This window comes from Rana temporaria, chromosome 5 (genome assembly GCF_905171775.1).
Source record: "Rana temporaria chromosome 5, aRanTem1.1, whole genome shotgun sequence".
In the NCBI taxonomy this organism is placed as follows: Eukaryota; Metazoa; Chordata; class Amphibia; order Anura; family Ranidae; genus Rana; species Rana temporaria.
In genome coordinates this window covers 256747477-256891655 of record NC_053493.1, presented here as the reverse complement: position 1 = coordinate 256891655, position 144179 = coordinate 256747477, and the positions used below count along the sequence as shown (strand labels likewise).

General features: G+C 42.0%; 2 protein-coding genes across 7 annotated transcripts in view; one reads left to right on the top strand and one right to left on the bottom strand.

Moving 5' to 3' along the window:
* ATXN1 (ataxin 1) overlaps positions 1 to 3823 on the top strand; it is a 403695-nt gene extending 399872 nt beyond the window's left edge. For all 6 annotated transcript variants that reach the window (XM_040353759.1, XM_040353760.1, XM_040353756.1 and 3 more), the window contains one exon: positions 1750 to 3823. In XM_040353759.1, the coding sequence (XP_040209693.1) occupies positions 1750 to 2274 (525 nt within the window). In that variant the 3' untranslated portion in view covers positions 2275 to 3823. The remainder of the gene's footprint in view (positions 1 to 1749) is intronic.
* A 30305-nt stretch (positions 3824 to 34128) lies between these two features.
* GMPR (guanosine monophosphate reductase) lies at positions 34129 to 135366 on the bottom strand. The gene is made up of 9 exons (XM_040353755.1): positions 134928 to 135366; positions 122596 to 122715; positions 117789 to 117872; positions 110703 to 110876; positions 86433 to 86514; positions 58730 to 58836; positions 55692 to 55734; positions 48627 to 48786; positions 34129 to 34999 (listed from the first exon to the last, which is right to left on the bottom strand). The coding sequence occupies exons 1-9, from the start codon at positions 135012 to 135014 to the stop codon at positions 34819 to 34821; spliced, it is 1038 nt and encodes a 345-aa protein (XP_040209689.1). The 5' UTR covers positions 135015 to 135366; the 3' UTR covers positions 34129 to 34818.
* Between the last annotated feature and the right edge of the window lie 8813 nt (positions 135367 to 144179).

The following is a 144179-nucleotide window of genomic DNA, read 5'->3' as shown; positions in this document are numbered from 1 at the left end:
CCAGACTGAAGCCCAGTTTATGGATTTCCCATGGGGGAGTTAATGCACACCAGTGTAGCCACCGCTCCCTCTACATTTGAGCTGGATCCTATATATTGTATGTGTACCCTTACTGAGCCCACACTGCACCAGCAGCAGCCAACACATCCTGTATATTGTATGTTGACCCCCCTCCCTGAGCCCACCCAGCACCAGCAACAGCATGTACATTCTTTTATAAAGTATGTGTATCATAAATTGACCATTTCTTGTAGTATCTCTTCTAATAACATGTCTTTGTTTTCTTCAAGCCCTTGTACACCAGAGGACAGACAACTGAGTCTAGACTTGCATGCCTGCTATTCTGGGGAAAGAGGCTTGAATACAAACTGGCAGCTTGTGTTGTGAATGTTGGTGTTCTGGAGACGAACAGTGCCATTCACAACAACACACGCCAGCTAGTAATCTAGTCTCTCCCAGACAACTGATCCCAGACCAGCCTGCTTATTATTCATGGGAGAGTGACCAGGGTACTGGCTGGTATGTTGTGTTGTGGGTTTGTGTTGTTGTAATGGTCTTCAGCCTACCATCATTCACAGCAACAAAAGCTGCCAACTAGTACTCTAGTCTTTCGCCCAGAATAGGAGGCAGGAGTGTCTGGGCTCAGCTGTCTGTTATCTAGTATACAAAAGCTGGAAGATGCAAAGTTGCACAAGGTAGAGATGCACAGGGCTGGAAAATTGCACTAAGTAGAGATGCACAGGGCTGGAAGATTGCACAAGGTAGAGATGCACAGGGCTGGAAGATTTCACAATGTAGAGATGCACAGGGTTGGAAGATTGCGCAAGGTAGAGATGCACAGGGCTGGAAAATTGGACTAAGTAGAGATGCACAGGGCTGGAAAATTGCACAAGGTAGAGATGCACAGGGCTGAAAGATTTCACAATGTAGAGATGCACAGGGCTGAAAGATTTCACAATGTAGAGATGCACAGGGCTGGAAGATTTCACAATGTAGAGATGCACAGGGCTGGAAGATTTCACAATGTAGACATGCACAGGGCTGGAAGATTGCACAAGGTAGAGATGCACAGGGCTGGAAGATTGCACAAGGTAGAGATGCACAGGGCTGGAAGATTTCAGAGCTGATCATGTTGTTAGTCCCCTCTCCTCTGTGTGCCGCATTCATCACCACCCCACTCCTCCGTGTGTGCTGTTACTCAGACCTAATTAATAAATTGTCTTCTTGTAAGTAGCACGGTCAAACAGCAATGTGAGGGGGGACCAGGGGCGGACTGACAACTCATGGGGCCCCCGGGCAATAGGAGATTATGGGGCCCTCGGTTAATAGGAGATTATGGGTCCCCTGGGCAATAGGAGATTATGGGGCCCCCAGGCAATAGATTATGGGGCCACACAGTATACACACATACGGTATACATACACAGTATACACACACAGACACGCAATATACACACACAGTATACATACACACACACACTGAAAAGGTAATGGAGATTTTTGAGATTTAAAAAAAAAAAGACTTTTACTGATGCTGGCAACCCTGATGGGGCCCCCTAGTGGCACGGGGCCCTCGGGCAGTGCCACTAGCAGAGAAATTAGGTGCCTCGGCTTATATTCGGGTCGGCTTGTACTCAAGTATATACGGTATATGTTCTTTTATGTATTTTAAATCATTCCTAAAATCAGGAAAAGCTGGTATTTGGAGTCACACTTTTTAAACTCAATATATTTTTTTGTGTTTCTTTAGGTCAGTGTGGAAGTCTTGATAGAATATCCATTTTTTGTGTTTGGTCAAGGCTGGTCATCATGCAGTCCTGAGAGAACAAGCCAGCTCTTTGATTTGCCATGTTCCAAGTTGTCGGTAGGAGATGTCTGCATATCGCTTACACTCAAAAATTTAAAAAACGGCTCTATAAAGAAGGGGCAACCCATGGATCCAGCTGGCATCTTGCTGAAGCACCCAAAGAATGACAGTCTGTCTGGAAATAGACATAGGTATGCAGAACACGAGAATGGGATTAATCAGGGAAGTGTACAGGTTTCATCTGAGAATGGAGAACTAAGGTGTCCTGCTGGATTGAATGCCGTGTCCTTTGAAGCCAAAACAGAACCTGGTAAGCCCACGACAACAAGGAAGAGGAGGTGGTCTGCCCCAGAATCACGAAAATTAGAGAAATCTGAAGATGAACCACCATTGACTCTTCCCAAGCCCTCTTTTATTCCTCAGGAGGTTAAGATTTCCATTGAGGGTCGATCTAATGTAGGGAAGTGAAACCTGTTCAGAAAGGAGAAATTAGGCTTACCCTTGTCATTTTATTCAGATTACTGTACTGTAGAATAAATAACCCAGTATTTACATGTTATCATCTTATTTTAGGTTTATAACATTGTTATAGTTGTGGCTGGTATCCTTCAGAAGGCTGTTGGTGCATATGTTCTTTTCACAAGTGTTCACTAGTATGCTAGCTAGGATGTGGGGGAGCTACTTATGAGGCAGTCAAATCTTTCCGCAGTCTTGATAGAGAGGGTTGTATAAGTGTGGCTTCTGTGATTTAGTTTCAGGGTGCCAATTTCAAATTTCAACCACATTCTATTTTGAAATCTTTCAGAGAGGATTACAAGGGAAATGAAGAAAGAAATAAGTGCACATGTGGAGTCTGTGCTTGCATGCATGCTGATATTTGAGCTTTTCCCATGGAGGGTATAGCTTTATGACTGTGTTTATGTTGTGGGTCACTGGCACAAAAAGATAAGGAGAGTGAAGGGTCATTGTCATGGTGACAATGCTAAAATACCAATTTACATATTTTGGTGTAATTGTCCAGTGTTCCCATTTTCTTCAACTGGTCTCATCATAGGGTATTGACTTGTGCTTGTGTGTCATACTGGTGTGGTTAGCTGTAAGCTTTTGATGGCAACGTATGCTTTTAAAGTAGATATATGATTCCACACCACCTTGGCCAATGGCACTAGTTCTATAAGTACCTTAAATTCATCCTATGAAAGCCTAGCTGTACAAGTCAACTTTAGAGGGACAGACATCCCTCCATGCTCTAAAAAGTCTTTCATGTGCTGTGAAGAAAAAAATATTTCTGTATGTCCTTTTAATTATTTGTGTCATTAATATTTTTTTAACTTCCAATTGTGTAACTGCTGGAATGACATCTCTAGTCTGGCTGTCAAACAAGCACAGTTTGACAGGACCCAGAGGCAAATACTAATAGAAAACTCTCTAGCGGATTCCTGTTTGGACATATATTCATAATAGTAAAACTTGCAAATGTTTTGGAAAGATGGCTTGTGCTTCCCAGGGTCAAAGCACACTGCCGATTACAAGCACTAACATCATTTGCTGACATCCTGGGCACAACCATTTTATGTTTAATTTTTGTTCTCTGGTGTCAGTTGGTGCCACTTTTTTTTTATTTTCAAAGTTTAGTGTGACATGTTAAGGATCAAGAACTGGAGGAGTAATAAGATTTTTTTTTTCTTTTCGCACTTAAAATGCTGTTCACACTTTATTGACAAGCATCTTGGTCTAATGTTTGCTAAGTACTGTATTTCATTTTTAATCTGTGTATTTCAAAAAAATATTTTTCTTCTTTTTTTTTTTTTCCAACACTGAAACCATGTAGAGCTTCTTAGAGCAAGATGTTGAAAGTTTTAATGTGGTTTCAAAGGGATGAATGTAAAACTTGACCTAGGATGTGACCGATTATTGTCCCAAAGGACTACTTTACAGAAGGCACTTTCAGAAAAGAAAACTTTGAAGTCATATGTGAGCTGACATGATTACAGAGAATCAATAGGGAAATATTAAGCTAAAAAGAAAAATTATACAAAAAAATTATTACTTTTTTTTTTGTCCAGTGTTTGTACAAGATGGACTTCAAACAGAAAAAAAAAAAAAACAGAAAACCACAAAAAAATTCTTGCAGTTTGCACATACTGAGTTTTGCATCTGAATGATATTTCTGCAATTGTAATGTAATAATGTTGTAGAGAGAGGAATGAACAGCTGAAAGAACATGGATACATGTAGCAATTACTTACTATTAACTTGCCTAATCTATTAGGGTAGTGTTTCTTTCACAGTTTCAAACTTTCTGTCACACTGAACCAAGTCTGAGAAGTAAAACTTTGAGAGATCAGAGTGTAGTAGAGCATTGTGTCTGCACGTATGTGTTTTTATTATTATTATTTTTTTCTTTTTTTATGTTTTTATTAACCTTTATAAAAAAGAAACAAGCACCTATAGTCATGAGTACAAGAAATGTTATGTAGATTTGCATATTTTCCATTTTTATGTTAATATAAATTTAAAAATGGAATTCATAAACAAAGAATAGGCAGAACAGGAATACTGCAAGCTTGAAAGTGTAAAATCACTGTGCTGTCGCACTTGGCTAGTACAAAAAAGTATTGTGTAAAACACGTACTGCATAACTTTAAAAACGTATTGCCTTTTATTTTATCTTGTCTATTCAGTCTACTTAATGGTATGGTAGCTTGATCCAGTTGAGGAATATTGGTCGATTTCTTTTTGTCCTTGCTTTGGTTGAGAATTTTGACATATTTCCTGATCATGTCATCACTGTTGTTTTTCTAGTAACATATTTATCCTTTGAGACTAGAAATTGTGTATTTTTGTGAAATTTGTTACTTGAGCATTGCACATACTGGCTTAATGGCCCCAAATTCCAAAGCTAGTACCACATAACTCACTATATTGTTTTCTTTCTAACACAACTCCAATATCCATCTCCTAATTTGTATGTAGCTTTGAGACCATTTATATGGATTCTTCTAGAGAAAGAAAATATTCACAGTTATTTAGTGATTTTTAAATTCTGTAGCATTTTAGTCCATTTATAATTTACCAGTGGTTTTTAAAAGAAATGTGTTTACTTTCAATTATTTTATTTAGTGTCATCAAATAACAAACTGTCTTTCGGACCTCTGTTTTTATTGATCTGCGATGCTCTGCTTGACCTTAATGTCATAGCACCAAATTTCATAATTGGCAAATTCTCAGGTACAGATCTCTTAATGTTTACTGGTGTGACATGGATAGGCAATAGAGAAAAGAGGTGAAATTCTTTTAGGTGAAATATATGTGAGTGTCCACACATTTCTGTAAACATTTGTTAAAGTATATTAAAAATATACACATATGTATACAATAAATATTAATAAACGTATATATATGTAGGATTTTTTGTAAATCCTATATCCAAAAAGTTTCAAAGTATTGAAAATATACACATATGTATACATTAAATATTAATAAATGTATATATATATATATATATATATATATATATATATATATATATATATATATATATATATATATATATATATATATATATAATTTTTTGTAAATCCTATATCCAAAAAGTTTCAAACTATATGAGAAAAAAAAAGTATTTATTTCCTGTAAATACCCAAACATATGATGGCTTTTTATTTTCTCCTCCACAAGAATATATATTGGTTGCTTTGGCCTGGAAAGGAAAGTGGGGGGGTTAATGTCATCATGTGTTTAGATTCATGATGTCATGTGCCAAAGCTAGAGCAAAATAAATTGAGCGTAAAAGTGGAATGTAGTAAAAGAAAAATGGAAAGAAGAACTGCTTTCATTTTATTTCCAATAATGCTGTGAAGTACTAGGTGTGTTAACCCCATGCTTGCTCCAGTATCCCTAAATCTGCCCAGGTGTTATACAATAGTACATGAGAGGTTCCTCTATACAGGGAGGCTTCCCATGACCCCCCACTAACTGCCTCCATAAGCACAGGGATTAAAGAGGAGGCCACTGGTTCCTTAATATGGGTGTATGGAGGAGTCATTTGGACCTGATAAAGCCTCACAGCAGTACTACCACTTTTACTAACATCCTTCTGTGGTGCATGACAACACTGTAATGATGTTAGGAATGTATGTAGCAACATAAGGAATTCAAATTAAATATAATTCTATATATTTTAGACATTGCGCTCACGATTACCCCTTATCTGGAAGACTCCAGATCTTAGGCATTTTAGATTAATTAAATTAGAAAAAGATGAATATTTTGTGCAATAATTTTCAAAATAACATTAACAATCATAACTGAAACTACTCAGTCTACCCAGGAAGCAATAACAAATCATAACCATTAAAAAGGAAGGCAAGCACATCCTGTAGCACTTAACCAGTATCATAGTATAACCTTCTCAATCAGTATCTTTTTTTGGGGGGGGGGGGGGAATCCACAGACAACTCTAGAGAGCATGCAGATTCAATTCCCATGTTTATTTCCAATAAACAGATATGTAAGCAGTGATGCACTCTTCTAAACTCTGTATCACCTGGCCCCCTCATTGGGCCGGACATGTATTGCAGCACATTACTGACCTCTTTGGTTGTGGAAGGATTATTATTGTACTTGTTCTCCTCAGGGCACTTTGTATGTTTAATTTGGTATAGAAGGAGAGATTGGAGTGTGCAAGGAACTAGCCGCATACACATACCACTATCCTGCATAGAGAGGAAACAGAAATATTCCTGAAAAAATCACCTAAAAAATCAGGCAAGGCCGTGAATGAGAGCACTTCTAATAAGGCTTTTCATACACTAACAAGTATACACGAATTTCATGTTTTGAGAAGTGGAAGAAGGTCTGCCACTAAACATGACTCTTGGGCTCCATGCACACTGGCATATAGCTGAACTTTACCCATAACAACCAATAACAACTTGATAAAAAATAATGTTCTTTAGTAAGGAACATACATTCTACATGAATAATTATGCAACCACAATTAGTGTGTGCTGTAAATTGCTTCTAGCATTGCTCCTGTTTCTTCTTGCTGAAGGCTGCCATTTTTCTGAAGCCCAAAGCCCCAGCAGTAAATCATAAAGCAAGACTAAACCCATCAATTAACCAGTTTTAAAAAACTGTTTGATTTGATTGTGTCCTCGACCAAATTGTCAAACCATCAAATGGCTGGTGTTATAAGTGATCAGTTATGCAGCATGTGCAGCACCATGGCAGTTGCAGTTCAAACAGATGCAGCTTCCTTGGCTGTATTGTAAAGGATAAGCGGGTTTAATTCCTCTTTCAGCAGAATGGCCTCTACAAACTCAGCAGTACCTAAAAATGCCTAAAAATGGTGAGCAACTGAGCATGTGCAGAGCAGGGTGGGGCCATGTATTACTGGATTTTAAACAGTATATGGACTTATTTTTAAGGTTTTACATAGCTATACATGCAAAAGGGGCCAACCTGAAGTGATTTTGTAGGACTTAATTTTTTTGACTAAAGTTCCACTTTAAAAATGCTGCTTCTACAGGAGTTGTGCATTTTGCCTGAAGAAGCAGCTCAGTGTGTTCATGCACATTAGGATGATTACAGGCATATGTTGAGCTCAGTCTTTAGAGATAGGAAAACAACCCTTCTAGTTTGTATTTCTGATTGGAGCTTTCTGGCATAAAAAAGGCTAAACTTGCCTAAACTGTGTACAAAAACGCTCTATATGAGCGTTTTTTTTCTGCCAAGGGAACTGTTTTTTTTTTTAAGCCCAGTGTGCATGGAAAAAAGACAAAAGGAGCTTTCCAGTTCTTAAGTGAACATGGGACTCCCCTTCAAGAGACTTTTTTGTTATTGAGAAGTCATGAAACCATTCGGCAGAAATTGCCGAATGGTTGTACGAGGGGGTCCAAATTTTGGATTTATCATTTGTTTTTTTATTTTGAAGCATGCAGCAAGAGGGAATAAACCTATGGTATAAAAAGCAGTAAAACTCTTAGTTCAGCACTACGGCATAGAAATCTTAATGGAGGCCTTAAGATATTTATGATGGTAACTGGATAGACAGGGCCTTGAAATGATTGTAGAAAGCATCAGTTCACTTTGGCTGTGAAGGGTTTAGTTACTCATACACATCCTATATTATCTCCCATAATTAGAAAGGACATATTTCACAAAAGCAGAGAGAAAAAAAACGAAGAGAACAAATGAGTACATCACCATGTAATTTTTTTAAAAGCCGATGCAGTTAAAATGAGATCTGACAGAATCTCATTGTTTCGTCTTATACCTGTGACTGTTATTTAATTTACACTAAAATACAGGGGAGTAGAAAGAGAGGGATGACTTATTTTTGTAAATAATAGTAAATAAATCAATTAATGTTAAGTTGTTCAGGGCCATACCAGATGCACCCTATAAAACAGGTATCTCATTGTCCATGTCCCATTGTGGCACTCAGCTGTTTCATGTACATGTATGCATGTACATGCATAAATATCTGTATACAGTATGCACACGCACACACATTAGAGTGTCTCACCTCTGTGTGCACAGTTGACAGCAGCAGTAAAGAGAAAAAAATATAGCAGCTGCATGGAGACAAGGCAAAAATAACTTGGTTGCTATGCAACATCTCTATTATCTCATCCTCAGATGCAATATACTCTCCATACATAATGGCATCACATTTCTATTATGAATGAGAACTTTGTATCCTGGTTTAGGAATTTATATGATCAGGTTTAGAAATATCCTAGTTTTAGGTTCCATGTTTGTGACATAGGAACGCTTGTTGAGAGTCCCCCATGTTTTCAAGGGAACCAGTTGTGTCTGTGGAATGTCCAAGAAGCTTCATGTCATCGTCATTCTCATCAGAGAGCGATCATTCACTTACATGGCCACGTGAAAATAAAAATGAATGTAATATGAGCAATTTATTATACTTGTTACAGAATTTTAATATCGCTAACTCATGGCTCTGCCATTCGTTACTAAATGTAATTCCAGGGTCAGGTATGCATAGTTGTATGTATAGTGAGACAAAATAGAGAAAAAAAACATAGAGATCTATGTGTATATAGACATCATATATATTTTTTACATTTCAAAGTATACATACAGGTGAAGTGTTATTTTTCTACCCCTCACTCTCAGTAAAACACAAAAGAAATATTGGCACCCATCAATACGGTGCAACATGGATTAGTAATAGATATTTTTTTAAGATGCTATAAACTATAGAAGCAACGTAAAAAGAAGCAGTCCATTGACTTGTTTGTTACAGAGAAAGAAATTAATATTTTATTGCATGCTCGGAAGATTTGACGGGTCTTTTAAGAAAATCAAAATGGGGGTTGAACTTGCTTTCTGTTCACTATGACTTTAAAATGAATCTTGACCTTTCGCCTACTGTGTGTTTATGGGGTTTCACTGCTGAGTAGTGTTTTTTTTTTTTTTTATTGAACCAAATATATTATGTGCTGGCCACTAACTGGGGGAAGACTGATTAGGAAGGGAGCAAATGGACTGCTGCTTTTACAACTTTTGACTATGTTGGTTGGTAAGGTGTTTTTTCTGTTAATGTTCAGTTGTGGAATTTAACAAAACTGTGGGATGAGCAATCCTTTCAATATATATCTCCCTAGATCTTAATCTATTATATTCATGACTGGCGCACTTGCTTGATAAGTCTGACGCAACTTGTGATTGTGAACCAATAGGCGCTGCTTTTCTGTTTGTCCTTATTTTGTTCTGGCATAGTCTGGATTCTTGCATAGAACTTCATGGTACTCATATTCTTGTCTTTGTTTCTTGAGCTGGGTGGATTAAGAGGTGTAACGATTGTAGGTGTGGATCTGTACAAATGAAAATTAGCCAGGCTTTTGCTGTTCCCCATTTTCCTCCAAACAGTAGTCTCTGACAACAGTCATTTTTTAATCTTATTTTAGTTTGTTATCGTTTTAGTGCCAGACGTTGAGTTTACAATGGAAAACAATCATTAATAAATTAGTCAGGGAGGCAACTAAGAACCTTTTTTGCTTACTAGGGATTTCAATACATAATATGACTGTTGCTTATAGATTTTCATAGGGTAAATTTGCCCTTATGTGTGGGTTACATTAGGGTAGGGACTTTTATTTGAAAATGTTTTTTGCCTTATGTCTTTTAAATTCATTATGAAATACTTGTCCAGTTGTGTATGTAATCTCTTAACATCCTTTAGTAATTGTGTTTATCTATACCAACCTGGAGACTTTTAATTTTATCATGTCCGTCTGTAACGTCACCACTTCAAATGTAGTGACATCATTACTGTTTGCTATCAAATACCTTTTAGAAAAAAACTTTCACACCTCTTACTCAGGGATGGGGCTGGTGTATGTTTGGTACACTGATGTGACCAGAAGCAGCACTTTCACTACTCCGGAGCACTGCTGTTGTACACTTTAAGGTTTGTTTTTCTTTCTTTTGAATTGGAACTTTACCATATCACCATGGTACATAAAATTCAGTACTTTTACAGATGAATTGCAGATTGCATCAACATTTACAATATACATGTATTTGAACAGATTATTGTAAAAGCAATACATTTCATACCTTTAAGGAAAAGTTGGATTTCTCAGACTGTCAGGATAAACAATGCACTTTTTTAATATTATGGCCAAAATTTCTGACACTCCATTTTTGTCCACTTTGAAAATTTTATCTGTGGTATAAAAAAAGTTGCTGGGGAAATATCAGAATGTTTGCTTAGGTTCACTGATATTTGGCCTTTTTTTTATAATAAGTAGATAATCTGACAATAGCAGAGAGCACAAAATACCTACATTGTCGGGTGATTTACCTGGCACTGCATTAAACCAAAAGATAGAGAAAAAAACAAACCATTTGTATAGTTCAACTCCGGAGTAAACTTTTGTTTTCTTTTTAATTTTTACGCAGATGACCTCGCTTCAGATGTGTTACCTTACTGATAGAACCTTTTCTCGTAGCACTATACTGTATGTTGTGGGAATATATTTTTTTTAATGTATACCTAATCTGAGAAGCTTTTTTTTTTTTTTTTTTTTTCTGAAGCACTCACATTTAGGAGTACATGACAAGCTTAAAAGAAATTGCACAAACAAAATGAATGTTGGAATGAGTTATTCAGTGTTTGAAAAGACATAGGTTCTGTTGAAACAATGGTGGGTTTCATACTTTGTAAAGTAAATAAATATATATATGTGCGTGTATGCGTGTGAGGGTGTGCTTGTGTGTGTCTGTCTGTGTGTAAACACACGCGTGTTTATATATGTGCGTGCACACACAAATATTCACGTTTGTATACAAAATAAAGTAGAACGGTAAAAACATTGCTATTTTTTCTTATTGTAAATAGAAATCTGTCAAGTTTAGATGATCAGGTGTATATCAAGTTTAGATGATCAGGTGTATACGGCATCAGCCAGAGACAATTTCTACTTTATTAGCGGCTGGTAGAGAGCAAGTATACTTAATTTTAATTATTGAAGTATATATGTAGGATATATCTATTGTGACAATTGAACTGAAGAAAGAGTTGGCAGTGGGAGGGGGCCATGGAATAAAAGTTTCAGTCTATGGGGGTAATTTACTAAAGTGAAGTGAATTAAACTTGTGTTTGCTTCGCACACCAAATTGTGGTCTGGTGAAGTTTCAATGTTTTTTTTAATTCCTTTGCACATGATTGTAGATTTGAAGTCAACACAGTTTCACTTCACTTAGTGTGTCTGTTTTCAGAGTAATGACTGTGGGTTCAATATAAAGTGATATGTTGTAATAATATTCCAATAGATTGTTGTGGGCTGTAAACCCAACAAATGAAAAGGTTCAGCTTTTATGTTATCGCTGACTTTAAAGTCATAAATTATGAGCAGCGGTGTTAGGTTTTTATGTCTGATGTTTGCCCTGCTGGCATAATTATGTGTTAGCCTTTTTTGGTGCTGAGGGAAAAGTGGAGGTGTTACCCACAGCGACTAGTCAGAGGGTGTGTTCCCAGTGGCGAAAAAGTTAATGCTATCGCCTGATTACAAGCTGTTGGATGCCTCCCACCCTTCAGTTTGTAGATATTAGCCCTGTCATTCTCTATATGAACCTGGAACTGCTAGAGGCAAGCAGCAGATGATCTAAACTATTGCAGCTTATTTTCATACATCTGAATTCTTACATATGCTTTGGTATTCTACAATGTCTACGTGATAACTGTCCTCATAGTAAAAACGTACAATCAGGTTAAACGGATATATTTGGGTTTCTATGAAAAGGAAAAAGCGGGTAATTTGCACACAGTTCTAATCTACTATATGTTTGTTAGTTGCACTATACGTTTATCATTTGATAAACATGACTGCCCATGCCCAGCACTTTCAGGGTTTTTTCTCCATTCAGATGATCCTTTTCATTTTTGGAGTTAACAGTCCTTTGTCTCACATTGTCATTGCGTCCCACACAAAAATTATGCCTTGTTTGAATACATATATAGATATATATATATATAGAGAGAGAGAGAGATATAGCTATTGCTTGAACACTGAGAACGATGAGTATATTGAAATATAATACACAAGTGCCATAAATATAGGTCAGATATCCTGTATGTCTCTGTAGATGCTAATCAATACATTGGAGGGGAAGGGTGGTAGTGATGACATAATACATATGTCAGTTATTTAAAATGACCCTTTCAGAGATAATTTTATGGGGGAACTGCTGACAGTGGAGGTAAAATAGATCTGGTTATAGCAACCACTACAAACAAAAAGATCTTTGCCCTCCTTCAAATTTACACTTGTGTATTATATACAATGTCATGTTCCCTTATGTAAAATGTAACAGAAGTTGTTTGGGAGTTCCTAGACCCGCACCAAAGCCATTTTGGTTTTACAATATATGGTCACATAGCTCCTCCATGACTTCTTTTATACTCTCTTATGTATTACAGAAGATATATATTATGCTTTTCCAATGCAATAGCTTTTTGGTTTAACATAAGTGTCAGAAATGGCATGCAAAATAAAAAAACAAGCTCTAAAATCATCGGTACTTATCCAAATGAATTTGTCACCAATGTAACTATGAAAAGAATATATAGTTACATTTAGATATTTGAAAATAGACCTTTGTAATGTAACACCATTTCATGTATCTGTTATTTCTTGAGTGGTGATGGTATTAAAATTAAGTATATTTGTTTGTGATGTAACCACCTGAGGTAGTTATTGTGATATAATCTCTTATTTGTATTGTTTTATTGTCATTATGTGAAAAGACTAGAGTCTTCCATTTAATTTAATTGGAGACTTCACCCATGTTATTTCTTTGCCCATTTCTATTATGGCTGGTCAAAGCTGCAATTCCCTTCTCTTGCTTGTGCTTCTGTCATACTTTGGAAGTGTTTTACAATGAATGCATACTAGTCCACAGTGTCCAACAGGATGCTGAGGCACTGATTTGCCGACTTGGAAGACATTGATCCGTTACCTCTTTCATAGTACAATAAACCACATGCAGAATATTTATTGGAAAACAGAACGTTCCATAATTTAGCACAGCTCTATGGAATAAGTAGATTTTAGTGGTGAGGAAATGTGAGTGTATAGAATTTACATAAAACATAGAGAAAATGGAGTGTAAAAGAGTTAAATAAACAATACATAAAAAACAGTATGTGTTACTACATGCCTCCAAACAGGCAGTGGCTTTGTTGGAACAAACATTTTATGTTTTATGGGACATCACTTAAAAAGCTGGAGCCATTTGGGAGACAGAATGTAAAAAACTTTTATTCTTGACCAACCCCATGGTTTCTTCTCACTCACCAACATCTACCTTCTTTCCCACAAATAAAAATGTCTATAGAAATCAGTAATTAAAAAGCACTTAATAAACTGTATTTTATAATTCACTACAGTTTGTGGTTCTTCATTTACTTTTGCCATATTTTGGGGATTTGAGCACTACTCTCAGAATAAGAAAAAAATGCACTAAATACATAGTCATATGAACATTAGCAGAAAGAATAAATCAAACAAACTTGAAGTTTTTGCCCATGGCAGATAATTATATTTCCAATGTAATTTTCCAGTGTAGGTAGTAAATTAACTTTGTCACTGAATTGGTTGTTATACCATGCCTACATTTTGTATCATATCCCCTTGGGCTCTAGGTCTAGTACCGTATACTATACTGACAATTTGATATTGGCATTTATCATTATGATGAATCATTAGAGTGTTTTCTCCTTTAACTACCCTGAGAAGACAAGTACAGGTGTCCTCATGCAGATTTTTCTGTAATAGGTATCACTGAAAAGTGTATCCAGTGTTAGTGTTAGGCCACCACCAACCATACAGCCTACATGGTTTGCCACTACTGCCCGTACTACTACACATCTTAGTTATGCGTGTAAGCAGCACCGACTGTGCTTTGGCATGTGTAGTGCTGCTGACCTATCCCCTGTCCTATATGAGCTGCCCACAAATCTGCCCACAAATTTTCCCTTAGGCCCCGTACACACGACCGGATCTATCCGCTGGGATTGATCCGCGGATCAGTTCCAGCCGATAGATCCGGTCGTGTGTACGGCCTAGCGGACATTTCCCAGCGGATAAAAATCCAGCCGACGGATTCCCAGCGGATAAAAATTTCTTAGCATGCTAAGAAATCTATCCGCTGGAATCCAGTCCAGCGGACTGATCCGGTCGTCTGTACAGACTCACCGGATCAGTCCGTCCGCTCCCATCCCTCGCATGCGTCGTAATGATTCGACGCATGCGTGGAAGTATTTACCTTCCAGGGTCACGCACGTCGCCGCGTCATCGTCGCGGGGACGGCGCGGCCACGTCACCGCGGATGTATTCCACGGGGATTTCGATCTGATGGTGTGTACAGCCATCAGATCCAAATCCGCCAGAGGATTTATCCGCTGGAAACGGTCCGGCGGATATCCTCTCGTGTGTACAAGGCCTTACATTAACATTTTCAAAATAAACTTTCATATAATAAATCAAATTATTGTCCCCATGTTACTTAAATATTCTGCATTAGAAATTACTTTGTATTACATTTATATGTGAACGTCTCCTTTTTTTTTTTTTACAGATGTTAAGTAATAGAAACTTGCCCAAACCTTATAGTGTTATTTAAAAAAAATACAATTCTGATTTCCCAGTTGCCTATGGGAACTAATGATGTGTTCTCATGTTTGCGGTAATGCACACTTCTGTGATACGCCAAATGAAAAGTCATTTGCAGCTTTGTAATGGGATGCAACTGGGCTGATCCAGCCAAAACCAAGAGGGAAGATGGAGGAAATAATGTTTAGCACCTTATTGAGCAGAGGAAAATGTTTCAGTGCATACAGACATAGTTCAGAACTTTTTATTGTGACAGAATTTTTTTTTTTCCATATGCGTGCATACTCTCTGTAATTCCAGTGTAAAATATTGTACTTGCACTAGCTTTTATAAAAACAAATATTAAAAAAAAAATGGAAGAAAATTCATATTCTATTTTCTAATTGTGGTGTGTCTATTTGTAGGATACACTCAAGTCTGTTTATTGAATTTTATGGTCCCTTTCTTTGATGGTGCTTGCAGGTTTTCTAGGTAGAAATTATTTCATTATAATAAAACAATGTTTGATTCAAAATTTGAACAAAATTGTTTTAAAGAATTTGTCTGTATACCAGTACAAGTTTATTGTTTCAGTATACTCGTACTAATAAAATAACAGTGCCAATTGCAACCCTGTGTCTTTCCATTTGTCTTCATCAAAATAAAAACACAAATATCATTCTTGCACACAGTTATTACTTTATTTGTCTGGTTAATGAAACACCTTTTCGTGATACACACACGGGCCAGGTAAGTAAGGGACATCACATACTTTTAGTAAAAAGGTGGAAAACAAAACGGTCTTCAAAAATGTTAAGATAATAATGCTGAAACCTACTTTGCATTTCTTAAAGCTGCACTCTGTTCGTGTTTATTTTAAACAACTTATTTCTACATAGAACTAGCATAAGTACCTAAATTTGTCATGCATTAATGTGTTGCTTGCTCCAGTGGTATATATAGAAATTTCAGGCAAGAGCTCATTAGACCTGTGCCTGTGCATAATTTTTCTGAGTGTGCAGAGGTATGGGCAGATTGGGAAGGATATGCCAACACTTCTCATTTGGGAAACTGCTCATTCTAGTTTTTTCAAACAGGTGGTAGGAATGTCAGTTCATACTGTACATGAGCTCTACCTATCTTATATAATGGTGTCATAGAAGAATAGGAGCTATTGCAGATTGCTCATTGTAGAAACTTCCAATAATCCTACTTATAAACACAACAACAAATGGGCATTGGATTCATACATTCTTAGGGCTCATTTAGACAGCAGATTAGTGTGATATGGATGCAAATCTGCCAGCAGCTTTTCACAGAGGACGACACTAATCTGCTGTCTCAACGAGCCCATAGGGTCACTGAAATTTTCTCTGGATACACTAGCTCTGGTTTGAAAATTAGGACTTCCCCCAGGAACAGGGAAACACCCAGAGTTGAGAATCCTTAAACATGTAACCCAATGAGAATGCCAAACACACATCCAAGAGTCCAAGGTTTATAATATCAGAAAGTAAGTTCTTTTTCTCCATTCACTAACACTGGCCTAACCTGCCCTCCTGAAACTGTTCCAAGTAAATCACAGTGCATTTAAACTAATTTCAGCACACACACATTTGTAAGCCCTGGTGAAGGGAGCCAAAACAGTTTGTATCACATATAGCATTAAAAATGTGGAATTTTAAGCCTAGTACACACGGGTCGAATATCCACCACCATTGGCCGGTTCAATAGAAACCGGCCAAAATTCAGCCCGTGTGTATGGCAGCCGGTCCGACAGAAGCTGGCCAAACTTCAGCCAGCTTCTGTCAAAGGCTCATGACCAGCTCCCGATCATCGCTCTCGGTCAATGGCTGAGAGCGCTGACCGGAGTGTTCTGGCGAGGGGGGGGGGGGTCTTCCCCCTGTCACAACATAATAGCTCAGCAGGGGTAATTGCCACACTACCATCGGATTGTTTGTACAGCGGTTAGCGACCTGAGCCATCAGTGTTTTAGAAAAACTAGTAGTGTGTACGAGGCTTAAGAAGATGTTTGGCGCTCTTATTGCATTGTACATAAAAAATCATACTTATAGCAAGGATAACCTGAAGTCTCTGAAAGCACAGAATCCACTTGCTGAAGCTCATACATTTCCTTTAGTGATACAGTAGTGCTCAGCTTGGCCCTATCCTTGTTGTATCCACTATCCTGGCAAAACTTTGGTGAACATGGTACTTAGAGAAAAACAGAACTGTAGGGGTTTTCCTACATCGACTAATCAGAAGCTTGTTCTCATTTTATTGCCTTTACTTGCTGTGGATAACACCTCTTTGGTTCCTTTTTTTTCTTGATGTTTTGGTTAAAAGAAAGGCACAATGGACACTATATAACAGAGTATGACACTATAGTATAATACAAATGCAGCTTTTAGACCTTAACACTCGTATCATACTAGAGATTGCGACAATGAATGGTTTTTGATTCAGCTGTGCTATTTCTGGAGTACTCCATCCTGCATGCCTACAGCACTCCCACACATGCAGTAAGGCTTCATCCCTCACTAGCACAGGCAGCTACAGACAGTCAAGAGAAATGCCGCTGAACATTTAATTAAATATACATCATGCTAGATTATTTGGTGCTCTAAAAAAAGAGGCAAAGCAGCCACATTGTAATTAAAACTGTACTGCGAAGATAAAGTCATTTTAAGGTTGTAATAGACTCAAAACAAGTGGTAAATTCTCTAACCCTCTATCTGTTAAACAGGCTGTGCAATACTGTACTAATTAGCTATGAGTAAGGAGCTACTCAGGCAGCAAAGGTCTTGACGGATTATCTGAAATATGAGCTGGTAATAGCACTTCTTCAAAGAATGGATATTCTTAAGCTTGGCTATAAAATATGTACCATATCCTTTATCTATGAATAATGTAAGGTTTGTTAGATGGATTAAAGCTGAATTCCAGGCAGATATATAAGAACACAATTTAGGCCAGTTATTTATTCAAAAAAATGTAAAGTATTTTTAATACAGGGAGCCCAAATACCCAAATCTGTTTAATATTAAAATTACACTAAACAATATTCTTATTCTCCAAATATAATATATACACACACTATTTAATGGCCCTGTAATCTATTTGAATTAGTTTTTTTACTGTATTGTTTTGCTTCTTTGTTCTGTCCCCAAATGAGATCCTCATGCTCTCCTTTTCCCACCTTGCTTTGGCTTGTTTGGATTCAGCAGTAAGCATTAGTTGCGGTCATGTGTACTACTCTATGCACACTGCACATCCCATGGTCCATAGTCAATTACGGGAGCAAGCAAAAGAGGGTGGTTATGTACAGTGGGACTATGGAGAATTACATTAACGTACTCTCATGCCCCGTACACACTAGACATGTGCACAGAATTTTTTTTCGTTTTTTTTTGTTCTGTTTCGTATCGTTCCGTAGGTTCGTTCCCGTTCGTTTTTCGTAAGACGCCCGTTTTCCTGTTCGTTCCCGTTCGTTATTCGTACGATGCGATTTTTTCGTATTCCGATCGTTTCGTATTTTGGTTACCGTTTTATTTTCGTACATGCGGGATGGTTCGTTATTGTGTTTAATTCATGTTCGTTACTTGTTAGACAATAATTTTCGTGACTTTTCGTCATTTTGTACTTTCGTAAATATATCGCGGGATTCGCGGCACTTTTAACACGCAGCTCATCCATATTAACTATTGTTAAGCCCCATACACTTGGTCAGACTTTTTTAACAACAAACATAAAAACGATCGTTTTACCGAACGTTCGTTCGTTTTTAAACTCCATCAGAAAGCCATTTTTGGGTTCCAGGTTCAAAAGTCTAGCCAACTGATCTCTCCCTTCAGACGAAAATCCACAGAAAAGTTTATTTGGCTTTACTGTACTACTGTACTCAGCACAAAAAAGAAGCTGCTTCACTAACTACACTGACTGTCCATTCAAAAAAACGAAAATGACATCTTATAACAAAAGATTTGCATTCTGTATTTTTTTTTAATCCTTTTTCTGTTCGTATGTTCATATGACATCTTATAATAAAAGATTTGCATTCTGTATTTTGAAACCAAATTACGAACAGAAAAAAGGAATTCAGAATACAGAATACAAATCTTTTGTTATAAGATGTCATATGAACATACAAACAGAAAAAGGATTCAAATAAAATACAGAATGAAAATCTTTTGTTAGATGTCATATGAACATACGACTGAAAATCAAAATACGAACAGAACAAGGATTCAAACAAAATAAAGAATGCAAGTCTTTTGTTATAGATGTCATATTCGTTCTTTTGCCGTTTTCGTTTTGTCGTCGGATCGTTCGTTCGTATTTGCGGTTGTTCATTATGCGACTCATTCGTAATCCCGTCGTTTTCGTATTTTGGTGCTTAAATTTTTTCGTATGTACACATTATTCTGCGGGTACGAAAATGAACATTTTCGTACGAAAATAACATTCGTACGAACGGGAATGCACATATCTAGTACACACTGTTGGACTTTTGACCAGCCAAAATCACATCGGAATTCCGACGGAATTCCATCGGGTAAAAGAGAACATGTTCTTTATCTAAATTCCGACGTAATTTCTCAGAATTTCCAAAAAAAAGTCCGATGGGGCATACACACGGTCAGAATTTCCGATGGAAAAAGTCAGTCAGACTTTTTCCATTGGAAATTCCGATCGTTTGTACAAGGCATCAGGCTCGGTTCACATTTGAGCCGCATGATGCTCACAGCAGTGGTCCGATGCGTGTTGGTTCACTGTTTCAGGTCCGATTTCAGCCCGAACTTTCAGCAGAATTCAGACCTGAAATGGACCAAAAGACATACCATACCCGCTGCAGAGATATGTAAACCGGCTCCATAGAGTATATCTCGCATCCAATTTGCAATGATGTGAACCCAGCCTTAAAAAAAGTCAGGTCACGGCACCAACAAAAGGAATTTGGAGATTTGGTGGAGGCTGAGAGCAATAGAAGGTACTTGTATTGGATTAAGAATATATACTGGAATAGATTTTTTAAAACAAGAGTTTAGGGTCACTTTATTTCTAATCTCCTGTACAGCAAGAGTGGAAGAAGAAGGACCATCACTCAAATCAAGTCTTTACTTTTCTATGTACTATCTGTATAAAACTATAAAGCCACAGGGATGATCTCATCGGTGTCCTGCTGCTCCCTCACAGTCCATCATCAGGCTGGAAGAAGGTTCTAGACCAGGGGTGGGCAATCTCGGCCCTCCAGCTGTGGTGAAACTGCAAATCCCATCATGCCTCTGCCTCTAGGAGTCATGCCTGTGATTATCAGGGTCTTGCAATGTCTCATGGGACTTGTAGTTTCAAAACAGCTGGAGGGCCGAGTTTGCCCCGGCCTGTTCTAGACCAAGCTGTACTGCTTAACCGCAAGACAGGGCACAGGTTTGGCAGGATTGCCTGGAGAAATATGGAAGCAGCCATTGCTGACCTTAAAAAATACTAGCTGCCTTGCTGTCTCTGAATAATTTCCAAGCTCCTAGAATGAGCATGCAGATTAACAAATTTGAGAAAAGTCAGAATTGTTGCATACTTGGTCCAGATGATTGCCTCAGAAAATAATAAAGCCATGGCAGCCAGGCAATTGTATTTCTAGAGGGATTGATTAATAACGGCAACCTCCATATACTCTCAATACAATTTTATGGTATTCACCTTTACAATATATTACTGTAAATGTTAAAAACATTTTTTAATACATTGTGTACAGTGCCTATATGACACAACACATTTACTAGCTGTGTGCACAACACGGGTCCCTAAGAATATTATGTACAATAAGTTTATTTAAAAACCTATTGTGGTATGTGAACTATATAGGCATTTTAACATTGAAATTTAATAGACTCAAACCAAGAAGAGGCCATCCTGCTGGGAAATTGTTTGCTGGAGAAGACTCTTATTAGCTCATAAGCATAGGCATATCTAGGAACTTTCAAAATTCACAGTATGAAATTGAGGGTGGGATTCATGCACTGTGCCATAAGGTATATAATGGTTGTAGAATGTACAAAATAAGAGGCAGTGGTTGTGGAATACCACAGGGAGTGGCAGGATTTAATAATGGTGTAAAATGGGGTTAACACTGGCAACAGGAGAAAGAAGCAAAACTGCCCAGCGCTTGTGGTGCCACTTGAAGGAGCAAATGCCACTGCATTGGCATTCGTGGGAGGAAATGGGATTAAAAAAATGCTGATGCGTGGGTATCAAAAATGCAGCTGTGCCAGAAGAGGATTGCCTTGGCATCCATATCATTGGGATGAAGGGAGCTGTGGGGGGGGGGCTCTTTGGGGTGCACTGAGCTAAATAGCCCTGTGTGGCACTATTGGAGAAGTGGACTAAAGGGCTCTGAAGGGGTTTTGGGTAAGGGTTTTCTGGCTGTGGGGCTTTTAGAGGCTTTTATAGGTAGTGGGGAGCTCTAGGGCTGACTTGCTCCCCCCACCATACATGTATTCACGGTTTTCACTGACCTTTTCATTACTGCGTCCACCTGAGAATGCAGGCAGATTCTGTCAATCACCAATAAACTGAAAAGCCAGCACCCCCAGCTAAGAAATTCCCAGGTATGCTGATAGGTTTTTTTTTTTGTCCTGTCCCTCAAGCCTGGTGCCTATCTTCCTATATGACCAGGACCCACCTTGTCTTGCAATAACAAGTATTGTCCCCGTCAGAGCTTTTTTTCTCAGAAAATAGGTGCAGGAACTCAACCACGACCCGTTCAGATTTCACAAACAGTAGAAGGGTCTTAAAGGGGCATTAAATACCAGAATTGCATTACATACAGAGTGCAGAGTTTAGGGGGTTACAAAGCTGTCACTTGTAAACACAGAAACTAGACTTCTGTGTTTACAAGTGATTGTGGTGAGCGGGCACCAAAGGGTCTGAGCCAGAGGTGGTGGAACTGAGTTCCCCCAAGTTCCCCCTGAAAAAAAGCCCTGGTCCCCGTTAGGTTCTTAGAAATATGGTGTTAACCTCTGAAAATGCCTTATTTTAATGTTGGGATGTTTGTGACCAGCATAAGAAAGTAGTCACGTCTCATGATGGTACAGTTTCTTGAAAAAATATTCCACATTTTGTCATGTTACAACCAAAAAACGTACATGTATTTTATTGGGATTTTAGGTGATACACCAACACACAATTGTGAAGTGGAAGGAAAATGATAAACGGTTTTCCATTTTTTTTTTACAAATATCTGAAAAGTGTGGCGTGCATTTGTATTCAGCCCCCTTTACTCTGATACCCCTAACTAAAATCTAGTGAAACCAATTGCCTTCAAAAGTCACCTAATTACTAAATAGAGTCCACCTGTGTGTAATTAAATCTCAGCATAAAAACAGCTGTTCTGTGAAGCCCTCAAAGTTTTGTTATAGAACCTTAGGTAACAAACAGTATCATGAAGGCCAATGGACACACCAGATAGGTCAGGGATAAAGTTGTAGAGAAGTTTAAAGCAGGGTTAGGTTCTAAAAAAAATCCTACGAAAATGAAGAGTATGGCACAACTGCAAACCAACCAAGACATGACCTTCCACCTAAACTAAAATAATAATAATAATGTGGCGCTCCAAATAGTGACAAAATATGAAAACTGTGAAAAAAAGTGAATATACTAGAACCAACAATATCATATAAATGAATATAACAATATATGGTGTATATGTATATAAACAAATACAAACTCAAAGTGAATGTTCCAGAGATGAATAAATCAAAAATCTTGGATAAACAAAAATGTGCAATTTAAAAATATATCCTGTGTATGAAAAAAAGTATCTCACACTTGTGTATAAACAAAAGATAAGGCTGGCACGCTTACCAGACTTAGTGGACTCATATACTGTACAGCATAGGAGTCCGATAGGCATTCGTGATGGGAAAACTCAACGGGATTCAGCATCTGAAGTTTATGATCTGGGAGTGAGCTGCTTCCGGGAATCAGCAGAGAGGTTCTAACATCAGAAGATGAACTTCATGGTATACAGTGATCCACATCAAAAGTGAAATTGGTGATCCATGGAAATGATTAAAAGAAACAAAAAAACACACATAATGTAACACCACTGTACACTGGGTTGATTGTCAAGACATGGAGTAGACAATCAAAAAGTTCCATAAAATGCTGGTATTTTTCGATTATAAAAACAACAGTGTGCAGTAATTTCAGGAGAGTCACCCAAAACGCTTCTGAAATTACTGCACACTGTTTTTATAACCGAAGGATACCAGCATTTTATGGAACTTTTTACATTTTTAAATAAATCCATGTCTTTAGACTATGTGTGTTTTTTTTGTTTTTCATATTCATTTCTATGGATTGCCGATTTCACTTTTGACGTGGATCATTGCACACATGGAGTTCATCTTCTGATCTTGGAACCTCTCTGCTGATAACGGAAGCGACTCACTCCTAGATCATCAACCTAACATGCTGAATCCCATTGAGGTTTCCACTCACGAATGCCTATCTGACTCCTATGCTGTACAGTATATTTTTGGCCTAAAAGCAAAATGCTATGTGTGTCGGAAAACTAACACTGAACATCATCCTGAACACACCATCCCCGGCATGAAACATGGTGTTGGCAGCATCATGTTTGGATACTTTTTTTTAGCAGGGACAGGGTAGATTGTCAGAGTTGGTGGAAAGATGGATGGAGGCAAATACAGGGAAATCTTAGAAAAAAACATGTAAAGCCTCGTAGACACGACCAGTTTTCCCGGCAGGAAAACTGCCAGGAGAGCTTTTGGCCAGGAATCCTGGCCATGTGTATGTATTTTCCTGCCGAGAAAACCGGTCGTCTGTATGCTTACCTGAAGGGGAAATTAACCGTGCATGCTCGATAACAATTCAGCAGTGCAATTTTCTATGTCCACTGTCTGCCTTCATCCTGCTCACTAAAAAACAGAATCCACATCCTCACACTGCTGATCTGATGTCCGATGATATGGCACAGGAAGATATAAAATTCATAAAATATTGGTTTTGCCTCCTGGCTGTGAAACGTGGCAGAAGTTTGTGACTGGCTGAAAAGAATTAAAATTCTATTTGGTAGGTAAAAGATTTTATTGTGTTATGTATTTCTACACCTTTATCTATTGTGATATGGGAGAGCACAGCATCACCAGCCAACATAGTAGCTTCCTTCAGGATAAACAAAAACAAATAGTCCATACACTTGTGACTGAAAAGCAAAGATATGGCTCACGGCCAGTATATTAGTCCCACACCAAGGCAAGGGTTCCCGCCTGCTTCGTCCCAGAAAAAGGTCCCAGAAGTTTAGCAATGTCTCAGCAAAACAAGCGTCCTAAAGCACACACTTGGGGGCAAATTCAATAAAGCTGCCGTTCCAATTTTCTGGCATTAATTCCTCTTGTTAATGTGTTGCACCAAATTCATGAAACATCTACAACACTTTTGGTCCTGACAGCGATTTGTGTCCCAAATACAGGTAGTTCTAAAATGAACTACTTTTACATTGTGGCGCAATACCTGCTCCAGATTCAAAGTAATGTACCAACAATTCCTTTCTTATGAAAGTGGATCTAATTAAGACTAAGTCTCTTTTGGCATACAGAGAGAGACCCTGACACAGATAGATTTAGCAAAAGTGTCTACTCTGCATTCTAAAAGTAGTACAGGGTGCGCCAAATTCAAGTACAAGTTCTAGACAGGTACATGAATTTGGCGCAAGCTGCACTACTTTTAGAATGCACGTGCGACACTTTCACAAAATTTGTCTGTGCTAGTCTTTATGAATTTCACAGACTGTGTCCAGTTTCACACAACACCTCATCAACACTTGCTGGCTACTTCCTGGCCTGTCTCACAGGCTGGTTTAATAATGAGAATTCAAAACGGTTTCTCTTTTTGTCCCCTTAGCAGGACCACAGCCCAAACAATGGTGACACATTTATGCCATTCTGGACTCATCCTTGGTGTCCTTTACATTATACATGTTTATGTCTTTCAACTGTGTACTTAGCTCCTTCAGTGCTCCCACACATGTGTACAAATCAGAGACTTACCAGAACATTATGACCCTCCAAATGAGCCCCAGAAGATGTCATTGTTCATGAAACATGTTGGGCAAAGCCCATGCTCGTAACCTCATCACGTATTTTGGAAACTGGAAGCAATCTGCCTATTCTGGCTGCCAATATGTATTGTGGAGTGAAGACATCATATAGCTAGGATTTAGGATAATCACTTTCAAGCACTATATGACTTCTCATTTGGAGAGTCAAACTGTTCGGGTAAGCCTCTGATTTCTCCATTGGTATAGAAGCACAGAGTGTTTTTTTTTTTTTTTTTACCTGGATGAGTTTGCCACATTATCCTGTGGAGATCTATATTTAATTTATTTAATATTGGTACTTATATGGTGTCATCAATTTGTGCAGCGCTTTACATATATACAGTATATATTGTACATTCACATAAGTAAGTCCCTGTCCTTAAGGAGCTTACAATCTAAGGTCCCTAACTCACATTCATACATACTAAATTAACATTATCTTATCTAGAATTCACAATGGAGTATTTTTGTTTGCATGGACATTTTATGATAGTTACACACACTAGACTGTTATTAGTTTTGTTTTGATTTTGTTTTATGAGCGCTGCATTGCAATTTTTTTATATGTGTTTTTACCATTTTTGTATCTAATAATGTGCTAGATGCTAATTTTGTGATTTCACCCTTAAAGCCAGGTTCGCACTGATATGACACGACTGTTGTACGACTATCATCCTACTTTGTCCTGCGACATCGGTCCTACACCAGTCCTACTTCCATGCAACTTGAATGAACAGGATAAGATTTTGCTCCAACTTTGTCTTTTGACCAATCAAAACAATTCCAACGTGACATAAATTCCTTTTACTGACGCTGTAATCACCATGTCAGATGTCACATGTTGGATGGTTAGGACTTTGATCCGACTGTGATCCGACTTCAATGATATTGAATGGGCTGAAAACGAACCAAAGTCAGACTTTAATCCGACTTCAATGATATTGAATGGGCTGAAAACGAACCAAAGTCAGACCAAAGTAGTTCAGGAACCTTTTCTAAACCGGACTGTCTTCTGTCAAACCAGTTAAAGGGGTTGTAAACCCTTGTTTTATTTTTTCAGACCAGTTAAAGGGGTTGTGCAAAGGATGCATTAAGGTGAAAAAACACAAGGGTTTACAACCCCTTTAAGACAGGTCTCATAGGGAAGCAATGATTTGTACACGTCATGCGACATGTGCTCCCAGAGAAAGTCTGACTTGTTCTTTGACCAATTAAAACAATCCCAGTGTGACATAGATTTATTTTCCTGCTGCTGTAATTACCATATTTGATGGTTTGATCTAACTTCAATGATATTGAATTTGCTGAAAACAGACCAAAGTCAGACCAAAGTAGAGCAGGAACCTTTTCTAAAGTTGGATGGACTTGTGTCAGACCAGTTAAGATGGCTCTCATAGGAAACCATTGATGTGTACACGTAATGCTACATGTGCTCCCAAAGTCAGAGCATATGTTGCACCAGTATGAACCGGGCCTTAGGCTCTGTTTATCATTTTTAAAACTTTGTTTAGTCCATTTATATTCTCCAATGCTATGCCAAGGTAGCAAAATGAACACACTCAGCAATTTCCCCAAGAGTCGTAGAGACCATTTAGCATGAGTAGAAGATTAGGTAACAGATGCACAAACCAGACAGGCCTTCTTGGGAAACGATTGTGTTTGTTGGAGGGAGCAGAAGGAGACACTGGGAGAAAGTTAATGGCACTGCCTATCTCACAGAAGAACAATAATAAAGGGGTGTATGTTCCTGAGGACAGCAGACAGAATCTTGAGCCTGCTATTAACATGAATGTTTAAAGGACACTATAAGGGTCCATGTACACTGAGCTTAAAAAACACAGAAAAAAACTTTCTGGCAGAAAAAAACTCTAATATAGAGCGTTTTTGTACAGGCGTTTAGGATTGCTTACCAGAAGGGTTTATCTACTAACTCTAAAATACGGCTCTAGAGGCAGCATTTTTATAAGCCAGTGTGCATGGACCCTATATACTGTATGCAATAAGTCATGTCTTCTGTATTTAATTTTTTTTGGTTCCCATGCTCAATACAACATACAACAGCAATTACACAAACTTTCATTGCTTTTCATTCCAGCAAGCATTTGAAATAGTTTAGGCTGAACAGACAATCTGAGGTCTTTAAAAGTGCAACTGTTAACATTTTTAATAAAGGCAAATGAAAAACAAAAGCAATAAAACTCAAGAAAGTGTCTAAAACAATATTGCAGCAAGAGTATAATATTTTTATCCATACAAGAGATATTTGCATATAAAATACTTATTGATCAGCTGTAGAATGCAACTGACACAATATAGCAGCTTTGGTTAATATTTCAGTAACTGAAAGTGTAACCTATTCTAGTCCCTGAGGTCTCATTTCAGCATTCTTCCCATCTCTACATAGGTCTATAGTGCCTGCGTATATTTCTGGAAAACCAATGTTTGCACTAAGAAAGAACAGACTTTTCATTAGGTATAGAGGGCATTTGGTAAGTCTATTGTCTAAGGACAGGTGATGGTGAAAACAGTCCATCATATACAACAGATGTCATACAAATATGGGATATTTTTTTTTATGTGAGAAATGTTGTTGCTCCTCTCTAGTTTTGCAAATCTAAGGAATGTTATGGAAAGCAGAAATATGGACTGTAGATGATAAGGTTTTATGTGCTTGCAGGTGAATGGAAAGAAAAACACTGTCTTCCCTTACCGGTATACTACCTCAATCTGTTTATAAGGTCAACATTTACTAAGCCTAATATTTGGGTATTAAATATGTGCTTCGGTAATAGTTGCCCTAAAACAATGGTGAACAGCCCATGAAAGCTTTCAACACTGCAGATAAATCTTCTTACCAATATCAGAGCTACCAGTCTTCCGATCCTGGCCTGTCACAGATTTTAGAGATAAGTAGTCAGAAAAACCTGAAAAGTTTTTTTTTTTTTTAAGTTATACATTTTAGAACCTACCAATATATTTGCACAACAAACAACATAATTCAATATTAAATTGCATATTTTAAAGTGATGTGCAAACCTCAACACTATTAAATATTCTATAACACATCAATACAGTGTATCCATTTCCTTTATATGGTGTTTTGTGTAAAGGGGAAGATGTATGGTCTAAATTCTGGCTACTATTGTTATACAGTAGAAGAAATGTGGTTTTACTTACTAATGACATTTAACAAATTCAGCTTATCCCACAGCCTGCCTTTTTCACAGGTTGACTCAAAGGGATCATCAGTCACACAATCAATGTGCAGGTCTGTTCAAATACTACAGTAACTTGCCCAAAAAAATTCTGCACAAACAAAATATACTTTTGGGTTGGAAAAAAAATAGGAATCTGCACGCAATAAATTGAGCCAATATTAACTTCAATTATCCAATTATGTGCAAATGAAATAGGCAAACAGAAATTTGCTTTTCACTTCACTGAATAAATGAAGTGAATATTCACACAATTTATTGTGTGAAGATTCTCAACACTTAGTAAATTAGCCTCTTTGTGTACAGCCTCTTAGACACGATTGGATCTTCAGACGGAAATTGTATTATGAAAGGCTGTTGACGGAAAACCCGACCGTTTGTACGCTCCATCGGACAATTGTTGTCGGATTTTCCGTGGACAAATGTTGGATGGCAGGCTTTAAAATTTTCCGTGAACTGGATAAATGAAGTGAATATTCAAACGATTTATTGTGTGAAGATTCTCAACTCTTCGTAAATCAGCCTCTTTGTGTAAAGCCTCGAACACACGATCAGATTTTCAGATGGAAATTGTGTTATGAAAGGCTGTTGGCGGAAAATGTGACAGTTTGTATGCTCCATTGGACAATTGTTGTCGGATTTTCTGAGGACAAATGTTGGATGGCAGGCTAGAGGCAAAAGTCCAAAGTACAAACACGCACGCTCGGAAGCAATGCTCACCAAACACAAAGTTAGCAAAAGGTGCCCAAAGGGTGGCGCTAAAGAGCTGAAAAAACATGCAGTTTCAAGTTTGTTGGCCAACAATTGTTGTGTGCCGTTTGTATGCAAGACAAGTTCAAGGCCAACGCCCTTCGGACAAAAGTCCTACGCTTTGTCCATGGAAAATTGTGTGTATGAGGCTTAAAGCGGAGTTCCACCCAAAAGTCGAACTTCCGTTTAAAACCACTCCTCGCCCCTTTACATGCCACATTTGGCATGTCATTTTTTGGGGGGGAGTGGGGGCTTCATTAGGAGTGGGACTTCCTGTCCCACTTCCTCCTACCGCCCAGGGACCGCTTAGGCGATACATCATATTGCCTTTTGGCGGCCCCTCCCTGTAGGCGATCACCTGGTTCCTCGACAAGCCTAACAAGAAACTCAACGAGGAAAATGATGTGTTTCGCCCGACGAGTAACTCGGTCGTGTGTACGAGGCCTCAGGCTTGTGAAGAAACTTGACAAGCTTTCTTTGCGCACACACTGTCAAGACCAAATCTCCTCGTTCTCAAATGCGGTGACGTACAACACATACAACGGCAGGGGAAGTTCGATTCCACTGGCACAACCCTTGGGGCTGCTTTTGCTAATCTCATGTTACTGCGTGTTAAGTAAAAGTTTGGTAAGAGACAATTTGCACTTTTCAGACTGTTACAGCGTGACAAATGTGCTATCTCCATTACAAACATTACTTTTACCGAAGGCACGCTCCCGTCTCATACATACTCTATTCTGAGCATGCGTGGGTTTCTTAGCATACACATGATCGTGTTTCTCGTCGAAAACCAGCCCGACGAGGAACACGACGAGGAAATTGAGACTCCCATCGAGGAAAAAGAGAACTTGTTCCCTTTTTTCCTCGTCGAGATCCTCGACAGTTTTCTCGATGAAAAGCATACACACGACCATTTTCCTCGGCAAAAAATCTCTGCCACCAAGTTTCTTGATGGATTCTGTCGAGGAAAACGGTCGTGTGTACGAGGCCATAGACTTATCTTTTATTGTATTTGAATATCTAAAGATATAAATATCTAAAAATCATGACATTTTAGAATTATTTCACATGTTGTGTATTGTTACTGTACAATATCTGTTAAGCATGACATAAAAAAATAAATAAGGTGCCATTAGCAGCTCAGAGGGAAGGCAGAAGCAGCTCACAGGGAAGCAAATGAAGGAGTGTGTCTTCTGCTCCTCTACACCTAGTTTGGTTTGAAGATGCACCCCATGTATGCAAATCCAACATTGGATGCATTGACAAGAAAAACTGGTGCAAAATTGAACTTGGCTTAAAACATTTTTATATAGAGGAATTTCAGCAAAACATTATAAATGTTACAATCATCCATGTAATAGTATAATGCTTGACTTACTAACTGAACTTATCAATACCTTCTGAAGTTATTTATATATATATATATATATATATATATATATATATATATATATATATATATATATATATATATATATATATATATTTCTATTAAAACCCCACATCCCTTAGTGGATGCTACAAAGGAATACTTGGAGCTGAATTCAGCAAATGAAAGCCACACTCTGAGTGTCATTGTCATGCAAGGGTCTGATAAACATCTAATGCAGTCTGAGATTTTTAAGTTAGTATTCACTGAACAGCAGCATTTATGGAAAAAAATAAGTGTTATTAGTGTAATGTAATGCATATGTCAGGTTGTATAGCAAAAATAATAATAATAAAAACGGCATGTTTGCTTATATCAGCTAAGCATCAGAGTGTCTATGCAATTATTTAAAACTTTTGCCAAGTGTTTTAACAGAAATCTGATTTAGGTTTATGAGTTATCCAAAACAGATCCACATTGTTTATGTGCACTGGGGTTAAAAGGGATGCATGGCAAGTTAGGCAAGTTATATGCCTATATATGTGAGATTCTGCTCGCTTTAGAATTGCTTGTATTACTATACAAGTCAATGGGAATGTAACAGTAGCTACAGTATCTCACAAAACTGAGTACACCCTTCACATTGTTGTGAATATTTTATTATATTATTTCATGTGACAACACTGTAAAGTAGTGAGTGTACAGCTTGTATAAAAGTGTAAATTTTCTGTTCCCTCAAAATAACTCAACACACAGTCCATTAATGTCTAAACCGCTGGCAACAAAAGTGAGTACACCCATAAGTTAAAATGTCCAAATTGGCCCAATTAGCCACTTTCCCTCCCTGGTGTCATGTGACTCGTTAGTGTTACAAGGTCTCAGGTGTGAATGAGGAGCTGGTGTGTTAAATTTGGTGTTATCGCTCTCACTCTCTCATACTGGTCACTGGAAGTTTAACATGGTACCTCATGGCAAAAGGCTTTCTGGCCTCTCTGTATGGCCAAGACCATACAGCACTTTAACAGGACATGTTCCACTCAGAACAGGCCTCACCATGGTCGACCAAAGAAGTTGAGTGCAAGTGTTCGGCGTCAGTTCCAGATGTTGTCTTTGGGAAATAGATGTATGAGTGCTGCCAGCATTGCTGCAGAGGATGAAGGGGTGGGGGGGCCAGCATCAGTGCTCAGACAATGTGCCGCACACTGCATCAAATTGATCTGCATGGCTGTTGTCCCAGAAGGAAGCCGTTTCTAAAGATGTTGCACACAAAAGCCCGCAAACAGTTTGCTGAAGACAAGCAGACTAAGGACATGGATTACTGGTCTCATGAGACCAAGATAAACTAATTTGCTTCAGATGTTGTCAAGCGTGTGCAGCGGCAACCAGGTGAGCAGTACAAAGACAAGTGTGTCTTGCCTACAGTCAAGCATGGTGGTGGGAGTGTCATGGTCTGGGGCTGCATGCTGCTGTCGGCACTGGGGATCTACAGTTCATTGAGGGAACCATGAATGTCAACATGTACTGTGACATACTGAAGAAGAGCATGATCCCCTCTCTTCAGAGACTGGGCCGCAGGGCAGTATTCCAACATGATAACGACCCCAAACACACCTCCAAGACGACCACTGCCTTGCTAAAGAAGCTGAGGGTAAAGGTGATGGACTGGCCAAGCATGTCTCCAGACCTAAACCCTATTGAGCATCTGTGGGGCAGCCTCAAATGGAAGGTGGAGGAGCGTAAGGTCTCCAACATCCACCAGCTCAGTGATGCAATCATGGAGGAGTGGAAGAGGACACCCCCATGCCAACCTGTGAAGCTCTGGTGAACTCCAAGCCCGTGAGGGTTGAGGCAGTGCTGAAAAATAATGGTGGCCACACAAAATATTGATACTTTGGCCCCAATTTGGAAATTTTCACTTAGGAGTGTACTCACTTTTGTTGCCAGCGGTTTAGACATTAATGGCTGTGTGTTGAGTTATGTTAAGGGAACAGCAAATTTAAATTGTTATACAAGCTGTACCCTCACAACTTTACATTGTAGCAAAGTGTAATTTCTTCAGTGTTGTCACATGAAAAGATATAATAAAATATTTAAAAAAATGTGAGGGATGTACTTACTTTTGTCAGATACTGTATATGTAGGTCAAATGCACCTGTGAAGGAACTGACTGAATTAACTCAGAAGCTTCTCTCAAGTTTGATCTCAAACATAAGTTACCTAAACATTTTATTAGCCTATTTTAACAAGCTCTTAAGCCTCGTACACACGATCGGATATCTGATGGAATCTAATCCGACAGATTTTTTCGTCGGATATCCGATGAAGCTGACTTTCATCAGTCTTGCCTACACACCATCAGTCAAAAATCCGACCGTGTCCAAACGCGGTTACGTAAAACACTACGACGTGCTGAGAAAAATTAAGTTCAATGCTTCCGAGCATGAGTCGACTTGATTCTGAGCATGCATGGATTTTTGACCGATGGACTTCCACACAGACGATCGTTTTTTTCTATCGTTTTTTTTATCCATGGGAACGTTTTAAAACATGTTCTATTTTTTTTCACGGATGGAAAACAAACTGATGGGGCCCACACACGATCGGTTTGTTCGATGAAAACGGTCCATCGATCAGTTTTCATCAGACAAACCGATCGTGCGTACACGGCTTTATACTGTTCTTTCACAATCCTTCAATTATTTTATTATTTTCCTGCAAAAGGCTGAATAGGTAATTCGAGTCTAGCATGTCATGCCCAACTATTATAGAGATCTGCCTAAATTCACTTCATCACCAGGGAACTTAGCGGCAGGGACTAGATTTTATGGTGACTGTTATTTTATGGCTCAAAAAAAAAACACTATCAAATCAACATTAAGCCTAGGAATGATTTTAAAGCTCAATAATTTGTATTTCTGTTGAAGATAAAGTCATATGATATAAAGACAATTAAGCTGATTCTAAGGCTGAAGGTGCATTACATAACAAATTAGTCCTTGGTGTATATTGAATCTTATAGTTCACTACAAAATCTTGTAGTTAACAATACATCTGTTAATATGGTAGCTTTGGAACTTTTAGGCTTCATTTAAGAGCTGTGTTTTTGCTGCTCGCCAATCACCTGCCCTTATTCTGCAATAGGCAGCAGACAGGGGTGTTTGCGCTCGCTGCAAAGATTACCCGACACATAGCAATCTGCCGAATGCTACACATTCCAGCAAATGAGGAGGCGCCGCAAACGCAATACCCACAGTTGTGGCGTGCACATGGGGTTAAGACAGGCAGTGAGGAGGTGTCACATCACTTCCTCACCGCCTGTCAGTAGCCTCTGAAGCATGATCCAATCACGGTTCATTCTTCAGAGCAGGGGTCTCCAAACTTTTCAAACAAAGGGCCAGTTTATTGTTCTTTAGCCTTTAGGAGAGCCGAATTGTGGCCAGCGGGGGCAGAAAAAGCCCGGGGCCCAGCATAGGTGAGAATAAATATGGCCTCATAGTTTGCGATCAGTAGGATAAGGAGTATTACCCCTATTAGTAGGAGCAATTGTATCTCATCATTGGTATCAGTGGAAGAAAAAGTGCCCCCTTGTTGGTGTCAATGGGAGGAAAAGTGCCTCATATCAGTGGGAGGAATAAAGCCCTGAGGGCCGGATAAAGGCTAACAAAGGCCCTTGGGCCGCAGTTTGGAGTCCCCTGCTTCAGAGGAAAATAAGGTTTAGACGCATGTCTTTATCTACCCTTAAGGAAAACAGTATGTATAAAGCTTTTAATGGTAAAGTTAGCAGAAATCAGGCAGGGATGGGAAGATAATGAGCCTAATAGTAAATACAGTCCTATTCGTGCAAAAATAATCACATACTTTCTATAGGCAATGCATAGGATTTTTGAACCACTTCTCTTATTATTTAAATAAATACTTACTATTGTACATTTTAAGGCCTTGAATGTCCTTTAAAGTCCACCAATAGGTTGCTGTAACCTAAATAATTTTGGCGCTTAAAAACATTGAAGTCCTCATAAATACAATCCATTAACTTTTTTTATAGAAGTTTTTCCATACAATAAGTATTGTCATAACAATAATATATAGTTTTGACTTAAAAATTGTAAATTATGTAAATAAATTAATGCTGAGTAAATCTATAGTAGATATATTTCAGTATATTTAAGTTACATTGGCTATTATTTTCCTTGTGTTATAAATATGATATTGATATTAAAATGGAAAGTTTTTCCAAAAATACAACCAAAACCCCGGAATAAATCAGTAATAATAAATAGTGTGGTAATCTGATAAATGTTGGTACATAAGTAGTTTGTGCACATCTGCAGTGAAATGTTATCACTGAACAATCAGTTGTCCAGTTATAAAAACTAGGCAGAGGCCTGTGATTAAAATTGTACTATAATAAGATATACGAGTATTCTATTAGGAAAACATCTGGTTGAACTGCTGAGTGACACGGATAAAAGTTGTCCGCCTGCTTAGCTCTTTGAGTTTAGCCGCTCCAACATATGTACAAGTAGATCGAAGTCCCCCTAGGATGTCTCGAATAGTGTTCTCCGCATCTCCTTTATATTGTACCTCTATAGTCCTGCCTTCAGAAGCCCTGGAAAAAAAAAAAAAGATGTGATAGCTCCTCTTAATATTTCAAATGATTCAGTTTTAGATCATCTATTAGCTATTTGTTTAAACTTGATATAGTTTAAAGGCAAACAGCTAAATATGCAGGTATTTATGCAGCATTTATTCAGCATTTTTAAAGTCTCACAACTACCCTTCAACATCTGCCATGAACATTACAATGACACCACACAGTAGTGTTGTGTTGTGTCATGTTAATAATTACGCAGTATGTCACATTCATTGCATCAATGCTTGTCAGCCATCTACATCGATTTCAGTGGTAATGCTCTAAAACCAAATTTTAACAGCAACTAGAGCATTTTATGGCATGTTAGTGAAGCATTTATAAAGTGTGAGCTGGGTGTTAAAGGAGAGGCAGTGGAGGTTCCTGTATCCCAGAAAGCACTGTCACTTTCTGGTTGTACAGAGCAGCTGTATGCTAACACCATTTGTTTCTGAGTGCAGGAAAAATAATCAAGCCAGCCAGAATATTGTTAGTGCCAGACAGGAGCAGAGCCACTGAAGCCTCGTACATACTCGAGGAACTCGACGGGCAAAACACATCGTTTTCCTCGTCGAGTCAGGCTGTCGAGGAACTCGACAAGGCAAGTTTCTCCATTCCCGTCGAGGAAATAGAGAACTTGCTCTCTTTTTGGCTCGTCGAGTTTCTCGACAGTTTCCTCTACGAAAATGTACACACGACTGGTTTCCTCGGCAAAAAAATATCTCCCAGCAAGTTTCTTGCTGGTTTTTGCCGAGAAACTCGGTCGTGTGTACGAGGCCTGAGCATTTTTGCCAATGGCAAAGCTTTTTGTGTCAGCTAAAAGTTGAGTGTCAAAGAGATCAAGGTATAAGAATTCACAAAAATGGCTGCTATCACCCCACAACCTAACCATGCCTCATAGCTTATCATTTATTTGATATCACTTCCCTGTTAAGCACTTCCCATTAGAAAAACAACACTTCCATGAGCATTTATCAAGCATTCTTGAAGCTTTTTTTATAAGCACAATGATCATAAATACCATAGAAGCATTAACCACTTAAGGACCGAAAGGATTTACCCCCTTAATGACCAGGCCATTTTTTACTATATGGCACTGTGTCACTTTAACTGACAACTGCATGCCCGTGCCACGTTGTACCCAAACAAAATTCATGTCCCTTTTTTCCCACAAATAGAGCTTTCTTTTGGTGGTATTTAATCACCTCTGTGGTTTTGCGCTATAAGCAAAAAAAGACAGAACATTTTGAAAAAAAACAATATTGTTCACTTTTTGCTATAATAAATATCCCCCAAAAAATATAAAAAAACTAATTTCTTCCTCAGTTTAGGTCAATATGTATTCTTCTACATATTAAAAAAAAACGCAATTAGCATACATTGATTGGTTTGCGCAAAAGTTATAGCGTCTACAAAATAGGGGGTAGATTTATGGTATTTTTATAATTATTTTTTTTTTTTACTATTAATAGTGGTGATCAGCATTTTTTAGCGGGACTGTGACATTGCAGCGGACAGATCGGTCACTTTTGACACTTTTTTGGGACCAGTGACATTTATACAGTGATCAGTGCCATACAAATGCACTGATTATGGTATAAAAGACACTGGCAGGTAAAGGGTTAACGTTTCTGTTAACGTGCCTGTGCGCTCTCTGCAGTGATTCACGTAATAGAGCCAACCTGCTGCAGTATAATGATGGTGGCTGATCGGTAAGTGGTTAATATGCATCACTTCGTTCTTCATAATCAACACACATGTGAATGAGCCCTTAGGCTCCTTTCACACAAGGCGGATCCGTCGCAGCGGAGTCCGCCAGATCAGTGGGAGATCTCTCTGTGGATCTCCGCTGAGCCGGCGGATAACAGGTCCCTCTCTGCTCACTGAGCGGGGAGGGGCTTGTCCAGCGCCGCTGTCTCCTATTGCGAGATCTGATAAAAATGGACAGCATGTCCGTTTTCATCAGATCTCACCCGATCCGATCCGCCATGGACAGATCGCGACGTATCGCCATCCGTCTGATTTTAGCGGCTTAGATAGGGTCGGATGTCAGCGGACATGTCACCGCTGACATCCGACGCTCCATAGAGATGTATGGAGCGGCCGTTTATGTCCGCTGACAAAACTGACAGACGGACCTGAACGGTCTGACTGTGTGAAAGAGGCCTTATGCCTCGTGCACACGACCGTTTTCCTCAGCAAAAACCATCAAGAAAACTGCTGGCAGAGCTTTTTTGCCGAGAAAAACGGACGTGTGTATGTTTTTCGTCGAGAAAACTGTCGTGGATCTTGACGAGAAAAAAAGAGAACATGCTCTCTTTTTTCTCGTCAGGGGGGTGTCAATTTTCTCGTCGTGGTTCTCGTCGGGCTGGTTTACGATGAGAAACACGTTCGTGTGAATGCTTTTCTGTTGAATAACAATACAGCCTAAAAAAGAAAACAAATGCAGTCATCGCATCTAAGAACTGGTAAGCTGTAAAATAATAAAATGTTTGCTTTCGGGTTTAATACTGCTTTAACCCCCCGCACGCAAATATGCGGCCTCTCAGCGGCGCTAGCCCCCCTAAATAAAAACATCTAAATGAATAATCATAAATATTGTAACAAGTATAAATTACACCAACACCCAGTGAGGATGTATAGTGCCAATAAATGATACCAAAAAGGTTAGTTAATTAATCAGTGAATAATCAGTTATACCAAAATTATTAAATTGAGTGATACAATATAAATAAATCATCAATGAATGTCCAATGGTGAATAAACAATCAAGCAGCAAATTGAGTGGAGGTCTACCAACAGACTGTTATGAGTGACATCAACAACAAAATCCATGACCAAAAGTGCTCACACCATAGGGAATACGCGTTTACCAGACAGCAAGCTAGATGGGCTTGCAGCTGTAAACCCCAGCCGGGGCCTGTTCAGGAACTCTCCGTAAAGCCAACCTCATAAGGACTATGATTGCGGACTAGATACTTGCAATAGGCCGAGTACCATACAGGAAAATGTGTGGTTACCGGGAATAAAGAAAGCCCACCATAGCGTAAATCCAAATGGTATGAAGGTTTATTAAATAAAAACACAATTACATCAATGATGCATAAAAACAGCAGAATGGTAAAATGGTAGCCGGCCGGCTAGCGAACGCCTGTCCGCTCTGACTTCAACGCGATGACGTCAGCGGTGTGTTTGTTGTTGTAAAAGTGCAAAAACAGATGTGCTGAGAGCGCGAGCCCTGCGCGCTCCCGGCAGCTAACACAAAGCTTCCGATCGCTGCTTGTGATCGGGAGCTTTCTGATTATGTGACCACCATGACAGCAAATCACAGCCCTTTTTATTCATTAATGTATCTGGCACCTCCCAGCTCCAAGGGATTATAGATACATTAATGAACAGAGAGCTGCATACATTTGTGTCATTTATATCTGTCTGGAGTTTAGCTTTAAGGGGGGCTGATATTTCCTGCAGAGTGAATACATTTTTCTTTTTAAAGACTGTATTGGGTACAGTGATGATACAAGTATAGAACAATGTAGTTAACATCTCTACTTTTAAGCACCACAGATCATGTGCGCAGGAGAGCGTTAATATAAACATATCGGAGAATTACATCTGGACACTTATAATTGAAAATCTGACATCCATTACAGCGGTGGAGAACAACAATAAAACGCTTGTTGAATATAATTAGTGGGAAGGAGGGGATGGTAGGGGAGGGATAGGAGGGTGGTCCCAAGGGAGTGGCAGGTTAATATCATTGTTAACTTTATATCTATATTGAGCCATCCAGCGCTGGCTCTGTTACATTAGAGGAAAATCACTAGAGAAACATTGTAATAGATAAAAATAACTCTGAGGCCCCGTACACACGACCGAGTTTCTCGGCAGAATTCAGCCAGAAACTCGACGGAGCCGTAATCTGCCGAGAAACCCGGTGGTGTGTACACTTTTGTCCGAGGAAGCCGACGAGGAACTCGTCGAGCCAAATAGAGAAAATGTTCTCTATTTCCTCGTTAGTCAATGGGGAAACTTGGCTCGCCGAGATCCTCGGCGGCTTCACAAGGAACTTGACGAGCAAAACGATGTGTTTTGCCTGTCGAGTTCCTCGGACGTGTGTACGGGGCCTAATGCCTCGTACACACGACCGAGAATCTCGTTGTAAAAGAAACTTTGTTTTCCTCGATGAGGTTCTTGTCAGGCTTGATGTGATTCTTGTCAAGCTTTCCTTGCATACACACTGTCGAGACAAAATCTCGTCGTTCTGAAACGCGGTGACGTGGCACTATAGGGGAAGTTCGATTCCACTGGCGCTACCCTTGGGGCTGCTTTTGCTAATCTCATGTTACCGTGTGTTAAGTAAAAGTTTGGTGAGAGACGATTCGCGCTTTTCAGTCTGTTACAGCGTGACGAATGTGCTATCTCCATTACGAACGCTACTTTTACCGAAGGTGCCCTCCCGTCTCATAATTTATTCTGAGCATGAGCGGGTTTCTAAGCATACACACAAACCTGTTTCTCGCGGTAAACCAGCCCGACGAGAAATACGACGAAAAAATTGAGACTCCCGACGAGAAAAAAGAGAGCATGTTCTCCTTTTTTCTCGTTGAGATCCACAACAGTTTTCGACGAAAAACATACACACAACCGTTTTTCTCGGCAAAAAAGCTCTGCCAGCAGTTTTCTTGATGGTAAAAAGGTCGTGTGTACGAGGCATTAGATGCCATCATCCCCCATTTTACAGCGTTCAGAGCATACAACGATTTGACTATAGAGATTTTGAAAAAGTTTGATTACGCTGATTTTTAGGAGTAATGCCTAGGAAGATGCAATATTTATTTTCTAATTCTCTGAGAGGAGGGAAAAAGGCATTTATTTTAAGAGACCCTGCCACTTTGACTTGACCCCTTCTAATATCTATCTATCTATCTATATATCTATCTATCTATCTATCTATCTATCTATCTATCTATCTATCTATCTATCTATCTATCTATCTATCTCCTGAATTCCACTGAATACCTGACAAGACAGATTTTCTCAGATCCGTTCGTCTCTGGCCCTGACAATGTTTTCCACCCCGGGAAAACATTTGAAACATACAGTAATTACAACACTTACTAATGATCACGCCTTGAGAGCGTGCACATTTGTGGGGAAAATAATCTCCTAAGTGACATGTCAAAATAATAGCATCTACCTCTTCAGTGTGGAGTCAGCAAAGTATTCAGTATTTGCACAAGACTCTCCTAGATGCTGGATAAGGGAATATATTAGCTAGTGAAGAACACGGCATTTAACTGGCAGGTCCTGTGAAGTATCATTCATGACAGGCTGAGGTGCAGAAATAGGATTTGACACTATCCTTACACTTTGCTGCTACAGAGATGTAAAAAAAAAAAAAAAGAACCCCCTGGGGAATTTATACTATACAATGAGCTGCTTCTTCACCTAATTATCCCCTTACAGTTTGTCATGTGTCTGGTCTCAGAGTTCCACAGACCACACTATATTTCTACCACATACTTAAGCTTAAGCTTGAGCTTCAAATTACCATAAAAAGGCAGTCAAATAGAGGAGCTATACAAATATAGAGCTGCAACCTGCTTTTTCCTTCTTTCTTCCTGCTAGTAATCAATATACTATATATTACTGTGCAAATGTTTTAGGCAGACGTAAAGAAGAAATGCTGTAAAGTAAGAATGATTTCAAAAATATGTATTTTAATTGTTTGTTTTTATCAATCTACAAAATGCAAAGTGAGCGAACAGAGGAAACATCAAAATGACATCAATATTTGGTGTGTCAAACCTTTTGGCTTCAAACCAGCATCAATTCTTACACCTCCACACTTTGTACACTTGCACAAAGTCAGGGATTTTGTAGGATTAGAGTCAAGTGTATGATTAACCAATTCTACCATGCAGGTGCTAATGACCATCAATTTCATAAGTAGGTTGAAAAATAGTCATTAACTGAAACAGAAACAGCTAAGTAGGAGGACTAAAGCTGGTGAGGAACAGCCTAGGATGGGTTCACATGGGCGTTCCATTTTACATGTGTTTTCATATCCGCTGACATACGACGTATAGTAATAAAGATAAAAAGGGGAAAAAAACGTCGTGGGGTCCCCCCAAAATCCATACCAGGCCCTTATACAAGCAGGCTGCAGCCCGGCAGGTCAGGAAAGGTAGGGGACAAGCAAGTGCCCCCCCCTGTACCATACCAGGCAGTATGCCCTCAACATAAGGGTGGGTGCTTTGAGCCAGGGGGGCTCTGTGCCCCCACCCCAAAACCCCTTGCCCCCATGTTGATAGGGGCAGGGGCCTCTTCCTGACAACCCTTGGGCCGGTGGTTGGTCTGTGAGGGGGGGGGCTTATCGAAATCTGGGGGCCCCCAGATCCCGGCCCCCCCATGGTAAGGAAGAAGACGGCAGCGGGAGAGAAGGCACAGAGAGTGAAGGCAGGAGAAGATGGTGGCGAGAAGAGAGGGGGCGGAGAAGACGGCCCTGGGAGAAGACAGTGCCAAGGGAGAAGGCATCGGGAGAGAGGACATCACCAGGAGAAGACAGAGCGATAAATAAAGGAATTGTCAAAAACCAGCTATTGTTTTTATTACATTTCACAGGGGGGGTGGGATCTGGGAGCCCCTTTTTTAAGGGGGCCCCCAGATTCTGATAAGCCCCCCGCCCGCAGACCCCGACAACCACCGGCCAGGGTTGTTGGGAAGAGGCCCTTGTCCCCCAACATGGGGGCAAGGTGCTTTGGTTTGGGGTGTGCAAATCCCCCCTGCCCCAAAACACCCAACCCCCCATGTTGAGCGCATGCATCTGCTATAGTTCTGGAGGGGGCAGGTGCTCATTTGTCCCCTCCCTTTACTGATCTGCGGGCTGCAGGCTCAGATAAGGGTCTGGTATGGATTTTGGAGGGAACCCCACCCCATTTTTTTTAATTGGTGTGGGGAGCCTCTTCCGAATCCATACTAGACCCGAAGGGCTTTTTTTTTTTTTTGCATTCAGCTGTCAGCGGGGAACCAGCATAATATGATTCAGAACATCAGAGAAAGAAATTTTGTAAAAATTAATCTGCATGTTTCAGTCCTTTTTACATCCCCTTCAGTGTCTTCTCTTACATCAAAGTTCCCTTTACATCAGGGTTCCCATCGGAGTTCCCATCAGAATTTCCCCTTATATCAGAGTCCCCATCAGAATTTCCCCTTATATCAGGGCCCCCAATCTCAGGAGGTGCAGCAAGCCTGGCCAAAGGAAGTTCTGTCCCCTTGTGAATTGCACTCCTGCTGGTCTGTAGGTAGCATCAGAAATGGGAGGTGGGCAAAGCAGAGCACTGAACAGCAGCAATGAGCCATTTCTATTGAGGTTATAAAGTAACTCTGCCAGTACATTAATATTTTTTACCAACTGCACTCCCTCTTCTATACATTGCCTCTTCCACAATCTTTATGCTATATGGCATGCTGTATGTTTCCTAATCCACATCACCTTACTCTTTATGCTAGGCTATACATTCCCTACTCTGCACCGCCTTACCTCTTATGCCATGCTATATGTTCCCTATTCCACATACCTCACTCTGTATGCCATGCAATACATTACCTATTTCTAATCATCTCAATTTCCTACTCTGCACTGCCCGATTTCATATGTCATGCTGTACATTTCCTATTCTGCACTGGCTCACTTACGTACATTTTACACTCAATTATAAACGCTGTACATAGCACAATAGGCATGGAAAAATTTCCCATCTTGCATTGGTGTCAGCAGGGCTTCCAATCAAATCAATAATGTTTATTCTTTGTTTATTCAGTGCTTTACATCAATATCAGACATACAGTGAGATGTGTGTTATGAAGAATTTAAACATCATGGAGATACATTTACTATGAAAAAAACAAACAACAACAGTTTCACAGGGTTAATAAAGCAACTATTGGAAAGGCCACAGGCAAAACTATACATTATCGCCAGCAATTACACAATATAAGAAGATAACTGCAGTGTGAAGTTAGATGATGTAATTTCCTTAGACACCAATCTTTATAACCCGCTACTCTTAGAAAGAACCAAAGGGTTACGTTTTTCAGCAAACCAAACTAAAGCAACGTTATAACCGGAGCTTCCTGTGAGGGCTGGTTACAGGTATATATACGACACATAGAAAACTAGTAAAGAAAAAGAGGAGAGGAAAAAAAAAGAAGCATAGTAAGGAGGAGAAACATGGGCCAAAAGAAGACATATGAGGTAGATCTCCCCTGGGCAGAGCACTTCTAGCATAAATGAGCTACACTTAGGAGTAGAATTCTAATTTTGGATCATACCTGTAAATATTCATCTGCAGTTGTGAAGTACGCTAAAGCCACCCGTACAAGGGATCAGACCTTTATCCGACCAAAATCACATCAGAATTCCGACGGAATTCCATCGGAGTAAAATAGAACATCTTCTCTATCTAAATTCCGATGGAATTCATCGGAATTTCAGATGGAATTATTCCGATGGGGCATACACACGGTCGGAATTTCGGTTGTGTGTACAGGGCTTTAGGCTTCCAGGTTGTCCTAAACCTCTCTTCTAAATTATATAAAGTGGAAGAAACGTCTAAAGGGATTTCTTATTAGGACTTCCCAACCCCCTTAAAGTGACTGTTGCTGGCTTCTCATTGACCTACCTGTTAAAAAAAGATGCTAAATACCTTTCTCACAGGCCTGAAACATTGTTGTATTGTAGATCTCCGTCCAGCACTGGTATGTGACATTTCCAAGCATACCCAATACTTGGTACCCCAACATGCACTGCAGTTTCCCCTGCTAAAGGACACAGTAGTTACATTGGGATTAGCAAAAGGAATCGCATCATGTAGAGAGGGATCTGGTATTGGACCCACCTGGATGTTTTGGGTACAAGCAGCTGCCAGAGATCTTCAGTCCAGTGAAGTTTTAGGCCACTAGCTGATAGCAAGGTTTAATTATTTTTTTCTTTTACAGTCTGGTCTCAGGGTTGTTATGTTACGTTAGTAAAATAGTCTATTTAAAGGATAAGTGTAGTCAATGTAATGTAATCAATGAACACTTATCTAGGCTCCTGGGTGAATAGAACAACCCTCGTTCTCCACAGATCCATACTTACCTTAATAACACCATCATTGTTATATTCTTCAGCCCTTCGTCTCACCTGCCATGGTAATTAGGCTGTTGTATAATGCTGTTTTTTTTTTTTTTTCTTGCGAGGGCCCAATAACATTTTTGCTATGGAGCCCTGTGATTTTTAGTTACGCTCCTGCATGACACATTTGGTCTTTTATTGTTTACCTTGCTTATTTTGATGATTCATTTTAGTTTTCCGAATTCTGCAGTTTGCCTTTAAGTAAACTGTCTTTTTGCACACTAAACATTCTTACATTGCATATTACTATTATTATGGCTCCTAGTGCTGATTCTGCTGTGTAAGCAATTTCACTATTCGCACTTTACTTTTCACTTATATTCATCCACAAGCTTTCTTTTAACATATTCCTGGGTATTCAGCATCAAGGTGAGCATCAGGGAGACCACTGAGTAACAGCGCTATTATATGAAAGTTGTTTTATTTCTTCTCCTATAACTCAATGGTGTGCCACTGTTTCTAATGTACATCTTTGTAACGGAAGGGCCCGTGGGACCCAGAAGCTCCCCGATGCCTCCTATGTGTAGATGACCCTGTGTCTCTAATAGGGGCACAGGGTGAATGAGAACCCCACTATGGTCTGTGCTAGTCAGATTTAATGCGATATATTGTATATATTGTATATATATTGTGTGTTGGCTGTTGTGTACTATAAAACTTGCTGTGGTAATTAAGTCTTCTACTGTGATAAATGTGTATTGAATCCAGACTAACTTCTAAGGATCTTTCATTGTGGCTTGTGCTAATTGACCCTGTATTGTGTGTAAGGTCTATTTATGGTAATGTGTATTGTGAGTTAACAGACAGCCTAAAGGTTGGGTGTATGAGTCATCAGCTGTAGTTAATTAGCTCATGTACATTATGTCAGGAGTCGGAGTCAGGATGTCTACTAAAAGATGAGTATTGGGGCTCGTTAGGAACCATTGTGTGATGTTGTGGGTGGGGTTGGGTCATTGTTTATTTGGTTACTGCAATATCCTAATTGTATATAAGAGCTGTATTTCTCAATAAAGGGTCTATTCCTGTTGAACTTCAAACAGAGCTGTGTGTCTCGTTAATGGGGGAATTCGTATGGAACGTGTTCGCCGGATTGTGGAGTGTCGATAGCTGCCTTGTGTGTGGGAATGGAATATCCTAAACGGCTTTAACCCCTTTCCCATTTGGGGTGCCGTTACAACCTTATTATAGTCCTTTAGGTGCTGGTGCCTAGTCTGGTATAGCTGTCTAATTAAGTTTGTTGCTAAGATTTGCTCTCCTCTTACATTTTTTGTTGTTTTAATCTGCTTATGTGCACAATTTAATCATCATATATGCTCAGGCACGTATAAATTTCAGATTTTTATCTTTTGCGGTCCCTTCCTATGTTGATGGGTATGCCCTGGGCTTTTGTAAACACTTTCATGCTCCCTCTCTTATCAGCGGCATCTTCATTTTATATTTCTAGGACTGGCAGATCTAGTTTGTTAGATTGTGTCTGCTCACACTACCAACTATGGAAGAGAGTTCCACATTCTTATCGACCGAACAGTAAAGAACCCCTACTTAGTTTAGGAGTGAACCGTTTCTCATCCAACTTCATGGTGTGGCTGAAAGCCTTCTATGGAGACCTTAAATTAAAAAGTTTACCAATGCTAGAGTCACCATTCAAGAATTTTTATATTGCTATCATAACCCTTCTTAAGTGTCACTTCTCCAGAGAGAAAACATTTAATGTATGTAGTCGTTCCTTATAACTGAGGTCCTCCAGTCCCCTTATTAGCTTTGCTGATCTTCTGTGCACTCTCTCTAGTTCAAGCACATCCTTCCTGATTATTGGTGACCAGAAGTTGTCCAGCTGCATATTGAGTATGCCGTCAAGAAATGTTTGTAAAGTGCTAGAACTATAGTTTTATCTCTTGAGTAAATACCCTTTTTAATGCATGCTAATGGTTTGATGGCCTTGCTTGGCACTACATGCTAATGCCGATTCTATCCCAGTACATACCATGTTGTCAATGTCAAAATGTATCAAATTCCTTAGTGAAATTTAGTTATACCACATCCACAGGTCTTTCTCGATCCAAATTGCAGCTCACCTACTCATAGAATGTTAAAAGGTTGGTTTGGCAAGAACGGTTCTTTATAAATCCATGTTGGTTACTGCTAATGATAACATTTTTATCAAATTTCTTAATATGGCCTATTATCATTCCTTCCAATAGTTTAAATACTATTGAGTTTAGGCTGACTGATCTGTAGTTTCTAATGCCCTGTACACACGATCGGTTCATTCGATGAAAATGGTTTGATGGATTTTTTCATCAGATATCCGATGAAGCTGACTTTCATCAGTCGTGCCTACACACCATCGGTTAAAAAAACGATAGTTTCAGAACGCTGTGACGTAAAACACAATGACGTGCTGAGAAAAATTAAGTTCAATGCTTCCGAGTATGCGTCAACTTGATTCTGAGCATGCGTAGATTTTTAACCGATGGACGTACCCACAGACGATCGTTTTTTTCTATCGGTTAGTTAACCATCAGATAATTTTAAAACAAGTTCCTCGTTTTTTAACCGATGGATAAATAACCAATGGGGCCCACACACGATCGGTTAGTTTGATAAAAACGGTCCATCAGATAGTTTTCATCAGACAAACCGATCGTGTGTAAGCGGCATAAGTATATATGTCAGCACTTTTTGAATATTGGTACCACCTCTGCTTTTCGCCAATCAGCTGAATAATGGTCTGGCTATGACATTGCTTGGTTCTTTGAGAACTCTTTGTGCAAGTCATCTGGTCCTTGTGATTTATTCACATTAAGTTTTTCTAATCTTTTTTAACACTGGTCTCATGGTCAGTCACAAGGGTACTTTTAATATGTTATTAACATTACTGTCTTGTTTATTATACCCCTCCTTTTCATTTAACCCCCCTCGCGATATTCCCGAGTCTGGCTCGGGGTAAGATTTCTTTACCAAATGCGGTATCCCCGAGCCAGACTCAGGCTCGCCTCGCAGCATCCACAGGCAGTGTTTACTTACCTTGTCCATGGATCCTGCGATGCATCCCCGCTGTGTGAGCGAGCGATGTCCTCCTCGCTCGATTCACAGTGTCCGTGTGCCGCCGATCTCTGTTCCCTGCGACGTTACTACGCACGGGGGCGGAGATCGGCGCCAAATTCAAAAATGTAAATAAACACAATACATACAGTATACTGTAATCTTATAGATTACAGTACTGTATGTAAAAAATGCACACCCCCTTTGTCCCTAGTGGTCTGCCCAGTGCCCTACATGTACTTTTATAAAATAAAAACTGTTCTTTCTGCCTGCAAACTGTAGATTGTCCATAGCAACCAAAAGTGTCCCTGTATGTCAAAAGTGGTTTTAGAGCAGCTATAAAACAGCGATAATAAATTATAATAACTTGCAGAATTGAGCGATAGCGATTTGTGGGGAAATTCATCATAAAAAATAAAAGTAATGACAGCGACAATTCTGCAACTGAGCAAATTTCAGTGTTTTTGATTTGTTTACATTATTGAATATTTTTTATTATAATTACATTATTATTTGTTATAATTATTTATAGTTATTTATTATATTATAATTTATAATTTTGTTTTTCAAACTTTATCATACCCGAGATGTCTACTAGACTCTTGTTTGGACAGATTTAAGTGAGTTATTCCTAAGAATTACAGGCCTACAATGTAAAACGCCAAATTTTCATGAAAAATAATTGTACTGCTTTTAGCACCTAAAACCAGAAAGAATCATACTGCCAGGGAGGTTAAATAAACTGAGGAGAAGAATGTATTTAATACAGTAATTCTCTCCGTCTTTTGCATTTCTTATGGCACTCGTTGTAGTTTTGGAATGCTGATGATGACCCTTGGCCATATATTTATTAAAGGACTTTTTTTTTCATTAATATATATTTTTTACATTAGTGTTTAGCCATCCAGGCTTAACTTTTGTCCTTTTATATTGGTTGTAATTCTCATGTTATTTTGGTGCAATCACTTATGTACTTATACAAAGACCTATTCCTATATAGCAAAAGGCCATACTGAGGTCTTAAATGGACTAACACACCCCTACCTTCCTGTATCCCTCCTGTCTTAAATTGAAATATGCCACATATTGACAACATTTCTTGAAGATATTGTTGCTCCTCAGAACTTGCGTTGGCCAGTCATTTGACCAAAAAGTTTTAGCATTTGATCCCTGCTTAAGGGGTGATCAAAATTCAGACTGGCTAACGCTTGCCTCCAGCAGAGATCATGTGACAATATCCATATGTGTTACCATCACATTTTAAATGTGTTATTGTAAATTGCTTCTGCTACTGCATCCAGCTCCATATTAGATAAGATCATCATTGTTACACTCCTGAGATCCAAAAATTCTTCTTCAACATATGGTTTTTCTTCATACCTGTATTCGGCTACTCCGCCAGCATGTTTCTTCATTGCCGTGTCTGAACTCATGCCATAAAACAGCATCACTTTTTTGCCATTCTTTTCTATAATTTCTCCAGTGCATTGGTCATGACCAGCTAGCATTCCCCCAAGCATCACAAAGTCTGCTCCAGCCCCTGAACAAACAGAAAAAAAGAGTATAATAAAGAAACTGAAGCAATCACACCAATGCAGCAGAATAAAAATGTTTAAATTAAATAATCTCCACAGATTATAAAATTTCCCATTGTAATAACATTTTTGAAACTGTCTTTAAGCATATAAGATAATATATATACACGATATATATATATATACGGTGTGTATATATATATATATATATATATATATATATATATATATAATACTTACATATAAGAAATTTAGCCTTTGCAGATGGTCTCCATATACCGGTAATAATAAATAAATGGGTATTCAGAAAACTCAAAGGTCATTTGCTTTCGTGAGCCTGCTCTTACCAGTGCCAATTTTGCTGACTCATTGTACAATAAAAATAGTCCACCTTATTAGACCAAACAAATTTTAAAGCCCCAAGACACTTATTGTGTACATGAACACATCTGCTTTTTTTTATGTTTAAGCCAATCAGGTAACCTATAGACACGTGCAATTCGTTTAGTTCTGAATTCTTTTTTTAACAAATTTATTAATTCAGAAATATCCGAATTTCCAAATTTTCTAAATTTCCAAATTTTTCAGAATATTCGAAAATTTGAGAATTAAGGAAATCGTAATTCAAAAATTCAGAAATTTGAAATTTCGAAAATTCAGAAATTCAGAATTCGAATATTTTGAAATTTGAAATTCAGAAAATTCAGAAATTCGAAAATCCAAAAATAAGACTGAAAATACAAAAATTCTAAAGAATAAAAATATGAAAATAAGAAAAAAAAATCTGAATATTCAAAAACCAGAAAATCTGAAATAATAAGTAAACTATTAATAACTATTAAATTATAGGTATTGGAATTTCCTTTCAAAGTTGGCTGTTCGTGAATGTAACAAATACGAATTTACCTGAAGTTACGAATTATCCGTAATAACGAATGCCGTATCTAAATTAATGGTAGAAAATTAATAATAATAAATAACAATAATACTAAGAAAAACGTATCATTATTATTTATTATTATTTTGTTACAATCCATTTGTTTTTTAGCATTCTTTATTTCGGATAATTCGTAACTTCATCACTAACAGCCAAATTTGAAATTTATTTCCAATACCTTTAATTTAATAGTTAGTTATTATTAGTTAGTAAGCTAGTTATTTAGAATTTTTGGATTTTAGTTTTTTAAAATTTTCAGATTTCCCTTTCTTATTTTTGGATTTTCAAATTTCTGAATTTTTGAATTTCCAAATTCCGAATATTTGAATTTCCAAATTCCGAATTTTTGAATTTCCAAATTCCGAATTTTTGAATTTCCAAATTACGAGTTTTTGAATTTCCAAATTCCGAATTTCTGAATTTCCAAATTCCGAATTTTTGAATTTCCAAATTACGAATTTTTGAATTTCCAAATTACGAGTTTTTGAATTCCTGAAAAAAAAAAAAAAACGAATGAAGAGAAAAACAAAAACGAACTATAAGCATGTTTCAGGAACTAATATATAGGGATTGCTCAGGATAATTGTGTACCCGTCTTATAAGGAAAGGAACCTATATTGAGAAGAAAGGATACAGACAATTCACAAGGAGCAGTCATATTATGCAGTACTCAAGTCTCACTGTATCGTTTTAGGTATTTAGCGTAATTTTAGGCTTGGAAAACAGAACAGATGTGTCCATACTGTTCATAATAATCCTAGGACAATTTGGCACGGTTATACGGATGCAAGGTTTCTTTCCTATTAGCCTGTATATTAGGGAATGGAAAAAATTGCCAGAAAATTAAATGTACTTGTACACCAAAGAATTAAAAACTGACAAACATGTACTGTAGGTCAGGTTTGTCCTTCTACCAGGAAATAATTTTTTCCAACACCACGGAGTTGATTTTCTCACATTCTGACAGACTAATGCTCCCTGACAGATGTTGTGGGTTAGAACACAATAGTTCTGAATACATGAAAAATTAATTGTGTTATATTAAAGAATAAACAAATCCAACTGATGACTGGAATGACTAATGCTAAAATAATTGAACCTAATAAAAATGCAGGATTAACTGGAGAAGTCTCCAAAGCTGGGGTTCTTGGAGAGACCAATGACACAAGGAGAAGGGGGATACAGAGACTAATATAATTAGCTATGTAATAACTCACAGAACCAGCGCTCAGCGGGGGTGTATAAATATGGGAAGTCTTGCAAATAGGGTATTGACTAAGCACATGAACATGACTTGCCTTTACATTCTAAAAAAATTTCTGTTAACAAAATCTAAAGCAACTCTTATGTCACGTACACACGACATTTCAACAACAAAACCGTGGATTTTTTTTTTCGACGGATGTTGGCTCTCACACACGGTCACACAAATGTTGTCGGAAATTCCAAAAGTCAAGAACGCGGTGACGTACAATACGTACGACGAGCCGAGCAAAATGAAGTTCAATAGTCAGAATAGATGTTCTACAACATAATAAAGTAGACACTATTTTAGGGGGGGGTCCTAAACAAGCAGAATAGCTTTCTGTTTGATATCTGCCTGTCCTCCAATGATTGCTAAATACAGGATTTTTGTATGGCCCCACTATCACAAATCATGTTTGAATCAGTCACATCACATCTGTCTACTAAGTCAAAGAATTCATGTTTACATATGTAATGCTGCGTACACACGACCGTTTTTCGGGTTGTAAAAAATGACATTTTTAATGGTCTAGAAAAAACGAAGTTTTTTTCAACCTGATCGTTAAAACGGCCTTGCATACACACGATCGTGAAAAAAAAATGCTCCAGCAAAGCGCAGTGACGTACAACACGTACGACGGCACTATAAAAGGGAAGTTCCATTCAGATGGCGCCACCCTTGGGGCTGATTTTGTGTTAGTAAAAGACGATTCGCGCTTTTCAGTCTGTTACAGCGTGATGAATGTGCTTACTTCATTACGAACGGTAGTTTTACCAGAACGAGCGCTCTCGTCTCATAACTTGCTTCTGGGCATGCGCGTTTTTTTCACGTCGTTAAAGCCCACACACGACCATTTTTTACGACGTTACAAACTTCGTGAAAAATTAGAGCACGTTCTAAATTTTTAATGGACATTTTTTACATCGTGAAAAATGCTCTGGAGCCCACACACGATCGTTTTTTAATGACATAAAAAAACTTCATTTTTTACAACCAGAAAATCGGTCGTGTGTACGCGGCATAGGTCAATTTGTCCATTGAGTAAAATAAATCAAACTTAAAGCAGACCTTCACTTAAAAGTATCAATAGTTTGACTCTTCCCCATCTCAAACATATTTGAAAGTTTTTTTTTTGTTGGGGGGGTGGGTTACTTTTTTCTGTCAGGTGTTCGTTCCCACTTGTCTGAGGAGGTTGCAGGACCAATCTGACACTGCAGCACAATCTTGTGCATTTGCAGTGGGGAGATGGCTGTGAAACAGCAGGAAGTCACAGCCAGCTCCCACAGCCAAGATGGTGCCGCCAGGGATCCAAAGACCAGTAAAGAACTGGCCAAGCTAAAGACAATGTTAGACTCCTGGGCTGGTGAGTGTATGTTTCTTCAAAGTCAGCAGCTACATTATTTGTATTATTTTTTATCTTTTTTAAACAACTTGGGTTGCTTATTTTTATATCTAAAAATGGGGGGGGGGGGGGGGTTTGTTGCACAAATCGGCTCCTGGCTCCTCCCCTCTGTCCAGTGCCCCGATGGAAAGCTGCTTCCCATGAAGCACTCGTGCGTGCTCGCTACATCCATTAACATAGACAGTGGGACTCACCCCCTGCTTCCTTGTCACTGGCTTTGATCGACGGCACTGGGAGCCAATGGCTCACGGTGCCAGAGCAAAGACAGCGATACCTGTAAGTGAGGGGAGAGAAGAGCTTTAGACGTACACGGTGCTGGATCGAATGAGAGGGCTCAAGCCAGTAAAAGGAGGGGGTGAGGGTGGTGCTGACATTTTTACCTTAATGTAAGGAATGTTTAGGCTTTACAACTGCTTTAACTTCCTATCCCGTAGCCAAAACAGGAAGTGAGAGGAAATCCCTGTAAATTAGGGGAATCTCTAATCTCTTGGGGCACCAGAACTAGTGTCCCCATTGGAAGATTTCCCCTCTATTACTTTTCCGGGTAAGTAAAGAAAAATATAGAACTTTTAATGATAACGGTAAACAAAGAGAGGGCGAATCTCACTAACGGGGACACAGACAGCAAAAAAACTGACAGGTGTTCTAATCCATCTCCACTCTATCCAAAAGAAAAAAAAAGAAAAACATTTGCCTATAGTTATACTTTAGATTCAATGTATTCTCTTATAGATACTCAGAGAAAACTATTTCTGTGAAGAAAAAAATAACCTGTACCTGTGCAACTACATCCATTCAAAGTGCAGAATTCACACAGGATTTCTCAGTCCTGAAAAGGAGGGGACAGAGAGCTGAAGTAACATCAGTGAGGAGAGCTCTGAGAGCTGATTGGAAGGAAGGGACTCACCCCCCTTCACACAGCACACAGGTACAGAGCTGAGGCTGTCAATCAGCTGGAGGCCCCCTCCCCGGTCAGCATTTTTTGCTTGGTGTCATGAAAACTCGTCAAAAGTGACACATATAGATAGCAGAGGAACGAGGCAGTGGAAAGAAATGTCACTTAGTGCTCTGGATTGCGACAAGTAAACACTGTAGAGGGAAATACTTTGTTCATATTTTATGTCAGAGATTTATAACCACTTTTAGTTAGTCATAGTCCGATCAGTGGAGACTGACCGAACTTTGATCAGTGTGGGGTCATCTCTGTTCGATAGAGACAGTGACTTCCATCAAACAGACAATTTGGAAGCCTTTTGTTGATCAGCGGCTGTAATCAATCAGCTGTAGCCACTGGTGATCAGTGTATTCAGAAAGTGCCAGGTCTATCTGTCAGAACACAATGTCAGCTTATTTATCTGTAGCCAACATTACTCATTACTCTGAACTAAAACTACTGAATGGCACTCCTGCTACTTACTAATCAGGTTGTGAGACTTTGAACTTGACAGGTATATATCTTCTCTCAGCTAAGATAACCAGGTTTGAACTTTTATTCACCAACTGTCATTTTCATTCTATCTGATCCTTCTGTTATACCAAAGGCATGTTCGTCAATAAACCACAATATGATTGGCTACTAGGAGTTATATACAGTACCCTTCTCTTTCAAACACTTAACCTCTATCATAATATAGACAGAAAGACCGGCAACTCTGGAGATTCCATCGGAAGTCTTTATTGTAACATGACCATTTTAAAAGTAACTTTCTGTCTATACAGACCCCATGTCTGATCCACGAGGTATCTACCCTCTTTTTAAAAATTGGTCTGGCCTCATTTAGATGAATATTCACCAGTGAATGTGAAATTCGCCAAACATTCACTGTAGGTACCGTATATACTCCAGTATAAGCCAACCCGAATATAAGCAGAGACACCTAATTTTACCACAAAAAAATGGGAAAAAGTATTAACTCGAGTATAAGCCTAGGGTGAGAATGCAGCAGCTACTGTAAGTGAAAAAAAGGGTCAACAATGCCCATTTGCAGCTTCACTGTGCCCATTGCATGCCTGACTTCACTGTGCCCATTGCAGCCTGACCTCACTATGCCCATTGCAGCATGACCTCCCTGTACCCATTGCAGTATGATCTCATTGTGCCGATCTGTGTACCTGATTTTCCGTGACATGCATATTCAGACGGCAAGCGTGCAGTGTTAAAAAGTTGCACCTCCTCCTCATCCTGTACCGTGATAGGCGGAACACTCAGTTTCCCAGCAGACACTGTGTTCAGTGTTCTGCCTATCACGAGCATCCTCTCGTCCTCTTGTCTATCACGGACGAGAGGACATCCGTGATAGGCGGAACACTGAACACAGTGTCTGCTGGGAAACTGAGTGTTCCGCCTATCATGGAACAGGACGAGAAGGAGGCACGACTTTTTAACACTGGACGCCCTCCGTCTGAATATGCATGTCACAGACTCAGGTACACAGACTCGAGTATAAGCTGAGGGGGGCATTTTCAGCCTAAAAAAAGGGGCTGAAAAACTTGGCTTATACTCGAGTATATATGTTAAATCTTCCTAGTCAATGTGTTTTGAAATCCAGTGAGTGGTTCATCACCAGTGAACGTTTAATTAATGCCAAATTCACTGCTTTATAATAATGTTCAGCACTGCAAGCTGAGACAAACCTTCTAAAACAAAGGTTGCTGGAGGGTATATAATACTTTGTTTCCCCGAAAATAAGCCCGGGCCTTATATTAATTTAGCCAACAAAAGACACAGTAGGGCTTATTTTTGGGGTAGGTCTTACCACGTAATGTGCTCTCTCCCCCTCTCTCTCCCTGCCTGACAGGAATCCCCAGTGTGAACTGAGTTAAAATGCTTGTATAATCCACTCTATTACAGTAGTACAATGTGTGTGTGTTTCTGTAATATAATTATGCCAAATACCTTCGTTATAGCGCCACTTCGCACTTCTGTGACCTGCCAGAGATCTCTTCCCCACAATTATATTACAGAAACACACATTGGATTATAGAATTTTACAAGCATTTTAAACTAGGGCTTATTTTCGGGGTAGGGCTTATATTGCAGCCCTCCTGGAAAATAACGCTAGGTCTTTTTTGGGGGGTAGGTCTTATTTTCGGGGAAACACTGTACCTTGGACACCATTACATGTCCCACTTCCAGTGGTTTAGTAGAAGAAGGGTATAGGGTGGGCTAGTACCTTGTGTATGATTATATAACTAATTGTGCACATTTCTATCCACAAGTAAAGCTTTCAAACTAGATTATGTCTTGGAGGAAGCTAAGGGGAAATTCATTATATGTGATAACTCAATCTGCAGTACAGGTGTTACATGATGTCATACAACTCACCAAATGCTTTTGCGACATCTCCTGGACAGCTGCAGCCACCATCCTTGAAACAAGATAAAAATAGATTCACTCAAACACATTCATGTGTAAGTCATCTCTTTTATAGTCGATTTTATATTTAGATTTTTTATTTATTTTTTATATGAATATACCCTATTCTATTACAATCATACAATTCTAAATCACGCTCAGGGTTGAGCGTTGTCACGGAATACTGACTAGGAAGATCTTTACAAAAGAAATAGAGCACAACATGTTACAGTTCATTTGATGATGTTATCTCCTACAAATGCAGTGGTTTTGTCACAGGAGACAGTTAGTAGTGAGTGTTTGCTTTGTCTTAGATCTGGATCGCCATCTAGTGGACAAAGCACAAAACTGTGTTTAACTTTCCTGGAATTACTATTTTGTAACATTTGGCTAAACCATACAGTAAAATGATGCAATGTTACAAAATCATGAAACCACAAACCCTCTGGCTGAGAAGTTCTGATTACAGCCGGTAACATAATATACTTACATTTTTATAACCTTACTTCTTTAAAGGAAGTCATTTTATATTAAAAAAATATTACAGTCCTGTAAGCCCCCATTAACAATGTGTAGTGCTTTGTGCATATCATGCGTCTTGCTTGCCGCATTTTGGGCACAATTAATAATTAATGGCACTACAAGTGCCGCATGCATTTCTTGTGTTCACGGACTATACATTTGTGAATGCCGCCTAAAAGTTTGCCTTATACAGTGCATCCATGAAGTATTCACAGCGCTTCACTTCTTTCACATTTTATTACGTTACAGCTTTATTTCAAAATGGATTAAATTCATTATTTTCCTCAAAACTCTGCAAACAATACCCCATAATGCCAAAATAAAAGAAGTTTGTTTGGAATCTTTGCAAATTTATTAAAAATAAAAAAATATTCACAACCATCACCATGACACTTAAAATTGAGCATTCTGTTTCCACTGATCATCCTTGAGATGTTTCTACTTTAATTGGAGTCCATCTGCGGTAAATTCAGTTGATCGGACATGATTTGGAAAGGCACACCCTTGTCTATAAAAAGTCCCATAGTCAACAGTGCATGTCAGAGCACAAACCATACCATGAAGTCCAAGGAATTGTCTGTAGATCTCCGAGACAGGACTGTATGAAAGCACAGATCTGGGGAAGGGTACAGTAAAATGTCTGCAGCATTGAAGGTCCCAATGAGCACAGTGGCCTCCATCATCTGTAAATGAAAGAAGTTTGAAACCACCAGGACTCTTCCTAGAGCAGGCCACCCGACCAAACTAAGTGATCAGGAGAGAAGGGCCTTGGTCAGGGAGGTGACCAAGAACCCGATGGTCACACTGACAGAGCTGCAAAGTTTCTCTGTGGAGAGAGGAGAACCTTTCAGAAGAACAACTATCTCTGCAGCACTCCATCAATCAGACCTGTAAGATAGTAGCCAGACGGAAGCTAATCCTCATTAAAAGCCACATGGAGACTGCCAAAAGGCACCTGAAGGACATTCAGACCATGAGAAATAAAATTCTCTGATCTGTTGAAACAAAGATTGAACTCTTTTGCCTGAATGGCAAGCATCATGTCTGGAGGAAACCAGGCACTGCTTATCACCTGGCCAATACCATCCCTACAGTGAAGCATGGTGGTGGCAGGATCATGCTTTGGGGATGTTTTTCAGCAGCAGGAACTGGGAGACTAGTCAGGATCGAGGAAAATATGCATGCAGCAATGTACAGAGACATCCTTGATGAAAACCTGCTCCAGAGTGCTCTGTACCTCAGACTGGGGGTGAAAGTTCATCAATCAAAAGGACAATGACCCTAAGCACCCTAAGCCAAAACAATTGAGTGGCTACAGGACAACTATGTAAATGTCTTTCAGTGGCCCAGCCAGAGCCCAGACTTAAACCCGATTGAACATCTCTGGAGAAATCTGAAAATGGCTGTGCACCGATGCTCCCTATACAACCTGATGGAGCTTGAGATTTCCTGCAAAGAAGAATGGGAGACATTGGCCAAAAATAGGTGTGCCAATCTTTAAGCATGATACTCAAAAAGACTTAAGGGTGTAATTGGTGCCAAAGGTGCTTCAATAAAGTATTGAGCAAAGGCTGTGAATACTTCTGTACATGTAATGTTTTAATAAATTTGCAAAGATTTCAAACAAACGTATTTTGCGTTGTCATTATGGGGTATTGTTTGTAGAATTTTGAGGAAAATAATAAATTTCATAAATTTTGGAATAAGGCTGTAACATAACAAAATGTAAAAAAAGTGAAGCGCTGTGAATACTTTTTGGATGCACTGTTTTTTTTTAAATAACAAACATGTTATACTTACCTCCACTGTGCCGTTCGTTTTGCACACAGTGGCCCCGGTCCTGGTCTTCTTGGGTCCCTCGGCGTCTGTCTCCGCTCCTCCCTGCAATATCTAATCCCCTTAATGGGAAGCTCTCTCCCAAGGGGGGTTAGCTTGCGGGCGCGCTCCCGTGATACAGCTGGCGGCTATAGCCGCAGACTGTATCACTCGGCCCCAACATTGGGGAAATCTGCCAATGGGGATAGTAGTTCTGGTGACCCTCCTTTTGAGGGATTTTCTATCACTTCCTGTTTGGCTATGGGACACGAAGTGAAGGGAAATCTCCCCAATGGGACTTGGATTGAAAAAAAAAAAAACCCTCCCTTACTCAAACCAAAGACGAAAAAAAAAAAAAGTTTTGCTTTAGTGACACTTTAAAAATTATGTTCAATAGAACATTCAATTTTGTGGTGTGCTCAGATTTCTTTGTAAAATAAACAGCAATATTAAGCTTTGCACAGATTTTGCAGCATAACAATAAACGGCAATATTAGGCTTTGCATGGACTTTCAGGACCAATGACCTTGTTTTCTTCTATGGCACTGTAAAATGAAAAACAGATTCTGCAAAGACTGTAGATTGGTCAGTAGCAGTAAGTAACAGTGAAAAGATGAGCTAAAAAAAGTTCAGTCGCATGTGTTGTTGAGTAAACACATCTCTGTACTTACGGAAATGATGTGCCCTTTCAACCCGTGGGCAGAGTCAGCACATTCAATCACAGCACTCAACTGGGGGTAACCAACACCTGTTTTAATCCTGGTTGTGCAAACAGATCCTGCATAAGAAGGTACATAAAAGAGAGAATTAGTTCCATGTTACAGACAAAGCTTGCCCTGCTTATCTCTTTCCATGTCTGGCAGAACCTATGCTCATTAAATGCGCCAGACTTTCTCAGTTTACGACGATGTACTTTATTAAAATATAGTTAGAGGCAGGTACTGTAACTACACTGGGCAAAGGTGTAAAAGTAATGCCTTTCTCTTATTATCTCCCATTCATATTCTCTTTCCTTTCTGCCTTTGTGTGTGTGTGTGTGTGTGTGTGTGTGATTATATATATACACACACACTCTATATTGCTAAAAGTATTGGGACACGCACACATGCTTTTACGCGCACATGAACGTTAATGGCATCCCAGTCTTAGTCCATAGGGTTCAATATTGTGTTTACCCACCCTTTACAGCTATAACAGCTTCAACTCTGGGAAGGCTGTCCACAAGGTTTAGGAGTGTGTCTATAGGAATGTTTGACCAAAGTTCATTTGTGAGGTCAGGCACTGATGTTGGAACGAGAAGGCCTGGTTTGCAATCTTGGCTCTAATTCATCCCAAAGGTGTTCTATTGGGTTGAGGTCAGGACTCTGTGCTGGCCAGTCAAATTCCTCCACCCCAAACTCACTCGTCCATGTCTTTATGGACCTTGCTTTGTGCACTGGTCTAAATCATTTGGTGGAGGGGGGATTATGGTGTGGGGATTTTTTTCAGTGGTTGGGCCTGGCCCCTTAGTTTAAGTGAAGGGAACTCTTAAGGCATCAGCATACCAAGACATTCTGGACAATTTCATGCTCCCAACTTTGTGGGAACAGTTTGGGGATGGCCTCTTCCTGTCTCAATATGACTGCACACCACTGCACAAAGCAAGGTTCAATAAGACATGGATGAGCGAGTTTGGGGTGGAGAAACTTGACATTCCTGACCTCAACCTGATGGAACACCTTTAGGATGAATTAGAGCGGAGGCTGCACTTCTGGAAGAATGGTCAAGCATTCCCATTGACACTCCTAAACCTTGTGGCTAGCCTTCACAGAAGAGTTAAAGCTGTAATAGCTGGAAAGGGTGGGCCAACTTAATATTGAACCCTACGGTCAAAGACTGGGATGCCATTAAATTTCATGTGCGTGTAAAGGCAGGTGTCCCAATACTTTTGGTAATATAGTGTATATTATAATGTTAAACAATTTATTAGTATAGCATACATTAAGCAAACTCCTTTTTTCTGGAAGAAGCACCTGCTAAGAGGCGGTTGTCATCAACATCAAGATTAGCTGACAGCCACATGTGACCTACACACGTTTTTGAGATATCTTTATACATTGACATAGATTCTGCAATTCCCAATAAGATCCTGCTAAATATTCTGTTTTATACAGGAATTTGTTGTAGCATCTGATAAGCGTATTGTCCCTTGGTCCCATAAAGTATTATGTACACACTAAAAACCATGGGGCAGATTCACGTAGATCGTCGGAAAATTGTGCGGGCGTAACATATCTCATTTACGTTACGCCTCCGCAACGTACATGGGCAAGTGCTGTATTCTCAAAGCACTTGCTCCATAAGTTGCGGCGGCGTAGCGTAAATCACCCGGCGGAATTCAAATTCGGCGGGTAGGGGGCGTGTATCATTTAAATGAAGCGCGTCCCCACGCCGAACGAACTGCGCCTGTCGGATCTAATGGATATCTATGCGTAACTGATTCTAAGAATCAGTCGCATAGATACAACGGCTTAACGCAGAGATACGACGGCGTATCTGGAGATACGCCGTCGTATCTCGGTTGAGAATCTGGGCCCATGTGTTACTGTAGTTGTGCCATTTAAACTTTAAATAACACAACTAACACCAGGTTTTTAGTGTATTCATAATAATTTATGGGACCAAGGGATAATATGCAGTTCTGACAAATTCATAATAACAAAAAAAAAAAAACTAAACTGAAACATTAATATAATTCTTACATTATAACCAGTGATAAGATGAAAAACACGAAAATTCTAAAAAAGCATGTGTTCTGGAACACTTATTATGTATCTGTTACTGTTGTATTGGATTTTATTATTTATGCGTTGGTGCCGGTTCACACTACAGCGACTTGGAATCCGACTTGTCAGACCCCAAGTTGCCCCAAGTCGCTGGACATAAGAAATTCCATTGAAGTGAATGGAGCCATCTTAATGTACATTACTGAAGTCGCTCCAACTTAAGAAAAGGTTCCTGTACTACTTCAAGGCGACTTCTAGGCAACTTGTACCTATAGATTTCAATGGAAGTTGCCTCCAAGTCGGATCTCCATTTTAACTGAAGCAACTTTACAGGAAAATAAAAGTTTACCCAGGCAAAACCCCTCCCTCCCACAGAGCTGATTATTCTGTGATTGGCCACAGCCAAAGTCGCCTGTCCTGGAGGAGATTTGATCGGTTGTCTATGGAGCCGGTTCACATATCTCCGTTGTGGCTCCTGTGCGACCTGAAATGGACTCCTACTGTGAGCCGCAAGTGAAGATAGTGTGAACCCAGCATTAAGAGTAAAACCACATTGGATTTAACTTCTGAGTTTCTTGGAGAGTCAAGCCGTCTGTTAAGGGTGCTTATTCAGCAGGTGACCATAACAGCTGGACATACCAAGGTCTAAAGGTGGCATTTGAAACAGAACAGCATGCTATGAGAGACCATTAATTAGATGGTTGTCTTTATTTGGGTGCCCAGATTTTCAATTCAAAGACATAGCTCAGTAGAGACACCCACATAATGTACATGGCATTAAAAGCCATTGCTAATGAAAATAGAATATGCAATGTTCTTAAATCAAGTTACATGATCCCGTTTACAATTTAAAAGATGCAGTCTTGAAGGAGGGATCAATGCAATTTCTCAAAATGTTAATGTGATGTAGTGACATGATACTAGGATATTTGCTCGGTGACACACTAATTAGGGCATACCATGCTGTTAATTAGCCACCAGTGCACATTCTGAGCAATAGTTCCACTAAAGTGACAGAATTATCACCATATATTGCAGTGCCATCATGACAGCAATAAGACGATAAGGACTGTTATTGTACTGATAAGCCTTGTACACACAATCAGTTTTCCCGACTGGAAAATTGTGAGGAGAGCTTTTGGCTGGGAATCCCGGCAGTGTGTATGCTCCTCGCAGTTTTTCCGACGGGAAAACTGCCCAAAAAATGCCGGACAAAAAAAGAGACTTTTGCCCTGCGGTTTTTGGCAGTTTTCCTATGGGAAAAACTGTGATGGAGCCTAAACATGGCCAGGATTCCCGGTCAAAGCTCCATTGCAGTTTTCCTGTCGGGAAAACCGGTGATCTGACGTGCTGGTTCCATGTATCATGGAAGTTCCAGCGCATGCGCGAACTGATGCGCTGAGATGGTTCCAGCCATCGGGAAAGTTCCTTCAAACACTGCGCAGGTGCAAACTTGCTGACGGAAATCCCCGAACGGCGGCCTGCATCGAGGGCGACGTGGATTGTGAGGTAAGTGGCCAGTCGGCCTCACGTCCTCGCTGCGCTCGGACGGCTCGCTTCGCTCGCTCGGCCTCCTGGCTCTTTTTTTAACATCCTCCAATCCACGGGGATGTTAAAGAATGAGCCTGGATGCCGGGCGAGGTTCGGGGATTTCCGTCGGGAAGCTTGCGCCTGCGCAGTCAGTGGAGGAACTTCCCCCATAGGGGAACATTGAGGACAAGTCACCGGCCGTGTGTAGGGGAAAGGCTGAACCAAGCAGCTTCTCGGCTTTCCCCTCGGGATTTCCCACGGGAACTTTTCCCGTGGGAAATCCCGTACATGTGTACGATGCAATAGTGTAATGTGCATTGAGGCTGGGTTCAGACTGAAGCAGAGCCGCTCCAGAGGTGTGTGAACCGGCTACTTAGAGAGCAGGTCACAATCTCCTGACATGAGAATTGGATGCAGGGAAACCCAGCTACAAATTGCTGCAGTAAAAAAAAGGGCCCGGACTTTCAAAGTACTTTAAAGTGCCAGGGTATGTATATATGGCATACACAAAGCCACAAAAGATTTTTTCCAAGCACCAAATAAAGTATTTGTCTCATTGCCAATGGGATGACATCATTTGATAAACTAGAAAATGAGATTTGAATTACCCAAGTGCATCTGTATATCCATCTCAACAAACCTCTACATTACTTTCAGACGGTGCAGCTGTCTCTCCAATGATTAGTATCACAGATGCTATTTAGAGAACCAAAACACACTGGTGTATAAGTTACATCTGTGCATGGCATGATGGAGATGACTAACTAGGGCTAGACGTGCATTATAAATAGTCTGGCTCAAAGTGAGGAAGTATATGTACCAAACTAAACTTGCAGAAAATGTCAATATCTCCATCTATGTTACTAGTTGTATGCATAAGGCAAACACATTTTTTTATGTTCTAAAAAATTGTACTTTGTTAGGTGATGCAGAAAAATCATAACAATAATATACAGTATCTTACAAAAGTGAGTACACCCCTCACATTTTTGTAAATATTTTATGATATCTTTTCATGTGACAACACTGAAGAGGAGTAGAAAAGGACTCCAGTGGCAACTTGTGAAGCTCGGGTGACCTCCATGCCCAAGAGGGTTAAGGCAGTGCTGGAAAATAATGGTGGCCACACAAAATATTGACACTTTGGACCCAATTTGGACATTTTTACTTAGGGATGTACTCACTTTTGTTGCCAGCGGTTTAGACATTAATGGCTGTGTGTTGAGTTATTTTAAAGGGACAGCAAATTTACACTGTTATACAAGCTGTACACTCACTACTTTACATTGTAGGAAAGTGTAATTTCTTCAGTGTTGCCACATGAAAAGATATAATAAAATATTTACAAAAATGTGAGGGGTGTACTCACTTTTGTGAGATACTGTATATAACATAATATATTGGAAATGATATGTGAAGTGAAGAAGTTGGTTGTATATGCCCACAAAAACTAGACACATTTTATCGGGCCTTCCTTACCAGGAGTGCATGGACAGCTGTTTCCTATAAAATTAAAACTGACCATCACCCTATGCCCGTTGTCTGCACCACTACATTTATCCAAAGATTGAGTGTAGCCCAATTCAAAGACACTATTCAAGTAAAAAATGGCCATGTATATGAGCACCAAGGATACCATTGTAACACCCATATGGCAAATTTGCATTGTACTGACAGCAAACTAGATGTGGTTTATTAGCCTTAGTGGGGACCAACAATTGTGCATAAATGGCTGTTGATGGTGCACCAGAAGAACTGTTTACTGTTACAGGACATCTCAATATTTTGAAGACTAAAAACTTTTGCCAATACCCAGATACTTGTCAAAGTTATTACATTAGACATACAGTACCTAACATGTGTAAAAAACTATTTTGTAGATGAGAATGAAAAATAAAGAAAATAAATCAAAAGAATTAAACAGCAGTTATGATCATCCAACTATGGTCACACAAAAACCTAACGTCTTAGATGGCTTGTCTGTGTGATAATGATGGCACAAAGAACCACAATTTTTTTTTTTTTTAAGAAATCCAGGGGGAAGAAGGAATAGGGGAGGACTAAAGAGATGGTACCAAAGAGACTTGTAGTAACAAGAGTAACAAGATGGAGATTTACATATATCTAAAGTCAAGAACAAAAATGAAACATGAAAATATTGCAGCTTGCCATTGCCAGTCCTTAGTGGCTACATACAGTGGTGGCTTGTGCTCAATTTTTTTTTTGGGGGGGCACAAACAAACTGAAAAATACTGGAAAAAAACATCAATTGCAGCCACTGTGCCTATCAAATGCAGCCACTGTGCCATCAAACGCAGCCGCTGTGCCATCAAACGCAGCCACTGTGCCATCAAACGCAGCCACTGTGTCCATCAAATGCCGCCACTGTGTCCATCAAATGCAGCCACTGTGTCCATCAAATGCAGCCACTGTGTCCATGAATTAAAGCCACTGTGCCCATCAATTGCAGCCACTGTGCCATCAAATGCTCCCACTGTACCCATCAAATGCTTCCACTGTACCCGTCAAATGCTGCCACTGTGCACATCAAATGCCAACACTGTGCACATCAAATGCTGTCACTGTTTCACATCAAATGCTGCCACTGTGCACAACAAATGCCGCCACTGTGCCCATCAAATGCCGCCATTGTGCCCCATGAAATGAAGCCACTGTGACCCCCGCCCACCCGCTGTCTGACCGGCACTTACCCCATCTTGGTGGCGGGACAGACATCGGCGAGCTGTGTCCTCCGTGTGTACCTTCTTGCATCCTGCTAGGCATCCAATAGCAGCGCCTGTCCTTTCAGGTAATCAGGTGATGAGTATCAGACCCACGCTACCTGATTGGTGAGGATAGGCGGTTCAGTGTTAAAAAAGCAAATATTCATTTGCTTTTCTAACACATCTGGGTGGGCTCTGAGCGCAATGCTCTGCGCTCCGAGTCCACCTTTTTTGAAGCTTAAAAGGGGCCGGGTGCCTGAATAGGGGGTGGCGGCGGCAGCCATGGAATACAAGAATATATCCATTTTACATAGAGGGGGTGGCTGGAGAGAGGGAGCGTGCACCCGTGTGCCCTTAATGGATGGGCCGCCCTGAGCTGCATACTTTTTTTCAGGCTTCTCCCTTTTTTACCTGATGATTCTGTCAGTAATACACTTTCTGTTTTAGGGTGACAATGCAAAATGACTGTACTGTATTTATGAAGAAGCACGCTCCTAGGTAGCACACTCTTGAATTGAAGACTACAGAGCTGAAATGGGCAGGGTTGATAGCACGACTTAAAATTGCAGTGTAGGACAGTTAGGGTGCACAAGAAGTTACAGGCGTACTGGATTATAGACCAAAAGAGAGAACGTAAGAGAAGTTCATTGTTAGGGTTTTTCATACACTTTAAAAGTGGAATGGATAGAGTGATCTGGACTAAATTGTGCAGTAATGTTTTCTGAGGTTCAAAAAATAGACTTCTGCCAGTAAAATTTGATATTACGTTTAACTGTATTTACCATTTACCATACACCTAGTTTAGCTATTATTTTTTGGTGTTGATTATTTCATGTTTCAAAAATTCACAACCAAACCAGACCAAAAACTTCTGAATATTGACAATGCCAAATTTACTTTGACCTTACCATTGGTATGCTTGGTATTAGAAACGGTATGCATTTCTACACTTTGCTTGAAACTGATAGGTATGGCAAGTGTTTGCTTACAGCACAACAAAAATGCTAAATATTAACTGCAGTAGGAAACCATCACTTGTTAACAATGTCGTGGAAATTTTATGAAGATGTATTTAATATGTATTGTCATAGTGTCTCCCAGTGTTAGTTTTCCTGCAGCCCTCTCTAAAGAGCTGACTGGGGCAGACTGATGCTGGTTGAGATAAACTTCCTGAGGTTGGAGAAGGGTGTTTGCAGAGTGAGGATATGTCTGCTGGCGAAAGGGCCACTGTGCAATGATGCACAGACGATCGTCGGGGGAGGTGTGTTCGAGCTGCAAACGCATTATCCGTTTAGCTGATGTGCGCTTGTGTCACCTGTATGCCTGATCAACATATTTGTGGTTCCATGGGCGTACACCTGCAGATAAGCTCCCCTCATGAGGAACTGTGTGCATTGGTTGTTGTATTATTCATGTTGTTTGTCATTAACTAACCCTGTTGGAAGGATTTCCTGTATTGTCACATCCTGTGTTGTCAGATCTTTATATGGTAATTTCCTGTGTGGAGGTCACATCCTGTGATGTCACTTCCCATGGAGGAAGTGATTGGCTGCTGGAGCCATCACTTCCTGTTGGTAATTTCTTTTGTGATTTACGAATAAAAGGCCAAGCTGGATAGGCTCAGGCAGAGATGCTGACGGAGCTGGGAATGTAGCTGTGGTGGTGTCTATTTACTGGGGATGAATGGGAGGTTGAATGATTGGTAAGATACATTATATCATTAGATGAAAAGCATGCTTATCATTATTAGCACAGGAGACAGGAGATGTGGCTGTGTGTTCTGCGTACAGACAAATTTCGCTGACAACATCAATGTGAAACCAACCAGACTCTGGCTCTGTCTGACCTATATACAAGCAGGGCTGGACTGGGACAAAAATTTGGCCCTGGACTTCATCCAGACTGGCCCACGTTGACAGGTCTCTCCCACTGCGGCCAGACAACTCCCGCACCACCCCCCCCCCCGGCCACCCGCACCCCTCTCCCCCTTCACTAGCCACTAGCCGTTTTACTTTATTAGAGTAGAACGGCTGTTATAGGCAGTACCAGTGGGGAAGCTAGACATTATTTCACCCGGGGCAAAGAATCAGTTTGGTGCCCCCCCCCTTATGGGACAAGATTAGGCAGAAGTGAGAAACTCCCAGGCCGCTGTCACTGAAGCCGGCCCACTGAGCCATCGGCCCACCGGGAAACACCCTGTAGTCCCAATGGCCAGTCCATCCCTGTATACAAGTCTGACCCTGATGATACGACCACTAATGTGTAGAGACCTGGAAGTCAGCATGGATACTTTAAAGCCATTGTTGACAGGCTTTCATTCACATTTGAATGCTATTGACCCCAATTAAAGGCTATAAGAATGTAAAAACAGCTGAACCAGTTCAACTGCAGTTAATTCTAAACAATCTCAGACGTATCTAAACTGACATCAAAATCATGCTGCATTTGCTTATCGAAACCTGTCTCATAAGTAGATTAGATCAGTGTTTGTCCTCAAGGCGCCCCAACAGGTCATGTTTTCAGGATTTCCCTCAGATGAAACAGCTGTGGTAATTACTAAAGCAGTGAAACTGATCAAATCACCTGTGCAAAACAATGCCTGAAAACATGACCTGTTGGGGCGCCTTGAGGACTGGAGTTAAGAAACACTGGTTTCGATTGTGTCTGCACATCCAGCCTTACTCTGTCTATAGACAGTTTTTATTAGATTGTAATTTATCTTTTTGCATTTACTTTTTGTGTTTGTTTGTGCACAAAAAAAATCTAATCTCTAATAATTATTAAAAAGAGAACATTTGCTCAGTGTGATGTAGGTACAGCTTTATAAAAAATCATCCTGTCCAACTTTTACCTTCCATTGATTTCTACATAAAAAATAGTGGTTCAGCAGATTGTTAGTAAAGTACATTTCGGGGAAAAAGTCTTGCTTTTTCCTGTGACTCACAGGATGGAAACATAAGATATTCTAAATTATTTTATTACTTGTCTTATGTTATAATATCTTTCCAAATAAACAAGGAAATCAAGACAAGTCAAAATTGTTTAGGTGCTTTTTGCTAGGATGGGCATGTATTACCACATACACATTACTAGCATCTATATTAAAATTGCCTGTGTGTTTCAGTCTTTATTAGAGACAGAAAAATAGAATTGCAGATAACTGAAGCTGGGCATATTTATAAGGCTGTGAACCTGAGATTCATCAAGCATTCATTGCAGGTATACCCAGGGGAGTATCTACCATGAGGCAAACAAGGTGTTTGGCTTGGGTGGAATTTTTCAGGGGGGTGGGGCCCCCAGGCAGAAGGGACAATACGGGAGGGGACCTTAGGGGTGGACGTGGATTGACTGCTCGGTGACAGGGGAGCAAAGCTGAAGCAGGAGGTGGCGGTGACTGCAACCTCCAATCCCAAAAAATCTCACTTGGCAGAACAGGTCGGAGTCCCAGGCTGTGACCATGCCTCAGCAGCCTTGCTACTCACAGCTGGTAAAAAGGACCCGGCGGGCTGTGGTAAGGTTAGAGTCCGGTGTTTTTTTGGGGGGGGGGGAATGAGACAACCTTCTAGTGTAGTATGGGGAGGATAGGGAGCGCTCTCTGACCCCCTCACTCTCTTACCTCCTTTCTATCTCTTAACACCCCTCTATTTCTCAACCCCACCTCTCTCACCCCACTCTCTCTCTCCCCCACCTTTCCCCTCCCTCTCTCTCCCCTCTTTCTCTCTCTCCCCCACCTATTTCCCCCTCACTCTCTCTCACCCCCTCTCTCTCGCCCTCCATATCTCCCTCAACCTCCCTCTCTCACCTCCTCTCTTTCTTTCCCCCACCTCTTTCCTCCCTCCCTCTCTCACTCCTCCCTTTCTCTCGCTCTCTCACCCCCCGCTTATCCCCTCTCTCTCTATCCCTCTCTCTCTACCCCTCTCTCTCTCTCTACCGCTCCTCTCTCTCTCATTCCCCTCTCTGTCTTTCACCCTGTCTTTCTCTCCCATCCCACCTCTCACCCCCCTCTCTCTTCCCCCACCTCTTTCCCCCTACCTTTCTCTCTCACCCTCTCTCTTTCACCCCCTCTTTCTTTAACCCCCCTCTCTCTCTCACCCACTCTCTGAAGAGATGGAGCTTTAAAAAGGAAGGGGTGGTACTTACCGATGAAGGGGTGGATCCTGCAGTCCACCCAAGAAGGGGTGGGACAAATTTAGATGGGGTGCCCCAATTTTAGTCTTGCCTAGGACATCACAAAACCAAAATACACCACTGGGTGTATCTTCCCAATTCACATACTTAAAATGACAGTGACTGATTCACAACCAGTACATTTTTGGTGAAAATCACGCTCCCTGCTTTACAAACTGTATATATCTCCAAGTGAGTAGCCATTTCCCTCCATATTTATACAGTCATATAGTGACAGCTTACATGGCTAAGTGCACACATTTACTATATTTGTATGTAGCACTCCCTAGCTGTGTTGCTAGAGAGCTAATGTTTTCTTGTATAGAATGGGTAAATTGTCAGGCTTGGCTGGCAGCCAAGCCTGTGTGTTTTTCTGGATCAGGGTTGAGGGACTTATGGAGGGCTGGTATCACTCACAGGCAGCATCTCTGAGACCTCCTCTTTCTTCTAGAAACATGCAGAAGGGTGGAAATGGAGGGGAGGAGCTGTATGGAGTATTTTGAGAGCCCCCAATCTCCATGTAAGGTGAGTGCTTACTGAGGCCGAGGTGCCAAGAGCAGTTTACCCTTGTGACTAGGCGCACTCCGCCCCCTGGAGGTGATACAGGTTGTTGATGGCACAAAGAGGCACTGGCTACCAGCAGGAAGGGTAGGTCTTGCAAGATGATCTGGGTAGAGCTGGACAGCTTGTACGATGACTGGAGGGTTGGATGGCCACAGGAGAATACTCCAACAGGAACAGGCTGAGGGTCAAACACAGGTGGGTGCACAGTCAGAGGACTGAAAGGCATGCCGGAAAGGACTGGGTGCAAGCAGTCTGGGATGGATTCAGAGTCAGTCTGGGAGGACTGCAGAGTTTTAGCCAGGAGGGCTAGTGAAAGAGGCAGCTGCAGCGAGACAGGCTGGGACCAGTAGCCAAAGGAATAGGACAGCTATGCATTGGGACTTCTTTTCTGCTACAATACAGTTTAACCACTTAAGCCCCGGACCATTATGCAGCTAAAAGACCAGGTCTTTTTTTATGACTCAGCACTGCGTTGCTTTAACTGACAATTGCGTGGTCATACGACGTGACTCCCAAACAAAATTGACATCCTTTTTTTCCCACAAATAGAGCTTTCTTTTGGTGGTATTTGATCACCTCTGCAGTTTTTATTTTTTGCGCTATAAACAAAAATAGAGCGACAATTTTGAAAAAAATGCAATATTTTGTACTTTTTGCTATAATAAATATCCCCAAAAAATATATAAAAAACATTTTTTTCCCTCCGTTTAGGCCGATACGTATTCTACATATTTTTGGTAAAAAAAATCACAATAAGCGTTTATTGATTGGTTTGTGCAAAAGTTATAGCGTCTACAAAATAGGGGATAGTTTTATGGCATTTTTATTAATATTTTTTTTTTACTACTAATGGCGGCGATCAGTTATTTTTATCGTGATTGCGACATTATGGCGGACACATCGGACACTTTTTTGACGCACTGATTACTGTGAAAGTTACAAAGGGGTTAACCTCTAGGGGGAGCTGTAGGGATTAAGTTTGCCCTAGTGTGTGATTCTTACTGTAGGGGGCGTAGCTAGGCGTGTAACATCACTGATCGCCATTCTCTATGACAGGGAACAGACGGTCACTGACAAGCCACTAGGAAGAACGGGGAAAGGTTTGTTTACACTTACCTCTCCCCGTTCTTCAGCTCTGTGACCCGATCGCGGGACACCGGCGGCGATCGGGTCTGCGGGTCCCGTGGGTGCGGTCATGGAGGTTCGGACCGGGTCGCGAGCGCGCCGCCGGCACCGCGCTCACGACTCACGGCTGGGTTCTTAAAGGGGACGTACCTGTCCGCCCTTGTGCCCAGGCTGTGCCATTTTGCCGACGTATATCGGCGTGCGGCGGTCCTCAATTGGTTAAGATGAAACATGCTTTGAAAGGTGGAATTAGCCTTTTCGTTTGGCAGGAACTTCACCCCTCTATGTGTTTTTTTTTTTTTTTTAGATTCCCCCTTACTTTTTTCTGAGGCTACCCACAATTAAAAATACTGACATACCCAGGTAATCCTGCATTGACCTGCTATAATACACCGCTCTGCTGATGCATGCTGGGTCCTGTGTCAAAATATACGTTTTTTACATCATTCAGAGCTGACTCTCTTTTTGAGGTCCTTGTTGAACCTGCAGGTCTGCTCTCCTCCAGCCACAGTGTGTGTGGAAGCTGATACCTCCTGGGAAATCACACATGGATATCACAGGAGGCTGCTTGAGCAGTGTACACATAATTCTCACCTAGGCAAGAATGAAAGCAGGAGGTGACCCGAAATGAGAAATAAATAATAAGCTAAAAAAAATGTCAGCTTTGTAGACTGTGGAGGGGAAAAGGGTTAGAATTAGATAAAGTGATTTTTTTTTTTTTTGCGAAGGTCTGCTTTAAATAATCATACTTACATCATTGTATACAGTATATAGTTATGTTTGTATACAGTATATGTGAGATCACTGTTTTTTTTCTGTACATATATTTTTTATCCTATGTAAGGATCTGCTGTCCTCTACTGTATGTATGTGTAAACAGCTATTCTGCTCATCATAAAATTAATTATGTATAGCACTTCCTGTCTCTGAAATGTTGGGTTGAAAATCCTAGAAGGAGGAAGTGAAGAGAGGGAGAGAGTCTAAGACCACGTGTTCTGTCCATGGCAGGGCTGCTGCTAAATCCAGGCCAGAAGCAGGGATTATTAGGCCAGTTTTTCATGTATATAGTTTATTATTGTTGCCCATACTTTCTAGGTGTATATATATGAATATACACTATATATGTACTGCCGATAGAAGATAGAAGTATATATGTCCCCTTTGAGTATAATTTAGGGGTCTGAAAATGTTGAGATAGATATATAAATATAGATGTTCACTTTAAGGATTGATAATGCACCCTTGTTTGCTTTTTCACAGATGTTCACAGCTTCTTAGTTTTGTCCTTGGGAAACAGACACAGGATGCTGATAAGTCCTGTTCGGAATAGACTTTCTACTAAACCAGTTTGAACTGGCCAGAGACTCCTGAAAAAGTTTTTTTTGCCAGTCACGTGATGTATCCCCCCATTTAACTGTTCCCATGCTACAAAGAAGAAATGGACTTTGATTGGACTAAATCTATACGATCACACCTTTATCACGCCTAGAATACACTTGATACATACCCATATCTTATTAATATTCATATGTATAAATTGTTTTCCTATGTAGTTGTAAGCTCAGAAACACTTTCACTTTTACTCGCTTATATGCCGAGATCTGTGTTGTATTTCTCCATTGCAATGTTTGTATAATTAAAGCACCTTCTTATCTGGATCTACCATCTTATCTGATCATCTTAATTAAGACCCCCAAATCGGATTTAACACCTTGTTGTTATCGTACATGCACTATAAATAAATATAACTAGATAACTAAATCTGTCATACAGTATGTATGTGTAGTGTTAACCTTGCTGTGTGTTAGTAGGTGAACCTGTTTATTGCAATACAGTTTATATGCAGCTATTGTTATTTTAGTTAACCCTGTGACTTTGGTCTGGGATTCTGTTTTAGCTCAGAACTCAATAACAAGCATAGGCTAGAGCCAGTTTAGGCATATAATGGCCATTTAGGTAGTAAGAGGTTTGGTTGCATGGCAGATTAAAAGCTACTAGGGACTCAGGCCTCGTACACGCGACCGAGTATCTCGTCGTAAATGAAACGTCGTTTTCCTCGACAAGTTTCTTGTCAGGCTTGTCGAGAATCTTGTCAAGCTTTATTTGCATACACACTGTCAAGACAAAATCTCGTCGTTCTCAAACGCGGTGACGTACAACACGTACGACGGCACTATAAAGGGGAAGTTTGATTCCACTGGCGCCACCCTTGGGGCTGCTTTTACTAATCTCATGTTACTGCGTGTTAAGTAAAAGTTTGGTGAGAGACGATTCGTGCTTTTCAGTCTGTTACAGCGTGATGAATGTGCTATCTCCACTACGAACGTTACTTTTACCAAAGGTGCGCTCCCGTCGCTTACTTTATTCTGAGCATGCGCGCGTTTCTAAGCATACACACGAACGTGTCTCTTGTCGTAAACCAGCCCGACGAGAAACACTACGAGTAAATTGAGACTCCCGAGGAGAAAAAAGAGAACATGTTCTCTTTTTTCTCGTCGAGATCCATGATTTCTCGACGAAAAACCTACACACGACCGTTTTCCTCTGCAAAAAAGCTCTGCCAGCACTTTTCTTGATGGATTTTGTCGAGGAAAACGGTCGTGTGTACGAGGCCTAAGATGCAGGGTAGATGGGCTGACTCTGCGTTCCAGTGCCACACCAGTTTCTACTGGTGACCGTGAGAAGCTGCATTCCAGGCTGGTTGGACAATGACTGGAGGTTCCCCCCATCATCACTGATCTTGTCTTCTCCAACACCAAGAACACCATTGTGATCATCCTCAGGGGCCCCTGTAAATAAACTTTGCTGCAACATTTATCTGGAAGTGCCTTAATTAATGACTTTATATACCCAGTTACCAGATTCCCCTGGGTGGAGGCATTGCCAACTTTTTTATTCTAAAGCGCACACAGGGGCGAGACCAGCCTGTCTCATTCACATAAAATACACAACATAAGAACTTAAACAAAACAGACTACTAAACTACTACACCAATGTGGGAAGTGGGAACAGTTCAGGAGTAGCTAGGCTCAAACATTTGTGCACAGGATACAAATTAAGGAAGTGGCATCGTGACTGGGTCAATGGCCAAGGACTATACTCTAACTTGCATTAGCTGGATCATCGCTTGTGGTAGAAGAGTCCCCTAGCCAGCATGCCCAAACCTTATTATATTTATTGGGGCAACCCCTGTTAGCATAAGTGGCTATGTACAATGGTAGACTGGCATTAACCACTTAAGCCCCGGACCAAAATGCTGCCTAAAGACCCAAGGGGTTTTTACAGTTCGGGACTGCGTCGCTTTAACAGACAATTGCGCGGTCGTGCGACGTGGCTCCCAAACAAAATTGGCGTCTTTTTTTCCCCACAAATAGAGCTTTCTTTTGGTGGTATTTGATTACCTCTGCGGTTTTTATTTTTTGCGCTATAAACAAAAATAGAGCGACAATTTCGAAAAAATGCTATATGTTTTACTTTTTGCTATAATAAATATCCCCCAAAAACATATATAAAAATTTTGTTTCCTCAGTTTAGGCCGATACGTATTCTTCTACCTATTTTTGGTAAAAAAAATCGCAATAATCGTTTATCGGTTGGTTTGCGCAAAATTTATAGTGTTTACAAAATAGGGGATAGTTTTTTTGCATTTTTTTTTTTTTACTACTAATGGCGGCGATCAGCGATTTTTTTCATGACTGCGACATTATGGCGGACACTTCGGACAATTTTGACACATTTTTGGGACAATTGTCATTTTCACAGCAAAAAATGCATTTAAATTGCATTCTTTATTGTGAAAATGACAGTTTGCAGTTTGGGAGTTAACCAAACCTAACTGTAGGAGTTAGGGTTTACTTTGTGTGTGTTTACTAGTGTAGGGGGGTGTGGCTGTAGGAATGACGTCATCGATCGTGTCTTCCCTATAAAGGGAATGACGCGATCGATGCGCCGACACAGTGAAGCACGGGGAAGCCGTGTTTACACACGGCTCTCCCCGTTCTTCAGCTCCGGGGAGCGATCGCGACGGAGCGGCTATAAACGAATAGCCGCGCCGTCGTCCCGGATCGCTCCTGAAGCCACGGGGACCGCCGCTTGTACGGGGGGGGGGGTCCCGATCGGACCCCCGACCCACGTCAAGCAGGGCACGTATATATACGTACATGTGTCTGTCTGTGCCATTCTGCTGACGTATATGTACATGAGGCGGTCCTTAAGTGGTTAATAAGACCCTTCCAAAATTCGACAGAAGGAGGGGAAGGTTGTTTCCAGTTCATTGTGATAGCTTTAAGAGCATAAAACAATTGGACCCCAGTAGAAGTCCAATTGCGACGGAACCGGTAGGGTATACAGGTCACATTGCCACCATCTGCTAAAACTCTGTGGATTCCTTCAGCCTTTCACAGGGCATTGAAGCTTTTATTTTTTTTGCTGCATGTTTTTCTGGTTGGATTGTTTTCTCCTTTTTTTTTTTTTTTTTTTTGGATTCACTACTGAATTTTTTTTGCCAATTTTATTCAAAGTGTTGATCTTTGTAGTGACACTAGTTTGATGTTTTTTATTAAATCACAACTTTTTTACACTATGAGGAGCTTTTTCTTTTTTTCTCACATACCTTGGTATGATCAATTATTGGCTGTATCACGATTTTCCAATCACCCTTGGAAACATCCGAATCCCCCTGGACTGTGAGTATAATCTCCCACCAGCAACCGTCCTGATGTCACATAGGCTTTGAAATAGTCTTGGAAGGATACCACGCAAGGATAACCAGAGAGGGCAATCGGCCCATACAAGCATTGGAGACCCACCCATCGTATGATGAGCAGTGGGTCATTGGAATCTGGTAAGAGTATCCATTTACTACCTTCCCTAAAGTGATTGGAATGAGTTGCTGAAGATATTCATCTCTTCAAGTCCATACGAGTGGAAAGAGTTTATACTTGTATATCACCACTGATAGGGGGACGGACTTTACATCTTTTGTTTCTATGCAGACTGTTACAGAGGAATATAGAGATTCTTCCACATATTAATTTATGTTGATGCTGGGTGTCTGGTTTATATGCCAAATTGGGAGAGTTGCTACCTCCTCTTTTTGCTATCAAACACCTTTTTGATTGCCGGATTGATCTCTATGGACACATAACAACACAGATTGATTTATGTACAATATGGTGTTGGGTTGAATTTGTGTAATGCACTTTGTTCAATTTACAGGTTTATTTAATATTCTCATTTTTATATTTGTGATTGATATTTCACATTTGTGATACTATACATTATCCCACTATCACTGTGTGGATACACGTTGTTTTTTCATTCCTTTCAGGAGTGTCTTACTCCATTTGGGGCATCCCGAGTAGAGCTGAGTCATTGGCGCTACACTTTATATTTTTACATTCTTTCACGAATACATTTTGTGTGTTGGCTGCCTATCCATATTATATTTTAGTTTGCGCAATATTTTTTACACTCATAAAACAATAAAAGGTTAAAGCGGAGTTCCGGCCACAATTTCACTTTTTAAATATAGATACCCCTGGGTTGTTACAGCATTTAGACACTTTATAAAATAGAAATTGACTGGGGCCATCTTAAGTGTGGGCATCATGAAGCCAGATTGTATGACTTCCTGGATTTCAGCCTTGCAGATCTCGCACATGCTCAGTGCTGCACAAGCAGTGTACTAGGTTTCAGATCAGGTTTCAGCACCTGTACTGTCCAAGTCACATGATTCTGTCCAAGTCACAGGCGAGCCAAATTTACTGATCCTTTGCCACTGAGGTAATCAGTGTATATCAATGAACAGTAAGTACTTTTTTCACCCTGCTGGAGTCCTGAATCTTGGCTAGACTTGTCATATGGTTTTGTGACAAGTACCACGCTACACTGCTAGCAGGTGGGGTCAACAGAACAGGCTATGTACGAGCAGACATTATAAGATCACTATTACTCCGCAATAACTGAACTTTTTTGGATTTAAGCCACATTATAACTGACTTACATTTATCACTCACATGCCGTCTGGACCGCTGCTTATTTGCATGATACTCATTTGTTTACATTCAGTTCGGACATTGGCCTAGATTCAAAGACGCCGCCGCAACTTTAAGGTGGCGTAGCGTATCGTATTTACGCTACGCCGCCTTAAGTTAGATAGGCAAGTACTGTATTCACAAAGTACTTGCCTCCTAACTTACGGCGGCGTAGCGTAAATGTGGCCGGCGTAAGCGCGCCTAATTCAAATTAGGCTGAGGGGCGTGTTTTATGTTAATGGGGGGTGACCTGACGTGATTGACGTTTTTTACGAACGGCGCATGCGCCGTCCGTGTACATATCCCAGGGTGCATTGCGGCAAAGTATGCCGCAAGGACGTATTAGTTTCGAAGTGGATGTAAATTACGTCCAGCCCTATTCACGGACGACTTACGCAAACAACGTAAACATTTTTCGAATTTCGAGGCGGGAACGATGGCCAAACTTAACATTGACTACGCCTCCTAGGGGCAGCTTTATCTTTAGGCGGCGTATCTCTTACGGAAACGGCGTATCTTTACTGCGACGGGCGCACGTACGTTCGTGAATAGGCGTATCTAGTGATTTACATATTCTACGCCAAACTCAAATGAAGCGCCACCTAGCGGCCAGCCTAAATATTGCACCCTAAGATACGACGGCGCAAGCCGTCGTATCTTAGATAGGTTTAAGTGTATCTCTGTTTGAGAACACACTTAAACTTAGGACGGCACAGATTCCGAGTTAGGTCGGCGTATCTACTGATACGCCGGCCTAACTCTTTCTGAATCTGGCTAATTGATTGCAATCCTAGAATTCTGTCAATATTTCAGGTCTGTGGAGACTCCACTACATTCTGCAATTGATCACGGAATCACCTGAATGGGTTTATGACTACTATGCATGGGTCCTATGTGGGCTTAGACGTCCGCTACTAAGGCACACAGCACCTCATTGTCTAGCGCTTAGTGCGGTCCCCCAGTGACCCGATTCACACACCATTATATGTGTGACAGTTTATGCAAATGTTTTGAATGGTTTGACGTGTTTGGGATTCCAGAGATGTGCATTTTAATAGGCAATGTTTTCTTTTAACCATTTGCAGTTGCCTATTGTAATTGTTCTCTGTCAAAGTTTGTAATTTTTGAATAAAACATTTTGAAATATACTGCTGACAGTTCCCACTTCTCTTTTGAGGTATTGACCTTTTTTGGGACTTTCTATTGTCCCTAGCCTCCCTCTTTTTTTCAGTAATGCCCAGGTCCCATTGGTGAACTCCACCCAAGACTGTGTGAGTCAGTACGCCCTTACTAGACCCCGACCTGTGGAATAGCGTCAGTTTGGTCCCTGTCCACCCATCCCCCCTTGCCTATTCTAGCAATTAGTGTCTATCACCCGATGTTCAAAAAAAATTTAAACTAAGGTGAAAAGCCCCATTAACCACTTTCCGCCTGGCCTATAGCAGAATGACGGGCGGACGGTGGTTCAGTTATCCTGACTGTGCGTCATATGACGTCCAGCAGGATAGCTGCCGGCGCACACTCAGTCTGACACACTCCTACAACAATCTCGGTAAAGAGCCTCTGACAACCACATGATCAGCCATGTCCAATCAGGGCTGATCACAGTGTAAACAGGAACAGACGTTTATCGGCTTTTCCTCAGTCGCATCTGAGTAGAGGAGAGCCGATCGGCGGTTCTCCTGACAGGGGGTGGTCTGCACTGATTGTTTATGGACCATCGGGGAGGCCGCCAGGACCACCAGGGCGCCAACCACACATGGATGACCAGGTATGCCCCCCATGGACACCAGAAATGCCACACAGTCACCCTAAAGATGCCAATCAGTGCCCACAAATGGTGTCAGTCAGTGCCTACTACGAATGCCTGCCAGATGTCTCCTCATCAGTGATGCACAGCAGTGCCACCCATCAGTGTCCATCAGTGTCACCTATCAGTGCCCATCAGTGACACCCATAAATACCCATCAGTGCAGCCTTTCAGTGCCCATCAGTCCTGCCTATCAGTGCCGCCTATCAGTGCCCATCAGTGCTGCATACCAGTGCCACCTAACAGTGCCCATCAGTGCTGCATATCAGTGCCACCTAACAGTGCCTATCAGTACCGCCTATCAGTGCCCATTATCAGTGCCATCTCATCAGTGCCACCTCATCTGTGCCCATCAGTGCCGTCTTATCAGTGCCGTCAGTGCAGCCTCATTAGTGCCCGTCAGTGAAAGAGAAAACATACTTATTTACAAAATTTTATAACAGAAACAAAAGAAAGCTCTATTTGTGGAAACAAAATGATAAAAAGTGTGTTTGGGTACAGTGTAGCATGTCCGTGCAATTGTCATTCAAAGTGCGACAGCGCTGAAAGCCAAAAATTGGCCTGGGCAGGAAGGGGGTGTAAGTGTCTGGTATTAAAGTGGTTAAAATATGTGTGATGACATGGGAATGCACACAACATTGCACACGTTGCCATAGAGCACAAAAACACGCGTTGTTTTTGTTGCTTTATTGCAGTGTCATTCGTTGTTAATGGCATCCCAACATGTCTTGTCAACATACTGTACCTGCTTTGCAGCATACCACAATGCATTGTAGTAAGTTCATGCACCTACTTGGTGCGATTAATGTGCATTGATTTGAACTCTCCCACTGCTGCCTGTCAGCAGAGATGAGTTTCCCAATCACATTGCCATCACATGATCAGAAGCTCTTGCTTATAAACAATGATAAGGAGCTGTCCAAGATTTTCTATTACTTGTGGAGTTGTTGAGTTGACTGCAGCAGCTGGACTAATAGGACATCTGGATGGAATGTGCTGGAGCGATAGTTTCAGGCTCGGTTCACATATATGCGAATGGATATGTTTTTAACTCACATAACATGTGAATCGGACCGGCTTTCAATGGAGCTGGTTCACATGTGTGGGACGGCTGAGGTGTGGTTTTAAAGGGTCCTGTGTGATTTTGGGTCAGTTTCAGGTGCAGTTTCAGGTAAAAATTTGCACCTGAAATGCACCTGAACAGGTGACCAGAACAGTACCAGACTGCCGCACTGAAACCGCAGCCACATATGTGTGAACCTCCAAAATGTAAGTGTAGCGCCTGGTTACTTAAAAGTACCGGTGCTAGTCAAATTTAGAGGAGGATCAGAGTGTTAACTGACTCTGATCCAATTATTATGTTCTAAAACTGGTCTCTGTCTCAGCTTGGCTGTGCTGTGGGCTTTCTATTGTTACTGGGGTGTAGTTCCTATCCCAGGACAGTGGGTGGCAGCAGTGTAGTCGAGGTTTGGGTGCTCCTCCCCAGCAGCCAATCGGGAGTGTTTAGCCTCGCTATGCATGCTGGGGGAGGGTATTTATGGGGCAGACGCCATTAGTCTGGGTTCTTCTTCAGAGTGCGGCACCGACCTTTAGGGTGACTGCACATCACGGCGCCCCAGCGAAATGGCCTTCCAGGCCAGGGTGCGCATGCCACGTGGTATTCCTGGTTCCGGGACCATGTTGGTTCCGGAACATTTGAGCTGTGGCAGAGAGCCCAGTGGTCGACTGGGTTCCCAATCCTGAAGATCCCAAGTGGGATAGCTGTTCGGTGGGGAGTCCATCTGAGGAGAGCCATTGAGAGGCTGGCGATCCAATAGGGTCTCGACAAACCACCGGGGATAAAGGTAGCCGGACACTGAGAGACTGGTCATCTCTCAGTCGGTACCTGAAAATGATCTGAAGGTGTTCCAGAAGCAATTCTGTCAAGGAGGATCATTTCCGTAATCACAATCGCAGAGAGGGCCTGTGGCAGAGACTTTTCTCTGAGTCCATTTGAGGAGGGTTTGTGGCAGAGACCTTTCCTTCAAGTTCGAGCAGTACTCTGGCTGCCAGGTCAGTGAGAGTAGGCCTGTCCAGGTATGCTATACTCACTCTGGCTAGAGTGGCTATACATTTGTGAATCGGCGTATCTAGGTCATTTGCATATTCTACGCCGAAAACGTCAGGAGCGCCGCCTAGTGGCCAGCCTCAATATTGCACCCCAAGATACGACGGCGTAGGAGACTTACGCCGCTCGTATCTTAGCCTAATTTAAGCGTATCTGGTTTACAGAATAAGCTTACATTTACGACGGCGTAGATTCTGAGTTACGACGGCATATCTACTGATACGCCCGGCGTAACTCTACGAGAATCTAGCCCAAAGTATTGTTGGAAGCAGGACTGTTTCCCTATTGTTGCGCCTGAGTCTGCTATTTCTTCCTCTACTTCACCCCTACTCTTCATCACAAGTTTTAATGTTTTTACCCAGCTGGGTAATAAAGAGCACAGCAAAGACACCTGTCGTGGACATTGCATTACTGCTATATGCACCATACACCCCTAGGCCGGCAGAAGAGCCATGAGGTAACATGCCACCCAAAACAAACCAGCAGCTCCTTTGGGGGTAGTGCTACATAAGTGTAGGGGAAAGAAACTGATAAATGTAATGCACCTCTGCACAGACTTGGTGTAGTCTGCATTGTGACTGTACTGATTCTGTTAATCCTGCTCAGTAAATAATGGACTGTGTTATCATCTTCTGAACTCTTTAATAAGGAAAATATTATTTATATTGTTGGTGTTGAGCTATTTATTACCTGCCAAGCCTTGGTTACACTAAAGCTGGTCAAACATAAATTGAAATTCAGCTGGTGCAGCAGGAGCCGGGCAAATTTCGATCCATGTATGGCCATTCCCATTCACGAAAATTTGATCTATTGATTGACATCTCATGAACCTGCTTGTTAGTAAATTTTCGCTCAATCAGCTGCAGTGCTGTTCAGTGTATTTTGATGGTGGGAGACTCCCACTGTTAGAATACAATGACACAGCTTAAAGGATTCCTGCATCCACATCGAATATGTGGATGGGGGAATTGGTTTAGTTTTTTTGTCTTGCAGCAGTTAGCTTATTAAATCAGATTGGTGGCTATGGATTACTGCAATTTGTAAACTATCACTCCTTTTTCATTGCCTTATTAAAAAGTTCAAGAACATATTCTCTTATTTGCTTAGAGAATCAGAGGTTCATAACAAGTTGTGTATCGATCACCTTGCTTGACTGTCAAGAGGATAGGGGAACATAAGTTTTACTGCCTAGAGACAGGGAGCCAGCAGCCAATTATCGGTCACTATGGTGACTAGGGTTGGATTTCCTTCGCATTTTATGGTGTTTTTCCTACAACCAGTCTTTGTAGTCAAACAGTTCCTAACATTTTAAATATAATAAATACATCTATAATACAGTTCATGAATAGAAGACTGTATTTTGTTTTATGTCCTTCAAAACTTTGCTGGTCTAAAGCAGGCCATATGTGGATTGAAAGCAAGCAGGCATCGGCCAAGATTCGATCCATCTATGGGAAGCCTGTCAGATTTTTTACATGCAATTACTGCTGGTGGCTATAGCCGCTAGCAGTAAGCATTGTGTTCTGCTGGTCAGGATTGCTCCCCATTGGATTGAAAGAAATCAAATCATCTATGGGCTACTTTAGTGTTCATAAACACAGCCCTATAAATACTAGGTCTAGAAATACGTGCTATTCATTCTTCCAACCAAGTAAGGGGGTTACTAATACTGTACAATATGTTTTTAATAAGTTTTGCCCACACAGTGGCATAGTTTGATTGCAGAATATATATTGGGTTCCAAACTATTAACGATAGCATAATGTGTACTAAAAACTTAAAGTGAACCAGTGAGGCTAGAGTAATAGGAGCTGCCACTGCTGATATTTATTTAAGGTGCAAGATCCACGGCTGTCATCCTGATCCTGGCCTTGCCTAGTGAGTTACTGAAAATGACCATTTAGTTGGAAGTGGTGCTCTGAGGAACCTGTTAGGTCTTGATGATGCTCAGGCCCCGTACACACGGTCGGACAAAACCGATGAGAATGGATCGAGGTTCAGTTTCATCAGTCCAAATCGACTGTGTGTATAGGCCATCGGTCTGTTCTCCTTCGGTCCAAAATTTTAAAACATGCTTCAAAACCGAACCGATGGACCGATGCCCGATCGGTCCAAACCGATGGTTAGTACAGAAAGCATCGGTTCAAAACCCAAGCATGCTCGGAATCAAGTCGACGCATGCTTGGAAGCATTGAACTTCGTTTTATTCAGCACGTTGTGTGTTTGATGTCACCGCGTTCTGACCCGATCGGTTTTTGTAACGATGGTGTGTATGCACATCAGACCATCAGGCCACTTCAGCGGTGAACCGATGAAAACGGTCCGTCGGACCATTCTCATCGGTTTGGTCCGACCGTGTGTACAAGGCCTCAGCCCTGTAAGCCTATTTGTGTCAAAATAACAAGATGCCTCCAAGCCAGTGGGGCTGAAAAAATTCCATAAGTAAAACAATGGCTTAAAGAAACCGCTGGATGTAATAAATCTGGACCTTGCTTTGTGCGCAGTCATGTTGGAACAGGAAGGGGTAATCCCCAAACTGTTCCCACAACGTTGGGAACATGAAATTGTCCAAAATGTCTTAGTATGATGACGCCTTAAGAGTTCCCTTCACTGGAACTAAGGGCCTGATCCACAAAAACCGGCCGTAACTTAACTTTTGCCATTTAAGTTACACCGCCGCAAAATCTCTACCTAAGTGCCGGATCCACAAAGCACTTACCTAGAAATTTTCAGCGGTGTAACTTAAATCCGTCCGGCGCAAGGTGTGCCTAATCTAATGGGGTGAGTCCCATTTAAATTAGGCGCGTTCCCGCGCCGGACGTACTGCGCATGCTCCCGACGTTATTTTCCCAACGTGCTTTGCGTGGATTTACGTTGCGCCGGGTTTTGAGAATCGTGACGGGCGTAAAAAAAAGACAGCGACGCGGGATAGAAGGGTATACTTTTACAAGGTGTAAACAGTTTACACTTTGTAAAAGCAGCCCTAATTTTGCGATGGCAAACTAATACTTACGGAGAAAAAACAAAGCGAAAAAGCTTTGTGGATCTCCGTAAGTGCTAATTTGCATACCCGACGCTGGATTTCGACGGGAAATGCCCCCAGCGGCGGCCGCAGTACTGCATCCTAAGATCCGACAGTGTAAGTCCCTTACACATGTCGGATCTTCTGCCTATCTATGAGAAACTGATTCTGTGGATCAGTTCCATAGATAGAAACAGGGATACGACGGCATATCAGTAGATACGCCGGCGTATCCCTTTTGTGGATCAGGCCCTAAGGGGCCAAGCCCAACCCCTGAAAAACAACCCCACATCATGATCCCCCCATCACCAAATGATTTTGAAAAAAAAAAAGGATGGGATAGAAAACCCATATACCAAGAACCTCTTATGGGGCATGAGCTGCTACCCACCTATGTGCCAGGAACGAAAAGTATCCCATGCTTGATTAAATACAAAATTAGTATGTGTACAACTATGCCAACAAAATCTACCCAAAAATTACTAAACAAATACATACAGTGGGTATAGAAACAACCTCCTTTAAAATAATCAAATTTTGTTGCTTTGCAGCCTGAAGTGAAGACAGACACAGTTTCTGTTTTATCCAACTGTATTTACTAGTGTAACGTGTAACATCCAAGTGAAAGATATAACACCAACATGTCAGGGAAAAAAAACAGAATCACTGAGTTGGAAAAAGCATCACCCTCACCCTCACCTCTCTGACCACTTTAAACGCACCTTGAAGGTTCTGGGGCCACATTGAAAAAGGTGTTACTCTCAGATGAGACTAAAATGTTATTATTTGGCCTCAACACCAAACGATATGTCTGGCGGAAATCCAATACAGTTCCCAATCCAAATAACACCAATCTTATAGTAAAGCATTCAGGTGGTAATGTCCTGCTATGGGGGTGTTTCTCTGCAGCAGGGACTGGAGCACTTGTCAGGAAAGAAGAAATATAGAAGGGGCAAAATACTATCAAATTCTGCTGCCCTCTGGCAGAAATTTCTCAATGGGAAGAGGGTTTACCTTCCAACACGACAATGACCCAAAGCACACAGCAAAAATTACCACACAGGGGTGAATATCCTTGCATGGCTTATTCAGAGCCCAGACTTAAACCACTTTGAAAATCTGTGGAATTACTTAAAAACTGCAGTCCACAAACGGTCACCATCAAATAACTATACTTGTGCAGTAACTATACTTGTGCAGTTCTGCAAAAAAGAGTGGGGAAATATTGCAAAGTCTAGATGTGCGAAGTTAGTAGAGACATATTCCAACAGACTAAAGACCGTAATTAAAGCAAAAGGTGGTTCAACAAAATACTGACATACGATACGGGGGTGATCCTTTTTCCAACTCAGTGATTCTGTTTTTGAATTTGTTATTTTTTTTCCTTACATGTTGGTGTTATATCTTTCACTTGGGTGTTATAAGTTGCAATACTAAATAGAGCTGGGTAAAACAGAAACTGTGGGGCAGATCCACAAAAGAATTACGCTGGCGTATCTATTGATACGCCGGCGTAATTTTAAATTTCCCGCGTCGTATCTTTGTTTTGTATCCACAAAACAAGATACGACGGCATCTCGGGTCGATCCGACATGCGTACGTCTTAGAATGCCGTCGGATCTAAGATGCAATTTTTCGGCAGCCGCTAGGTGGCGTTTCCGTCGAATTCCGCGTCAAGCATGCAAATTAGCTAGTTACGGCGATCCACGAACTTACGTCCGGCTCATTTTTTTACGTCGTTTGCGTTCGGCTTTTTACGGCGTATAGTTAAAGCTACTGTTATGAGGCGGACTCAATGTTAAGTATGGCCGTTGTTCCCGCGTAGAAATTTGAAATTTTTACGTCGTTTGCGTAAGTGGTTCGCGAATAGGGATTTGCGTAGAATGACGTCACCGTCGGAAGCATTGGCTTGTTCCGGGTTAATTTCGAGCATGCACACTGGGATACCCCCACGGACTGCGCATGCGCAGTTAAAAAAAACGTAGTTTACGTCGGGTCACGACGAATTTACATAAAACACGCCCCCATCACAGAGATTTGAATGCCGCGCCATTACGCCGCCAAAGATACACTACGCCGCCGTAACTTACGGCGCAACTTCTTTGAGGATTAAAAAAAAAAAGGTAAGTTACGGCGGCGTAGTGTATCTTAGATACGCTACGCCAGGCGCAATAATGCGCCGCTGTACGTGGATCTACCCCTGTATGTTTTCATTTCAAGCTGCAAAGCAACAACATGTGGTTATTTTAAAGTGGGTGATTCTTTTCTATGCCCACTGTAAACTATCAAAGCTAGATAACACCAAAAATGGTTTCACACTGATATTATAAGACAAAAGAAAAAATATAGTGTGCAGGTACACATCAAAAATACATACAAAAACTGTGTCTGTCTTCATTTTAGGTGGCAAAGCATCACAATTTGATTATTTTAAAGAAGGGGTGATCCTTTTCTATACCCACTGTATATTTAAAAGTTATGTTTTTAGTTTCATGTGTTTATATTGGAAAAACTGGTTGTACTCACCTGGCCCAATTCCTACTTTTATGATGTCAGCACCTGAAAGTATTAACTCTTCTACCATTTCTCCTGTAACCACATTGCCAGCCTAGAAGTAACACACAGACTATAAGCATCAGAGGAAATATAAGAACCGTATAATACAACTGTATCACATCTTCTATACCATTAATAGAATACAAGTCCGGTGCAAAACCTTTTATATTCAGATAGGATAGGAAAGGGTTAATAATTACAGTATATCAACCTTTTCTGATCTCTATATCCCGAATAGAGAGATTTCTCCTCACTTCCTCTCTATTTGACAGGCCGTTGAAGGAACTGACATGGAAAATCTCCTCATTACCTGTCTATTAGGTGTCAGAAATAACAGGAAAAAATGGGACATCCCCCAATGGGGACACAGACAGTAAAGTAAAAAAAAAATAAAAAATTGTTGCAGCAAGGAAGGTTTTGAACAGAAATAAGGCATCATTTTATTGTTCTTTGTGTCCTCATTGATGATATTTCCCCTTACTTCCTGTGAGGGTAAGAAGAGAACAAGAAGACACCTTTCACACTGGGGTGTTTTTCTAATGTTTTTCAGGCGCTTTAGCGTTAAAAAAAAGCCTGTAAAGCGCCGGAAAGAAGCCTCATCTGCAATCCCAATGTGAAAGCCTGAGTGCTTTCAGAGTCCTTTCACACTGCCAGTGCCAGAAAAACGCTGGTAAAGCGCCGCTAAGGCCCCTTTCACACTGCAGCGTTTTTCAGGCGCTTTGGCTTTAAAAAAAGCCCCCTCAATGGGGCACTTTAGGAGCGGTGTATTCAACGCTCCTAGATCGCTGCAAATCATATGGACCTCTCATTACAAGAGGGCAGAAGCACTTGTGGCTCCATACCCAGCCAGGGCCTTTTTAACTTCAGAGGGTCCTAGCGGCCAAGTAAAGGGTTAAATGCGCTTGTGTAACGTCGCTGCCGAAGCACTTTGCAGGCGCTTCGGCAGCAGTGTATACACCGCTCCTTCGCCCCAAAGATGCTGCTTGCAGGACTTTTTTTTAGCATCCTGCTAGCGCAGCGCACCAGTGTGAAAGCACTCAGGCTTTCACACTGGGACTGCAGGGGAGGTGTTTTTCAGGCGCTTTACAGTCGCTATTTTTAGCCCAAAGGTGCCTGAAAAATGCCCCAGTGTGAAAGGGGTCATAAAGTTAGGTATATTTTCTATGATAAGCTTCCCTTATCGTTTAAATTTATCAAATCACCTCTATGAAAATAAGCCTATTTATAACAACACTAAGGTCTTATTCAGAGCTTTTTAGTCTGGTGCAAAAATCAACACACATGTGCTAACACACGTTATGCCATACATTTGCATGAGTTGCCAATGCACCACAATAACACATAAAAAAAAAACAAAAAAAAAAACACATGTGCTATATTTAACAATACAACTAATCATTACATACAGTAGTAAGTTACCAAGTTGTGTGGCACACAGCAATGCAGGTGCAACAGAGGTTTGCTTTTTAGTGCGTTTGGTTACAATTTAAAAAAAATACTACAATGAGATAATGCATGGTGTGCTTCTGTGCCTTGTGGTTACTGACACATCAGCCAAACTGTTAGGACCTAAATGTGAAGTAAGAACAGAGTTAAAATCATTTCTTACCCATTAAAATGTAATTTAATTTACATTTAATTTTAAAAAAACATAATTTTTATTTTGTTTTCTTTTTTTATGTTTAATCTATTCCTATAAGTGTGATTTTAACACCTATGTTGAATAACCTGTGTAAAAAAAATGCATATACTTACTTATTTTCAGACTGCTCCTGGATTGATTACATGATCTCACTTGTGTCAGCCAGTGATGGCTGCAGGGTAGAGGAGGGAGTGCCAACAACAGATGAGCCACAAGACCCTATGGGTGACGTCATCGCTGTCAGACATTACCAGTCATTGTCGAGGGCTCTCTCTTCTCCTCTGTAGCCGACCTTTGCTGGCTGACACAGGGGAGATCATGTGAAGAGACTGGATTGGGCTGAAAATAGGTATATACATCTTTCTTACACAGGTTAGTCAGCATAGATGTTGGGAGGGGGAAGACGCATTTTTATGTTAGTTAGATATACCTGGAATTCCACTTTAACTGGTAAATGCTTAGACACACTCAAATGGTACTAAACCTAAGGTGAACATGGGGTCAGGCTTTGGACATTCAAGTATTTGCAAGTACTTAAACAGCAAAGGATCTTTAAAACAAAACTTTACTGACATGTATATCTTCAGGCACTGTGGAGAAATTCATCCTCAAAGTTTTACAGAAGTAGAGAAACCCTCTCTGCTGCTCAACTCATGCAGCAGTGATTTGGCAGCTTTCCAGCTTACTAGTCTCTCAGGCCGTGTACACACGACCGGTCCAAACCAATGAAAACGGACTGAAGTTCAGTTTCATCGGTCCAAACCGACCGTGTGTATGGCCCATCGGTCTGTTGTCCTTCGGACAAAAATTAGAGAACTTGCTTTAAAATCGAACCAATGGACGGCTTACCATCGGTCAAAACCGATGGTTAGTGCACAAAAGCATTGGTTCAAAACCCGCGCATACTCAGAATCAAGTCAACGCATGCTTGGAAGCATTTAACTTCATTTTTTTCAGCACGTCGTGTGTTTTACGTCACCGCGTTCTGACCCGATCGGTTTTTGAACTGATGGTGTGTACGCACATCAGACTATCAGTCTGCTTCAGCGGTGAACCGATGAAAACGGTCCGTCGGACCATTCTCATCGGATGGACCGGTCGTGTGTACGCGGCCTAAGAAGTAAATACAGAACAGGAATTCTTTGAGGGGGTGGAGAGTGAGTTCAGCTGGGAGAGGCCTCTTGGCTGTGCATCATAAAGCAGATTACAGTGGCAAGAATCAGCAGTATATGCGAACAGCTGGAGCAGCTCAGCCTATACAAAGCAATGATGGGCTAAGAGGAACTGTCGCTGGTCGAAAGTATGTGCACAACTAGTGATTACCTGCAGCTAAGGACACACTGAATGCAGACAGATACATCCAGAGTCGCTCATCCATCACTCACTGCAGAAAACCGCTGTTTGCGCAGATATATGCGAACAAAGGCGGTTCCTCTCAGCCTATAATTTCTTTGGACAGGCTGAACAGACATGACTGTTTACATACACCTGTGATAACAGCCGCAAGAATCCACTGATTCTTGCCACTGGAATCTTGTGTTCACATAATTGCCCATGTGAAGGAGACCTTGAATGAAAAGGTCTCCTACACTTTGAGAATGACTACAGTACTTCCGCTCTAAACTTTCAGGATAAATTGCTATAGATGTCAGAGAGGGCTTGTTTTAGCCACTTAAGGACTGCCGCACGACGATATACGTCGACAGAATGGCACGGCTGGGCACAAGGGCATACAGATACATCCCCTTTAAGATCCCAGCCATGGGTTGCGTGCGTGCTGACGGCGCCGTGCTCGCGACCCGGTCCGAAGCTCCATGACTGTGCCCGGGGGACCTGCGGACCCGATCCATGCCGCTGTCCCACGATCGGGTCACAGAGCTGAGGAACGGGGAGAGGTAAGTGTAAACAAACCTTTCCCCCGTTCTTCCTAGTGGCATGTCAGACAAAATAAAGGGATGTTTTGTATTATATAAATCAGTTTACATTTTTATTTCGTTTTTTTACAGCTTCAAAGTACCTTGGCTGAATGTCTCAATGACTAATTTTTTAATTTGTTATACGAACAAAACAACGGGAGATGCTGAGTCAAGATGCGCCAATGGGTGTGACCAACCCCTAAGGCGTTTTTGTGGGATGAATAAGTTCAAACATAGCATGTAGATTTCAATTTTTTTAGCACAAAAACCTATCCACTAGTATGCTTAATTTTCAATATGTATAATCCTTAAATATTTCATGAGTACCAGCTATGGGTTAGGATGAAGTAAACAGCATTATATTGCAAACCCAAAAAGTCAACATGAGTAACCTATATGAAGTATTGAAAAACTGGGCAGGGAAAGCAGAAACAATCAATTAGACAATTGAGAAAAAAACAGTAAGTAGGCGAGTGAAGCCCAAGACTTTACAAAAAAAAAAAAAAAATTATAAAAAGGAATCCAACACATTTTAAAATAAAAATTTATAGTGTTGCATTGTAGGTCAATTGACAACTAGTTTTCTCCAACCTACTGCCTGGACTCACATTGCGCAATGCTTACACCTCATTTCGTAAGTGCTGTCTAGGGATAAAGACCGCTAGAGAAGATAAGAAAAAGGACCTCTGAATCTTGACTTCCATTTTAATATTATAGAACCAATAGAGGACACAAAGGAAATAGGTAGTTCAAATTTTTTTTTAATAGGTAGCAGATGGAGGAGAACATCCAGCATTCATGTTGTTTGAGCCTTTGTCTGGCCTGGCAAGAGAAGCAGTTGAAAAAGATAGGCCAGCGAGGCTCAAACTCTACATATGCTCAGCTTAGTACAGCTTTTCAACCCTGGCAGCTGATTAAAAACACCAAGAGGTGCACTAGTACATTAAACACATGGAGCATCTGAATAATAAAAATGTTAAAGCAATAACCTTAGGGGTTACTGTAGGAAACACCCTGGGCCTGATTTACTATGCTATGTGCGCTGCGCTGGTTCATGCGTTAATTAGTACTCCGGGTGGAGGCTTAATTGGGCGCATGAACCAGCGTAGCAGCCGGCGCATTGAAACTAATATGTAAAGCCGCGCCGAACTCCCTATAGAAGTCTATGGGAGAAATCAAAAGTGTTCATTTTAAAGGCTAATCTGCAAGTTTTGTCCTAAAAAGTGTTTGGGGACCTCAGTCCTGTCCCAGGGAACATGTATCAATGCTTTTTTTATTTTTTAAAACGGCCGTTTTTTCGGGAGCAGTGAAATTAATAATTCTTAAAGTGAAACAATAAAAGTGAAATATTCCTTTAAATTTCGTACCTAGGGGGGGTGTAATGTCAGCATGTGAAATAGCGCATTTTTCCCGCACTTAGAACTCCCCCTGCACAAAGTGACATTCAGAAGGAAAAAAGTCATTTAAAAATTCACACGCGGCTATAATGAATTGTCGGCTCTGACAATTCTAAAGGGATTCATTCCTAAAACAAAATGTGTAGGGGTTCCCCCAAATTAAATTACCAGGCCCTTCAGGTCTGGAATGGATATTAAGGGGAACCCCGCCGTAAAAACCAAAAAAAAAAAAGACGTGCGGTTCCCGGCAAATATCCATTCCAGGCCCTTCAGGTCTGGTGTGGATTTTAAGGGGAACTCCACCCCAAATTGAAAAAAAAATGGCGTGGAGTCCCCCTAAAAATCCACACCAGACCCTTATCCGAGCACGTTGACCTGGCCGGCCGCAGAAAAGAGGGGGGGACAGAGTGCGGCCCCCCCCCTCTCCTGAACTGCACCAGGCCACATGCCCTCAACATGGGGAGGATGTCCCCATGTTGATGGGGACAAGGGTCTCATCCCCACAACCCTTGCCCGGTGGTTGTGGGGGTATGCGGGCGGGAGGCTTATCAGAATCTGGAAGACCCCTTTAACAAAGGGGACCCCCAGATCCTGGCCCCCCCCTATGTGAAATGGTAATGGGGTACATTGTACCTCTACCATTTCACCCCAAAAAAAATGTCAAAGTGTTAAAAATGACAGTAGCCGGTTTTTGACAAATCTTTTAATAAAATCTTCTTTTCTTCTTTCCTTCGGGTTTCTTCCGCTGCTTCTTTCTCGGGTCTTCTCGTCCACATCTTGCCCGACGTCTTCTTCTATCTTCTCCGTCCGTCCTTCAGCCTTCTGGTCACGCATCTTGCCCGTTGTCTTGTCCTGTCTTCTTCTCCGTCCTTCCGCCAGCCTCCTCTCATCTTGTGTCTTCTCCGGTCTTCTTCTCGGTCCGCCAGCCTTCTCGTCCCCGGACCCAGCGTTTGAATTTGAATTGGGCCGCCGTGTTCCCGCTCCTGGGACCCGCCCCCCTCTGACGCCACAATTAAACTCCTTAGAAGGTCATGTGCGTCAGAGGGGGGCGGGGTCACATGAGTGTGACACGGCGGGAACTTCTTCTCCGGGCGGCGCGATTGAAATTGAATTCCCCCGCTGTGTGACGCTCTGTGACCCCGCCCCCCTCTGACGCACATGACCTTCTAAGGAGTTTACTTGTGGCGTCAGAGGGGGGCGGGTCCCAGGAGCGGGAACACGGCGGCCCAATTCAAATTCAAACGCTGGGTCCGGGGACAAGAAGGCTGGCGGACCGAGAAGAAGACCGGAGAAGACACAAGATGAGAGGAGGCTGGCGGAAGGACGGAGAAGAAGACAGGACAAGACAACGGGCAAGATGCGTGACCAGAAGGCTGAAGGACGGACGGAGAAGATAGAAGAAGACGTCGGGCAAGATGTGGACGAGAAGACCCGAGAAAGAAGCAGCGGAAGAAACCCGAAGGAAAGAAGAAAAGAAGATTTTATTAAAAGATTTGTCAAAAACCGGCTACTGTCATTTTTAACACTTTGACATTTTTTTTGGGGTGAAATGGTAGAGGTACAATGTACCCCATTACCATTTCACATAGGGGGGGGCCAGGATCTGGGGGTCCCCTTTGTTAAAGGGGTCTTCCAGATTCTGATAAGCCTCCCGCCCGCATACCCCCACAACCACCGGGCAAGGGTTGTGGGGATGAGACCCTTGTCCCCATCAACATGGGGACATCCTCCCCATGTTGAGGGCATGTGGCCTGGTGCGGTTCAGGAGAGGGGGGGGGCCGCACTCTGTCCCCCCCTCTTTTCTGCGGCCGGCCAGGTCAACGTGCTCGGATAAGGGTCTGGTGTGGATTTTTAGGGGGACTCCACGCCATTTTTTTTTCAATTTGGGGTGGAGTTCCCCTTAAAATCCACACCAGACCTGAAGGGTCTGGTATGGATATTTGGGGGGACCCCACGCCATTTTTGGGGGGGTTTTTTACGGCGGGGTTCCCCTTAATATCCATTCCAGACCTGAAGGGCCTGGTAATTTAATTTGGAGGGACCCCCTTTTTTTTTTTTTTTTTTTTTTTTTTTAATGAGCAATGACTCTATTGTTTATAGCCATGAGTACTTTAACCACTTGCCCACCGGGTTAATTCTGGCACTTCTCTCCTTCATGTGAAAATCACAATTTTTTGGCTAGAAAATTAATCAGAACCCCCAAACATTATATATTTTTTTTTAGCAGACATCCTAGGGAATAAAATGGCAGTCATTGCAATACTTTTTGTCACACCGTATTTGCGCAGCGGTCTTACAAGCGCACTTTTTTTGGATAAAAATCACTTTTTTGAATTAAAAAATAAGACAACAATACATTTTGCCCAATTTTTTTATATATTGTGAAAGATAATGTTACGCCGAGTAAAATGATACCCAACATGTCACGCTTAAAAATTGCGCCCGCTCGTGGCATGGCGTCAAACTTTTACCCTTTAAAAATCTCGATAGGCGACGTTTAAAAAATTCTACAGGTTGCATTTTTTGAGTTGCAGAGTAGGTCTAGGGCTAGAATTATTGCTCTCACTCTAACGATCGCGGCGATACCTCACTTGTGTGGTTTGAATACCGTTTTCATATGCGGGCGCTACTCGCGTGTGCGTTTGCTTCTGTGTGCGAGCTCGTCGGGACGGGGCGCTTTAACATTTTTTTTTTGGGTTTTCTTATTTATTTTTATTTAGTTTTATAATTTTTTACACTGAAATAAAAAAATAAAAAAAAAATGATCAGTTTTCTTCCTATTACAAGGAATGTAAACATCCCTTGTAATAGGACTAGTGTGTGACAGGTCCTCTTTATGGAGAGAGGCGGGGTCAATAAGGCTGGAAAGCATGGTATTGAAAAAAAAAATAAAAGATCTCATGCTTTCAGCTGCAATCATGTTCGTTCACCACAGTGGTGTAGTGTATAGCACTTTGACCTAGCAGCAAAAGAGTCGTTGGTTCGAATCCCGCCCGTGACAGCATCTGCATGGAGTTTGCATGTTCTCCCTGTGCCTGCGTGGGTTTCCTCCCACAATATAAAAACACGCTGTAAATCGGTTCCGGTCTAAATAAGCCCTAATATGCAGTAGTATATTTAGGTTTGGTTCTGCCCTAGGCCTGACTACATATCTGCACCTCCTAATAGAAAAATGACCCACCCCTTCCTGTCAAGGTCACACCCTGTTTTTGTATAACCCCGCCCAGTAATTTTCAGGGGACCCACACACTAGTTCTGGGGGGGCACTGGATTCCCTTAACCACTTCCATACCAGGCACTTACGCACCTTCCCGCCCAAGCCAATTTTCAGCTTTCAACACTGTCGCACTTTGAATGGCAATTGCGCGGTCATACAACACTGTACCCAAACAAAATTGGCGTCCTTTTTTCCCCACAAATAGAGCTTTCTTTTGTTGTTATTTGATCACCTCTGCGTTTTTTTTTTTTGCGCAACAACTAAAAAAAGACTGCAAATTTTGAAACAAAAAAACGTTTTTATTTTTTTAGGTTAATTTTTTTGTAAATAAGTTTTTCTCTTTCAATTACGGGCACTGATATGGCGGCACTGATGGGCACCGATGAGATGGCAGTGATGGACATCGATGAGGTAGTACTGACGGGCACAGATGAGGTGGCATTGATTGGCGGCGCTGCTATGCGGCACTGATGGGCACTCATAGGCGGCACTGATGGGCACTCATGGGCGGCACAGATGGGCGGCACTTATGGGTGGCACTGATGGATACTTATGGGTGGCACAGGTGGGCACTGATAGGTGGGCACTGTGCATGGATGGGCACTGTGGGGTGGCACTGATGGACACTGTGGGGTGGCACTGATTTTCCCAGTCAGTGCCCATTTGTGGGCACTGATTGGCATCTTTTTTCTTATTTTTTAATGCTTTTTGTTTTTTTGTTCTATATTTTTTTTGTTTTTGCACACCCTGGTGGTCCAGGGTGGGCATCCCTGGTGGTCCAGTGTGGTGATCCGAGGGGGGGCTGCGCTGATAAACAATCAGCGCGAACGCCCCCTGTCAGGAGAGCCGCCGATCGGCTCTCCTATACTCGCGTCTGTCAGACGCGAGTGAGGAAGAGCCATCGATGGCTCTTCCTGTTTACATCGTGATCAGCCGTGATTGGACACGGCTGATCACGTGGTAAAGAGTCTCCGTCTCCGTGAGAGACTCTTTACCGAGATCGGAGATGCAGGGTGTCAGACTGACACCCCGCATCACCGATCGCCGCGCTGCGTGCCCCCACAGGCGCGTGCGGCATGAAATCCTGCAGGACGTCCTGTCAGGATTGTGTAACCACTTCCCGGACGTAAATCGGCCATAGGCTGGGCGGGAAGTGGTTAATTTGCATAGTTTTTCTCTCACTTCCTGTTTGGCTATGGGGCAGGAAGTGAAGGCAAATCTCCCCAATTGGACACAGATAATACAAAATAAACTGACAGGGCCTATAACCCTCCCTCACTCTATCCAAAATTAAATAAAATAAAACTTGTTGATTATAGTTCTTGTCAGGGGCGGACTGACCATTGAGTCACTCGGGCACTGCCCGAGGGCCCCATGCCACTAGGGGGCCCCATCCGGGTTGCCAGGCTCAGTAAAACCAGGGACAGTATGTAAAAATCTGTGTTTTTTTTAGATCTGTCCCTGATATGTCCGAAAATGACATGCTTTTAATGTGAATATCCCAAGATTTTAGCTGCCCGCCTCTGCACTACCTCCTGGCGTGGTGGTCATCTGTAAGCCAGAGGGGCCCCATAATCTTCTATTGCCCGGGGGCCCCATGAGTTGTCAGTCCGCCCCTGGTTCTAGTTTAAGCACAAATTTCATAGAGTTTTATTGAGAGCCCTAAGAAAATATAACCATGCCAATAGGCCAGGATAGAGCGTTGCTAATATGTAGGAATGTGTGTGTTAGAGCACCCCACCCAATGTTAACTAAAAAATTATTAATTTGCAAATAAGTATTATCTGCTCATTTTTTTGGGGATGTCTGCACCCCTGATAGTGACAACATTTGTGAGGTGTCTTCACCCTTTCTAATTCATTCACTTCCTGTCACATAGCCAAACAGGAAGTGAGGGTCAAACCTTACTAATATCTTTTCTTGGGGACACAGAGATCAATCTAAATAGTTTCCCATTATGTAAATTGCACTCTAGCATTTTGCTGTGTACACCCCAAATTATTAGGGATCTTGGACTTTGGGGTCCATTTACTAAAGGCAAATCCACTTTGCACTACAAGTGCAAAGCAAGGAAGAAAGAAAACAAAACAACTTTGCTTCTACAGGATTGGATGTTAAAACCATCAGTGCTTCCTCTCTGATTTTCAGCAACTATGCTTGTACTGCAGAGTGGCTTTGCCTTTACTAAACCCCAAACTAAATAATCATTTGGGGCAGGGATCCTCAAACTACGGCCCTCCAGCTGTTTTAGAACTACACATCCCATGAGGCCTTGTAATGCACTGACATTCACAGACATGACTAGGCATGATGGGAATTGTAGTTCCTGAACAACTGGAGGGCCGTAGTTTGAAGACCCATGATTTGGGGTGTACACAGCAGTGCTGGAGTGCAATTTGCTTAATGGGGACACTAGTTAGATTGACCTGTGTCCCCAAGAAATGACACTGGTAGGGTTTTAACCTCACTTCCTGTTCAGCTGTGTGACAGGAAGTGAAGCCAATTTTAAGAAAAGGGACACAAAGCTCAACACAAAAATAAAAAAACACAAAGCAGGGGTTCTAACACTCACTTGGCTTCCCTCAAACACCCACAATTTGAATAGGATTGCCTTGCGCTAGATTTAAGCACAGTGCTGTAAATCAGCACGTCAAGCCTGTCCACCAATAGCAAACCCCCCCCCACAGGCCATGTTTGCAGGTTTTCCTTCATCTTGCACATGTGCTTTAAAATACAGTCTGGACAGCAATTCTTGATAAGAGAAATCCACAAAACATGTCCTGTCGGGGGTACTTGAGGGCTGAGGACCACTGCAGAAAAAATAAAATACTTACCAGTTTTTGTCTTTAAAGTCATGGGGAATAAACATGGCAAACATTTCATGATTACACACCAGGAAAGAAGCTTAGACACACATAATTTGTTAGGCCCAAACCGATTTCAGCTGCAGCTGTCAACATATGTAGCATGAAAAAGTAACAAAAGACAAACTTAACAATTTTAAAGTAATTTTTATTGGTCAACAAAACAAGGAAAGCGAAAAAAGACAAACAAACAAACACAAACAAAAATACATTTCAAAATTCTAAATAACCATAGCTTCACACATTTTTCATAAAATAAGGCCACATAGACAAATACATCAAAGTGAACATCATTTAAAAAGAAACCAAAACCATTGGCAAAATAAAACAAAACCCATGCAACAAACCACATTTGTGTTTAGCAACAGCATTTCTGCCAGCCTGCCCCTTCTGAGGGCAGCTGAGGACTGATCGATCCAAGCTTTTTATAACAGTGCTAGTAATGAAGCAATTGAAATCACATGAACAAATTGCAGTCTCTAGTTTGGGTGAGCTTGTAATTGGGCACACCTGCAATTAACCCAAACCACGCTCTATGAGCATCCAAGGAGTGTTTTTCACCTTTTAAAAAGAAAGGATATTTTTTTTCTAAGTGTTTGAGCATGCTCAGTTCATCACACATGTAGGAACCAAGCTGCAATGGAATGAGAGCTTTTTTTTTTTTTGTTTCCCCTGATCTGATGCTTTCCAGCCTGAAGGGGAGGTGTTAAAGACAGAAGTAAACACGCACATTTAATAATCTATTTGTGGGAAAAAAAAGGTTGCCAATTTTGTTTGGGAGCCACGTCGCACGACTGCGCAATTGTCAGTTAAAGCGACGCCGTGCCGAATCACAAAAACTTGCCCGGTCATTGACCAGAAATATGGTCCGGGCTCAAGTGGTTAAAAATTAACAAAACACAAAAGTGAGCCCAATTTTTGGGGATAATGTGAAAGATGATGTTACACTGAGTAAATAGATACCTTACATGTCACGCTTTACTATTGGAAACACTCCTGCAATGGGGCCAAAATGAATTCCGTGAATATCCCCATAGGCGACCTTTTATTTTTTTTTCCAGGTTACCAGTTTATAGTTACAAAGAAGGTCTAGTGGTAAAAGTATTGCTCTCGCTCTAACGCACGCGTCAATACCTCACATGTGTGGTTTGAACGATGTTTATATATGTGGGCGGGACTTGCGTAAGTCCCGCCCACATATGTAAAAATTATTTTTACTTTTTGCTATAATAAATATCCCCAAAAATATATATTGTAAAAAATAAAAAAACCCTCAGTTTAGGCCGATACGTATTCTACATCTTTTTGGTTCCAAAAAATCGCAAATAGCGTTTAGTGTTTGGTTTTGGCAAAAGTTATAGCGTCTACAAAATATTTTTTTGTTTGTTTTAACTAGTTATTGGGGCGATCAGCGATTTTTATCAGTACTGCGACATTATGGCGGACACATCGAACACTTTTTTGGAACCATTGGCATTTTTCTATCGATCAGTGCTGTAAAAATGCATTGCTTACTGTAAAAATGCCACTGGCAGGGAAGGGGTTAACACTAGGTGCGAGGGAGGGGTTAAATATGTTCCCTGGGTGTGTTCTAACTGTAGGGGGGGGGACTGACATGTGTAAATGACAGATCGCTGTTCATGAAGGGGAACTCCAGACCCCCCCCCAAAAAAAAAATAAGGTGGGTTCCCTCCAGGTGCATACCAGGCTCTTAGGCTTGGTCTGGAACATAAGGGGTTAAACCCGCGCAAAAAAAATAGCGTGGGGTCCCCCCCAAGATCCAAACCAAGCCCTTATCCCAGGCACGCAGTCTGGTCAGACAGGAATGGGGGTGGGGACGAGCGAGCGCTCCCCTCCCTCCTGAGCCATACCAGACCACATGCCCTCAACATGGGGGAGTGTGTGCTGTGGGGGAGGGGGGCACTGCCCCCCCACCCCAAAGCACTCTTGTCCCCATGTCGATAGGGACAAGAGCCTCTTCCCGACAACTCTGGCCGTTGGTTGTCGGGGTATGCGGGCGGAGGGCTTATCAGAATCTGAGAGGCCCCTTTAATAAAGGGGTCCCCAGATTCCGGCCCCCCACCCTATGTGAATGAGTATGGGGTACATTGTACCCCTACCCATTCACCTGGGGGAAAAAATGGAAAAAAATAATACACCACACATGAATAAATTAATTTATTAGTCAGCCGGGGGTCTTCTGCCGGGGCCCCCCACCACCACCCCATTAGGCCCCGGGCTTCGCCATCTTCTGCCGGAACCCCCTTCACCAGTGAGGCTCCTGCCTTTGGGGGAGGGTCCCGGGCTACTACGACGGTTTCTGCGGGGGGGGTGCACTGGCACCCCACCCCCGTCTTCAGCGACGTAATTCACCGGGACCCCCTTCACCAGGGAGGCTCCTGCCTTTGGGGGAGGGTCCCGGGCTTCCACGACGGTTTCTGCGGGGGGGGTGCACTGGCACCCCACCCCCATCTTCAGCGACGTAATTCACCGGGACCCCCTTCACCAGGGAGGCTCCTGCCTTTGGGGGAGGGTCCCGGGCTTCCACGACGGTTTCTGCGGGGGGGGGGTGCACTGGCACCCCACCCCCGTCTTCAGCGACGTAATTCACCGGGACCCCCTTCACCAGGGAGGCTCCTGCCTTTGGGGGAGGGTCCCGGGCTTCCACGACGGTTTCTGCGGGGGGGTGCACTGGCACCCCACCCCCGTCTTCAGCGACGTAATTCACCGGGACCCCCTTCACCAGGGAGGCTCCTGCCTTTGGGGGAGGGTCCTGGGCTTCCACGACGGTTTCTGCGGGGGGGGTGTACTGGCACCCCACCCCCGTCTTCAGCGACGTAATTCACCGGGACCCCCTTCACCAGGGAGGCTCCTGCCTTTGGGGGAGGGTCCCGGGCTTCCACGACGGTTTCTGCGGGGGGGGTGCACTGGCACCCCACCCCCGTCTTCAGCGACGTAATTCACCGGGACCCCCTTCACCAGGGAGGCTCCTGCCTTTGGGGGAGGGTCCCGGGCTTGTACGGTGTCTTCCGCCGGAGGGCGCCACTCTCCGGGCTTCTGCGATGCCTTCCGCTTCTGCCTGTCTCCTCCGCGGAGCACAGGGCTTGTCTCCGCTGTCTTCTCCCTTCTCTTCCATTCGATGTTGACACGACGAGGTCCGGCGCTGGAATGCCGTCTGAGCAGTGGGCATGGACTTATATAGGGCAATGCCACCATGTGACCTCAATCCATGTGACATCACATTCCCATCATGCCCAGGGAATGTGATGTCACATGGGTTGAGGTCACATGGTGGCATTACCCTATATAAGTCCATGCCCGCCGCTGACACGGCATGTCAGCGCGGAACCTCGTTGTGTCAACATCCAATGGAAGAGAAGCAAGAAGACAGCGGAGGCAAGCCCTGTGCTCCCGGAGGAGACAGGCAGAAGAAGGAAGAGAGAAGAAAGAAGACGGAAGAAAGCCCTGGCTCCGCGGGGGAGCCAGGCAGAAGAGGGAGCAGAGAAAAGACCGGGGAGTTGGCGCACCCCCGGCAGAAGACCAGGAAGACCGGAACCCTGGCGGAAGGCACCGGAAAGACCGGGGGATAGGCGCCATCCCCCGGCAGAAGACCCCGAAGTCCGGATGCCCCTCCCTAATGAAAAAGAGCTTAAATGGGGTGGGGGCATCCGGCGGAAGGCTCCGGAGAGGACCGAGGGATGGCGCCCTCCCCCGGCAGAAATCACCGAAGCCCAGGGTCCCGGCAGAAGATCGGGAGAGAAGAAACCCCCCCTTCTAAGAGAGCTAAAGAAGAAAGGGGGGGCTCCGGAGCAGATTAATAAAATATTTTATTGTGTGGTGTTTTATTTTACTTTACATTTCCCCCATGTGAATGGGTAGAGGTACGATGTACCCCATACTCATTCACATAGGGTGGGGGGCCGGCATCTGGGGGCCCCCTTATTAAAGGAGCTCGCAGATTCCGATTAGCCCCGCCCGCATACCCCGACAACCAATGGCAAGGGTTGTCGGGAAGAGGCTCTTGTCCCTATCGACATGGGGGCAAGAGTGCTGTGGGGTGGGGGGCAGTGCCCCCCTCCCCCACAGCACACACTCCCCCATGTTGAGGGCATGCGGTCTGGTACGGCTCAGGAGGGGGGGGGCGCTCGCTCGTCCCCACCCCCATTCCTGTCCGGGCCAGACTGTGTGCTTGGGATGAGGGCTTGGTTTGGATCTGGGGGGGGACCCCCGCGCCGAATCGGCGCGGGTTTAACCCCTCACGTTCCGGACCAAGCCTAAGAGCCTAATGTAGCCCTGAAGGGGGACCCGCGCCGATTTCAAGTTTGAAATTTGGCGCGGAGTTCCCCTTCAGGGCTGAAAACAGCTCGGAGATTCCCGTGCGCCGCGTCACGCAGCGCATTCACGGGTACGCCGCTTGGTATTTACCAAGATTTTCACGGCGTACTGACAAGGCGCACGGGAATCCCTGACTTTTCTCTCTGCGCATGCCCAGTATGCAAATGAACCTCCCGAGGTTCAGGCGCACTGTGCAAGCGTACGGGGATCTGTTTTCAAAAAACACTTTCCCTTTCAATTCGGCCCGCCAAACACTTCAAAACACATGTCACTTCACTTCCCCTGCATCCCCCCACCTCCCCCCCTAATAAACTCCCGCCCAAACCCCCGCAATTTACAGTTTAATGTGCCGTGCGCCAGGTCTGTACTGGTGCACAATGCACCCTCTCCTGGGCGCACGGAGCACATTAGTAACTAGGGAAATACACTGCACTAGCAGCGTATTTCTTTAGTAAATCACCAAACGGCTGCTACTCCTGCTTTTACTCCATGAGTCATGGAGTAAAGGCTTGGTAAATCAGCCCCCCTGTGTGTTTATAAAATACCACTTTCAGAGCAAGCAGACATATTATTTTATATTAAACCATTTGTAAATACTTTTTTTTCTAAAATAGCAAATATGTTATTGGTATTGCACAGAGGGGCCCAAACCTCCTCTTCTGTGGTACCCCGCTGGTGCTCTAGGCTCCGCCTCTTCTTTTTGTGCCCCCATAGCAAGCCGCTTGCTATAGAGGTATACTTGCTGGCTCAATCCCGTACTGGGCTGTGTATGTCTATTTGCATACACAGCTCAGCCACACTCCATGCTCTCTGCTCACAGTATTTAATTGACAGCAGCAGAAGCCAATGGCCCCACTGCTGCCTCTGTGAACAGAGAAAGAGGGAAGAGAAGCTGCAGATGGACACAGTGCTGGACCGAGATAAAACTCAGGAAAGTATACAAGGGGGGAGAGGGTGCGCAATACAAATACTGGGACATTGTTGCCTTAATGCTGGGAATGCATTAAAATAGAACTATAAGCAATACCTTTTTTTTCCCCTTCATTTTGGATAGAGTAAGTGAGGGTTATAACCCCTGTCAGTTTACTTTGTCTGTGTCCCATTGTGGAGATTTCCCCTTCACTTCCCCTGGGAGTCCCCAGGTCATCAGAACTAGTGTCCCCATTGGAAGATTTCCCCTCTATGGCCCCATACACACGAGAGGATTTATCCGCGAATACGTTCCAGCGGAACGTTTCCGCGGATAAATCCTCTCGAGGATTTCAGCAGATTTCTCTGCGATGGAGTGTACTCACCATCGCATTGAAATCCGCGCCGAAATCCTCTGGCGATGACGTGTCGCGCCGTCGCCGCGATTATGACGCGGCGACGTGCGCGACGCTGTCATATAAGGAATTCCACGCATGCGTCGAATCATTACGACGCATGCAGGGGATCCCTTCGGACGGATGGATCCGGTGAGTCTATACAGACCAGCGGATCCATCCGTTGGGATGGATTCCAGCAGATGGATTTGTTTAGCATGTCAGCGAATATTCGATCTGCTGAAATCCATCCCAGGGGATAAATATCCGCGGAAACAGATCCGCTGGAGTGTACACACCATAGGATCTATCCGCTGAAACCCATTCGCTGGATGGATTCTATCGTGTGTATGGGGCCTAATACTTGTCTGAGGACAACTTGAAATGTGGGATTTTCTTTCAGGACAAATAAAGAGGGTGATTCTCCCTAATGGGGGCACAGACAGCAATAAAATCTGAAAGGTGTTCTAATTCCTCTCCACTCTATCCAAAACGAAAAAAAAAGTTTTGCCTTTAGTTGTGATTTAAGGTAAAATATATCTAGCCTTTAGAATCACTTAAAAATTGACATAGGTAGTGTCTTTTTAAGCTAATAAAACCACCAAAGTAAGTTTTCTGCAAAATAACAGGTTGAAATGTATCTCCACTCTCAGTGAAAACCGCAAATTATGACTATCGCTTGGCATATAGCCAATTCAGCAATATTTCTGTTATTTGCTGAAATCCATTTAGCATTTCCCCAAAATTAAATTGTATAAAAGCTTTTACTGAGAAGCTCTCATCGTTCATAGTGAGCTGTTTTTCAGTAATGCACCTCCATCCTTGACACCCTGGCATTGTATTGTTATCTATGGTGCTATTACAATATAATATTTGTTAATAGGTACACATCAACTTTTGCCCTAGTTCCATTAAAACAGCATCATGATAATAATTTTTACAACATGGTTAATTGTTTAGATGCTGTAATTGAAAGTTATTTTCAAACCTTGCCAACTATCTTCAAAGAAATTCTAAATAATGGGTCTTCCAATGACGCATCTATTGCTCACATTCTTTACAGTGGGCCTGGTACCTAGTAAACTTTATAAGATACAGGCTTTCTATACATTAATGGGACGGTAAACACTTAGCTACAGATTAAAAAAAGACCATTAAATAGATTTTATAAAAAGTGCTAAAAAGTCTCCCAAAATAAGGAATGCCTCAAAATTATTTTTATTGAGACCACAATAAAGACATAGTGCCCATCAGCACTGGTGTTATAAGAGTCTGTATCACCCCCTGGCTGCAACTGATAAGTCAGTTCCCATGCCAGGAGGTGTGTCTGGACAACCTTCAGCCAAGAGAATTGGAAACCTACCCTGAGCTCTGGTTCACGTTACATGACCAAAAGGTCTTTGGCAAGGGGACTACACCACTACTATGCTACAGAGTAGTCTAAGACACTCAACGCAGTGGTTCCAGGCCGGGTCTGTTGGAGGATGACACAATGAGGTCACAGGTTTCCTTCGTGCATGGTCTAGACAGGAGGCCAGTCACCGCCTTCAGGCAAAGCAACACTACTTCTCCTGACCACCTACTGCATTCTCCCAAGGTACAGGCCACTGGATTGATGATGCTCAGTCTGCTAGTTGTTGGAACTTTCCTTTACTTGGGTCACTTCAGATATGGTTGATTCTATATAGCCCTATGCCTACTCCAGGGTTCTAACTCATACAGAGTGCTTCCTGCATTAATGTGCATATTTACCAGTACACCAAGGATCTTCAAATAGGATCCAAAGATTTTATTCAAGAATGATCACATGACCCTACCCAAACTGAAAAATGGCATAGTTTTAATATAAAGCCCCACATCGGACTCATTTAGCAAGTTGGTGTAGCCAGGCTAAGGTAAAGCAATGGATGGGGATAGAACCGATGCATTCTCCCGTTCTGTTGTTCTTTGTTCCATGGCTACCATCTTTTCATATTCCATCCCTTGCTGCGCATTCAATGATAGGGGCTACATTAAAGGTCATAGCTTTGACCTTTCATTTAGTGGTGATCTTGCCATCTCCCTCTCCCATTTATAACTAGGACCTCAACCAAACACACAAATTGCCTCCTAGATGCAGGCAAAGTTCAGCTCCTACACTTTGTGAGCTCATTGGGCTATTTGACACTCTTGTCCATTCAGCAGGTGCTGGACCCTCCTATTGACTTATGGGTGGCGTTTCAGATCCGTCACTTTTTGACAACTACTATAGCTCATATAGGCCTTATCTGGGGCTCTACTTCTTTTGAAAACCGATGCAATGAACCATATTATTCTTCCCACATTTTGTCTCAGTTGTACTAACTCCTAAACTCTCCTGCATCAGATACACTCCCCCTGCCTATGGAAATGGGAGACTGAGCTGGGTGTGACCTTCTCTCCTTCTCAAATTGAAAATGACAATAAATTTCAGGAGCAAGGATACAAGATCCTTTCATGATGCCACCAGGGTCCTGTAGTTCTCCATATAATTATATTGCAAACAAAAAACCTGTGCTGGCATACTAAAGTCTGTTTTTTGTTTTTTTTAATAACAAACATGTTATACATACCTGCTTTGTGCAGTGGTTTGCACAGAGCAGCCCAGATCCTCCTCAAAAAAGGAAAAAAAATGTACACTGATCTGTGAGGTTTCCAGTCTCCAGATGGCTGTTGGTGCAGCCCCCCGCTATCCTCAAGACCCCTCCAGAAACGTGTGCAATGGGAATATTAACAATGGTTCATTAAGCTTCCTGGCATAACCCAATATGTGGATAGTGCAGTGATCTTCCCCCGAGAGGGACAGCCTATATGAGATAGTCTACATAACTTGAAGGTGCGACCCCAAAATTCCAACAGGGACCTAGATACTATTCACCCCAGTACTTGCTTCCTTAGTATACTAACACTGTCTTCTAGAACTCCCCTAGACGCCACTCCTCCCTCTCTTTTATACCTATAACTAAGAAGGCCATGGGGACCCCTAAAGGGGAAAACTAAATGACACCCCAGGCTCAATATGGGCACCAAAGTGTTCCTACAAGTGCTTTTTTGCACATGATACATATTTCATCAATGCACTGCTGAAAAAACACACAAAAAATGCACCACTGCAATATGAAAATGTGTGCTTTAACTTTAAATTATATATAATTAATTTTTAATAACTGCAATGTAAATGAGCCCTAACTAGTACAATGCTTAACTCCTCTTAGTAAAAGTGTTTATTATGAACCTGTGCTGGTACTCAAGTTGAATTGACTCACCCCTGACTTCTGCATTCGTCTGGCCACACTGGGTCTAGACATGTAGCAGCCTAACCCAACCAGATTCAGAATACTTTTTTAATCCCAAAGGAAAATTATTATCATTAGGGTGGATTGATTGATTGCGTAAAGGTGCCTGGATTCTATGTAAACCTACAGTGGTATAAAAAATATTGCACAATAATGTTGCCCAATGTGAATGGTGTGTGGTCTGGACTGACCTGTAACTGTGAATAGGCAAAATATCTTATGACTTTGGGGGTTATTTACTAAAGGCAACTCCACTTTGCACTACAAGTGCAAACTACAAGTGCAAAGTACACTTGAAATTGCACTGAAATTGCACTGAAAGTGCACTTGTAGTGCAAAGTGGATTTACCTTTAGTAAATAACCTCCAATGTGTATATAATCTAAAAAGGACAAATATTGTCAAGAGAGTAAATGTATATCAGAAGTCTCTCTCGTGTTACAAAAAGTCTATATAAAATCAAATAAAATGAAAACACATCCAATTTTATCTTGTGAGTCCCAAGTTATTATTTTCTACTAAGACATACTTCAAAATGACTGACAGGAATGCGTTTATCTGTATGGACACTTGTCATCACCCAACATGGCTGAAAGGTGCAGTTTAGACGTATACGTAATTGCTCTAAACTAGAGGATTATAGGGATCAGGCTCAAAGATAGATTCAGCCAAAAGGGATATGACCCATCCATTTTGGAGCAAGAATTACAGGCTGTAGCTAGGTTGGATCGTAGGAATTTATTAATCCCTAGGATTAAGAGTGGACAGGACCAGTCCAAGTTTTAGCCCTGGTTCACACTGGGCTGCGGGAGTGAAGCCGTGCGAGTTCAGCTGAACTCACACGATTTCACTCCCGCTGGCAGTCCCGATTTCGGCCGCGATTTAAGAGACATTTGTGCAGGTTTCTACACAGATATCTATGTAAATCGCGGCCCCAAATCGCAAAAAGTAGTACAGGAACTACTTTTTGAAATCGGTGCAGCGCCGCAGATGCGGCGTCGCACCGATTAGGACAGTGTCATTGCCGACAATTGCCGGCAAATGCCGCCGATTTGAGATGCGATTTCACAAGTGAAATCGCATCTCAAATCGAAGCAAATCGTACCCAGTGTGAACCTGGGCTCAAACAGATTTTTTAACCACCTATTCCAATCAGTACAGGTGGGTTAATAAAAGCATCCAGAAACATTGGAAAGTTTTGAAGGGCAATTCAGTATTGGGCTCTGTTCTTCCAGACAGGCCCAATATCATCTACAAGAGAGGGCGCCCTTTAAAATAAATGGTGGCTCCTAATATTTGGCCAGTTATTTTTGTTAATCTAAAGGGTTATTTTCCATGTAGGAGATGCAGTATCTGTTTCAATTCCAAGACTTTAAAAACCTCCAAATTACATGTCACCTCTGAAGAGTATAAAATAAAAGATTTCATCACTTGTCATACCAAAGGGTCATTTATTTGCTCAGATGTGAGTGTGGCTTACAATATGTGGATAGGACCACCCAAACTCTAAACATCAGGGTGGGTGAACATTTAGGCAGGATTAGGAAGGGATTTGTGGGACAAAACCTATCCAAACATTTTTCTATATATCATCATAAATATCCATCTAAGCTAGAGGTAATAGCCATTGAGAAATACACTCCCCATTGGCGGGTTAGAATCCTGAAGAGGACTATCTCTAGGAGAGAGACCCGGTGGATTTATAATTTACAGTGTCACCGCCCACTGGGACTCAATGAGTGAGATATCAATTCCCTTATTAATAATCAATATTGGGTAAGTTAGGGTGTCTTATAAAGGGAATTGTGTTTTAGTAACATTTAGAATGATACCTCCAATGATATCTCAATGAGAATAATGATTTATATTTATAAAGTGTTATTATCTTTATTGTTCATTATAAATTATGTAAAACTTTCAGTTGATAATATGAGGAACCATATTAATTCATTAATTTATGAGATTTTTTTATATGGAAAGTGGTTCTTCCTCTCTATTCTTATTTAAAAAAATGCTTTTAGTATATATATATATTTTTTTTCATTTTTGTTATTTATTTATTTTTATAACAACACCTTCAACAGTTGGTCGGATTACGAGAAGGTATATTTTTACACTCTTGTAACCATTTTTATATAAAAAAAATATATATATATTTTATATTTCATTTTTTTTTTATATACTTTATTTTGATTTACTTTCATATAGACTTTTTGTAACCCGAGAGAGAATGCTGATATATATTTACTCTCTTGCAGTGGCGGTTCGTCCATAGAGGGCATTGCACGAATCTATGTTATTTTCGCCGCTGCCGCTGTTATTCAGATGGTCAGCGCTCAATGTCCGGCCATCTGAATAACGCCAGCTGGTTGGCTGTACGGAAATGTCTATCAAAGCCAACAGCTCTGATAGGCTTTCCCAATACAGCCCTCGGGTCCCGGAAGCTTATTCTCGGAGCGCACAGACTGTACGCCCCTTGAATAAGATGACAGGCGTCTCAGCCAATCAGGTTGGCCGGTTCTGGCTACCGGTAACCTGACTGGCTGAGAGGCATGTCAGTCATCGAGGGCGGGAGAAGACATCGTGGGACGTGGATGCCTAAAACCAGTAAAGGTAAGTGCCGGGGGGGGAAGCAATTTACAGGGCACAGTGGGGACAATTGACACAGCGGCGACCATTAAAGGGCACAGTGGCTGCGTTTAATGGCATGGCACAGTGGTGACAATGGATGGCACAGTGGCTGTGTTTAATGGCATGGCACAGTGATGACAATGGATGGCACAGTGGTGACAATGGATGGCACAGTGGCTGCGTTTAATGGCATGGCACAGTGGTGACAATGTATGGCACAGTGGTGACAATGGATGGCACAGTGGCTGCGTTTAATAGCATGGCACAGTGGTGGCAATGTATGGCACAGTGGCTGCGTTTAATGGCATAGCACAGTGGTGACAATGGATGGCACAGTGGTGACAATGGATGGCACAGTGGCTGCGTTTAATGGCATGGCACAGTGGTGACAATGTATGGCACAGTGGTGACAATGTATGGCACAGTGGCTGCGTTTAATGGCATGGCACAGTGGTGACAATGTATGGCACAGTGGCTGCGTTTAATGGCATGGCACAGTGGTGACATTGGATGGCACAGTGACTGCGTTTAATGGCATGGCACAGTGGTGCAAATTGATGGCACAGTGACTGCATTTGATTGCATGGCACAGTGACTGCGTTTAATGGCATGGCACAGTGGTGCGAATTGATGGCACAGTGGCTGCATTTGATGGCATGGCACAGTGGTGCAAATTGATGCCACAGTGGCTGCATTTGATGGCATGGCACAGTGGTGCAAATTGATGGCACAGTGGCTGCGTTTGATGGCATGTAACAGTGGCTGCGTTTGATGGCATGTAACAGTGGCTGCGTTTGGGCACAGTGAGACTGCAATTTTTTTTTCCTTTGCGCCCCCCCAAATATTTTGAGCACCAGCCGCCACTGCTCTCTTGTCAATTTTTTTTTCCTTTTTAGATTATATACATATTGTGTTTGAATTGCATTGTTTATTTTTTGCTTATGCACATACAGTCATAACATATTTTGCCTATCCACGTGTGTTAAAGGTCAATCCAGACCACACACCTGTTTCCAATAAACCTATTGTGTTCACATTGGGTAACATTATTGTTCAAGATAATTTACACCGCTGTGGGTTTTCCCACCCTTTACATAGAATCAGTGCACCTTTACACTATTAATCACTTTTCATTCCTGGTATTCAGGGTTTTTCAGGTGCAGCAGACTTAATTAATTGAATTGTCCGCACTTCCCTTCACCTAGACACATTGATTGATTTATATTAAAAGGATACTTTGCAGTCACGTCTCTGTGTTACTTGAAAATAAGACATACGTTACCCACCAAACCTTCAGTTATATCATTTAGGAAGAGATTAAATAGAACAGGACCTATTGCAGAGCTTTGTGGTACACCAATAATGACTGGTCTCTGTTCCAAATCCACCACATTTACAACAACACTCTAATCTATATCCTGATAAGTAAACAGCCTCTATTTTCTTTAGAACGTCAACCAAACTTATTACCACAATATTAGTAACACATAACATAGCTGATTATCAAATGTTTCAGTCAACTTCAAAGAAAACACAGAATCCAGGCCTCAGTATACAAATGTGGGCTTTTGTGTAGAGAAGGTCCAAGAAATACACGCGTTAGTGGGATTAAATAACTTACCATAATCGTGTGGTTTGGAAATTTGGCATGGACGGTCTTCACAAATTCTACAAAGTGTTCTGAATAACCATTTGCTACATCCAGGCAAATGTATCGGATAAGAGGAATGGCTTCCAGGATGCTGCTTAGTTTTTCCAGGTCTGTTTGGCTACTGCCAGAGCTGGCTGCTATGTGCTGCAAGAGAACCACATTAGGACTGTAAACAAAAGGAGAAAGAGAACAGAGAAAATAGTAGACTATACCCAACAAATAAAGCTAGTTCCACAAAGAATGTTAGCGCCACAAAAATGTGAAAGTTTTAAAGCAGTATTATACCCAAAAACAAACATTTATTATATTGCAGCTTACCAATCCTTAAGCCCCGTACACATGATCGGAATTTCCAATGGAAAAAGTCAGACTTGCGAATTTGAGCAATCGCAACGGCTCAAATTTGCAAAATAATTTTGCAGCAGTGTGAACCTAGCCTACGGGAAGAGGAAACGCTTCTTTTAATGCTATAGGTTTATCTAGAAGAAGTGCTGTTGAGTGGTGCGTGTATGAAATGTTGTACAATACATCAGTCATGCTGGCTTATTAAAAGCCTAGGTCAAAAGACTAGTTTCATATGAAGCTGTTTGCTCATATCAGATCTGTATAAAGATGTAACAAATACCACGCATCGGAGCTTACACATGCTATATACACTGGAATACATCCTAAAATACTTAGTAGACACAGCAGGGTCTGTCCTAGAAAAGAAATAGTGACAAGCAGAACTATGACTAAAGCAGGAAACTGTCTGTTAAGAAAAAGAAAATAAATAGCTTTTTTAGCAGCATTCAAAAATTCCATTAAAATAATACAAAAATAAACTGTGAAATAGCATTCATCTGATACTAATGACTTCCTACCAGACACTGGAAACACCAACAGAAATGTGGTCTAAGTGCTCCTTACTCACTATTGATTTTATACCCAGTTTTCAGCCAAACCAATAGCTGCACAGATCTTATAAATTTCACTTTTGTAACATGTTACACCCGTATTAATAATAATGTAGAGCACCTCTCCAGCATGCTCTGAAGCCTTAAAGGGGTTGTAAAGGTAAAAAAAAATCCCTAAATAGCTTCTTTTACCTTAGCGCAGTCCTCCTTCACTTACCTCATCCTTCGATTTTGCTTTTAAATGTCCTTATTTCTTCTGAGAAATCCTCACTTCCTGTTCTTCTGTCTGTAACTACACACAGTAATGGGAGGCTTTCTCCCTGGTGTGGAGAAAGCCTCTTGAGGGGGGAGGGGGCGAGCAGGAGTGTCAGGACGCCCACTAACACACATCTCCTTTTTCTATCTGCAAAGTAGAGAGCGTGCTGACCCTCCTGCTAGCCCCCTCCCCCCTCTAAAGGCTTTCTCCACACCAGGGCGAAAGCCTCCCATTACTGTGTGTAGTTACAGCCAGAAGAACAGGAAGTGAGGATTTCTCAGAAGAATTAAGGACATTTAAAAGCAAAATGGAAGGATGAGGTAAGTGAAGGAGGACTGCAACAAAAATTACCTTTACAACCCCTTTAATTGTAAAAATAATTAAAATAAATGCACATTTTTACCTGCATTCTTTACCACTTCCTGTCCATGCAATATTAGCAGTGCAGGCTTACTTTGCCCAGAGGGCATCATATGGCGTCCTCCCATGATCACACTGCCCACGTGCGGCAGTGTAATCTGTGATCGCTGAGTCCTTCGGACTCAGCTGATCACAGATCGGTGTAAATGGACAATCACAGCGGCCCTTTACCACATGATCAGCTGTGTCCAATGACATCTGATCACAATGTAAACACAAACCAGTTATCAGCATTCCTTTCCTCACGCTGACAGCATGAGGAGGGGAGAAGAGAGCCGGCTTGTGTTAAAGAGACATCTACACTGATAATTAGGGCACTGATAATCAGTGTCCTGATTATCAGTGCAGTCCCAACTGTGCCTATCAGCGCCCAGCAGTGCTGCAAATCAGTGCTCACCAGTACCTCCTCTTCAGTGCCCATCAGTGCCACTTATCAGTGCTGCCTACCAGTGCCCATCAGTGCTGCCTATCGGCGCCCATCAGTGCCGCTTATCAGTGCCCATCAGTGTCGCCTATCAGTGCCACCTATCCGTGCCCTTTAGTGTTGCCTATCAGTGCCCATCAATGCCTCCTATCAGTGCCCATCAGTGCTGCCTATCAATGAGCCTCATCATAGCCTCCTCATCAGTGTTCAACCAGTACTGCCTCATCAGTGCCACCTTATCAGTGCCCATCAGTGCAGCCTCATCAGTGCACATCAGTGAAGGAGAAAAATTACCCGTTTCGCAAAATTTTATAACAAACTTAGTCTTTTTTAGTTTGTTTAGCAAAAAAAAAAAAACCCAGTGGTGATTAAATACTACCAAAAAAAAGCTCTATTTGTGTGAAAAGAATTATAAAAAATGTATCGCAAGGAGAGAAGATTTTGGCTTGGCAACTGAAAATCAAATTAGCACCACATCCTTTTGTAAATAGTAGCATATAAAGAAGGATGTATGTGGAATTTTTAAGGCGCAAATAATACAATTTTTTTTTTTTTTTAAATATAAAAATTTAATAGGTTAAAAGTTATTTTCATATGAATACAAGAAAAACACTTAAAGAGTGATCTTGATATATAAACAGAAGGTGCAAACTGAGTAGATCTCTACATGTTTCACCATTTCAATGGCATCTTCAGGAGAATTTTAATATCAGGCACTGCGTATACGATCACTATAATGAGAAATAGTAACAGAAAAATAATATAATTCAGTAGATAAATGAACTTCAAAATATGGATGGATAAGATTGTATCAACTGGTAGTACCATAAAGAGGGATATTGTATCCCTCTCTATGGTACTACCAGTTGATACAATTTTATCCATCCATATTTTGGAGTTCATTTATCTACTGAATACACAGGTCTGAACCGGAACCAATGTATTGTGCTGTATCTGTCAAATCTGGGAAATTAAAATTAATTTGTATTTGTTTTACAAAATTTTCTATAGCCCCATACACACGGTAGGACTTCAAACAAACTTTCCATGGATTTTTGTTTGAAGGGCGTTGGCTGAGAACACCCATAGCATACACATGGCAGGACTTTTTCTGCAAACTTTCCCAAAATCACAATTTCTGCTCTTTTCTGCTCTTTACCACCACCCTTTGGTCAACTTCTGCTATTGTTGGTTGATTTTAACATTGGTTCTGGGCATGCGTGTTTGTACTTTGGACTAAAGTCCGATGGATTTCTGTACACACGATAGGACTTTGCACCGTAGGACTTTTGTTGCTGAAAAGTTTGTCCGTTTGCAGAGGGAACTTTTATCCGATGAAGACTGAAAAAGTTTGTCCGATGGAGCGTACACATGGTCGGATTTTTTTTAAAATCTGCTCATTTTGAAGTATGTTGTCAAAAAGTCAGATCGTGTGTATGGGGCTTTAGTGTGTTTAATTTTCTAATATTCTTTATTTTTCATTATAGTGATCATATACGCAGTGCTTGATATTAAAATTCTCCTGGAGAAGACATTGAAATGGCCAAACAAGTAGAGATCTAATCAGTTTGCACCTTCTGCCCTGGATTCAGATACAATAGTGTATCTATCGGCGGGCGTAACGTATCTCAGATACTTTACGCCGCCGTAAATTAGGGCGCAAGTTCCGTATTCAGAAAGAACTTGCGCCCTAAGTTACGGCGGCGTAACGTATGTGGTCCGGCGTAAGCCCGCCTAATTGAAATGTGGATGATGTGGGCGTGTTTTATTTAAATTAATTGTGACCCAACGTATTTGAAGTTTTTTTTTTGATATGCATGCGCCGTTCGTGAAAGAATCCCGGTGTGCATGCTCGAAATTACGCCGCAAATCGTCAATGCTTTAGACGTGAACGTAACTTACGTACAGCCCTATTCCCGAACGACTTACGCAAACGACGTAATAGACGGAATATTTGACGTCCATACTTAACATAGGATACCCCTCATATAGCAGGGGTAACTTTACGCCGGAAAAAGCCTAACGTAATGACGTAAAAAAATGGGCCGGGCGGACGTACGTTTCTGAATCGGCGTATCTACCTAATTTGCATATTCCTCGCGTAAATCTACGGAAGCGCCACCTAGCGGCCAGCGTAAATATGCAGCCTAAGATACGACGGTGTAAGAGACTTACGCCGGTCGGATCTTAGGGAAATCGATGCGTAACTGATTCTACGAATCAGTCGCATAGATACGACCCGCAACTCAGAGTTACGACGGCGTATCCGGAGATACGCCGTCGTAACTGCTATCTGAATCCGGCCCTCTGTTTATATATCAAGATAACTCTTTGAATGTATTTCTTGTATTCAATAAAAATAATTTTTAATTTATTAAATTTATATATTTTTCAAATTTTTTTTGTATTTCTTGCACTTTAAAAATCCCACAAAAATCATTTTTTATGTGCAATTATAAAAATGTAATTTGGGTACAGCGTTGCATGACCGTGCAATTTTCAGTCAAAGTGTGACAGCATAGTCATTTCAGTGTTTTTCTAACTCTAATATTGTTCACGTATAAAAGTGAATGCTTCTAAAAATGCTTGTTAATGTTTTAAAAAACAATAAATAAATTGTGCTGCACTTGTAAGTGTTTATCACTGTGGTGCTTGTGGCTGCAAGTTAGTGAGACTGGTAAGACTGGTGTCATTGTAATTCTATAATCTATAAATTATGGACAGATCTGCCAGCCCCATCAACAATTTAAGAGGTCTCTGTCAAACCTTGTAGGCAGGAAATGATCCATGGCCTCCAAATGGTCTGACATTTCTGTACTCTAATGCCGCCTACACACGATCGGGCTTTTGCACCGTCAAATCACATCGGAATTCCGACCGAATTCCATCGCAGAAAAATAGAACATGTTCTATATCTAAACTCCGATGGAATTCATCAGAATTTCTGATGAAAAAACTCAGATGGTGCTACACACGATCGGAATTTCTGATGGAAAAAGTACGTCTGACTTTTTTCCATCGGAAATTCCGATCGTGTGTACGCAGCATAAGTTTTGCTTGACTTTTTTTAGTGTATGGGGACAGTGTGGACACTGGATTTAATTTTAGTAGTTGACATTGAGGGGGACCGCCGAGAATTCACAATTGTTTGTTTTGCGGCTGTATCACTAATTTGAAAGTGTTTTTATGTATACCTGGGGGCATGTTGGGAATCGAAGGGGATGGGGGCATCTGGGACTTCCGAAATCACCTGATATACGGCTGACCAGAAGCGTTTTACAACAGGACATGTATAACAAATATGAAGAAATGTGCCAATCTGTCCACAATTTGTGTGATGTGCAATTTGGATTTTAGCGAGCTACTCTAGGGGGAACCAGGTGCCATTTGGTTAGAACTTCCTCCACTGCCAAGACATTGGTGCAGCAAGATTTAGTGGTTTCCCAGATTTTGGTTCAATTGGTAGCATCCAACTCTATACCTAAATCTGATGTCCATTTTTCATGTAGGCAGGTGGTTGCTGCGAAAAGGGCATTGTGTAAGGCACAGGTGTCAAACACTAGGCCCGCAGGCCAAATCCAGCCCTCCAGGCCATTTCATGCGGCCCTCGCACCTCTCCTGCAGCTACAGGAGAGCTCTGGTCCTTCTCCAGACCCTTACTTTCTGTTTTCAAGCAATGCATCCAGCTTGTTCCCAGCAGCAGCATAAGAAAAGGGGGTGCACTGTGATGTAAGGGAGGGTGGGGGACTTAACTTCTGATGGTGGGGTGGCTCTTGACATCTAATGTAAGGGGAGGGAATGCGCTGGACATCCAATCTTACAGATACAATCGGCCCTTTTAATGGCAATCATAATGCTGATGTGGCCCACGATGAAATGGAGTTTGACACCCCTGGTGTAAGGGAACTGTGTATAGAGAAAGGGAATCAGACCAAGGGCATGCAGGTCTGAAGTTCATTTGGATTCAAAGGATGTGAGCAATTTATTTGGGAACCATGGGGGATGGAGGGAATGCTTAGGGGCTTGATCCGTGATGCGCCCCCTCCCCCCTCCTTGTGAGGGAGGGGGGAGTAAGGGTCCTCTTCCTTGATTCTCTTCCCCGTCCCTCCTTATCCCCCCCCCTTTTTTTTCTCTTTGTTTAGCACAAGTTGTAGGTAACAGTATGGGGATAGAGTTAGATAGAAATAAAGATAGATAGACACGGGAAAGAGGGGCTAGAGTTGTTTATATAGGGGTTATGAAAGACAGGTAAAGGAATATATACATATTTATTTTTATTAGTATTCTTGTTTGTTTTGCACAATTTGAAGGTAGATGGTAATGGGGATGGGGAGATACCTCCCCTTTAAAAGTAAGATAAATAGACACGGGTAAGCGGGGGTATAGATCTGGGGTAAAGTCACTTACATAAAGACGTGCATGCATACTTGTAGACTAGTACGCACGTATATGCATATGACTCCCCCCCCCTTTTTTTTTTTTTTCTTTTCCCTCTTGGATGGGTGGGCATGGGGAAGGGGATCTGCTCCCACGTCTCTCTATCCATCCTTTCTCTCTTGTTTATTACTTAGATCCTAGACCCAGGATAATTAAGGGCACATGCTGCGGCATAGATTCCTTTTTTTAAATGTATATTAGAGGACGGATCCATTTATGTACCTATATGTATCTTCAATGTCGTTTTTTTATTTTCTTTTATGTAGTTATGTGTATTTTGTGACTATTTTGTATTTTTATAGATGATTTGCAAATTGATTTGCAAAGTATGTAAGATTTTTAATTGTAAAAAACTCAATAAAAACAATTTAAAACACAAAGGATGTGAGCATTCTGGGTCCTTCGGGGTATCGTATGTGAGACTGAATGAAGTGTTTTACAGTATCTGTAGATATTGGAAAAGTTCACTGCTTAGTAAAACCTTTTGCACAACTGCAACAAGAATCATTTTTTTCTAAACTGTATTAGGAAGGGGACAATTTTGTATGACCCCTGTTGACTTTTATCACACAATATTTTCTTTAAACATATACAGTATATATTGATCATGAGTGTAATTGTACCTCAAGACATTCTGGGTAAGTGGAGGCAAATTTCTTCCAGTCTTCTAAAGAATAATGCTTGTGAATTGCAGTAAACAGTGTATTCTAAAAGACAAATGGGGAAAAATGAGTAACTAATAGAGAGTGCACCATGTTGAGAGTTAAACATCAAGAAGTCAAATAAGCTAAAACATGTGAACGGTTGCAATGAAAAGTAAATAGCATACAAGTATTCAGCCACCTGAATTTGTATTTTACTGCTTTTTTTTGGAGCAGGGTTCTCCAAACTGCGGCCCTGGGGCCGAATGCGGTTCTTTGCTTGCCTTTATCCGGACCTTGAGGAAATTTTTTTTCCACTGATACAAGACACTATTCTTCCCTCTGATACCAATGATGGGGCATTATTTCTCCCATTGAATCCAGTGATGGGGCACTATTAATCGCACTAACCCCAACAATAAGGGACTATTCCTCCCATTGACACCAATGATGGGGCTCTATTCCTCATACTGACCCCAATAATGGGGCACTATTAATCACACTGACACCAATGATGGTGCACTATTCCTTCTTCTGACACCAATAATGGGGCACTATTAATCTCACTGACACCAGTGACGGGGCACTATTCCTTCATCTGACACCAATGATGGGGCACTATTAATCCCGCTGACACCAGTGACGGGGCACTATTCCTTGCACTGACACCAACGACTGGGGCACTATTCCTCCCACTGACACCAATGACGGGTCACTATTCCTTCCTCTGACACCAATGATGGTGTACTATTCCTTCCTCTGACACCAATGATGGGGCACTATTAATCTCACTGACACCAGTGATGGGGCACTATTCCTTGCACTGACACCGACTGGGGCACTATTCCTCCCACTGATACCAATGATGGGTCACTATTCCTTCCTCTGACACCAGTAATGGGGCACTGTTATTCCCACTGACACCAGTGATGGGGCACTATTAGTCCCGCTGACACCAGTGATTGGGCACTATTCCTTCCACTGACACCAACAACTAGTGCACTATTCCTCCCACTGACACCCCCTTATACCAAAGATGCATTGTCTACTCCCACTGATGCCAGGATACTTTGTACTCCCCATGACCACAGTTCAGCTCTCCTAAAGTCTGTAGGATATTAAACTGGCCCTTTGTTTACAAAGTTTTGCCACATCTGTCCCAGTGATCATCTGCCACATCTGTCCCAGTGATCATCTGCACACATCTGTCCCAGTGATCATCTGCCACATCTGTCCCAGTGATCATCTGCCACATCTGTCCCAGTGATCATCTGCACACATCTGTCCCAGTGATCATCTGCACACATCTGTCCCAGTGATCATCTGCCACATCTGTCCCAGTGATCATCTGCCACATCTGTCCCAGTGATCATCTGCACACATCTGTCCCAGTGTACATCTGCACACATCTGTCCATGATCATGATCATATGCCACATATGCCACATCTGTCCCAGTGACCAATATCTGTCACACATCTTACACATCTGTCACATCTTTTCTGGGAGGAGACGCCCTGACGTTACTGCGTTTGCTAAGTGTAAGGATCCGGATATCCGGACGTACGCCTACACACAGTCTGGCCGGCTGTGTCTGCTACCTAATTTTATGCCCGCTTGATGCCTATTTTTATCTTTGGAAATGTAAGTAAGCATTTAGCTGTTCTATGTTACAATAAATCAGCGCAGTATTACGCTATATTCCTCTCTTGGTGTTTCCTTATATATCTATGGAGCCTGGATTTTAATGGTGATTACTAATGTATGGATACCGCTGGTTGAAGATAATCATTTGGGCTGCTGCTGGATTTGATTTTATGCTTATTATTCACTGAATTCTGGTAAGAGTCAGTATTATCTGTGGTGGAGGTCTCCTGTTTGTTCTGAACACAGCGTGGTTGTCATCACTGCTACCTAAAGATTCCTTTCATCACTACACCTGTGGACTGCTTTATAATCTCTTGGCTTGTCTGGACTGTCAATTTGTCCATATCAACTGCAGAGACATTCATGCTATTCAGTAGACATTCACAATTTGCACTTATTTTATTGATGGTGTTTACCACCATATATTGAATTGTTTCTATTTCATTAGTCACTGGTGTTTCACTATATTTATATTAATTTTAATTAGCGCGACTTCCCTTTTTTTATTACATCTGTCACATCTGTCTCAGTAGTCTGTCAACATGACTAAAAAATTATTTAGCAGTGAGGAGGCTTTCCATATACTCCAGAGTATGTCGGACGAGAGTAGCAGGGAACTCTCTCTGTCAGCCGTGGATAGCGAGTATGAGTCAGTAGAAAGCAGTGGCTCTGAAATGGAAACTGAGGAGGACAGAATCCTAACAAAGAGGCTCAGGAGCCTTCAAAAATTTGATAGGTAGTCAGGAAATTAAATGTGTAATGTATGCCTTTAGAATGCCTGACGGTGTTCCCTGCATGTTGGGCCTCTGTATTTGGCGAGGCTGTGGAAAAGTCTCACACATGTGGTCTCGCCATACTCAGGAGGAGTAGCAGAATGTATTTTGTGGTGTATTTTTTGCTATGTACATGATATGTGTTAGATATATCTTATAAATTTACAACTTTGTGTAAAAAAATTAAATATATTTTCATTTTCTTTCCACATTTTCCAAAAACTTGTGGAAAAAAAATGACAAGTTTAAAAGACTCTTTATGCCTCATAGAATATACTTTGTATATGTGGGTAACTCCACTGTCCTGGTGCTCCAGGGCCTTCAAAAATGTGATAGGTAGTCAGGAAATTAAATGTGTAATTTATGCTCCTAGAACACCTGATGGTGCTCCCTGCATGTGGCCGCACTGTGGAAAAGTCTCACACATGTGGTACCGCCATACTCAGGAAGAGTAGCAGAATATATTTTAGGGTGTAATTGCAAGTTTACCTTTTGCCACGTGTGAGAAATAACTTGTTAATATGACAATTTTGTGTCGGAAAAAAAAAACGTAATTTTCCAAACAATTGTGGGCCAAAAATTGCAACTTCAAAAAACTTACTATGCCTCTTACTAAATACCTTGGACTGTCATATTTACAAAAATGGGTCATTTAGGGGGTATTTGTACTGTCTTCACATTTTAGGGCCTCAAGAATTGAGATAGGCAGTCAGTACATCGGAACTGATCAATTTTCAGTGATTCGTAGTATAGCTTGCAGACACTATCTTTCACACAAACCTATTATCATGCACTTAGCAGGGTACACTGTAGCATGACTGAGTATTTGTCATTCAAAAGTGCGAGAGCAGGGAAAACTGAAAATTGGTCTGGGAAGGAAGTGGAAGAAAGTGCCAAGTATCGAGGTGGTTAAAGGGATAGGAAAAGATCAAACATAGCTGGATTTTTTTTCCAGAATTTTTTATTTTTTATTTTTCAAGACTGAAAATGTTTTAAAGAGGACATAAGCCAGTGGATGCACAATCTTCAGTTGTCTGGTTTGAGTAGGTAAACAGCTGGAATGGCAGGGAAGATTGGTAATGTGGACTCTACAAAAGTTATTGATATCAGTAGACTGCTCAGGCATAGGTGTTAACAGTTGCAATCCCCCTGATCAGTAGTGTTGCTCACGAATATTCGTATTGAGAATATTCGGCTCGAATATGGCATATTCGAGTATTCGCGAATATCTCGAATTTCGCGGCCAATATTCGCTATTCCGAATATAAAAAAAAAATTGCGAAATTTCGCTAATGCAAATTTATTTCGAACATTTTGCGAATTTTTATTTTTTTTCTGATTGGCTCTGATGCAAAAGAAGGGCGGAGAAAGTATTCTCGAATATTCGGAAATCGAATATTCGGAATATTTTATCAAAAAAAAAATGTTGTGAAATATTTTGACAACTGTGGTAGGAGAACTCCGATTGGCTCTGATGCAAAAGAAGGGCGGAGAAAGTATTCGCGAATATTCGGAAATCGAATATTGGTGATATTTTATCGAAATTTTCGCTAATGCGAATGCGAAATTGATTGCGAGATTTTGACAACTCTGATTGGCTCTGATGCAAAAAAAGGGTGGAGAAAGTATTCGCGAATATTCGATTTCCGAATATTCGCAAATACTTTCTCCACCCTTCTTTTGCATCAGAGCCAATCAGAGTTCTCCTACCACAGTTGTCAAAATATTTCACAACATTTTTCTTTTGATAAAATATTCCGAATATTCGATTTCCGAATATTCGAGAATACTTTCTCCGCCCTTCTTTTGCATCAGAGCCAATCAGGAAAAAAAAAATTCGCTAAATGTTCGCAATAAATTCGCATTAGCGAAATTTCGCAATTTTTTATTTTTTTTTAAATATCACGAATATTCGATTTTAGCGAATATTTCACGAATATTCAGCTATATATTCGTGATATATCGCGAAATCGAATATGGCGTATTCCGCTCAACACTACTGATCAGTCATCCAATGTTCATGTGATTACAGATCTTTCTAGAACACTCAATAGTGAGTATTTTTAGAGGTGAGTTTATTTTTAGTTATCTGCCTTTCCTGTATTGTCTATATGCATCACAACTCATGGTCAACTAATTTTAATAACACAATTAGACTTTTGATTGATATATTTTCCATGTTGTTCCTAGTGTGGAGTCAAAAACAATAGGAAATTCAGTGACCCTTCCATGGTCTATAGGTTGACTGGTAAAATATACTGCTGGTATATGTAAAGTGTTTGATAAACATTAGGGTTACTTGAGCTGGCTAAATAACTGAAATATATGCATAGCCATTTTTAGTCTTTAGAAACAGATGACTATTGCTGACCTTGCTCAGTGTTCTGGCCATCTCAAATGTTCCTACAGTATCCATATTGGCTGCAATTATCGGGATCCCAGTATAGGTTTGCTTGGAGTTTCTAAATGTGAAGGTGCGTACCAAATCCACCTGTAAAAAAAAAAAAAAACATAATTTTGTGATGATTTCCTGCCCAGCAGTGCCTGTATAAGTCTTACATTGGTTTTACTCACATAATTATGTAGGGCCTCTTCTCTCTCATGTATGTCACTGCTGATATCAATGACCTATTTATTTCCCACAGACCCCCAGTGCAAGGGGGGCACTTTCACAATGACCACCAACACAAGGAGGCACTTAATCAATTACCACTAAACACCATTGCAAACAAGCACTTTGCTATTGACCACCAATGCAAGGAAACACTTTACCCCTGAGCATCACATAAGGGGTCACTTCACCAGGACCAGCCAAATAAGGGACAATTCTCCACTGGCCAGCAATATAAGCTGCCAATTGTGCACTGGGCACTTCTGTAAGGTGGCTTTACACTGACCATCATTATAAGGGATACTTCTCTAGTGACTAGTAATCTAATGCTGCGTACACACAACCGTTTTTCATGGCATGAAAAATGCAATTTTTTTGATTGGTCATTAAAATTGATTGTGTGTAGGCTCCAGAGCATTTGTCTCGACGTGAAAAATGGCCATTAAAAGTTTAGAACATGCTCTAATTTTTCTTGTCGTTTTTCACGTCGAGAAAAAACGGTCGTGTGTAGGCTTTAACGACGGGAAACAACGCGCATGCTCAGAAGCAAGTTATGACATGGGAGCACTCGTTCTGGTAAAACTAGAGTTTGTAATGGAGATAGCACATTCGTCACGCTGTAACAGACTGAAAAGCGCGAATCGTCTCTCACCAAACTTTTACTAACACAAAATAGGCAAAAGCAGCCCAAAGGGTGGCGCCATCCGAATGGAACTTCCCCTTTATAGTGCCGTCATACGTGTTGTACGTCACCACGCTTTGCTCAATCATTTTTTTTTCACGATCGTGTGTATGCAAGGCAGGCTTTACAAAAATCACGTTGAGAAAAACGTTGTTTTTTCTATGACATTAAAAATGGTCGTGTGTACGCGGCAAAGGAGGACAATTCAATGCTCCCTGTAAGCTGTAGTACATGGTACATGTAGTACAGCCGCTGGTTGTTAAGTAGTCATCTATTTTAAGGAAATTCTTCTTAAGCACCCCCCATGATCCCTTCATGACAGATCTCTTTTATATTGAAAAAAAGCATTTTTAGAACACTCATAGAACCCAGACATCAATTGTAATTTCAATAATTTAACAAATATGCCTAAACATGGTGCAGTAAACAAACCCAAAACGAACCACTAAATCATCTTATAGATTGCTGTCTATATGTACATTAGTAGAGGATACTAACTATACAACATGAAAATATTACCCAGAAGTTAGCCCTGTTAAAGTGTCCCTGTTGCCACACAAAAAAAAAGAATGGTAAAAAACGCACAACTCTCATTAGTTCCACCTGCTGACCTCCACATCATTACAGGAGAAAGTAGAGGACAGCAAGCAAAACCTGTGAATGATACAGTATAAGCGACCCAGGAGATCAACACTCCTGGAAGTTTTTCTCAGGATCAGAGGGACATTTAGTAGGGAGGCAGCAGTTAAGGTAAGTATTTTCACCAGCCTTTCAGGCCTGAAGAAGGAGCTCATGCTCCGCAAACGCGTCGCCTGTTGGCTCATCCGCCCTGGAAGTGTAGTCATTCTTGTGGCTCTCTGCGTGCGATCCAAGGACAGGAAGTGTCAGCTATCACCGGCGCAGCCTTCTCCTAGACACCGCAGCCATCACCCGACAGATTCTACACACTCCCCAGACGTCCAGCACTATATGCCTACTGTGAACGTACCTTTGTGAGTACCTCATGTACACATGTTATTAAACTATCATCTGATTTATTGCACTTAGAGTGGCAATCTATGCGGATTGCTACACCCCTTGATTGGAAGATTTCCAGGGTTTTTGGTCTCTGTGGATTGAGTGGCTTTAACATTTTAATGATCTAATCCTTTCGTATCCCACTGACTGTGGAAGAGCCTGTGTATCCCCATAGACTTATTGCAGTGTGGACTGTATGTGGTGGGTGTATGAGGTGTGCTGCCGGCAGGTCTCTGAGTTGTTTGATTTTTTAATGTTTTCATCAGTGGTAGTTTTTTGCACTCAATTATTTCAACCATTTTTTAATAAAGGTTATTTATTAAGTTCATGGTGTTCCTTTATCAGGTTTCTTGGTGATCTCTAATCCCCATTTTTTTTTTTTAAGAAAGCATTGTTGAGGCTGGATACATGAGAGGAGGCTGTGGCACCAGCAGCTGCCAAAAAATTAGGGGTTAGTGTGGCCTATTTTAGGGAGGTGATAAGAGAGCTATAGCAGTAGTAATGATACAGGTTCATTTGTCCTTTGAGGCTAGGTTCACATCTGTGTGATACAGGAATGCATGCATTGCATGCCAAAACACATATTAACAAAGGACCGTGTGCTTTGATGTGGTGCAAATTTTTATAAAAACTTCTATACTTCTTTGGTGTTTATAGGTCAGCCTGCTGAAATGAAGGACTGCTTTAAAACGCGAAGCTCTAAAACACGTATAAATGCACAAACAACATGATTTTACCTGCATAAGTGTGAACGGTGCATCAAAATGGAAGGACCAGGCTCGCTTAAAGGGGTTGTAAAGGTACAAATTTTTTTTTTTTCTAAATAGCTTCCTTTACCTTAGTGCAGTTCTCCTATCGGAGATACATTACGCCAGCAGAAAGATCCGCTGATGTGTTTTTAAAAAAAATTGTCGCTGTTCTTTTGTTTATAGCGCAAAAAATAAAAACTGCAGAGATGATCAAATACCACCAAACGAAAGCTCTATTTGTGGGGGGGAAAAACATAAAGATTTAGATTCAGTGTTGCATGACCACGCAATTGTCATTCAAAGTGCAACAGCACTGAAAACTGAAAATTGGTCTGGGCAGGAAGGGGGTGAAAATGCCCTGTATGGAAGGGGTTAAAAAAATTACAAAACACATCATTCTGTCACTTGCAATACATTAGGGAAACCCACAAGGTACCCTACTCTAATACACTTATTTAGACTTGATCAGTGCATGACAATATGAGAAGAAGTGTTCTCGAACTGTATCTCTACATCTTGTGATTGCTGATGAAGGACATTCCTGGGATTGCTGCTTATTGTGCCTTGGGCTCTGTGCTAATGAAGAAGACAAAGAACATGCTCTCTATAACGCCAAGATACACTACAAGATGTACTGTGTTGTATTATAATACACACCCTTGCAGAACTTCTGCACCATACTGCAGTACCTGCACTGCCAGAACCTGGAAACATTTTTATCAGGTTGGCTTCCTATTCAATTTCAGCATGTCCCCAGTCTCCAACTACAAGTGTATTATATCCACAGTCTCTGACCATCTCCTATAGCATGTCTGCAGTCTCTGATCATCTTCTATACTAAAGTATGTCCACAGTATGAGTATAACATATGATCCCTTGTTCATGTCATAAGTAGAAACTCATCTATATTATTATTAATATTATTGTTGTTATTATACAGGATTTATATAACACCAACAGTTTGAACAGCACTTTTCAATATAAAGGGGACAATGCCATTACAACACAGTTAAATACAGAAGGAATGGGAGGGCCCCTCTCATGGAGCCTAAAATATATATCTTGTAAGGACCATCATTGTTCCAGGAGCACGTAGGTGCAGGCTATTTTCTCCACAGCAGGTGGCACTCTTCCATGGCAGCCCTGTTGCTGGAGAGGAAGTCAACAGGAACAGGTTCCTCTATGGTTTTCTGGATCACTGGGGAAGCTATTCCATTGGATGCTGCTGCCCAATGTGACTCTGGCAGCCATCTTGGGTCAGCGAGAGCCTATTTAACCACTTGCCCACCGCAGTACGAGAAAATACGTCCTCTGTTTGTACGGTGATATCTGAATGATGCCTGCAGCTACAGGCATCATTCAGATATCACCGTCTTCAGCCGGCGATTCTGTGCACAATAAGAATGATCAATGCGGCAGTTCCGCCGCTTGGCCGTTCTTAAAGACAGAGGGAGGGGACGTCCCTCCCCCCGCCATCCGGTGCTTCTCCGGGCTCTCCCGTGCCTCGGGGGCCGGGAGAGCGAATCGGCCAGCGCTGGCTGGGGAAGCATAGAGGTGACTGGTGACCATTTGGTCACCAGTCATCTCTATGATCGTCGGAATCCCGGGCGTGACGGGCATACCCGGAAGTAAACAAAGCCGCAATCGCGGCTGTCGGTGTGAGATCGGTGAATGTTTTTTCACCGATTTCATGCTTGTAAGCCTGTCACACTGATTCCTATTACAAGGGATGTTTAAAAGTGATCAAAAAACTAAAAATAAAAAATAAAAGTGTAAAAATAAAAAAAATAAGTAAAATAAAAATAAAATGTAATTTTCTTTTTTAAACGCCCCTATCCCCGGTAGCTCGCGCGCAGAAGCGAACACGCATGCAAGTCCCACCCACATATGTAAACGCCGTTCAAACCCCACATATGAGGTATGGTCGCGTGCGCTAGAGCGTGTGCAACAATTCCAGCACTAGACCTCCTCTGTAACTCGAAAATAGTAACCTGTAAAAAAAATTAAAGCGTCGCCTATGGAGATTTTGAAGTACCGAAGTTTGACGCCATTCCATGAGTGTGCGAAATTTTAAAGCGTGACATGTTAGGTATCTATTTACTCGGCGTAACATCATCTTTCACATTATACAAAAAAATTGGGCTAACTTTTCTGTTTTGTTATTTTTTAATTCATGAAACCGTTTTTTTCCCCAAAAAAAGGTGTTTGAAAAATGATTGCGCAAATACCGTGCGAGAAAGAAAGTTGCAATGACTGCCATTTTATTCCCTAGGACGTCTGCTAAAAAAAAAATATATAATATTTTCTAGCAAAATATTTAGATTTTTACATGAAGGAGAGAAGTGCCAAAATAGGCCTGGTGGTCAAGTGGTTAAGTTACGTTTTGCCGCACTTTGGAGAGTGGACAGAGTGGGGACAGGTACCCTGTCTGTGAGGGACAGGAACAGAGCTAGGGAAAGGTTCCTGACAAGGAGGGTAAGCACAGGGCTTCATGCTTGCTGGACATTCTCTAATTTTTGGCCAGGCCACATTCAGTCCCCTCCTAACAGATGCTGTAATTCTGACTTGAATCTACTCCTGTCACACTACTGAGCTGTGAGTGTGCCTAGCAGGGTGGCCTTCCCACTGTGCTTGTTGTGAACTGTTGTTGCATTTCTTCAATATAAGTTTTATTGCACTAGCCTGTGTGAATTATTGACTCTGTACCACGCTGCACCCCACCTACACTTGTTGTAGTCGGCAGGATATGTCACAGGCAGCAGGTGCGGAAAGAGATTTAGGCTACAATATGGCTCTGTTAGGATCGCCTTAGCCCTAATACCGAAAATCAATGGCTTCAACATCCCGCTAGCAGAATGGGAGGAAGAATGGAGATTGCTGCGCACCTGTACCAAGTCCCAGCCCAGCTGGTGGTGGAGCTGGCCATTAATGCTTTGAAGGCCAATGCTCACCATATGCGGTGGCCATGCAGAACCTGTAGAGGTGCCTAGAAAAGAAGGATGTTTGTGGATGTGCGGATACTACCGATTCAAACCGTATATTAAAGGATCAATTCATCATTGGCCTGAAGGCAGGTCCAGTCCAGAGGGCTTTTCAGGAAAACATTTAAGCGCAACTCAACTTTTCCTTTCATGATATAATGGTAGATGGGATTGCAGGGTAACAAGAAGAAGCATAAACAACAGTGGCATTCACCCAGAAATTTGAGACTGCGTACCTCAAGTGGGAGGCCCTAGCACCCCTGTTAGCCATGCAAATGACACTAACAAAGCTGGCTCAGGAAAGACTCACCCCAGCACCAGATGGGTGAGAACCCTTTGTGCAAGGACCCAAAAGAAGACAGAAAATGCTGGTGGTGTGGTTGGTATGGACACATATCCAAGAACTGTGGGTGGTCTGGATCAAGGAATCCTCCTAGGCCGTCGTTAAACTACTAACTCCCTGAGCAGAGGGATGACTCCTGGGACAGGCAACATAAAGATCTGAAAGGTCTGAAGGGATGGTTGCTACTAGTCCAGTGATTTCAACAATGCTCAACCATGTCTGATTGATACTGGGTCAGAGGTCACCTAAATGGAATATGACTTCTATATACAAAGGTGTGGAGCCCAGGGACAGCTGGATCCTTGCTGGCTGTCCTTTAGAGGGGACAAAAAAATATAATTTGGTTGAAAGCATCACTTGGGCAAAGATTCAAACCGAGCACCAAGTAGTGGGATGGGTCAGAGTAGTTGTGACCCACTGCCTAGTTAACTCTGCAGTGCCTGTGTGCTGGGCATGAACATCTTGAAAGATTTGAATCTGACCCTCTTGTAAGCTAAATATGAACATTTGGGCTGACAGGCCTGCAGTTGTGGCCTGCGAGCAGTGTGTCTCAGAGTACTTCAAGCTGTTGAGGCACAGTGCAGAGCAGAGCCACCAAGAAACAGCCTGAGCGAGTGGGGTGGTCTGTAACTCCCAAAAGCAAATATTAATAATGACGCTGCTACAGGAGGTGGTCTAGTCCCTGCCAGGGGGGCCCACAAGAAGCTACCTTTATGGTAGAGCCCTGCAAGGACCCCGTGATGCCAGGAGAGTAATTGATGGGCCATACCCTGTGTAAGGTCCACCACGGAAGGGTGTTGGTACAGCTCATCAGTCTGGAAACAATGACCTATCCAGCCCTGTTGCATTGGCCAACATATATGCTGTGCCTTGCCATTGCATCTCAATGGCCCAGCCAAGGTTTGAGGCCATATGTACCAGCTTACAGGCGGACATGGTTTCTTGCTTATTTTCCTTGACGTAGCAGAACCTGCTCCATCAGCTACTGGAAAAACACTTGTTTGTGTATGCCACTAGCCCTGAAGACTATGGAATCACAGAAGCCATTGACCGTCCTATTCATACAGGGGGACACCGCTCATCTGTGAGCAATACCCCTACATTCTTCCAGCACTGTGCCAAGAGGTTAACAAGTTGCTTCACGACATGCTGCAAGGTTTAGTTATCTGGGAAAGTTGCAGCCCACGGGCTGCCGCTATTGTGTCAGTGCGCAAGAAAGATAGCAGTCTACAATTCTGTGTGGACTGAACACGTTCACCCACGGGGATGTTGACCCCCTCCTGTGGGTTAAAGAATCACTAATGGCCCTTGGGCAAGCCAAGTTCTCCTCTTCTCTGGATCTGGCCAGTGGCTACTGGCAGGTCCCCGTACAAGATCAAGACCATCTTTATCATACCCCTGAGCCTCTTCAAGTTTAACTCTATGCTCTTTGGCACCAGTAATGCCCCTATCACCTTTCAGCACCTAATCTTCTCAAAGACATTTGAGGAACACGTGCAACATCTAGACTGGGTGTTCACCCCTTTAGCACAATATGGTCTGAAACTTAAACCCAGCAAATGCCATCTGATGTGGCAGAAGATCCAGTACTTGGGGCATGTGGTCGAAGCTTGAGGCATGTCCACAGACCCAGGTAAAGGATAAACTGTCCAAAGTTGGCAACCTCCCAAAACCATCACAGAGTTGTGTTTCCTACCTTTCTGTTGAGTTACTACCGACAGTTCATCCTAAAATTCACCCAGATCACCAACCCACTTACCCAGCTATTGTGTGGACACAGTACACAAAATAAGGCCATTTCTCAGTGGAGTGTCCGGGAAAAGACGTGGAAGACATAGCAGTTATGACTGGCACCCACTGACTTGTGTGCCATTGGAAAGTCAAGTCCTGATCCTCGAGTTAAAAGAGAAGTATGGGTTTTTTTGCTTGTTTTTTATTCAAACTTACCTCGGTGGATGAAGCATCAGACTGATGCTGCAGCTGTCCCCCGTCATCTCTGCACTGAGATCCAAGCCACCGAACATCGCCGATGGCCCGGTTTTCACAAATCCCATAGAGGAAAGCTGCTGACTGTCAGTCAGCATCTCTCCTCTCTGCTTCTCCACGTTCACTGGAGCGCTGAGCTGTGGAGGGGTGGTGAGAGGCTGTCTCAGCATCTCAGTGGCTTGCTGAGACGATAAGACTGCCATCAATCAAGGCAGCTGGCGGATCCAGACTTGGAAGTCGGGATGACGCGCTGCCTCGACTGATGGCAGTGACATCAGCATAGAGCGGACTTCAGATTGCTCTTCGCTGAAAACGTGTCACAGGAGTGCAAAACGAATTGCACTCCTGTGACCCATAGGAGAAGCCCAGCCTAAAAAGTTAAGGCTGGACTTCTCCTTTAAGGCAACAGAGCTCTATAGGCAGGAGGAGTGGGTCCTGATTCAACAAAAGGACATAGACCTTTTTCAGGTACAGCGCTATCTGAATTATTGACTCGTATCATGCTGCAACCCACCTACAAACATAATGCAAAAAAAATCATATGTAGTTTGCACTCTAGTGTGTATGTAATGTTATTAGGTACATCTCTGCATATTTCGATATAATGCACAGAAGAAAAGTGTTCCTAGAAAGTATTTTGCAATAATAGTAACAGTATTTTTGCAATCAGCATTTTAGCATATTTGTAAAGCCAAAGTCCTATAATAAGGCCAAGGCTCAAAATGTCAAGTCCTGAGCCACTATCCAGGCATTAAGAGTTACATTCCACCAGTTGCCCCACCCCTAAGTCCGTCCCTGAACACGCCCTTGTTAATTATCTCATAAAATTACACTGTTAAATGTTTTAAGCAGATTTAAGTTCCAAAAATAAATATTAACAACAACCTATACAATATTAACATAAACTATATCAGTGCAGCCCAGGGATGGACTGGTCATTGGGACTACAGGGAGTTTCCCGGTGGGCCGATGGCTCAGTGGGCCTGCTTCAGTGACAGCGGACCGCCTTCCCCCTCTCACTTCTGCCTAATCTTGTCCCATAAGGGGGGGCACCGAACTGATTCTTTGCCCCGGGTGAAATAATGTCTAGCTTCCCCCACTGGTACTGCCTATAAGAGTACCAGTACCAGCCGTTCTACTCTAATAAAGTAGAATGGCTAGTGAAGGGGGAGAGGGGGCTTGGGTGGCCAGAGGGGTGCGGGAGTTGTCCGGCCGCCATGGGAGAGACCTGTCAAAGTGGGCCAGTCTGGATGAAGTCCAGGGCCAAATTTTTGTCCCAGTCCAGCCCTGGTGCAGCCTCACTGTGCTCATCAAATACAGCTTTACGGTGCCCATCAATGCAGTCTTACTGTGCCCATTATTGCAGCCTCACTGTGTCCATCAAATGCAGCTTTACGGTGCCCATGAATGCAGCCTCACTGTGCCCATCAATGCAGCCTCACTGTGCCCATAAAATGCAGGTTTACGGTGCCCATGAATGCAGCCTAACTATACCCATCAATACACACTTGACGTTCAGGAGAAAGATCAAGACTCATCTCTTTTGATACCAAAGGAGACAGGAACAACAAGTGCCCAAGTTTAAGAGGCGATTAAGTTCGCATGTGTTGCGCTATATAAGTTTTCATTCATTCACTCTCACTGTGCCCATCATTTCAGCCTCACTGTGCCCATGAATGCAGCCTCACTGTGCCCGTGAACACAGCCTCACTGTGTCTGTGAACACAGCCTCACTGTGCCCGTGAATGTAGCCTCACTGTCACTGTGTCTGTGAACACAGCTTTACTATGCCCTATCATCAATACTCACCTGGATGATGGATCACACACACACAGCGGGCATCTCCCGCTGTGTGTCACAGAGTGGGGGTCTGTTCGGCGGCGTGGTGTAACAAGATCCCACCCACCTAGACCGGCTCATTTCATAGGTGGAACCAAGAAGTGAGGAGAGGCACTGTGAGCTCAACCTCTCAGTCTGCTGCAAACAGAGTGTGCCAGCTTGTATTTAAACTGGTCGCAATGTATGTAGCTTCTGACAGGCTGCACAAGAAGAACTATAGGTGACAGGTGTCCCAAATTTGGGATCTCTGTGACCCCAAGTCATCAAACCACAACCCTCAAAGCTCGATTTTTTTTTATTTTGGTATTTGTTTATGTTCATGTTCACCTGCCTACCCTGATTGTACGTCTCTGCCGTGATGTCCCTTCAGAGCTCTGTGCCGTGATCCGTAATTCCCAGGTGCATGCGTGGGAGTGACATCATCCCGGCGCGGCCAAACAGATGGCTGGAGGAAGCAAACCCAGAATGAAGACTGGATGAAGATGGAAGCACCTTCAGTGGTGACAGTGCACCTCTGAAAGGCTTTATTGTAAGGTAAGTATTACTTCATGTACTAGTATGCAATGCATACTAGCAAATTATGCCATTCTCTTACCGGGTTAAAAAAAATGCAGGTTACTAGCGATTTAAGCAGCGCATCTCATCACAATAATTTAGTGTGATCATAAGAAAACAATTGTTGTCAATGCATTATCACACTTGGTCTGAACAAGCCCTAAGACATAACGGAAATGGATATCCTGCCCTGTCTTTGTGCACATTTGCAGGGAAAATGATGGAGACATTAGCAGGAGCAATCAAGGCCCATCCCTCTAATGTGCTTGCAGAATGCAGATGCAGCCTGCAATGCAGTGCTATTTTCCAGCAGTGCTCACAGATATGTCTATCACATGTATTAACAGTTTGCTTCTCAGTCAGCAGTTATAGGGGGGAGTCAAATTGTATTACCTTGAATTACCCATGCCTGCTACAAATATCTCCTGAAGTTGTTATGACAGAGCAGTTTCCCAGAAAGGCACTTTGTCAGTGGGAGACACCCACCCACTATAGTGAAAGCAGCGCGTCTGCTGCATGAAAGCCTTGAAGGTGACTTCTCACTGCAGTGTAATGTAAAAGCAGCTCTCCAAACTGATAGTAACATGTGAAGGCCACACATTATTATTATTATTATTATTATACAGGATTTATATAGCACCAACATTTTGTTAAATGCTTTACAATATAAAAGGAGATGGTACAGTTACAATAAATTAAAATACAAGAGGGTCCTGTTCATAATAGCTTACAATAGAATAGATTATTTGCAAACATCATAAAACTAAAAACAAAAATAAGGAAGTCTACCCTATTCACAAAAAATATAGATTGCATTTTTTAACATGAGAAAAACTAAAAGATAGATAGCTACAGTCACTATATTGTTCTAATAAATGTAATCAGATCATTCAGCAGTGCATAGGTTAATCCCTCCCTAGACTCAGGTAGCACTGAATGTAACTAGAGTTGTGTGTCCGGTATGCAGAACAAAGTGCTTGGAGAATTCTTGAATATGCCGTCTTTGTCATTTGTGTTGTAGGTACTATAAGCCTAGCATTTAGAATGTCCTTCCCAGATTTATCCACCTCTAACTGGAGCTGCGAGTTCTGTATTCTTTGCTGCCAAGGTGAATTAATGAATGCCACAAGGTGAGAGTCTAGCACAGTCCTATACCCACTCCCCTGTACTGCTCAGCCAGCCTACGGTCAACCTCTTCTGATACACTCCAGTGTGCCCCATACACATAGGCGTGCGCACAGGGTGTGCCAGGTGTGCCCAGGCACATCCTAATCATCCTGTACAGCACAGATTTCCCCTACTGCCCTGCCCCCCTTTCCCCCACAGTGCCGCCGGCTTCCCTCCTCTCCTCTGCCACAGGCTGCTGGTGTAGGCACACACAGGGGGATGTTTTAGGATGAGCGGGGACGGGGTCGGTAAATATGTGATTTACTAGCGCCTCACACAGTGAGTGATCGGTAGCGTGTGTTTGAGCTTTGGGGTGCACACCCTAATCCAATAGGCTGCGCACACCTATGCCCATACAGTACCAACTTGGGGCTATGCTACAAATCCAAAGACATGCAATGCTACTGGTGTCTGTAACTTAATGTGTTATTTCTACATAAAAACTTTACAGTCTAGCCTCCTGCACCTAAACGCAGGTAAACGCAGTGTGAATTACCGGTATACCATTTATACATGCATTCATATGCGTTCTGAAATGTCCTATACATGCACGTATGCCATTGCTAGTGTGATTGATGCCAAAACTAGATAAAAAAATTTAAACGTATGAACCTGCAAAAGAATTATTATTATATACGTAAAATGTGACTTTGCTTATCTATTGAGCACTGGTCCAGATTAGTTCTGTCAATCATCAGAAGTTCCCGAAAGATTAGCAGTGAGGGGTTGGTGAAGAGTTACAAATGAATATGAAATAACAGAATAGCACTCACCTCTGATCTGCTTTTAAGGCTACTCCTCTTTGGTCTGAGAAGGACATCTTTGAAGTCCAATTTGAGGTCTGCATCCACCCTTGGCATTTTTGGATTAAACTGATCTTTCTGTCCTGTACTGCAGAGATCCTGTTATTGTTACAGTGTATGTACCAGATCCTAACCTTGAACGAGCAAAGCCTGAATGTTCTTCGGCAAGAGTATTTATAGTGTAGGAAAAGCCAGCGGTGAACGCACAAGCCCCATATCTTTATTAGGCAAGTGCTGTTTTTAGAAAGTGCTTTTGTAGAGCACAGCGGCAGGACTCTAGTCTTTCCCTTCTGTTCAGGCGGCTGCCAGTGTGTGAGTGGAATAACAGACTCACAGCACAATCAAATGACAGAACTGCACTGACAGGATCCAGCAGCCAGCTTAGTGTCTCTGGAGGTAGTCTGCAGCTCTCCTTCCTGTACAACAGAGCTGTGAATGAATGCATGCTGGGCAGAAAAAAAAAACCCTTAAGGGTTCATGTTGATGAGCGTTCAAGTCAATCGCTGTGTTTTCTATCTGAACGCAAGCAGCAGTATGCATTGTTTGCCAAGAAAGGGTTGTGTTTGCTTTGCCTGCAGTTCAAATGCACCTTAATAGGGCATTCTGCGTTCAAAGAAACCCAATGCAACGCAAAGCAGGTCAAACACAGTCTCTGAACTGCCGTATGTACTGTTTAATAAAACCCAAACATAGGTCACAAAATGTCATTTAAATATATCCCTCAATAGCCACAAAGAATATAAATCCACCTTGTGCCCATCAAAAGCTATTGCACGAATGGTTAAAGTGGATGTAAACCCTCATATATACCCAGTGAAGTGAACAGTCTCAGGTGATACAAAGAGATGAAACAAATCTCCCTACATAAGTTTTACATGTATATCTTCTGTCTTCATCTGTATATATCCTTTAGAAAATGCACATTGTGTTAGAAAATATTCTTCCTGTTTCAGCAGTGGGAGGGGAGTCTGGACATACACTGTGTGACAGCTGATTGGAGGAAAGGCACACCCCCCTCCCCCTCCACATAGGCAGAAGAACAAAGAAACGTCCAGAACTGTGATGTGAATAGACAGGCTCTCTGCTTATCTGTCTCTATGTTACCTCCCCGACACAAATTTTCAGCTGCTTTTATCTCCTGCTGATAACAGAGGAACAGAGCAGCAGAAAGACCCGGCACTCAGAGGTTTGGAGAGAGATAAGTAAACACTAGAGATATATGTGCCGAGGTCAGATTTCACAAATTGAGTTTACATCCATTTTAAGGCAGTAGTAAACGCTTTAAAATGAAAAAGAAAAGAGGTTTCCTCCTGCAAGGTAATAACATAATGTGCTAGTATGCATCACATAAAAAGACTTACTTTGAAACAAAGCCCTCCAGCGGCACGCTGTCACCACTGTAGAGGCTTCCATCTTCACCCGGTCTTCTTTCTGGGTTCGCGGACTGAGGCCACTATAAAAAAAATAATTGCGCTCCCACCTAGAAAATTTAAAATTATCATACAAACTCAAGTGTCCTTCAACAATAGTGTTCATACAAAAAAAAAAAACATGCAAGTTCATAAATACTAGGGTTAACTTATGAATGGCAAAGTCCATATAAATTGAATTGGATAAGGAAAACTTGACAGCAGGTGAATCTACTCTGATGTTCTGTTCATCTAGTAAAAGAAAGGCATTCACAGCCGCTTACCAGATAGAAGATCGTATAACGCCCATCAAAATATACACCAGCCAGGCCAGGATAGTCATCCGGGGATTCCTCCTCCAGGACACACCGTTCACGTTGTGCTGAATTCCGTTCGGCTTACACTGGATTCCTGCTGCGGTATACTCCTCACAGGTTCACCCGATCGGATCACCGATCACCGATTCCATGTAACACTCAGGCAGAATGGAAAGAAGAAAGCCTCATGGTGTAGTATGAAAATTCAAAGGCGTTTATTAAAGGGGTTGTAAAGACAAAAATATTTTCCTCTTAAATTAAAGTCTGACAGTAGCTGATAAAGTAAAAAGTAATGTTTTGCATTATAACTAGTTTGATACCTGTTGAAATCGAGCTGTTTTATTCACCTCCGTCACTCCTGAATCGTTATTCTCACTGACTTCCTGCGCATTCATTCTTGCTACATCACGGCCTAATGGGAACTACAGTTCCCATTAGGCTTAGCCTCCATGCCTGTGAGGGATAAGAGAGCATCTTCACGCAGGGCTGTAGTCATAGGGAGGGGATGAGCACATTCTGCTTTCCACCATGCAAAACGGCTCAGATGCTGGTGGAAAGCAAAAAGAGGAGAGCCAGGAAATGGCATTTTCAAACCTGGATTACTGTATTTTGGAGGTAAAAAGGAAAAACGAGGTAAGTGATATTTAAATGCTCTAACTTACAGCAATCAATTGATCTAATAAAAAACAAACCTTTAGTGTTCCTTTAAACAAGTTGCACTGCACTGTAAACACACCGCAAATACACCAAAGGGCATGCAAAGATAAAAAACAAAGCTGCGGCTGACAGTCCGATTGACCTGCTGTCAAGTTTTCCTTATCCCATTCAATTTATATGGACTTTGCCATTCATGAGTCCGCTCATATTTATCTATTGGAACAAATCTTCAGAGTTAACCCTTTAGGCCCGGATTCTCAAAAGAGATACGACGGCGTATCTCCAGATACGCCGTCGTATCTCTGCGTTGTGCCGTCGTATCTATTCGCCTGATTCTTAGAATCAGTTACGCATAGATATCTATTAGATCCGACAGGCGTAAGTCTCTTACGCCGTCGGATCGTAACTGCATATTTACGCTGGCCGCTAGGGGCGTGTACGCTGATTTACGCGTCAAAATATGTAAATCAGCTAGATACGCGAATTCCCGAACGTACGCCCGGCCGACGCAGTAAAGTTACGCCGTTTACGTTAGGCTTTTCCCGGCGTAAGGTTACCCCTGCTATATGGTGGCGTAAGTGCGGCGTACCAATATTAAGTATGGCCGTCGTTCCCACGACGAAATTTGAAATTTTTACGTCATTTACGTAAGTCGTCCGTGAATGGGGCTGGAGGTCATTTACGTACACGTCGAAACCAATACGTCCTTGCGGCGTACTTTGACACAAAGCATACTGGGATATTCCACAGACAGCGCATGCGCCGTAAATGAAAAATGTCAATCACGTTGGGTCATGGATAATTTACATACCACACGCCCACCTCTTCACAATTTGAATTAGACGGGCTTACGTTGACTGAAGTGTTAAGGTTTTTTGATTGCAGCACCACTTTATTTATCATTTATTTTTTGCAATTTTCTTGTTTGCACGTTGGTGTAATTTTTTCACTATTATTTATTTAACCGCTCAGCTACCAGCCGCCGTCAATTGACGGCGGCAAGGTAGCTCAATTGTTCTGACAGGACGTCATATGACGTCCTCGTCTTTTAAAGCCGGCAGGGGGCGCGCAGGCGCCGGCGGCGGCATGCGCGCGCACCTGCTGCGTTACTGGGAACACAAGCGCGTGCCCGGCGGGCGCGATGGCCGCCGGGCACCCGCGATTGCCCAGTAACTGAGCCGGACCGTGGATCTCTGTGTGTAAACACAGAGATCCACGTCCTGATAGGGAGAGGAGACAGATGCTGTGTCATAGGGACACAGATCGGTCACCTCCCCCAGTCACCCCCCTCCCCCTACAGTTAGAACACTCACTAGGCTACACATTTAACCCCTTCCCCGCCCCCTAGTGGTTAACCCCTTCCCTGCCAGTCACATTTATACAGTAATCAATGCATATTTATTGCACTGTTCACTGTATAAATGTGAATGGTCCCAAAAATGTATCAAAAGTGTTCGTTGTGTCCGCTATAATGTCGCAGTCCCAATAAAAATTGCAGATCGCCGCCATTCCTAGTAAAAAAATAATAATAAAAAAAAATCATAATTATGTCCCCTATTTTGTAGGCGCTATAACTTTTGCGCAAACCAGTCACTATACGCTTATTGCGATTTTTTTTATTTTTTACCAAAAATATGTAGAAGAATACGTATCGGCCTAAACTGAGAACACTAACTTGTGGGTGCAGCACAGTGCACCTACGGCTGCCTTGCGGGTTCGCTACACTGAGCCATAGACTTTGAGTATATCCTGTCGGTTTGGTGTGCTTTCTGAAAATGCACCACACTCACAAGATATAAATGAAGTCTATAGCAAAGTACATCTAACCCACTGGAAAGACGCAGGAGTACTGCGCTGCACCCCTGGTGTGGGTAAACCAAAGTGCATAAGTGTTAAACCTGCCTTATAGGGGGCTCAAGACAGTAAGAGCTTGTTATAGTTGCAGTTTGGGGGGGTGGTTTAACCCCATAGTTAAGATGTGTTTTTACCACTGGTGTAGCATCATGGGTCACAATAGCAACCCTGCCCCATGCGGCCTCCCTGGCATATTCTGTTTTACACTTGGAAAGGAGGGCCCTCGCTCTTCAAAAGGTTGAGCACCCCTGATATACAGCTTTAAGGCGTTTCTCAAGACCTGTAATTAAAAGGTTCTGTTTTTTTCACACAATCCTCAGAGTTGCATGAAAAGTTGCATTGGCAAAAGTCCAATGCTATTTGGTTTAAATAGATTGTCCCACAAACAGCTCACAAAATAGCTGCAGTTGATCAACAAAATTCACCCATTGACTTCAAACCTATTCAACGCCAGTCTTTGGAGAAAACAGATTTTCATCAAATTTCTGTGAAATGGGATATCCGACGAAAAAAATCCATCGGATTAGATTCCATCAGATATCCGATCGTGTGTACGAGGCTTAACTCTCCTTTTTATAGAATACCATTGGAACAACCTTCTCTATAAAATGCTGCCAGAGAGAAATTAGTAGCCGAGCACCATGACTAGACTGATACCCCTCCAGCAACACCCCTGAATCATAAATAAATCCTGCATGGTCAGGTAGAAAACAGAAATATTTGCTGTAGGCTTGCCTTTACTTGGTTTGATTACAACCTTTAAAAAAAAGGGCTAACTAGAATTTATCAGCTATAACCAGTTTTACAAGTCTATGCACACAACACAAATTTACAATTGAAACTACATGACAGACTAACTGAAATGCATTCTGTTGTCTAGGCTGCAAAGGATAGTGATTTGTGATGGGCAAACAAAAAAAACAACAAAAAAAACAGATCTGCTCCCACTATTTACCACTCCAGGTTCTATCCGTCAGATTAGCCACAGTTACAGTGCCATTATAAAATGCTTTAAAGGTGGCAATGATAATTCAGTGATGGCGGTGTTTTCGAAATGAGGCTGGGAGTGTGTCCATTGGTGCTTGGCGTTGGAACTAATATACAGTGGAACCTCGGATTACGAGCATAATCCATTCCAGGAGAATGCTCGTAATCCAAAATACTCCCATATCAAAGTGAGTTTCCCCATTGAAGTCAATAGAAACTAAAATAATTTGTTTCGCATTGACTTCAATGGCATGCAATACTGCATGCGGCCAGAGGTGGGTGGGCGCCAGAGAGCCTCGGAAACAGCCAAAAAGGCCGAGAACAGCTCGGCTGACCTCGGCAAACCTCGGAAAGGCTCGGGAATGGAGTATTTCCGTGTCTTTCCGAGCATTTCCAAACAGCGGCGATCTGCGCTGTTCGGCTCCGCTCGGCTCCGGTGCCCCCCACCTCATGCCAAACATGGTACTGCACACGGCTTTGGCTTGAATCCTGCTTGTTTTGTGAGAAAACACTCGCAAACCAAGTTACAGTGCTCGTATTGCGAAACGCTCATAAACCGCGTTATTCGAATTAACGTTACGCCGGCGCCAAATTGGATGCATTTGCTATGAGAATACGGAGCTTACCTCTCTAACTTACATCGGCGTAACGCATATGGGATGCGCTACGCCGGCATAAAGATGCGCCGATCTACGTGAATCTGGGCCTTAGTGTGGATATTTTCCTCAGGTTCCCAAGAGTTCTCCTCAGGCCCATATCTCTTCCATTTAATCAAAAAATTGATTTGATCACTCCTCTTCCTGCAATCCGAGACAGCTTCTACTTCAAATTCTTCCTCTCCATCCACTATTACAGGATCAAGAGGATCCAAATTCCGGCCAGGAAAAGGATTTGGAACAGAAACATGAAAGACAGAATGAATCCTGAGCTATTCCGGAAGTTCCAGCTCATAAGCTACCTTGTTGATTTTACTCTTTACAGGGAACGGCCCCATGAACTTAGCACCCAACTTCCTAGAGGGACAAGCTAAGCTTAGGTTTACTGTGGATGTTGAAACAAATCCAGACAATCACATTGTCTGATTTGAAAAGAATTTATTTGCAAATTATGGTAGAAAATAAGTATTTGGTCAATATCAAAAGTTAATCTTAATACTTTGTTATACATCCTTTGTTGGCAATGACAGAGGTCAAACAATTTCTGTAAGTCTTCACAAGGTTGTCACACACTGTTGCTGGTATGTTGGTTCATTCCTCCATGCAGATCTCCTCTAGAGCAGTGATGTTTTTGGGCTGTTGCTGGGCAACATGGACTTTTAACTCCCTACAAAGGTTTTCTATGGGGTTGAGATCTGGAGACTGGCTAGGCCACTCCAGGACCTTGAAATGCTTCTTACTAAGCCATTCCTTAGTTGCCCGGGTGGTGTGTTTGGGATCATTGTCATGCTGAAAGACCCAGCCACGTTTCATCTTCAATGCCCTTGCTTATGGGAGGAGGTTTGCACTCAAAATCTCACGATACATGGCCCCATTCATTCTTTCATGTACACGGATCAGTCGTCCTGTTCCCTTTGCAGAGAAACAGCCCCAAAGCATGATGTTGCCACCCCCATGCTTCACAGTAGGTATGGTGTTTGGTTTTAACTCAGCATTCTCTCTCCTCCAAACACAAGTTGTGTTTCTACCAACCAGTTCTACTTTGGTTTCATCTGGCCATATGTCATTCTCCCAATCCTCTTCTGGATCATCCAAATGCTCTCTAGCAAACCTCAGACAGGCCCGGACATGTACTGGCTTAAGTGAGGGGACACATCTGGCACTGCAGGATCTAAGTCCCTGGCGGCGTAGTGTGTTACTGATTGTAGTCTTTGTTACGTTGGTCCCAGCTCTCTGCAGGTCATTCGCTAGGTTCCCCCGTGGGATTCTGAGATTTTTGCTCACTGTTCTTGTGATCATTTTGACCCCACGGGGTGAGATCTTGCGTGGAGCCCCAGATCGAGGGAGATTATCAGTGGTCTTGTATGTCTTCCATTTTCTAATTATTGCTCCCACAGTTGATTTCTTCACACCGAGCTGCTTGCCTATTGCAGATTTAGGGCCAGATTCACAAAAGAGATACGACGGCGTATCTCCTGATACGCCGCCATATCTCTGAGATACGATTGTCTTATCTATGCGCCTGATTCATAGAATCAGGTTACGCATAGATAGCCCTAAGATCCGACAGGTGTACAGTGGGTGACTGCGATATTGTGTCAATCTTGCTCCCTTTCTCGGCGAGATTGAGCACCTACGAGCCCCATCGCGGGAGCCAGCGCCGAGCTAGCTTGCCGCGATAGAGACAAAGCCGTCATAGAAGCGACGGGAGATCCGACTTGGATTCCCGCCAATTCTACACGTGTGCGGCGTTTGGTATGAATCCTGAGGGGGAAGTCCCCGCCGGATTTTAACTAAAAATCCGGCATGGGTTCCCCCCTCAGGAGCATACCGGGCCCTTAGGTCTGGTATGGGTTGTAAGGAGACCCCCCTACGCCGAAATAACGGCGTAGGGGGGTCCCCCTACAATCCATACCAGACCCGTATCCAAAGCACGCTACCCAGCCGGCCAGGAAAGGAGTGGGGATGAGCGAGCGCCCCCCCCCCTCCTGAGCCGTACCAGGCTGCATGCCCTCAACATGGGGGGGGTTGGGTGCTCTGGGGCAGGGGGGGCGCACTGCGGGCCCCCCCACCCCAGAGCACCCTGTCCCCATGTTGATGAGGACAGGGCCCCTTCCCGACAACCCTGGCCGTTGGTTGTCGGGGTATGCGGGCGGGAGGCTTATGGGAATCTGGGAGCCCCCTTTAATAAGGGGGCCCCCAGATACCGGCCCCCCACCCTAAGTGAATGAGTATGGGGTACATCGTACCCCTACCCATTCACCTGCAAGAAAAGTGTTATAAACACAAATAAAAAAACACAGGGTATTAAAATATTTTATTAGTCTGCTCCGGAGGCCGCCCCCTGTCTTCTTTAGCTCTTTTCACCAGGGGGGGCTTCTTCTTTGACGTCTTCGGGTGGGGGCCGCTCTTCTTCGCCGCCGTCTGGTTCTCTTCCACCGCCGGGGGGGGTCGCATTTATAAAAGTGCCCACCCCCCGGCGGGTTTCCTCCGACGTCTTCGGCGGGGGGTGGTGTGCTTCTCAGGGGGGGCTTCTTCTTCCGCTATCCGGGGGGGTCTTCTCCGCTATCCAGGGGGTCTTCTGCTATGTTCGCCGCTCTCCGCTGTTGACTCGGCGCACCCCGGTTCTTCCTCCCGCTGTCCGGTGCCTTCTCCTTCAGCGCTGAACGTCTTCATCTTCTTCTTCTTCCGTGCTGTGACGTCTTCTTCCGGGCTGTGACGTCGTCTTCTTCTTCTCCCGATGTTGACACGCCGGCTCTTCTCGCTGCAATGACAGGTGCGCGGCTTGCATCGGACTTATATAGGACTTATATAGGCCTCACAGTCCCATCATGCTCCGTACCTACCCATGTGATAGGGACAGAGCATGCGCAGAATTAGGCGGGCTTACGCTACGCCGCCGCAAGTTTACAGGCAAGTGCTTTGTAAATCAAGCACTTACGCTGAAAACTTGCGGCGGTGTAACGTAAATGTAATACGTTATGCCGCCGCAGCGTAGGGCGATTCTACGTGAATCTGGCCCTATGTCTTCCCAGCCTGGTGCAGGTCTACAATTTTGTTTCTGGTGTCCTTCGACAGCTCTTTGGTCTTCACCATAGTGGAGTTTGGAGTGTGACTGAGGTTGTGGACAGGTGTCTTTTATACTGATAACAAGTTAAAACAGGTGCCATTAATACAGGTAATGAGTGGAGGACAGAGGAGCCTCTTAAAGAAGAAGATACAGGTCTGTGAGAGCCAGAAATCTTGCTTGTTTGTAGAGGAGACCAAATACTTATTTTCCACCATAATTTGCAAATAAATTCCTTCCAAATCAGACAATGTGATTGTCTGGATTTGTTTCCA

Bases quoted from the DNA above. Each gene is read 5' to 3' on its own strand.
- GMPR (XM_040353755.1), bottom strand. From the start codon at position 135,014: ATGCCAAGGGTGGATGCAGACCTCAAATTGGACTTCAAAGATGTCCTT. The intron at 117,873-122,595 runs GTCAGCAATAGT...TTTGTCTTTTAG, and splicing joins TGGCCAGAACACTGAGCAAG to AATACACTGTTTACTGCAAT. The intron at 35,000-48,626 runs GTATGAAGAAAA...TTTTTTTTCCAG, and splicing joins GGCGGAGTAGCCGAATACAG to GGCTTCTGAAGGCAGGACTA.